Below are 144,179 nucleotides of genomic sequence, written 5' to 3'. Positions count from 1 at the left end.
AATTAATATTAGTGGCTTTGTTAAGTCGTGCTCGAATTTTCTATGTGACAAGAATAAATATCTTCCGGTTGTTTTCTCTCCTCCGAGGAAAGGTGCATCTAGCTTGAGAAAGCCAATACCTATTGGCAAACTGGCTCTAGGTCCTCCGGTTCCTTCGCCCAATGATGATTAATTAGAATCTTTATTGCTATGTAAGTTGAACCAAAATAACACTAACAAGTTTCCAAACAAAGAAAACTTACTTCAGGGCACTTTAGAACCTCTAAAACGACGATCCAAACGTTTATGTGTACTTAATGTACTGAGCCGACATTATTGTACGCAAAAAAAAGATATTAAGTTCTATATAAAATATTAATATTTTGGCATTTTTAAACATGACTAATCTTCAGTCAAAGTACCGAAAAAACGTCAATTTTTTAAAAAAATTGGCCAAAGAACATAGGGGGTAGATTTTGTTGCCCTCTTTCATGCACAAATTTCGTGTGTGAAAGGACCAAACTCAAAAAGTTATAGTTTGGTCCTTTCACGCACAGAATCTGTGCGTGAAACCTGGTTATGTATTTTATTTTATTTTTGTGTTATTTTTGGTTTTTTTTTTTCATACTAAAAAAGTCGCAGACTCATACAACAGGAGTATCAATGGCAGGTTACGTTGTGTTACATTTGAGCTGTTTAGGATGGATTATTTGCACCGTACGTGTGACTTTTCGCTTGAGGTCACTTTTTAAATTCTATTTTCGTTACCCGAGTGAGTTAAGTTTTGCTAATAAGTCTTTTATGCATGGTTTTGTAAGAAACTACAGAGATTAGGGTGCATATAATTTTAAAAATAGGATAGGTGCAAATCATAAAAGGGAGTATACGTTTAAGGTGCAAAATGCAAAAAAATCAAAATTGGATATAAAAGTTATGCTTCTTAAATGTTTTCTAACCAGGTTAAATGTGTATAAGACACGAGTTGATTGGTTAAATGAATTTAAGTTGGATTGAATTAAATAGATATGATGAGTTAAATGAATTTATTATTAAAAAATAAAATTTTATGTGACATTGCATGTCAACTATGAGAGGAGGATTTTGTTTATTTAGTATATTTTGAGGAAAATAGTGACAGTTGGGTAATATTCTAATCTGAAAAGAAACAAAAGTGATATTTATAAGCAATTCTCAATACATGAGTGATCTTTTAGAGAATTTACTCAAAATACAAGGACTAAACTGCACACTATAATAAACATTAAGAAGAAGTCCATATGCATATCTTAGTAGTTACAGCTTACAGTAAATAAGCAAATTTCCACTTGAAGGGGGTGAGATATTGTTGTCATTTCTAGAGTGATTTAGAGGATGAACACAAAAAAAGAACACCCTTCCCCATAACAAAAATTATGAATTTCAAGTTAGCTTCTCCCAGTAATTCGGTATTTCCACGTCCTAACGCACAATTCTATGCTGCAAATCCAGCTTTCATCTTGCAATTTCTTGTGCTTGGGGGTAACCAAGTTGCTCCGTCTCCCAGCTCAACTTAGAAGCAACTCCTTCATGGCAAGGAACATATTCCTACAATCGCAAAGAAAATGTACACTTCAATAAAGAATAAGAATGACTTTACATGACAAAATATTATGTGCATGGCCAATCCAAGAAAGGGAGTTGGTTTCTTTTTTCCAAAACATTGTGTCTACCTCCAGTTTCTTGACTAGTTCCTTTGGTGTTGGTGCTGATATGATGATGTGGCGGGCATTTGGGCTGATGAAACCTTCCTCAACAGCTTTGTCGATAAATGACAATAATGAATTGTAATATCCATCCACATTCAGCAATCCTACCTGCATAATTCATGTTTCTTGATTATGAATATTAAGCTAGAAAATCAAGTTCAAGAACAAAAAAATCTTGATGATCTAAAAGTACATCAAAAATTAAAAATATACCGGCTTATCATGGATGCCTAGTTGCGCCCATGTTATCACTTCAAGCAGCTCCTCAAGAGTTCCATAACCACCTAGATGTGAACAGAGACAATATCGTTAGTGCTTAATGATAATAAAACCTAAAATCCTACTTAGGTTGATCAAATTAGTCAAATGTAAAAAACAAAGTGGCAAAATGAAAACATAAACAAAGAACAACAGAGGAAACATACAGGGCATGAATCTCATAAATACAGTGTGTGACTAAATAATATGCAACCAAAAGGAATAATATGACTAGTTTGAATTTCTGAAGTAACTGGAGACTCCTAAAGTGGAGTTAGCATGATGGCTTGTTATGTCCAGCAGCCAGTTGGCATTAGCAATTCAGTGAAAGTATGACACTTTTCTCCTTTTTCTATCAACCGCCCCCCCCAAAACAAAGTGGCTATAAGCACATTAAAGGAAAAGAACAAATCACAATAGTAGGTTTTCTCACAGTGAATAAGCTCCAATTTCAGTGCAAGATGTTGATAGGTCAACAACTATGGTTTGAACTGTTGGTCCTTAATCATGAGTCTTGGAGATCGTGACAACTTCAAGGTCCAGTGAGCTTGTAAATTAGTACTGATTTATTCAAGCATTAACGTATGTTTGCTGGAAACCTCCAAAATTTCAGCAACATAGCTCTAACCCCTCACATTCTTGATACACATAATTATTCTTTATGGCAATCACTTGTTTTGAATTTGTATCCAAGAGTAAGAATATCAATTCAAGGTTATTACAAATCCGGCAAAACTCCAAAATTCTATTATTTGTGTCCTTTTAAAGGAACTTATACATAGTTTCTCTTATGAGGACAGAAGAGGAATCCTAAGCCAAGAAGATGACTGTCTGAACTATCAGAAGAATAAAAAACAGGAAACATATAATGAATCCAATGCCCAAAATAGCAAATATTAAACCACTGATTATCTTTTTTTTCTCATTTACTCTTTTAAGTATTTTTGCATAGGAATTTGCGTGCAAAAGTTAAACTTTGACTGTAAGGCCTTTTACCAACCTGGTAAGGCAATAAAAGCATCAGAGTGCCTAGCCATCTCTGCTTTCCTTTGATGCATCCCTGCAACAGCCTTCACTTCTCCTACTGTTTCACCAGTTAACTGTGAAAACAAGTACCATATATCAGAAAAAAAAATTATTACATTTTTGGATCGTTCTAAAAATAATAGCCGGTGAATGTATATGTTTTGTATATTAAGTATATAAATATACAAATATTATGCATACAATATTCATAAATATATACATATAATTTACGTAATCAGTGTTTATGCTTTGATTGTTTTGGCTAGCGCCCGAAATTAATTTTTGACCGACGGGCCAAAATGGCAAAAGCCCCAAAAAAACCTTTTTTTTCAAGAATCAGATTATTTGGTAGAAATAAAGATAAAAGAAGTTATTGTAGTGTAGTGACTGTTGCTGCACAGTGAAGCAATGATGAGTACTATTTCAGAAAAAGAAGGCTTAATCCCAAAAAAGTCCATAGGGTCAGCAGGTGCAGAAGAAAGTAATATTAGCCTTAGCCTTATCATACACCACCACTTCAAGATATATACATACATATATAAGTTGCAGAAACAGCAAAGGAAAAAAACACAGGAGCTAATACTGGTCTCTGTATGAGAAGGAAAGTAAAAAAAAAACAACATGTATGGAACTTAAAAATACATTATACTAGTGAAAAGTCAGATGTCAAAGCACCATGGTATATGGATAAGGCACTCAAAGGAGAAGAAAGAAAAAGAAAAAAAAACAGTGTCTACAACACAGCATAGAACTTTGTAAATACCCTCTTTGGTACGTCAACTGACAGAACCATAATCAATATTTAAATTAGAACCAATAGTTTAAACTCAAAAGTATCAACTCTTTAAACATGGTTTATAAAAGATTAAAGGGCACTACTAATACTTTTCTTGATCATAGTAGACATACCTCCCGAGGCATGAGTGTCTTGGGAATGACCCTGCAGACAAACAATAACATGACAAAAATTCAAATTTTTAACAGACAAAAAAAGAACATTTGCACTAATTAACACAAGAGACACAAACTGAGATATTTTTCTCACCCAATAACATGGCGACCACCATCATGAACTGCTTGTGAAACTAAGCCCATTAGGCCTATGCTACCTCCTCCATACACCAAATCAATATTCCTTGAAACCTTTCATAAGACAAACACCAGACCAACCCCATAATTTAAAAAAGAATGATAATTTAAAGTATAAAGTAATCACTTTTATGTCTAAAAGCACATTCAAATTGTTTAATGATTATAAAGAGGGAAGGCTAAAAATGGATTATACCATTTATTACTAAAAACAGATGTACTTTTAAGTGCAACTATTTCATTTGCTTGGTGTGAAGAAGATAAGAAGGCATAGAAACAAAGACTGTGCAATGAGAAAACTATGACAGAAAAGAGGGCCCGGAAGAATAAAAATCCTGTAGATGGAAGTAACTGGAAAGTATACATTACACAAAATTGTAAAAACTAGCACTAAAAGCTGAAAACCTTGTTATATTTCACATGTGTGAAAATCAAAGCAACTTGCAGAAAAGAATGAAACTTGAAATGAGTGGTACACTGCCACACACACACACATATAAGAAACAGAGAGAAAAACAGATGTGTTCTGTCATTTTAGAGAAATATAAGCACTGCATGTAACAAAAACACTATATTGCTCGGACTCTTTAAAAATGTCGACGGGTGCGTCTGGGGTTCTTCAAAAGTAATGCAATTTTGGAGAATCCGACATGGGTGCGACAATATTTTTGAAGAGTCCGACCAATATAGAAAAAAATTAGAACAAAAAGGGGATAATAGACCTAAAATTCCAATCAAGAACCATGGGAACAACTTGAAAAAAGTAAATATCATTATCAAGAACTTGTATTTACTTCCAAGTAAGACAACCCCATTTTCATGGACACAAAAAAGGAACAATCTTTATGCAAAAACCAGCAGAATGAGAAAGAAAAAAAGCAAAAAAGGGTTAAAGATAAAATCATGAATAAAAAAAAGGGGTCATTGTTGATATTTGAAGGTAATATACCAATTCTTTGCCAAGTTCAATGGCAGCATCTTGATAACTACTTTTTTTGCCTTGACTACTTCCACAAAACACACAAATCCTATTGAATTTTGAACCCTTTACTACATCACTTTCCCTCTCCATATTTTTACACTGTTCCTTTTATGTTGTAAAACAAGAACCACTTCTTGGGTTTTGCAAAATAGATGATAAAGTAAGAATGTTTCTATGCTATTATTCTTTTTGCATATGCTGAGAGAGAGTAATATATATAAAGAGGGAGCCTAGCTTTATAGATATGCATCCTTATATATACATGTACCATAGAAGAAATTAAACAGTGCCTAGATAACTTTTCAGCGTGACCACTCCACTGGCTACTCACCAAATGGTTCTATGTACGAGCCGCATTCCACGTCACGAATACTCGACACACTTGTTTTATACTCACTATAGTGAGCACTAGTGGACCATTTTATTTCTTTTCTTTTTGTTTCCATTCAATGTCCGGTGCATATATTGGGGCCGAGAATTCACGCCGAAAAGTCTCACATAGCGAGTAATGAAAAAACTATATAAATTGAAAGATGGTCAGTGGTAGACACGAAAATTTAGTCGGAATTAAATTTGCAAATTAATTTGGATCATATTCCAAAATTCGAGATGTATTGGTTCAAACAAATATTATGGGCTAATGTAATCAAATTTATTGCTTAACAGCCCATTAGGATTGGCTTATAAGTTACTGAAAACAGCTTATAAGCTGTTTTCAGCTTTTTTGAGTGTTTGGCTGGCTAGCTTATAAGCTATTTTGTGCTTAAAATAAGCCCAAAAAAAAAAAAAAATTGGCCCGATTGGCTTACCTTATCTGAAGCAACTTATAAGCTATTTTTTTAAGCCCATCCAAACAGGCTTTAAGTCCAACATGTATGGATTTAATTGAAAGATCAATTCAATTGGGCTAGTCTATCTTGTCGGACTTCACATAATGAGCCCACTCTATTAGCCCAAGGTCAATGCCACGTATCAAATGACATGGCGCCCCAAGTCAGCCAAGGACCAATAAAATCGAGTCAGGTGTATAAGCGACGCAGTATGCCAAGTCAATAGAAGAACCAATCAAATGTCGCCAAGTGTTCAAATGATTTGGTTCAACCAATCACATGCATACCCTAGCTATCCCCTGCAACTATAAATAGGGGTCTTCATAAAGCCAAAAGGGATGAAGAAAAATACATAGAGAAGCTCTCATCCGCAAGTCTTCCGCATACTAAGAAGTCTTCGCTCCAAGTGGTGAGCCGCAAGTTTCCATACCTCTATGTTTGTGATTAAAGCTCGGCTCTGCATTCGTAGTGAAATCTCGACAACAAGTAATCTGTCCATTCAAGAACAAGCAGAGCCCTTGATTGACGGCCGTATCGTTAGGAGAAGAATCAGAGAATTACATCTTTTTATTTAAGATTTCATAAAGATTGTAACCCCCGCACAAATTCTTGAAATCAAATATTACCCCCGCAAAAATTCTTGAAATCAAATATTATTCTTTGTTGCTATTTTCTTGTCTTGATTATTATTTTCAGGAACGAAAACTTAGTCGTTACAGTCAGTTAAACAGTCTTCACCGAAAAATTATACGTTGAACATCCTTTGCTAGAAGATTGTATAGTATATATAAAAAACAATACTATGTATATAGGTAAAACAATTACTTCTTATAGATATAGATATTAAATCTTGAACACCCTTAGAAAATTATTTTGCTACTATTCGCGAAACCTCTAGTTAGGAATGAAGAAAGACTTACCACACCACAACTCATGTAGGTATCTTAGTAATCTTGTTGTCGTATTATTATCGTGATATGATTGAATATGGAATTATAAGAAAATCAAAATTTTAAAATTGAAAGAAAAAGACTGACAAATATGAAGAAGAAAATACGGATTTTTTCAGGTACTTAATTTGGCTTTCTCCAAATTTAAATAAAAAGGTTGATTTTACAATATCTTGAAATCAATGACGAAGTTAGATTGTGTGATCAACTTATCCTAGGGACATTTTAATATTTTTTGAGTTATTAATAAAAATATCTCGTCACGTGTAAATTTGATTCCTTTTTCTCGATAAATTTACACGAATAGTCACTTTTGTGACTTTGTATTTAGAAAGTGACCTTTTTTTTAAAATGGGACTATTGGTTTAAAGTTCTAAAGTGATATCATCTGATCTTATATAAAGGCAGATACGTATAGCACAACTAATTAATTGATGTAGCTCAAAAGTAATATTCAGTTAAGAACTTAAGAAAATTTTTTTTGTTTAAAAAAATGAAGGTAGCCATGGAATTAGGACCTAAAATCTCTTGTATGTTCTGAAAAGATGTTAGATTATGTAACTACCTTTTTAATTGATTTAACTTCTAAAGAGAAAATTGTATATGGTAAAAATCGGACATATGTTAGAACCGGTAAGACCAGAGATCGAAGGAAAAGAGGGAAGATCATCATCTAGTCCGATTTCTCCATAGCCGAATTGATCGTGGCCGTTGGTCCGTTTTGGTCATGACCGTTAGTCCGGGAGATCTTGTTCGTTAGTCCGTTTAGGTCATGGCCGTTAGTCCGTTTGATCGTGACCGTTAGTCCGGGAGATCCGTTACGCGGTTGCCACGCGTCGATAGCGTCCTGTCATGCTCAACTGTCAATCGTACGGGTGTCAGACCGTACGGCCAACCTAATCCAACTCAGAGCTTTTTCATCATTATTTTATTGTTCATGTTGTATGAAGCCCATAGAGCACTACTATAAATAAGGGGCATTGTCCTCCTCTTAGGGGGTTGACTTCCACACATCAAGAACACTTTGTAATAGCAATATATACAAAATCTCTCTCTCAAATACCTGATTTCGGTCACATTTGTTGTGTTTATTTCTTGCATTTCTTCAATCAAGTAACACTCATAAATTAGTAAACATTCGAGTATCTAGCAAACCATAGATTATTATTGCTCTCGTCATATTACATCTATATTTATATCTTTCTTTCGTCAAACAGATTGAGACTTGACCACATATCTTATATCGACTCACAAATTTAATTGATTATCCAAATCCGGAATAAACAAAAATAAGTTTATTTATATAGTTATGTCTTCAAAATCAACAATTTTATATGTGAATATTATGGAGATTGAGATGTATGTTTTCCAATTTATGTCACAATAAAAACTGTTGTCCCGTCACAAGTTCACAACGGACTCCACAATGTACAGTTCTCCTTAAATGTGGTTGACTATAGTCAACTGTAATTATTAATCAAAATTTATCAATTTCTAATATCTAATTTTTTTTTATAAAATACTACTCTCTCCGTTTCAATTTATGTGAATCCATTTGACTGGACACTGAGTTTTAAGAAAGTAGAGAAGACTTTTAAACTTGTGGAGTTAAATGAGTCACATATACTTTGTGTGGCTATAAATCATTACATAAAGGTAAATTGTTTTCAAATATAGAAATACGTCATTCTTTTTTACACAGACTAATAAGAAAATAGGTTCACATAAATTGAAACAGATGGAGTATATCCGATTGACTAACATTATTCAGTCTTTCATGTATACAATCTTTCCGAAACTAGCTTTTACTTTTCAATGTGGCATTGCAAATATTTTTTAGAATAAATTATTTTTATAAATATTTTCCAAAAGATATTACCAAACACCCTAGTTGGCACAATGACATGCTACTTTTTCAATAGTATTATCCGGTTTGCTTTTTTCCTTCTGTTTTGTTAAATTCCTTGGATCATTCTAAAGAATCTTCACAAAAAATAATTCCTTATAATTTTTACACTTTGACTCATCAATGTTAAATTTTTCATGTGCTCGTTTTAATAAGAGTATTACATACTATCTGCCGGAATGTTTTCAATGTACCCTTGTCTCTTTTATTTTTAACTTTTTCCCCCTTAAGAACAAATAAAGTGCATTACTAATATTGTTTCTTTTTGCTTACCTGTACTTATTTATTACCACTTTTGTTCTAAATTCATGGATATTCCTTGATCCAGGATTTCAATTAAGAGTAAACAATAAAACTAAGTCATATTATTAATTAATTACTCCCACTTACTATATATCTTTTGAACCAAAAACAAAAATACTCTTTCTTTTTGCTTACTTGCACTTATTTATTACCACTCATGTTCTAATTTCGTAGAGATTTCTACATCCACGTATATAGAAGGATCTCCATTAAGAGTAAATAATAAAATCAAATCATATAATCAATATATTACTCCTACTTACTATATTTTAAACCCAAAAAAAAAAAAAAAAAAAAAATTGCTTACTTGTACTTATTTATTACCGCTCATGTTCTAAATTCGTAGAGATTCCTTCACCCACGTATATAGAAGGATCTCAATTGATACTAAATAACAAGATCAAGTCATATAATTAATATATTAGTCCTACCACTTATGATCTTTTGAACAAAAAAAAAAAAAAATGATCAAGTTCCAGTCTTCTGCTCCTTTTCTAAAAGTGTCTTGAGAAACTTTAATTAGAATATAAACAGCACATAAGAAAAGGAATTACGTGATCAATACCTATAATGATTTAAATTTTTATTTATTTACAGCATAAACACTAATTTGACAGTCTCTAACAACTCTACACCATTTTTTTTTTAATTTCTGATCATATGCTTAATTAATGTAAATATTTACATGATGATCGCTTTATAACTTGATTGAATAAACGGAAAAGGGCCAAAATTACCCCCGAACTTTAAAAAAAAGTTTATCCATACCCTTCGTTATACTTTAGGGCCAATTATACCCTTACCGTTATACTATGGGGTCAATTATACCCTTATGTCTAACGGCTGCCACGTGGCATCATCCCAGCCCTTCAAAATTATTTTATCCTCAAATAATTTTTTACCCACTAAAATAACTCAACCCGACCCGAATTATTATTATTTTCCAGCAAAACTAATAGGGATAATTTTTCCAGCAAAAAAAAAAAATCGTATTAGTTTGGCTGGAAAAAAATAATAATTCGGGTTGAGTTATTTTAGCGGGTAAAAAATTATTTGAGGGTAAAATAATTTTGAAGGGATGGGATGATGCCACGTGGCAGCCGTTAGACATAAGGGTATAATTGACCCCATAGTATAACGGTAAGGGTATAATTGACCCTAAAGTATAACGAAGGGTATGAATGAACCTTTTTTCAAAGTTCGGGAGTAATTTTGGCCCTTTTCCGTTGAATAAATACTTTTCATAACTATCAATCATACAACTTAAGTCATAAATAGAATTCATGTCATCTTTGTATGTAGACAGGGCTGGGCGTAGTGCATTAGTTACTGGTTCATTCGAACTGAATAATTTTGATTTGAACTCTATATAGTATGTGTTAAAAATAGATTTCAAACCTAGTGAATCAAATAATGAACTGAGATAGAATTTAAAGCTCGAACTCATAAAGTTTAAATCATAAATTCGACTTTGAATACAAATCTTTGATCTTTAATCTTACCTTTATACCTGCAACTTGAAAAGATTGGCACCTTTTCAACCTGAAAAAAGTTTTTTCAAATGGACATTGCAAGAGGATAGGTATTAAAAAAAGTATACTAGTAGCTTGGAACTCCAAATTTTACAAAGCAATGTAATGTATAAATACCAAATTATATGGGCAATAAATACATGGGAAAACTCAATGGAGGCATGTGGAAATAGCCATGGAGGTCTGTGGAAAGATGATTGAATAAGAAAACATATGGATATTTGTGTTTCAGGCCTGTACCCTCATACACTAGACAAATTTGTTACATTCTTGGGAAACATTTCATTCTTATTTCATAATCCCCATATCACTTCACTTACTATGTTGTCCCCAATCCCATTCCCCATAAAATACTCCTAATTGAGGATTTAATCTCTAAAAGCAAGCCTAAAATAATTGAGGTTTTTAATCTATCAAGAAGATTTTTCATTCTTTTTCAAATATATACCAATATATCCAGTGTAAAATATAAACTGGTACTATAAATTTTTTCGTAATAGCAATATATACAATAATACTAGGGTATTTCAACATTCAGATGTAGGGGTCAATTCCGCAGCAATGAGTGCAGAGTGCAGAGACCATTAACTTTCAGCACGATTTAAATATGCATAGATGATAACTACTAAACGTCTCTCTACTTGTACTAACTTCACCGAGGCATGTGGTGGGATAAAGGAAACTCCTTTTCTCAATTAGAAGTTTCGGATTCTAGCGCTAGTAATGAAAAAAAAATAAAAAAATAGGGCTCACATCATCCTTCAACGGACCCTACGCTACGTGCATTTGAATTTACAGAAGCAATAAATTTTGAATATCAGATAGTTATAAAAAAGGTTTTGCAGCCGTCATAACAAAAAAGCTGAGGAGGGGCAGATTTACTAAGAATGTACGGAATGCCACGCCTTCCTCAAGCTTCAACGAAAACCCTATATGTATGTATATTTATATAAGAAATAGTCAAAATAACTAAAGTGCCACCCGCAGTAACCAAAGCGTCTGCAATGCCAATGGCAGAGGGCTTACATTCCTTCCATTTTTACAGGGTTCGAATCTCCCTGATGAGCATTGTTTTATAAATTTCATACTGTAACAATTTTGTCTCTACACAAATACACCTACGGACTACAACACATAATAGTTGACATCTATTTTCATATTGACATTGTATTTGTTTAATTAAGTATAAAATAATATAGTAGAAATTTTCTTCAGCATATTTTCTTATAATAAAAAGTTAGGAAGTTTCTTTTTGGATATTCTCTCATTTTTCTTTGCCCTATTTGGCTATTTCCCTTTATCCCCTCCATCAAGTATATATTCTTGCTTTGCTTCTGCTATATTTAATTGGATCTCGATGTTCTCGCTAAGTTTTGTTATTATTATTTTGACTTTTTTGTTATGTATTGTTTAAGCTGCTACATAGAGCATAATGTATTTACAAATATAAGTAATGATGTCCTTAAATTGAACTGAGTTAATTCAAAATGGATCGAGCCAACTAAACGTAGACCTTAATTCAATCTTATGAACTAGTGGTAAAGTTTGCATTAACTATAGTGCACTACTAAGAACAAGTCTTTTTCCGAGAGGCAAAATTGACGGATAGTTATTTATCAAAAATTATCATCTCAGAGAAAAATCAATGGACTCCGTTGGATTTTTTCGATAGCCTCTATTGGGAATTCAATTAAAAACAAGACGATAGTAGAAAAAAAAATTATAACTTTTTGCGCATTTTTGAGCAAATTAACCTAAAGGCACTATTTTCATTAAGAATTTTTTTTTTAAAAAAAAAACTATTTCTTTGGTTTTATATAGTGTCCGTTAGTTATATTAACAGAATAGTAGACCGTCCGTTGATATTTATCTCTCGGAAAAATAATATTTTAATAATAGTGGCACCCGTAGTCATCAACTCGTGAATCTGCATTTGAGTAGAGGTACGTTGGATGTCCACTCGTACTACTGTAAATGCTAATTCTGCATCTATTAGAACGTTATAGTATATAGTTTTAAATGATAGGTCACATAGAGTGAGTACAAGCAATTATAAACCAAATATTATTACTGTACAGTACCAGTAGTACAACTTTTGGGGGCATAAGAAAGGTACATTATCAAACTTCTAAGTTGTTATTGGCCTTTTATTATCATACTAATGAAAAATGGGTCACTCGATAATTTATATAATTTCTCATAATTGAATGACATTTTAAGATATTTATTCCACTTATGCTCCCATTTTGTGATGATCTTAATTTTTGCCTTTTATAACAAATAATTTTTTCGCGAGCATTAATTTATATTTTGACATCATAATATCCACAAGTTACGGCCCACGCCCTTAAAGAACTATGCCCTACTAGGTATAACTTATAAGTTCTATTGTTAAGGGCAATAATTAAAGACCAACCCTTTTGAAGGGAAACCGTACAATTTCTTCATGAAAAAATAATTTTGTCATTGCAAAATTTTCAGGAACTGAGAGTAAGTTAGCCCATGCCGTTTAATTAAACTAATATATATGATAAAGAGCATTGACAAATCCCTAGGTTGGCCTATATATTTGGCTTTCTTCTCTCTGTGTTTTGTCTGCCGAATTACAGCCACTCTGCAGTGTAATGTGCTTAACTAATATACGACGGTATAATTCATTACTTAAAAGTCAATTATAAGCAACCTTTTTATGGTAATCAATCGTGCAAATTTATATAAGGTTATTAAAAATGTCATACTTAGAATTTGAACATGTAATTTAAGGTAGTTTTTAGCACCTTTATTAGATTTTCCCTGTTCAACGGATTCGACAGCTTTTATATAAATATGAAAACAAGTGACTCTGACTAGTGAGTCTTTTCTTCTATTAAAATGTGTCTTTTACGTAACTTGGATAGCTGAGTGGTCAATCCTGCACCAATCTTTGATGAGTTGTCCTGCTCGAAAACTATAACCTAATCCCGAACTTGGTATCCATTCTGCCTGATGTTTCACTCCTCCGAAAGACTATTGAAACAAGTCGTGATCCATGACTTCTCATCTTTCCCCATAGCCCTGGGGTTGTGTGAATTTTTCTCTATTTGCCCAATATAATTCAATTGAATCCCCTTTCTTCAAGCTAGCTCCACCTCAAGCACGGATTGGCAACATGCAACACATGATAAATAACCACTTTTGAAAGTGTGCCTTTTCTAACAGCTTAAGCATTTAAATGAGATGGTCGACACATTTCAATATGGCATCAGAGCAGACAGAGATTTTGGGTTCGAATCTCACCGCCACCCATTATATAAAAGGGATTTTCATGTATTTAGCCCAAGAAAAAGAATTTAGCTCGCACATGAAGGCGCACATTGAAGATATAATTATGTAAATGAAATTGTTCTCTCACTGACTTCTTAAGCTTTTAGAAGATACGACCGGTCACAAACTTCAACTGATTTTAGCAGGTTAAAAACACTAATAATATAAGTAACAATATTGTACAATGTTATTGTATATACTTTAAATTCAAATTTAATTAATATCTTTAGTGGGATGGGGGAAGGTGGAGTTTGATGATATGGCATCCGGGTACCCTATAGCATACTCATAAAATAGAAGTGGATGCTTGCACGCGAGTTTAAATGTGTATGGTTAATCAGCTTGTGTCTCCATGTTAAAGGGCTGTGTAGCAGAACAAATAGAGGCTGTGTCGCAGAACAAATTGACCTTCAATTTGTTTTGGTATATAGGCTACAGACTACATGTTGAATAGTAAGGGGTGGCCAGAAAGGCGGCAGGACAATGGGAACATAAATAAGAAGACAAAAGTTACTAATGAGCCCGACTATCAATTTATTGTTAGAAAATGACTAGTGAATGGGGTAAATTCATAAAAATGGGCACTGTCACAAGTTGCATTTCTCTTGAATTTACGCAGGCCTCGGCTTCACTGCCTTTCTTGGAAAAGAATTGGGGGAAGGACAAAGAGTGGTAGGTTTTCTTTTCTTTTAGTTTTCTACTCTGAATTCGCACCGCGTAAAATTCATTAAAGAAGGAAGTGCTCTCTATTAGAATTTCTTTTCATTCTCAAGACTCAAATTTGAAACATCTGATTAAATGTGAACGGATCATATCAATCCCTTTGTAGTAGAGTTTCATGACTAAGAAATGCCTACTACTCAACCTTAGAGCGCAAAGATAAAATAGTATTTAATTAGGCGACATATGTCCTTGTACAAACAACTTTATCCCATCACCAAGAAGCATAAATTTGTTCTTGAACTATTCGAAATTATTGATATATTTTGGTTCATTCATATCCTTGATGTTGGCAAATGATCTTGTATTTAATTTGCCCTTTCTACTAACAGAGCTCCAACGTGAAATAGACGGCTCCACGTATGTCCAAATTCTTCGAGAAAAAAGTCCAAATTTACCTCTTTAACTTTAACTATGATCTAAAATTACCTTGAGCTTGAAGTTCCGTTAGGGGTCTCAGGCAAAATGCGATTTTATTCTAACGTCGTGGGCAATATTAGACTAAAAATTTTACAGATGGAAAAGTTACTGAATTTTGATAAGTACAACGGTAAATTTGACCATTTTCCCTTTTAAACTTTCACTTATTTCATTTTTTGGTGCGACTATCCATCACATATGTCAAGTGCCAAAAAGAAAGAAAAATTAAGGTGACCAGTATGCTCAGTTCACATACTCAAATTAAATTTAGATACATGCATGTACAATAGATTTTTCTAAAATATGGTCAAAAGAACAAAATATTCAATGCACTTACGAGAGACAAACGCCGCAGTAGCTTCATTATCCTCACAAGTATAGGAGAACTAAAATTGACCAAACATACTCAGATCTCTTTAATTTTTTTCCCTTTATTTCTTTATCTCAGTATAGAAAGAAAGAAATGAAGGTACATGTCTTTCTTAGTGTGTAAGTTTTATCAACTTGTAAGTTGCAACAAGGATATTTTGGATAATTTTAAAGTAGTTCAGTATATAGTGTCAATATTTATATGAGTGAATAAAATAAATATTTATAATATCACTTTTTTATACAAGGAAGAACCTTGGCCAATTAATTTAGTTGATTTAAGTTAGAAACTACTTTTTTTTTTTTTTTTTTTTAGTGTAGAGGTTCAGTCAAATTTTTACCAAACGGAGAAAGTCCAAGTTGAGGTTTCAAATCTCCGATCTCTGTGAGCAAAATTAAAGCACTCTTTGTTAAGCAATGTCATTTCTTTTATTTATTAATTTTGAAAAATATTAATACGTGTATAATATCATTTCTTTGTTGGTACACTGTGGTTTATATGGCATTTTCTTTTTTAATTTACAATTTAATTTAATAGAGAATCACTCAACCCCTAACGGTTTAAAACAACAGAAAACTTCCAAATAATTTCTTACGGAAAATTCCAAATTGAGAGTGGGCATATAGGGTCTCAAATTTGTGTATAAGTAGCAGCTAGTCATTGGTAAGTAAAAGGCTGTGTTACGTCATGTTGTGGGATGAATGAAATCTCTACATCTGTAATGAGAGATTGTTATTCGGGTTTTTGAAAATTGGAAATTTACATTTTTGTATTACAAAAAGCATGTTTAGTTTCATTAATCTATATAATATAAAGCTAGGCATAGACAAGGTGATGTGTCACCTCTCTATGGCTTAGAAACACATTTATCTTTTTTGTCCCTTTTTGGCCTATTTCTCGTTATTTTTTGGTTAATCTTAATTTAAAAAGTCTAAAAGTGCCTAAATAATTACTCAATTAATTAGAGGATGGTAGTTACTCAAAAAATGAAAGAAGAAAACTAGAGACGTTACTTTTCAAACCTTCACATAATTTTTTATTAAATGTTCAGTTACAAATGCTTCATTGTAAGTTTTAAATGACACTAAATTCTACATAAATAATGACTTGAGTCTCTTGAGTTTCCTATAACTTTTTTCCCTTTTCCTTTACTCATTTTCCCAATTGCCAACTCTTCTATAATTTGACTATTTGAGAAGTACTATAGTTTAAGTATTTAGTGAAATAATCGGTTACTTTGCTCCGCTTCATTTCTCTTTATGATAGGAAGGTAGAGTCTAAGAGTATAATTTAGTGTACAATATAGTTAAACGTGTCAACCGGTTCAAACCGGTAACCGGACCGGTTGAACCGGTTAACCGTTTGTTTATATACCGGTCCGGTTTCAATTTTTTTGGAATCGGAATCGATAAAACCGAAACCGGACCGGTTAAACCGGTGAAATTAAAAAAAAAAATTGTAGCCGTTAGGGCAGCCCAATAGACCGTTGGGCAACGGTCCATTTGCAAAAATGGCCATTGCCAAACGGTCCCAAACGGTCCCAAAAATGGCCATTGCCAAACGGTCCCAAACCCAACTCTATCTTTATTTTTCGCAATTTAATTTGTTGCAATTTATTTTCTTGTGATTTATTTGAGTGTGATTTAAATTAATTTTATTTAATAATGGCGAAGAGATTTAGACGTAGTGCTGGTATTGTTAGGCGTGGGCTTAATGAGGAAACATTTGTGGAAGAAACACCTAATTTAGGTATTGATGTTGGTGGAAATAATCCACTTTTAGGTCATGAGGCAATGCAACAACATTATACCGACACTTTTAATGAAATTGATGATGATGAAACACAAGCCCCCGAAAATCCCATAGGAGATACATGTCCTGCACAATCACATACACAAGACAAACCGCCTAGAACTCGTAAGCCAACCGCTAAAATTTGGAAATTTATGACTAAGGATAGGGAAAGCCAAACAGCTAAATGTACCCTATGTGGACAAGTATTTACTTTTAAGCAAGAAACTAGTAAGGATGGTGGAACAGGTACACTAAATGCTCATATGAGAAAGAAACATATGGATGTTTGGGGAGAGCAAACGGGTTCAAATGTGAGGGTATTCAAATGACGATAGACCCACGAACCGATAAAAATTTTAAGTATGACAAGAAAAAAGAGCGTGTAGAAATAGCTAAAATGGTAGCTTATGATTGTTTACCATTTTCCTTTCTTTCGGGTTTGGGGTTTGTTACTTACATTCAACGTTGTTATAATCCGTTATTTGAGGGTATTCCTAGAAATACTTGTAGAGCGGATGTTATAGATTTGTATAAAAAATATAGATTTTATTTGCGCCATGTATTTAATTCTTTAAATTGTAATGTTTCTCTTACCGCTGATTTGGGTCTTAGTCTTAACAAGTTAGATTTTTTTGCTATTACATGTCATTGGGTTGATGACAATTGAGTTATCCAAAAATAAATTATAGCTTCTTTATATGATGAAGGAAAGGGTCGTCACGATGAAAAATTTTTAGCGGATTCAATGTCTACTATTATGAGATTTTTTAACATTTATAGAAAAACACTTTGTATTGCTTTACATAATGCTTCTAATAATACAAAGGCGATTGGTCTTTTAAAAAGAGAATTAAACCCACCGCTAAAAAATATTTTTCATGTAAGATGTAGTTGTCACATTTTAAACTTAATTGTTAAAGATGGCTTGTGCGTTTTGACGATTCTATTCAAAAAGTTAGAGATGCGGTTGCGTTTCTTTTTTGTAATGCTAATAGGGGAAGAATTAGAGATTTTAAGAATGTTTGTGTGGAAAATAACCTTAGACCTAGGAAAATTCAAGTAGAAATTGAGACTAGGTGGAACTACACTTACATTATGCTACAATAAGCATATGAGTATAAGATTCCCATACAACAAGTTCACAACAAATATAATATTAATAGTGATGATTGGTTAAATTTTACGGATTGAGAAGATGTTAAGGAATGTGTTGAACTCTTAGAATTTTTTTATAATATAACTCTTGCTTTTTCTAAACAATTCTATCCCACGGTAACCGAAATTTTAGCCTACTTAGCGGAAATAGCTAGAGTTTTACAAGAGTATAAATATAAACCCGGTTATCAAGCGGCTATTTTTGATATGGTAACAAAATTTCAGAAGTATTTTTTTCCCATCCCAACTTTATTTATATTGGGTTCTCTTTTAAAACCTTGTTTAAAAGTGTCTTATACTAAAGCATTAGTTGGTCAAATTTATACATTTTTAGAAATTGAAGAGGGAGTTCAACCATCTTTAGCTGAAACCGAACTCGCTATTGATGACGAGTTTAGAAAAGTTTTTACTCATTATTCTAATTTGGAAGAACATGCTACACCTGTTGTTCCACGCCCTATTACTTCTCAAAGTAGCAAAAAGGGCTTGTCGGGTTTAAAAGTTTTACATTCACATTCAACTCCTTCTTGTAGTGAAAACTTTGATGAATATCACTTTTATTTGATGCAGCCAAATGTGGATATCAAGGAACTAGACGAGTTGGACATCTTAGCATGGTGGAAGAAATACAAGGCAAGTTATCTGATACTCTCAAGAATGGCTCGAGATATCCTTACGGTTCAAGTATCAACCGTGGCTTCGAAGATTGCATTTAGCCAAGGAAGACAACAAATTGGAGACCATAGACACTCATTATCCGACTTTAGCTTACAAGTACTAGTGTGCATTCGCGATTGGATTAGATCGGAGCGACGCAACCAAAACTTAGAAGCAGAGGAAGGCGAAGAAGAAGAGATTGAAGATTTGATAGCAAGTGGACCGGATCAAATGGAAGACTTTGAAGATATCTCCATGGCCGAATATGATATGGGGGAAATTAACCAAATGATTGAGAATTGGTGATTATATTATTCTACAATTTCTTTGCAACTCATGTATTATTTACAAGTTAAAAAAAAACTACAACTTGCAAATAAATGTTATCCAAGAATGAATAAAATATATGGCTCATTGAGCTTTCTTCTATTTACTTGTGTTCATATTTTTACTTATATTAAGTTACGAATATACCTAAAATATACTAAGAATATACTTATAATATACATCTACTTAAATTAAAAACTAGAAAGTTATATACTTGAAAAATAACTAAAATATACTAAGAATATACTTATAATATATAGTATACATATAACTTATATATATATATATATATATAAGTTAAACACACACACACACACATATATATATATATATATATATATATATATATAAGTTATATAACCTAAGTATATTGATATATAAGTATATTCTTACTATATTTTAGGTATATGTAGTATAACTTAAGCATATAACTTAATATATATATATATATATATATATATATATATATATATACACACGTATATGTTGTATTGCTGCCTTGCTGTTAGCCTATTAGTCAGTAAATATGTAAACTTTGCTTATAAACTTATATAATATATGTAAATATACCTAAAATATACTAATAAATACTATAATATATATATACTATACAAAAAAAAAAAGGGTTTGGACGTGTTTGAACCGGACCGGTTCCGATTTTTTAATCGGAAACCAGCCAATTTATTAACCGGTTACCGGTCCAGTTCAAACCGGTTAACACGTTTAAATATAGTGGTAGAATTCGTTCATTTCCACTTAAGTTACAAAGGCAAAATGCAAAGTTCAAGTGAGAAAATCAATAAACAACTAAAAGAAGACTTTCTCTTATTTGAAGGCACTATCATTCGGGAAGAAATGAATGGTCAAATATGAAGCCTCTTACAGAAAGGATTTCTCGCATTTTCATAATGATTTGGTCAGTTTTCTCTCAAGACAAGTGATTATAAATAGTTTTTTTTTGTACTTTTACTGATAGATTAATAGTAGGGAATATGTTTCCTCTACTTGGAAGGTGATTAATTTTATCGCACTGCTTTTTGTGATTTTCTAACTAATAAATAGGTTAAAGAACATATATTCATATTCATATTCTTCTCTTATATTTGTTTTTTTCGAATTCAAGTGGAATAAGCTCAAGTACTGGCAGACTATATAGGCAGCAACAAGATTAAAGTATTGGCAAACTATATAGACATAATTTGAGTTCGTCCATCCAGGAACATGCATTTGCAGAGTTTATACACATGAAATTTCTTTTTCCTGAATTTTTATCCCAAGAAAGTGGATTTTAATTATATATCAAATTCATGTCACGTTACGAAGATATGTGATTCATCTAATCGAATTGATCAGCCACGGATGTCATTTCTTATATTTTACCTCATTAGATTGTTCTCTTGTTTGGTATTTTTTTTTTTTGGACTCAGGAAGTAGATGTCATTTGGTCGATAAAAGAAATGAAGAGAAAATTTCAACTTGATACTTCCGGAGTTACTCATTTCAAATCATAATTTTAGTTTGAACCGGACTCTATCACCTTCAAAGAGGTTGGAGGTCACATGAAAGTATTACAGCTATTGAATTGATTGGCTCTCCGGAACATGAGATCGATAGTTAGTAAGGGCTCATAGTCAATTTGCGTTTTATGCTTTAATTTGCTAGCAAAAGTCAAACAAGGAGATAAATAAATATCAACTTTCCTATAAAGTTAGTTTCTTAAGCTTATTATTCTTTTTATTGAGATTCCATGTTCCTCTTTCTATTCTTACTCCCGTACGTTACAAGATTTTACTCAAATCGGACTAAAATAACTAAGGGTTTGTGCTTAGTGTTTGCTACTTATATTGCTGAATAATTCTCTGCCGAGGTAAGACAAGAGTTCCTATGCATTTAGTTGATATAGTTGTGCCTTATGTCCCTTTTGTGTTTAATAATTATTGCCACCTTGTCATCGTTCCTACGATTTTAATGTTTATTTTCCATCACTTACTGCATAAGAAAGAATTTTAAAATTAATCAAATTTCCTTCAACATGTTTTACCGCGGGGTACGAGACTACTGAAGATTTTTGTGAATGTGAAGTTAGGTGTGTCCGTTCAAATATATAGATCGTTAACATTTAAATAACATTTTGTTTTTCAAAATAATATTCTTTTTGCATTTAGGTAAATGCAATCTTGGATACAAGTGAACGAGAAAATCTTAATAATTTCTCTGTATTTGGAGAGTCAAGTCAACTGTGAATTTTGAGTAATATAGTTTTTATTTTGAAGTTATTGTTCTTTTTCTTTATTCCCTTTTCCTTTTTGGTATTTAGGAAGAGGCCATTTAAAGGAGCCCGAGGAATAAACATGAATGAGGACTTAAGCCAAGTACATTTGATATGAACCTTTTGGTGTATATTTAAGTTTTCTCTGTGAGTATATATATAGGAACTTAAACGTGATTTATTCATTGCTAACCTTTGCGTATGGATTTGTTTTAACACAAATTCACATTCCCTCGGATACAGAGTCAACTTCGTTTGGAACGCTTTGCCTCCCCATTGTGGAACTTTCAACACAAATTCGAATTTAGTCGATCTTAATATGGATACTAAATATAATAACATAGACAATATAATCTCATAAGTAGGGTCTTAAAAGGATAAATTATATTCAGACTTTATCCCTACTTTTACCGTTAGAAAAGTTATTTTCGATAAATTCTCAATTCAAGTAATATTGATATTGAATATCGAGCTGAAAATAAAAATCGAGGACTTTGATAGTGGCTAGGGAGAGGCTATTTTGTCTGTGATGAACAGTGAAAAAGAAGAGGGAAGTCCCTGTTAAAACACTTGGACCCATAGGCTTATCAGTTATGCTTTGTGGACTGTGGATGAAAAACACTCATTACCTTCTGCACCAATCCCATTTCACTTGCATGCAACCTTGTCCCCATAACTGATGTGACACTTTTGGCCCCTATTTGTCTTTCTTTCATCATATCTTTTCTTCCATCATTTTATATGATAATAATAATAATAATAATGTTTAATTGAACTCAAAGTTTACGGAGAAAAAAAACTCCACACATGTTAAACTATTGTTATAATTTATGATCCTAAAAATACCATGATATTTTTTAAAACTAAGTAGGTGTTTGGCCATGAAGACCAGATATTTTTCACTTTATTTAAAATTTTGAAGTTGGAGTAGTGTTTGGTAATAATTTTTGTAAAAATATTTGATTATTTGAATGTACTAAAAATGAAAAAAGTAAAAAAAAGATAATGTCTTAAGTGTTTTTCAAATTTTAAATACGACTTCAAATTATTCTTAAAATTTTCATGACCAGACGTTAGTTTTTATATAAAGTAAAAAAAAATCTAAAAATAAAAAAATTCTCATGACCTAACGGGTCCCTAAGTTCAACATGTCTTTATTGTAAAATGGGACTCTTTAAGTCCTTATTAAATGGCAGCAACGGTTTATTACCTCTAATAACAGTTTTAGCATATGGTGATGTCATATGTCTAGCACATAGGTCTTTTTAACAAGAGAAAAGAATCACAATGCGAAATGATCCAAATTCACCTTTGAACTTTGAAGAGTATGGTACAAATTTGACCACCATATTCTCAACCAACAGTATCTCATCTCTCTAAATCGATCACCCATAGTAAAAGGTGATTTTGACAATTCTAAAAAATATCATTTGTGTTATGAAATATAGAATGGATGTTCACTACACAAATATAATGCCTCTTCCATTATCTTTCACCGTATTAATGGTTCTTCCATTATCTTCCACCATATTAATGGTTATTTCATTATCTCATATATTGAATGCATATGTAGCACTATAAATAGAGGCATAAGTTTTCATATGTAATGTACTTGAAACACATTTTGGAAGAATAATAAAATCTCTCCTCTTTGTCACTCTATGTTTATAGTTTTCATCCTTTAATATTATTACTCTTTTAGCTTCATTTTATAACACGTTATCAGCACGAGACTCTGCCGTTCCGAGCAAATACTTTAAAAGCCTCGAAGGTATTGACTTTCTATTTCTCTTTACTAATGGCAAATCTTACTAAACGTGAATTTGTAGCCTTAGATATATCCGGCAATAGCTATATGTCTTGGATTCTTGATGCCGAAATTCACCTTAATGCGATGGGTCTGGCAGACACCATCAAAGATAAAAATGAGGCATCAAACCAAGACCGTGCCAAGGCAATGATATTCCTTCGCCATCACCTTGATGAGGACTTGAAAATGGAATATTTCACTGTTAAAGATCCTCTTACTCTGTGGAATAATTTAAAAGATAGATATGACCACCTAAAGATGGTCATACTTCCACAAACACGTTTTGATTGGCTCCATTTAAGGCTACAAGATTTTAAATCTATTAAAGCATATAATTCTGTCATGTTTAAAATTATTTCTCAGTTGAAATTATGTGGTGAAAATATCACTGATCATGATATGCTGGAGAAAACATTCTCCACTTTTCCTGCCTCGAGTATGCTCCTGCAGCAGCAATACCGAGAAATGAAGTTCAAGAAATATTCTGATCTAATCGCACATCTTCTAGTGGCTGAACAACATAATGAATTATTAATGAAAAATCATGAAAGCCGACCCACTGGTACTGCCCCATTCCCTGAAGTGAATGAGGCAAATTTTCGCCATTCTAGGCGTGGAAGAGGTCGTGGCCCCAGTCGTGGTCATAGCCGTGGTCAAGGAAGAAATTTTAATCATGATTCTCGTCTTGCATCAAATAATACCCTTCACCACCAGCAGTGTAAAAGGAAAGATGAAAAGTATGAAACTAGGCAAAAGAAAAATTCAGAAAATAAATGCTTCCGATGTGGAGGAAAGGGGCACTGGTCACGTACCTGTCGTACGCCAAAGCACTTAATTGTGCTGTATCAAGCCCCTCTCAAAAGGGCAGAAAAGGATGCCGAAGCAAATTTTATTTCTGAAGATAATGTTGAGCCCATGCATCTAGATGTGGCAGATTTCTTTGAACTCCCTGAAGGAAAAATAGATCATTTGATCGGTGATGGATCTGTAAAAACTTAGATATTTCATACGTGTCGTTTGTATGTGGTTATGTTTCCATGTTTATGTAATAAAATGTGTGTAATGCTTTGCCTAATCATAATATCTACTTCGATATTCACTTTATCTATTATTTCATTTTGAAGAATCTATGGAAATTCCTCAAATTTTATTTGGATCAATGACCAATCATGAAGATATTTGTGTAATTGATAGTGGAACAACACATGCCATATTCAAAGATGAGAAATACTTTTCTCACTTGCGTAGAAAAAGGGGAAATATTAATACAATTTCTGGCAATTCGAAATTGATTGAAGGCTCCGGAAGAGCTACTATATTTCTGACTAAGGGGACGAAACTTGTTATAGAAGATGCATTATTCTCTTCTAAATCCCCAAGAAACTTGTTAAGTTTCAAAGATATCCGTCGTAATGGATATCACGCTGAGACATAAACGAAATAAATGATGAATATCTTGCCATTAAAAAGAATGTCTCCGACCAGAAATATGTTTTGGAGAAATTGCCAACTTTGTCTTCTAGTCTGTATTATGCAAAAATTAGTACAATTGAAGCACACTCGATTATAAACCAGAAGTTTAATGATTCAAGTATTTTTGTGCTTTGGCATAACCGAATAGGTCACCCTGGATCAATAATGATGAGACGAATTATTAAAAATTCAAATGGGCATCCACTTAAGAACCTGAAGATTCTTGAAAATGGTGAATTTTCATGTGCTGCTTGTTATCAGGGTAAGTTGATAGCTAAGCCATCACCAATGAAAGTTGACATTGAATCCCCTGCTTTTCTAGAACGTATACATGGGGATATATGTGGACCTATCATCCACCTTGTGGGTCATTCAGATATTTTATGGTCCTAATAGACGCATCTTCAAGATGGTCTCATGTGTGCCTCCTATCGTCTCGAAACCTGGCGTTTGCGAAATTATTGGCAAAAATAATACGCTTAAGGAAACAGTGTCCGGATTATCCCATTAAGGCTATACGCCTCGATAATGCCGGAGAATTTACGTCTCAGTCTTTTGATGATTATTGTTTATCAGTTGGGATAAAAGTTGAACATCCTGTAGCACATGTTCATACCCAAAACGGCCTTGCTGAGTCATTTATTAAACGACTACAATTGATAGCAAGACCACTACTTATGAAAACACGGTTGCCCACTACCGTCTCGGGACATGCTATCTTACATGCAGCATCTCTTATTCGTCTCAGACCGACTCATTATAATAAATACTCCCCGTCACAATTAGTATTTGGTCATGAACCAAATATTACTCATCTCCAAATCTTTGGTTGTGCTGTATATGTGCCTGTAGCACCACCACAACGTACTAAGATGGGCCCCCAAAGAAGGTTAGGTATATATGTTGCGTTTGAATCACCCTCTATTATTCGCTATCTTGAGCCATTGACGGGAGATTTATTCACTGCCCGATTTGCAGATTGTCGATTTGATGAAACAAATTTTCAACAATTAGGGGGAGAGAGAAAAGAAATCAAAAGAGAAATTGTGTGGAAAGTTTCATCACTATCTCATTTTGATCCACGTGCCCCCATATGTGAACAGGAGATCCAGAAGATCATTCACTTGCAAAAAATAGCAAATCAAGTGCCAGACGCCTTTACTGATTTGAAAAGGATAACGAAGTCACATATCCCTGCAGAGAATGTGCCTATCCGAATTGATGTCCCAAAGGGAAAATCTACTAGTGTCATAGTCTCTGAATCTCATGCACGCCTGAAGCGTGGTAGGCCATTGGGTTCTAAGGATAAAAATCCTAGAAAAAGAAACACGAAAAATGATCAAAATGACACTATGAAAGAATATCATGAAGATATTCAAGATCTGACTAATCCTGATACTCCTGAAGATATTAGGGAACCCGAGACTCAAGTAAATAAAGAACTATCATTGAGTTCTTCTGGTGATGGGATAAATTTGAATCGATCGAAGATTATGGTGGATAATGTTTTTGCATATAATGTTGCACTAAATATTATGAAAGACATTGACGATCAGGAACCCCAATCTGTCGAAGAATGTCGACGAAGATATGATTGGCCAAAATGGCAAGAGGCAGTTCAATCAGAATTGAATTCACTTGTCAAACGTGAGGTTTTTGGACCTGTAGTCCAAACGCCTAATAGTGTAAAACCAATTGGCCATAAATGGGTTTTTGTGCGAAAAAGGAATGAGAGAAATGAAATTGTGAGATACAAGGCACGCCTTGTTGCACAAGGATTCTCTCAACGGCCCGGTATCGACTATGAAGAAACATATTCACCCGTTATGGATGGCATAACATTTCGATATCTCATCAGTTTAGCTGTACATGAAAACCTTGAAATACATCTGATGGATGTGGTTACAGCTTACCTTTATGGCTCACTTGATAATGAAGTCTATATGAAAATTCCTGAAGGATTTAAAATGCCTGAAGTAATTAACTCAAAGTCTCGGGAGATGTATTCAATCAGATTACAAAGATCGTTGTATGGTCTAATACAATCAGGGCGCATGTGGTACAATCGCCTCAGTGAATACTTTGTAAAAGAAGGTTATATAAATGATGTCATTTGTCCATGTGTTTTTATTAAGAAAACAAAATCAGAGTTCATTATAATCGCTGTTTATGTTGATGACATAAACCTAATTGGAACTCCAGAAGAGCTCCAAAAGGCGATTGAATATTTAAAGAAAGAATTTGAGATGAAAGATCTGGGAAAAGCAAAACTTTGTCTTGGTTTGCAGATTGAACATTTGACAGATGGGATCTTTATCCATCAATCTGCTTATACTGAAAAGGCTTTAAAACGATTTTACATGGACAATGCGCATCCTTTAAGTACTCCAATGATTGTTCGCTCACTTGAAGTGAGTAAAGATCCGTTCCGACCTCAAGAAGAAAATGAAAAGCTTCTTGGTCCTGAAGTACCATATCTTAGTGCAATTGGTGCACTTATGTATCTTGCTAACGCTACAAGACCTGACATAGCGTTCTCTGTTAATTTGCTAGCAAGATATAGCTCTTCTCCTACACGAAGACATTGGAACGGAGTTAAGCATATATTGCGATATCTGAAGGGAACTAGCGATATGGGTCTGTTTTATACTAACAAAGGTAGTACAGATCTTGTTGGTTATGCAGATGCAGGTTATTTATCTGATCCACATAAAGCTCGATCTCAAACAGGCTATCTGTTTACATGCGGAGGTACTGCTATATCATGGCGATCCACAAAGCAGTCCATTGTTGCTACTTCTTCGAATCATGCTGAGATAATAGCTATTCATGAAGCAAGTAGAGAATGTGTGTGGTTGAGATCAGTGATACATTTCATCAGAGAAAGATGTGGCGTGAAGTGTGATACAAAATTACCCATAGTATTATATGAAGATAATGCTACATGCATAACTCTATTAAAAGGAGGATTTATAAAAGGAGATAGAACGAAGCACATTTCACCAAAGTTATTTTTCACACATGATCTCCAGAAGAAAGGTAATATTGATGTGCAACAAATTCGTTCAAGTGACAATCCTGCAGATTTGTTCACCAAATCTTTGCCAACTTCAACTCTTGAGAAGATGATATTCAAGATTGGAATGCGAAGACTCCGACATCTGAATATTGGTCTTCGTCAGGGAGAGTGAAATACGCGTTGTACTCTTTTTTCCTTAACCAAGTTTTGTCCCATTGGGTTTTCTTGGTAAGGTTTTTAATGAGGCAGCTCTCAAAGCGTATTACTAGATACGTGTACTCTTTTTCCTTCATTGAGGCTTTTTCCCACAGGGTTTTTCCTAATAAGGTTTTTAACGATACACATCATCTATGGACATCCAAGGGGGAGTGTTATGAAATATAGAATGGATGTCCACTACACAAATATAATGCCTCTTCCATTATTTTCCACCATATTAATGGTTCTTCCATTATCTTCCACCATATTAATGGTTCTTCCATTATCTCATATATTGAATGTATATGTAGCACTATAAATAGAGGCATAAGTTTTCATATGTAATGTACTTGAAACACATTTTGGAAGAATAATAAAATCTCTCCTCTTTGTCACTCTATGTTTATAGTTTTCATCCTTTAATATTATTACTCTTTTAGCTTCATTTTATAACAATTTGTACGTTATTCCGCAACCACCTCATTCTCGCACGATACTCAAAGGAAGTATATAAAGATTTGAATTTTGTGGTGCAATTAATTATTATTTGAGTTCTATTCAAGCTTATTTGAGGCTTATGAGTGATTAATTTGAGTTTGGGATACAAAAATATGATCGTTGGAGATTCTAAGTGTTGAAAAAAATGGTAACACCGGCATTGACATAGTGACCACATTTTTCAAAATTCAGGGGCACGTATGAAATTTATATCATAGTTCAAGAAAATATGAACCATTTCTCCTTGACAAAAGGCCCATGTGGAGTTCCACTTAAGCTTATATGAGATTAGTGGGTGATTAATTTGAGTTTGGGAGATAGAAATCTGGTTGTTAGAGGTTCTAAGCGTTGAAAAATAATAGTGGTGCTTTCGCCGAAAGAGTGATCATGTTCTTCAAAAATCAAGGACAAATATAAAATATTTGGCTCAGTATGAGAAATATGAATCCTTTCTCCTTGATAAAAAAACGCACGTGTAAAACACACAACATCATCGGGTGTTAAACAAAGGTATATATTAAAGACTAAACTTCCCTCATTAGTCAATAAGAACAAATCATCCCAATTTGGTAACAATAAGGGTAGATTTGACTCCAGCTATACTGACGGATGACAAATCTGAACCATTTTACATAATTCAAGGGCAAATTTGGACCTTTTACCTCTTTAAACCGATTTAAAAGAAACTATGCTATCTAAAACCAAGTAGAAGGACTTGTTTCTAATATTTTCAAACCTTTGGTCTCAGAAAGATGAAACATAAAAAGACAAGTGCTCCAATTTCGACAATCCACTCTTTCCTCTCTGTTTCATACATGAAATCGGAATGACCCAAACATTAACCTTGTGATTGCATACAGACCAAAAGTAAGTGAAACTCCTATTTAACAAAATGCAAATAACAAGAAAACATAAAAGATGAAACCACTTTTTTAACAAGATCAAGTAGAAAAATTGAATTATGTAAAGTGATAGACTCGATTGATGCCAACACAATTAATTAGCTATCGTTATCACCATTCACCAAAAACAATTTGTCGCCCATAGATAGTCAATTCATTATCATGGGAGGTTTAAAAATAGTTTGATGATTGAGAAAATATAAGCATGACAATTTTCGCATTAACTTTTATCCATTACAAATGTTATTTCAGTGATATGATTCTTTTTACATGAGATTAATAAAAAATAAAAAAATATAGGAGATGTCTAAATAAAATATAAGAGAATTTGCTAGGTGATTTCTTCTATTGTGTGAGCATAAGAGATCATTTCCTCAAATTACAAAAGACAAAGAGAGCATATATCATGGTGTAACTGAAAAATTTCATGAGATTTAGGGAGGGGGTTTTTTTTTTTGGGGGGGGGGGGGGGGGGGGGGGGGGGAGTTGCAAAAGAAAAAGGCTAGGTGCAATGTAAAACAAAGCATAATTCGGAGGTAGAAAAACAAAGAACTGCTAAAATTGTGAAAACGACATGAATAATTATAGCTTTATGTGACTATTGATCAACTGAGACTCGACAACTTACCAAACTGTAAAAAATCTCATCATATATTTGTCTAATGCCTCAAATTAGACAACAAAAATAATCAAGAACGTTGCCGTGTTTCCTAAATTGTTCAATAAGATAGTGTTGTTATTTTACCAAAGTCTTAATTGATTATGACCCTTCAAATTTTCCTTTTCGTAACTAACATGAGTGACACTTTTTTGTCGAACTTTGGAATTGAAGAATCTTTTTTGGTGGGTAACTATTTTGCAAATTAACTTTCTTAGTGAAGAAATTAACCAAATTTTATGTGATTTGTTTTGGTCACTTTTCAATTGTAATTTTTCCTTTGTCACATCATCTCTTCTTCCACAATGCATTGTCTTATTTAACTTCTCAATAGTCAAAAAAGATTTTATTTTTAAAACGCATCACATAAAATTTCGTAGGGGTGGTGACGTGTGTGTGGGAGTTTTGAAACCTTTATTAATATCTAGCCACCATTTTAAAATGTAATTGAGCAATACTAATCAATATTTAATGCAAAAATTACACTCGCAAAAAATACGCCTTGCTAAAACATGGAACTACTCCAACACCTAACACGTGAAGTTCAAAAAATTCTTGAAGTTACAAATACAGTTAAACTCCAGTATAAACTATATGAAGTTTTCATAAGCTCAAACTTGAGGGATTTTTTTACAGAATTTGAAACAGATATCATGAGTAAAATAATATTAAAAAATAATTTTACTCATGATACCCCGTGAGAAAGTTTTGTCCTCTTTTGTCTTCCTTAATTGATAGTAATTCGTATATATTATTCATGGACTCGTCCTACCTCTTAGTATTTGTTTTTGAAAATAAAAATAACAAAATAACAGAAATAAAACTTGGCCGGTCAGCTTTAGGAGAAATTTATCTAACTTTTAGTAAGAGAAAGTTTTTTTATTTGTGCTCAAGGATTTAAAAGTTAGCAAAGCCTAATTTCAAGGGATTGAGCCACTGGTTGCAATGCTTTTGTGTCTTCAGTCTTCACAATCCTTTTGCAAAGGCCAATTAAAAGGTATATCCCATGATGAGACACACATTTTGAAAACAACGCATATTTTTTGGTTCCAATAATGATGAGGCATATTATATTTTCAGAATATTAATTTATCTCCTAATTTAACCTATTTAGAGAAAGGATTTTTCTTTAAAGTTAAGAATAAAGGCACAAGAAAAAAGCTCTTTAGAAATTTCTGTTATCAGTGTACCAAAACTCAAAAGCATAAAGTTTTTTTTTTTTTTTTTTGAGAGAAGAAATAAAGTGAATGTACACCTTAGTTAGAAAAAATAATTATACCCTTTGATTTTGAAAAAAAATAAAAAGCTCATTACTTTTTTGAATTTTCAAATTTTGCTCTGAAGATTTGACTATATGGCAGTTAATATCGTTAGCAAGTCAAACCAAAACATTCTCACACGAGACTACGAGCCTATAAAAAAGGTACACACCTCTCTTTTGCTTTCGAATTATTGTTAATTATTACTATTGCTATTATTAATTCATATCACTTTTAAATTAGAAGTCCATACAAGTCAATTAACCATGGCGAATTAGAGACCCTTTAGAAGATAAGAAAATACTATAATTAAAGAATTTGACCCATTTAATATAATTTAAAGAAGGGATCCCTTTAAAGAATGCAGTTTCAAAAAACAAAAATTGGTAGGTAGCTATTGTAATAACAGGTTACTAACATATTAAAAAAATAATATATTCCAAATCTGTCGACCCCAAAATTTATATACTCTTTTCTACAAACTTAAAAACCAAACTTACAAATTTCTTTATGTTTATTTTTTTTGCAAAAGTCCAAACAAAAGGCATTTTAGTCAAAGTGGGCCTCTTTCAGCTGACTAAAATAAAAAGATTAACCACCGAAAGGGCTTCTGAGTAATATGACAAGAACTCATCACTTCATGCTATTCTCTTTTTATTCGGAAAACAAATTTGTAGGACGTAAAGGAAGGAACTAACATCGTTTGGTTCAAAACAACAAGGTTATGCCAAAATTATTATTTTGAGATAAGTTTGAGAGAATTTTGGTTATATATATGTTATCGGTATAAGAAAGTTTCACAATCAAAATCAGATAAGGTACATATCTTATTTTCGAGATTATGAATTCCACATTTAGAGAAGATTTATTTGTACGTAATATTATTTGGTAATTTGATTGTGTAAAAAAAAATTCTTATACTGCCAGTACATATAATTTAAATTCATTCTGAAATTATAATCAGAACAAACAATCCAACCTTCTATATAAATAATGAAATAGATTAATCCCATAATTTTAGTATAAATTTTGGGTGTATTCGATATCGAGGAAAAAATTTCTCATGTTCGTTTGGTCAAAAATTTTGAAATACATTTTTTTTGATTTTTTGCACTGCCTCACCCAAAACTCGCACCCTACCCCCCCCCCCCCACCCCCCCACCCCAAAAAAATTATTTTCTTTGGAAAAAAGTCAAAACTTTTTTTTTTGCACCCCCACTCCACCCGTCACCCTACCACTCCCCCACCCCCGCACCCCTACCCCTCCACCCCCGCAAAAAAAATTAATATTTTTGAAAAAAAAGTTTTGACATTTTTTTTTTGGTTTTTTGGACCCCCAACCCCCCAGCAAAAAAAAAAAAAGTTTTTGAAAAAAAAAAGTTTTGACATTTTTTTTTTGTTTTTTGCACAGCCCAACCCCCACCCTACCCCCCCCCCCCTAAAAAAAATAATTTGAAAAAAAAAATTTTGACATTTGTTTTGATTTTTTGCACCCCAACCCCCCCTCCCCCCCTCCAAAAAAAAAGTTGACAATTATAAAAATTGAATGTTTGTGTGGTTAAAAATAAAGCTTTTGGAGGGGGTGATGGGGTGGGGGTGGCTGGTGAAAAGATTTTTTTTTTTGGGTAGGGGATGTCCGGGGGTGTAGAAACCTGTAAAAGACAATAAAAAACTTCAAAAAAAATGTTAGGGGTTGGGGGAGAGGGTGTTGGTGTGGTATGGGTTCCATGTAAGGGGAGAGGGGGGTGATGGGGGATGTGGCAGTGTAGAAAATTCAGAAAACAAAATTACAAACTTCAAAAAAAATGTTGTGGGGGGTAGGTAGGGGATAGGGTGCGGGGGGAGGGAGGTGTATGTGTTACGGGAGTGGTTGGGGGTGGGGGTGCAAAAAATAAAAAAATAGAGGGAATGTGGGGGGTAGTGGTGGGTGCGTGGGAATGGGTGTGGGTGGGGTGGGGTGGGGGGTATGGGGTTGGGTTTGAGTTGGTGAGGTGTGGGGGTGAGGCTGCAAAAAACAAAAACAAAAATCAAAAGACTTTTTTTAGGGGGTGGGAGCATAAGGGATGTGTGGGAGTGGGGTGTGGGTAGGAGTGGGGATATGGGGTTGGGTTGGAGTTGGTGAGGCTTGGATGAGTATTTTTTGGAAAACGTTTTCTATCAACCAAACGAACATGAGAAAATAAATAAGAAATTCACTTATTTTTCAATACTCAAACGAAAATGAAAAAATAAGTGGAAATTTAGAAAAACATGTTCCTTCGTACCGAACACACCCTTTATCTTGATTTTAGATGGCAATACTTAAAAGGGCCCATGCAAGTTTCCTACTGTAGTGATGTTAGTTTGTTTCTCTTTATGAAGCTATTTTATGTCTGAAGCTCATGAGCTTGTCCAGTGTCCACCAAGCATATCATTTTGACCCTTTCCACTTCTTTCTTTGAACTAATTGATTCTCATGGAAAGTCCACCTTCTTCTTCATGAGATGATGGAACCTTTTTTATTTTGTCTATCAACTTTTTAATTAATCATGGTGATTCTGGTAAATTGACAATTCACATCCCGCTTGGATCAATTAAAGCATGCATAAAGTTTAAAGCTAAGCAGCTAATTATCTTTCTTGCCTGAATGTCACCGGTCACCACCTTTGAGAGACATATTTTGAATTTGATAAAAACTTACTCGCATCCAGTATTTACACTAGATCAATAGATGCATTACATATATTTGCACATAGACTTTTAGTGATTAATTATTTTAATTAGCATACATTCACCTTATCAAATCGCCTAACTATATATATTGCATTGTTAGTACCCGTTGCACATAAGTATCTATCCGAAAATTAAATCCGTAGGTGCATATTGCTCCTATTTTAATTCATGGCGTTTGACGGTATGCAAAGTTTAAGAAGAAAAAAAACCTTATATTCTTTAACTCTACAATTATAAAGATGCTATAAAAAAGTAAATGAAAAGTTTAAATTAAATTATTTTTTAAATATAATAACGTATTTTTTAAAACAATGTCATATAAATGGAATAGAGAGATTATCACATTATGTGTGTATTCTCTTATAACAATAAGCGTAAACGTATTCTCTTATAACAATGAGTGTAAATAAATAACAAACAGTTATTAAGTTTAAGTTTTATATTCAGTCAGTGTGAGGAGTTTTTTACACGATCAAGTCATTCAAAAAATATCTATAGGTAAACCTTCAATCCTTAAAATGTGAGAATTTTTCTTGAACATAAAAAATTACTTGCTACAATAGATAAAGACAACCTAATGGTGTAAAAATTCTCTACACTAATAATGTATTACTAACTTAAACTGTTAATTATTTAGTTTATATTATATACGTGAGTCAAAGACGGTGTATACAACCTCCAGCACACAGTTCATTCTTCAATAGCTCAAAGACAATTATTTAATTTTATGCTCCATTTTCCAAGTTCTCATTCTTTTGACCTACAAAACATACTAGATATAGCAAAATATTGTGAATACAATGAAAGGAAATCGTAAAAGTGACAAATGATGTTAATTTAAGCCGTGATTTCAGTAACCATAAAGCCAGAAATATGTCTGATGAAATCTAAATTGTTCAAAAAACAGTCACTAAAAATCCGTCTTTATGATTGTCTGTCGGTAACAAATTCACTGAACCAGTAACCACCATTTCTTCACCAAACAACAGATTTGACTAAAAGAAAAAAGAAGTTTTCAAATCAAGTCTGATCAATCAAGACAAGAAAGTGAGTCTTGTAAAAAAGGATTTTACTACATAGTCTTAAAACTTTACATTCTCAAGTATTATTATTTAATTTGTTGTAACAAGTTGTCTAATCTATTTTTTATATTATCGATTCACCCATTATGTGCAGCGATCTTTAGCTATTAATTTAACCTTGTATCTACCTACCGAGTCATCTACTTTATTTTTAATTTTGTAAATAATTCACTTGCAACCAATGGCTTCTTTCTTGTGGACAATGAAACTAGGTTGGTTGGTGACCCTAGCTAGTAATAGAAGACTATCTAGCTTGGTTCTAAATGCACTTGTTGGATCATTACTTGTTGTTAGCTAAGTGTTACGGTGCAAATGCTGAACTGTTGACCCTACTTGTTCGGTATTAGAGTATAAATAATTAAGTTAAAGTCTATATACAAACTTTGAGAATCTTGCATTTTCATCCTACGTGAAAGATCATGATTAATTGTCTACTGTCTTATTTCACAACATATTCCTGTTTGTTAAAAGTCTCTAAGAAATGTTAGCGTCACAACTTTAGACTTCTTTAAAACGATTCAAACACTCGCAGAAGCCAACGAGTTTGTACAAATGAACGTAATAATTATTAGGCAATGAAGCACTCTAAATTATAGGCCCTTTCCCCCCCCCCCCCCCCCCCCCTCAATTAGAACCTTCTGGGTGAAATGTGTTAGTACGTACCTTTTTCACTTTAAGAGTTATCTCCAGAAGTTATGGGGTCAAGTTTGATCAAGTCAACTTTTCTCTTCAGCGCGAATAGGATTCAAATTTTTAGCAAAGCTCTTTTACTATTCTCATGAAATTGGAAGCACAAATATACATTCAATTTCAATGGTTTTAGTGAGAAAAATGTATTAAGCGTTCATATACTGCACTCAGTAAACTGGGAGAGAGCTAAAAAGACCTCAAGTTACGTATTTTAATCCCCTATACATGAAGTTATTAGAAGTGAATTAACAATCCAATGACCTCATTTGCCATAGAGTTAGTAACTGTAAAACACAATTGTTCAGATTGCTCTGAACCCATTTAATTTTTTCTCTACTATACATCTTCGAGATAAAGCAAAACAAAGGAATAAAAAAGGTACAACAACCTACTTTTTTCAGTTAGTTATTCCGTAACCAAAGTCTACTAGCCCGATTAATTTGAATTTGTGTCAGGTAGGTTCACTAAGGAGATAAAGTTCTTCATTTCGAGAGCTTAATCCCAATCATTTCACTACATCCGTTGGTGGAAAAAGTTCAAGGAGTTAATACTAAAGTAAGACTAGGAATTTTGTCACAATGATACTATTTTGGTTCCCCTTTCACCATATTCAAATGTGGACGACATATTTTGACCCTTTGGTGCTGCTTTTCTTGAAAAGTAAGTCGATCTTACTTCAATAATGCTCAGGCATTGCATGAATTGCAAGGATTTGTGCATGTAAATGTTAAATTTTGTTCACTAAACGAACTCCTTGAAGACTATACTAGCTAAACATTTCTGTTAAGACCAAACATTAGCATGCTTGTGCAGATGAATGATGCCAAATGTTCATAATTTTTACATCATATTTTCGTTAAGTGGTGTAGCTTTGTCCGAAGTATCTTGTCAAGATACTTGGGGTCTCTGTCAACTGCGTGTATGAATAACATTTTTTGTGCGGAATACCCTTCAAAGGCCCGGGGTCTTTAATTTTTACCCCTCAAATTTGAAATCTCTAATTTTTTACCCTTCGCCTCAAAATCCATGGGTTCTGGGTTCGAACCATTACTCAATCAAATATTTTTTTAAAAAAATGCAAGGCAGAGATTTGTAGCAAAATTAGGCTTATTTGGACAAAGTGAGGCCTGTTCAAGCAGAGGTTTGCCTTTCCTAAGTAGGCTAACTTTGCCCCAAAAGTTAGGTCTTAAGGCAGAGGTTAAGGCTCAATTTTGGGTAAAAGTTTGCCTTAAAGTAAGCCTCTGCCTGAATATGTCTAATTTTACTATAAACCTCTGCCTTGATTTTTTTTTTTTTTTAACTGAGTTGAGGTTCTAACCCAGAACCTCGGAGAGACCAATAATTTGAAGGACAAAAATTAAAGACCACTGCTTTTGAAGGAAATCGTGCAAATGACCCTATGAATACTAGCTTAATTTGCCTGGGCCGAATGGAGGTCATTTCTAAGCCCACTCTAAAGGGACATGATCTCTTTCTTTTACAAATACAAATAGCCATATTTAGGACTGTTAATTAATATTTCGCCAGCTTACATATTTGGCCGGACGGCCAAAATAATGACAATCGCTATCCAAATATAAAAAAATATATACACTATTGTGTGTTAAAACTGTATGTTTTATGTATATCATACATTAATATACAAAACATATATATTTATTAGCTATTATTTTAAAGGGTAGCTATTTATTCCAATTTCTGTTAATGTTTGGCTATGAGTTTTCTATACTTTCCAGAAGATGGAAGAGGATAAAATGGACTTACAACCTCTCTCTCATACTACCTACTAACCTTCTATTATAATCTTCAATCTCCAAATCTTTCTATCTAAGGCCATATCTTCAGTCAGCTGAAGTTGTGCCACGTCTTATCTAATCACCTCCTCCTAGTTCTTCTTCGGCCTACCTCAATCTCTCTTAACTTTTGCGACCGTCAATCTCTCACACCTCCTAACTGATGCATCTTAAAAAAAAAAAATGGTTAAAGTTAAAAATAAAGCACAAAAGAAGCTCTATAAAAACTTCTGTTATCAGGGTACCAAAACTCAAAAGCATAAGGATTTTTTTTTTTTTTTGAAAAACGTAATTAATTAAAGTGAATGTCCACTTTAGTTAGAAAAATAATTATACCTTTACTTTTGGATTTTCTTGGAATTATGTGTTTGGAGATTGGAGGATATGTGGCTCTAAGAATGCTCATCACTTTTTGAATTTTCAAATTTTGCTCTGAAGGTTTGACTGGAATATTGGCAGTTAATATCGTTAGCAAGTCAAACAAAAACATTCTCACATGAGACGACTGACTAGAGCCTATAAAAAAGGTACACCTTTCTTTTACTTTAGAATTATTGTTAATTATCACTATTGCTATTGTTAAATTAGAAGTTTTTTTTTTGTTTTCCACCCAGTGTCTGGTATTCGTATTAGAGCCCAACTAAATTTGGATTGGACAGAAAGTCCCACGTCGGGGAGGGGGCGGGGGGAAAACGCTTTATGACAAAAGCGACTCCGCACCCATGAAAAATCGAACCCGAAATTTCTTATTAAGGATGAGAGAGTACATATCACTCCACCACATCCCTTATTGGTAAATTAGAAGTCGATACAAGTCAATTAATTATAGGGAGTTAGAGACTCTTCACATGCATCCTCTATAGAGAATAAGAAAATACTATAACTAGTTATACCAAGTCTATTTAGAAGATAAAAAATAACCTCGAAAGAGTTTGAGTTATACACACTAACACTAATGTACAAAGAATTTTGTTGTACACACTAATGTACAAAGAATTTTACACTATTAAATACAATTAAAAGAATTATAGAGTAGCTAGTTATTGTAATGCGTATAAAAAGGTCACTTGTTCCAAATCGTTCGATTCATTATACTCTTTTCTACAAACTCAAAAACCAAGCTTACAAATTTATTTATTTATATTTTTGCAGAAGTTCAAACAAAAGGCATTTTAGTCAAAGTGGGCCTCTTTCAGCTGACTAATATGAAAAAAGTTAACCACCGAAAGGGGTTTCTGAGTACATATATGGCAAGAACAAGAACTCTCGCCCTTTCTCTTTTTATTCAGAAAACAAATTTGAAGAATATGAAGGAACTAACATCGTTTTGTTCAAAATAAGGTTATGTCACAATTATAATTTTGACAGGATTTAGGTTATATATATCGCTGGCAAGAAACTTTACACTATCAAAATTACCTTTATCTGTGTTAGTAGGGTACATGTCTTATTTTCAAGATATAAATCCTCATTTCAAGGAGGTTTATCTGTAGATATTAGTTGATAACTTGATAAGTGTAAAATAATTCTAATACTAACAGTGTATATAACTTACACTCATTGTGAGATTATTACCTGAATAGACAATCCAACCTTCAATATGAACTAGATAATCCCACGATTTCAATATAAACTTTATCTTGATTTTAGATAATATATAATCAAATACTGAACAAAGTTAGCTCCCGTTCAACCATAAATTTTGAAGTTGAAACTTGAAACTTGAAAATTTGAGTTTTTGAAGTTGTGATTTTCCGAACTTGAAGTTGTGTTTGGACATGCATTTTAGTTGGAAAACATTAGAAGTTTTGTGAGTCGAAGTCCCAAAAACTGAACTGGACCAATTTTTGGAACTTGAAAATTCTTTGAAGATAGATTTTTAAAATTTGATCTAAAATCTATGGCCAAACAGATATTTAAAGATAAATTTTCAAAATCTGATCCAAAATCTATGATCAAACGCTAGCTTAATCTCAAATTTTATGTTGAGATAACCCCGAATCCCTGTTACCAAACAGTCCCTCAAAAGGGCCCATACAAGTTTCCTACTTTAGCGATGTTTGTTTGTTTCTCTTTATGAAGCTATTTATGTCTGAAGCTCATGTGCTTGTCTAGTGTCCACCAAGCATATCATTTTGACCCGATCCACTTCTTTCCTTGAACTAATTGGTTCTCATGGAAAGTCCACCTTTTTCATGCGATGATGTGCCCTTTTTTATTTTGTCTATCAACTTTTAAATTCAAATCATGGTGATTTTGGTAAATTGGCAATTCACATCCTGTTTGGATAAATTAAAGCACGCATAAAGTTTAAAGCTAAGCTACTAATTATCTTCCTTGCCTGACTCTCACCACTCACCACCTTTGAGAGACATATTTAGAATTTTGTAAAAACTTATTCGCGTCCGATATTTACATCAGATCAATAAATACATAATATATAATTGTACGTAGACTTTTAGTTAGTTAACATAGTTAATTAACATGCAATTCACCTTATTAAGTTACATAACTATAATATTACATACTTTGGTATTAGTACCAGGTGCACATGCATAAGTATATGTCCTAAAAATTAAATCAGTAGGTGCATACTGCTCCATTTGAATTCGTGATGGTTGACGGGCTGCAAAGTTTAAGGAAAAACAAAATTATGGTCTTTAACTCTACGATTATAATGATGCTACAAAAAGTAAATGAATTTTTTTAATTAAATTATTTTTAATTATAGTAACAAGTTTTTAAAAACAAAATAATAAAGAAAATAATATCACATAAATGGAGAGATTGTCATTTATGTGTGTTATAATTATTCTCTTGTAACAATGAGTGTGAATAAAGTATGAATAATTATTGAGTTTAGTTATATATTTCATCAGTGCGATGAATTATTTATATTGATCAAGTTATCCAAAAGACATTTATTAGTAAACTTTTTAAATGTGAGAATTTATCTTAAACATAAAAAATTACTTGCAACAACATATAAGGTTGATCTAATAGTGTAAATTTTCCTACACTAACGATGTATATTAACTTAAACCGCTAATTATTTAGCTTGCATTATATGAGTAAAAGACCGTGTATACGCAACCTCCGTCACAAAGTTGATTCTTCAATTGCTCAAGGACAAATAAGTTTATGCTCCATTTTCCCAAGTTCTCATTCTTTGGACCTACGAAACATACTTGATATGGCAAAATATTGTGAATACAGTGAAAGGGAAATCATGAAAGTGACAAATGATGTTATTTTTAAGCCGTGATTTCAGTAAGCATAAAGCCTAGAAATATGTCTGATGAAATTTAATTGTTCAAAAAAAAAAAAAAAACAATCACTCAAATCTGTCGGTAATAAATTCACGAGTCAATTCCTCAAATGGTCACTCAACTTAAGTAAATTATCTAGTAAAGTCATTTATCTTTTTTTTTTTCGTTCATATGGTCATCTAGGTTTATAGATTTGCCTTACAAAGTAAAAAGGATCAAAAGTCCCTTTAAAAATAAAAGAAAAAGGGTTAAAGTAGTCCCTTAAGTTTAAATTTCAATTAAATAGTCCTTAGTTTTCAATTAAATACCACAGTCAACTCTAATTATGGTATTAAAAGTAACGAAACACACAAAAATTGTGACTAATAACTTTAGAAATGAAAAAGAATTTTTTCATTATCATTGCTAAAAAAAGAATATGAAATAGCCTATATGTACTATATTTTCTTGGAAACTTAGGAGTTCAACAATAAAATAATATTCTTTATGTATTCATTTTATGAGTAATCTTTGTTTTGATAAAATAGTCTAAATTAGTTGTTAGCTTCAACGTAGAGATTATACCCAGAAAATTCATAATTAATAAGGAAGAGGATGAATTCCTTCAAACGGGGAAAAAAAAAACTAGGTCCTAATAGGAAAAAAATTCATATGTAAAGATTAATCATAAAGGGTTTTCGTAAAGAAAAAAACACATAGGTATATTGAAGAACAAAATCATCATAATAATTTAAATCATTCGACATCACATAAAATGAGAAGATTTTATATCATCATTGTGTCTAAATGTTTTTAACTATTATTTTGTCGATCTTGTAATATTATTTGGGTGGAAATTATTTCCCTTCCAACCCCGCTTAAAAAATTAAATATCTCCCCCAACTTTGAACAATAGTTGTTCCTCTCCTTATCTCATTTAAAAATTTTAGTACCTATATATTTTACCCTGTATGTTAACACTTCATTTCTTTTTACTTTTTAACATTATGATTTGTTTTTTTTTAATATGTATTATGAACTAATCTATAGGACAAACACAATCGAATTTACAAAGTGAGAAAGTGAAAAATAGTTAGAGGACTATTATTGTTCGGTGTTAAAAAATAAGGGATGTTTTAACTTAAAGTCCAAACTTAAGGGACTACTTTGACCCTTTTTCTTTTACTTTAAAGTCACTTTTGGCCCTTGTTACTTTGTAAGACAATTGCATAAACTTGAATGACCATATGAGGAACCAAAAAAAAAAATGACTTTACTAGATAATTTCCTCAAGTTGAGTGACCACACAAGGAATTGACTCCAAATTTACCGAACAAGTAACCACAATTTCTTGACCAAACAACATATTTGACAAATAGCAAAAAAAAAAAAAAAAAAAAAAAGGATGAAGTTTCAAATCAAATTATGATTCAAGACATGAAAGTGAGTCTTGTAGAATTGGATTTTATTTATATACACTTATTTCTAATAAGGTAAAATCTTACATTATCTGCATTATTTATTATTTAATCTGTTGTAGCATGTTGTCTATTTTATTTTTTAGATTATCGGTTCACTTGTAGCCAATGGCTTCTTTCCTTACCGGCTTAATGATAGGAGATGCTATACATATATCTAGCTTGGTTTGAAGAGCACATTATTGGGTTAAATATTTTTTGGTTATTAAATAGTAATATGACAGTGTAAATGTTGAACTATTAACCTTACCTTATTCGGTATTAGAGAACATAATTAAGTTAAAGTCTATAAAGTAAAACTTTGATAATCTTGCATTTTTATCCCACGTGAAAGACCATGATTAGTTGTCTACTACCTTACGTGACAATATTTTGCTGTCGTGAGTGGTGACTTCAATGAAAGATAACTATGAAAGTGAAAATTCTCTTAGAAATGATTAGTGTCACAACTTAATTAGACTTGTTTAAAATGGTTCTAACACTTGCAGAAGCCAAGGACTTGGAACTAATGAACGACATAATCATTAGGCAATGAAGCACTCTAAATTATAGGCTTTTTATTCAATTAGAACCTTCTGGTCAAATCTTAAGAGTTAAAATTAGTTTAGGGTTTCTATTTTTCTCATGTTTGTTTAATCAAATTTTTTGAAAAACATTTTGTTTAGGAAAACAACTTCACTAAAAATGGGGAGAATGACTTTATTAAGCAAAATAGGGGAAACAAGTCCACAATTAAACACTCACCCCCGGTCCCATGCCCCCCCCCCCCCCCGGCCACCGTCCAAAAAATATTATTTTCTTCTTAAAAAATGTTTTTATTTATTTTGGTTCTTCAAAAAAATTAATTTTTTTTAAAGTTTTGAAAAAAGTTTCTTTTTTGATTTTCTAAACCCACTCAACACCCCCCCCCCTCCCCCAACCCCTTACCCCTTCCCGAATTTTGTACTTCATATTTAATTTTACCTTTATGAAAAATTTATAAAAATGAAAAGTTTATGTGGTTAAATTTGGTGTGGTGTGGGGGTAGATGTGAGTGGTGGTGGGGTGGATAATTTTTTTTTTCCAATTTTTTATAAAACTGAAATAAAATATATGAAGAAAATTTGGGAGGGGTGGGTGGGTTAGATAGAGCGGTGGTGTGGGGGGGTGATGTGCCGTGAAATTACGGCACATTCGACACCAACTGCTTAGTCTTGTAAATCCCCAAGTACTTTTGATGTCGTTTTTGGTGTTTTTGTGTTAATTTGTAGAATAACATATGTTGGAAGCGACTTGAGGCAAAATGAAGCAAAACCAGCTGAAATGAACCAGAACATCACCTACGAATCGCATGTACTGCATGCGAGTCGCAGGTGCTGCAGCATCTATTGACAGAGATGGCTAAAAGGGAAGACAGTGGTGCAACACATGCGAGCACCACATGCGAGTCGCACCTGATGCGGCAGATGCTGCACCACAGCTGATTGAAGATGCAGTAGCTGCGAAGATTTGGTGCAACCTGCGACTCGCAGGTTGCACATGCGACACCAAGTGCGATTCGCACGAGATGCGCAGGGGTATTTTTGTCTGGAAATTGTTCCCGTTTTGGACATTCTATAAATAGATTTTTTAGGGTTTTGGACTCAATTATTCAACAGATTTTTAGTTGTCTTTTTTGTGGAGCTCATTTATTATTGGTTGGTGAAGCTTTTAAGAGATTCCTTTTGCTTTTGTCATCTTCCCCATTCAATACTTTTGTAAGCTTTATGAATACACTTTACATTATTGCTTTACCTTTAATGAATATTAGTAGCTAATCTTTTTAGCTAAGGTTATGGGACCGAATGTGTTAGTTATGTGATTGGGTTTCATACTCATACTTCATTTATATGCTAATGTTATTTTCTATTAACTCTTCAAGCATTAATGTCTTGTGATGGTGTACAACATTACTTGTGTCTTAATACTATTAGTTTGCTTGGAAAAAAAAGTAGAGGTTAGGAAAAGAGTTAATAGCAACAATTTGGGTCATTAAATCCATCTAATAGCTTGAGCTAGGAATAGGAAAGCTAGTTGAGGCTACATGGGTGTTCTCTTATAAAACATTCTAGGGCTTGGAAAAGCCTAGGATGAAATTTGCTAATTTGGTTGGAAAACTTTTAGCAAGATTCGCGTGACCCTTGGTTTAATGCATCTAGGCACATAAATAAGTTGAATTGATACCCAAGCGCATTACTTTCCATTGGAACCACAACCTTGGTCTCATTTACCAATAGTTTACATCTTATAACCACTCTTAGTCTTTAATGAACAAACAACAACCAAACCACTATTATACTCCCCTCTCCCTTGAAATATAGACTAATAGTCGGGCGTTACACTTGACAAGTATATTTTTTCATTGTATTCTCTGTGACATTCGACCCCAACCTCGTTGGGTTCTATATTTGACAACGACCGCTTACTCCTAATATTAAAGGTGTAATTTGGGCGTATCAAATTTTGGCGCCGTTGCCGGGGAATACGGTCTAGAAATTTACTAACTAGTGTAAAACTTTACTTTTAGTCTTTATTTCTTTTCTTATTTTCGTTTTGTTGTTGTGTGTTGTGCAGGCAATATGGACAAGGCTGGTGATCCCATCCAAAATCCACCAGTAGCGGTCAGTGAAGAAGCTGCAAGGGCAGGCTATGCAGCCGCAATTCAGCCCCCGCCTCTAATTGGAAACTCGAGTTTCCACGTGACCAACACAATGCTGCACCTGCTCAACTCTAAGGGCCTGTTTGGTGGTCTACCCAAAGATGACCCGAATAGGCACCTTAGGAACTTTCTTGGGGTCTGTTCTATCAATGTACATTCGGCTGTCTCAATTGAAACAGTCAAGCTACGGCTTTTCCCGTACTCCCTAACGGGGGAAGCCACTACTTGGTTAGATGATCTCCCGTCCGGATCCATCACTACTTGGGAGGAATTGACCGAAGTATTCCTCAAGAAGTTCTTCCCTCCATCACGGATGTTACAACTCTGTGACGAAATCAACAACTTTCGTCAACTTCCTGATGAGGCTCTCCATGAAACTTGGATTTGTTTTACAAAGAAAGTGAAAAGTTGTCCCAAGCATGGGTTGCCCGATAGTGTGCTTCTACAAAAATTTTATAGGTCTTTAGATTCGGTCAACAAATCAGTGGCGAACAACATTGCAGAGGGGTCTATTATAGATAATTCTTATGCCACCGTTTGTGAACTGTTGGATAAATTGACCGAGACTAATGAAGCATGGCACACTAGGGATTCGGAAGTAGGTGGAGGAAGTTCCTCCAAAAATGTGCTCACTCGTGAGATGATTAAGAAGGAGGAAGAGATAGATGAGTCCATTACCAAACTTGTCACCCAAATGGACCTTCTTACAAAACATGTCATGGGTGGCGGAAGCAAAAAGGTGAATGCGGTAGAATCCTGTGAAGGGGGTTCTCTGGATGAGCAATGTTTCCAAATGTATGATGAGGAGGCCAGTTATGTCAACAATATAAGGGAGGGTTCCCGTCCGAACTACCAAGGTTCGAGTCAAGGATCTTGGCGGCAAGGTCAAGGGAATCAAGGTTGGAACAAAGAACAAGGTCACTCTAATTGGAGAGATAACCGTGACAACAATCAAGGGGGTTACAACAATAATTACAACAATCATCGGAGCCCAAATCCGTATGTCCCTCAAAAGGGAAATCAACCAAGCTCTAGTCAACCGCCCACTAGCGATCCCGCTAGTTCAAAAATTGAAGATATGTTGTCAAGGGTGTTGAAGAAAGTGGAATCCACCGACACCTTTTGCAAGGAGACTAGAGATGAGGTTAAATCCATGGGTCAAGTTGTGAGTTCACACTCCACCTCCATTAAACAATTTGAGTCTCAACTTGGCCAAATCTTGGCTATCCTAAACCAAAAGGCAAAAAGGCTCACTCCCTAGTGATACAATTGCAAATCCAAAGAATGATGGTGATCATAAATGCAATGCAATTACTACTAGGAGTGGCAAAACAATTGGGGAAGAGGCGTTGGTGAAAGAGGATGTGTTGGGTGACGATGAGAAAATGGTTGAAGAACCCATGGTTGTTGAAGAAGAAGTGAACCCAAAGAATATGCGGGCCAGTATTGAAAAGCCCATTGTTATTGAGGACCTTCCGGAAATTAATGATGCTTCAAAAAGCAAGGAAGTGGCGGAGGAGGTACTAAGGGCTTCACCGCCCATTATGAGGCCACCCCCTCCTTTTCCTCAACGATTGGCAAAGAAAACGGATGATGGAAAATTCCTCAAGTTTATCGAATTATTAAAGAGGCTCTTAATAAATATTCCATTGGTTGAGGCACTTGAGCAAATGCCCGGTTATGCGAAGTTCATGAAATATCTTGTGACCAAAAGAAGGAGTCCTGGCATTGAAACATTGGGGGGAACTCATCACTGTAGTGCAATCGTTACCAAAGCTTTGGTACACAAAAAAGAAGACCCCGGAGCGTTCACAATTCCATGCACCATCGGTAAATACAAGTTTGCAAAAGCTTTTTGTGATTTTGGAGCAAGCATCAATTTGATGCCACTATCTATATTCAACAAGTTAGGATTGGGCACTCCCCGTCCCACCACGATGAGATCACTTATGGCGGATAGGACCGTAAAGAGGCCTATTGGTATTCTTTATGATGTGCTTGTGAGAGTGGATCGATTTATTTTTCCGGCCGATTTTGTGATCTTGGATTGTGAAGTTGACTTCGAAGTTCCCATAATCTTGGGAAGACCATTCTTAGCTACGGGGCGTGCCCTCGTGGATGTGGAGAGAGGTGATCTAAAATTTAGGATGAATGATGAAGAGATCACTTTCTATATTTGCAAGTCAATGAAACAATCGGTGGATATGAGTGTTGTGTCGGTTATTGATACAATTGATGAAGCAATGGAGACAACCATAGAACATGAGCATATAGGTGATATGTTGGTGGCGGTGATAATGAACTATGAAGGGGACAATGAAAAAGAATTTGAGGAGACGGTTAATGCATTGATTTGAATGGGGTCTTACCACCTCAATCCAAAGAAACTTGATCTTGACTTAGAAAACCGAGAAAATCCTCCTGCAAAGCCTTCCATTATTGAGCCTCCTACTTTGGAACTCAAACCTCTTTCTTCACATTTGAGGTATGAGTTTCTTGGACCCAACAACACATTTCCCGTGATTATATCCGCCCGGTTGACGGATGAGCAAAGAGAGAGGTTGATAGTGATCTTGAGAAGATACAAAAAAGCTATTGGGTGGTGTATTGCAGATATTCAAGGGATTCCGCCCGGTGTGTGTACTCATAAAATTCAACTTGATGAAAAATGTGAGCCAAGCGTTGAACATCAAAGGAGGTTAAATCCTCTTATGCAAAAGGTTGTAAAGAATGAGATCATCAAGTGGTTAGAAGTCGGTGTAGTGTATCCGATATCGAATAGCTCTTGGGTGAATCCGGTTCAATGCGTGCCTAAAAAGGGTGGAATCACCGTTGTCACAAATGCTAAAAATGAGTTGATTCCCACTCGCAAGGTCACCGGATGGCGAGTCTGCATGGATTATCGGAAGTTGAATAAGTGAACCAAAAAGGACCACTTCCCAATGCCATTTATGGATCAAATGCTTGATAGGCTTGCGGGAAGGGTTTATTATTGTTTCCTTGATGGGTATTCCGGGTACAACCAAATCACCATTGCCCCCGAGGATCAAGAGAAAACCACTCTCACTTGTCCTTACGGGACCTTTTCTTTCAAGAGAATGCCCTTTGGGTTATGTAATGCACCCGCAATGAGTCGGGATCGATCCCACGGGGAACAATATACTAGGCGATTAAGAAAGTAAGGAACTTTCACTTACCAAGCTAAGCCAAACGATAGATAATATTTTGATTTTTGAGAAAACTATAACTAATGCAGAAATGTAAACTAACCTAGAAAGCAATTAAAATGATCAATGGCCACAAGCATGGATACAAGAAACTCTCGAGTAACGATCTAATGTATTTTATGATTTTACAACTAAGAGCCGGTTTGTGTTGATAGATAATGATTTCTAAAATCTCATTGAAAGTCTTCCAACCAAATCAATGAATTTCACTCTAAGCTTTTCCAAGCCTTAGAGTGAGATATTAGGCATAATCAATTTAACCTCAAGTAACTATCCTCTTCCGAGCTCAAGTTATTAGATGGGTTTAATGACTCAAATTCTTGTTAATTAATCTTTTCCAACCTAGATTTCCTCTTCCGAGCTCAATCAAAGTAAATAGGCGAGTCTTAGGGTTAGCTAATCCCTTAAGAAACATTGAAGAACAAGATTAATTAAAACAACAAAGACCCACTTCAATAGCAATAAAGATCATTCAATACATAAGCATAACAAGAGGTTTCATCCAACTTTGCAAATGAATATTTTCATAAACAAGATTAAAGTTATGGAATAAAATTCTACACGCTTAGATATACAATACAAAGCAAGGAATTGAATAAATGAGTGAAGGGTTAAGAAATTTCTTATCAAAACTTCAAATCTTCAATCCCCAAGTGTGGTGTAGGAACCCTAATCTCCAAAACTTGTGTTGAATGGCCAAAGATAATGTTTTACAAACCCTAAAAGAGTATTTATAACATTCCAAAACGGGAACAAATTGTGGACAAAAATGCCCTGCGTGCAGTACATGCTGCAGCAAGTGCTACTCGCAGATGCTGCAGCAAGTGCTACTCGCAGATGCTGCAGCAAGTGCTGCCAGAAAGTGCTAATTGTTCTATTTTTTCTCTATTTTGCTTCGTTATGCTCTCCGGGCATCTTATCCTACAAAACGACATAAATACACAAAAAGTAACAACAAAAGTGCTTGAAGAGTCACAAAAGCTTAAGGAATTAGCATCGAATATCCCGTAATTTCGCGGCACATCAATGGTTAGAGAAGGCATTGTCTTAGGTCATAAGATTTCAGAAAAGGGGCTTGAGGTTTATCAAGCTAAAATTGAGGTTATTGTTCAGCTTCCTCCCCCAAACTCCGTTAAAGGTGTTCGTAGCTTCCTCAGGCATGCCGGGTTTTATAGAAGATTCATCAAGGATTTCTCGAAAATAGCCAACCCTTTATGCAAATTATTAGAGAGGGAGTCAAAGTTTGTGTTTGATGATGCTTGTTTGAAGGCATTAGAGGGTTTGAAAGAAAGACTCACATCGGCTCCTATCATCATTGCTCCGGATTGGTCTCAACCCTTTGAGTTGATGTGTGATGCAAGTGGATTTGCCATGGGGGCTGTTCTTGGCCCAAAGCGTGATAAGATCTTCTACCCAATATACTATGCAAGCAAGACTCTAAACGGTGCCCAAATGAATTACACTGTCACAGAACAAGAGTTGTTTGCTATTGTGTTTGCTTTCGAGAAGTTTCAGGCTTATTTGTTGGGAACCCATGTGATTGTTCACACCGATCATGCAGCTCTATATTACCTTATGACAAAGAATGATGCAAAACCGAGGTTTATACGTTGGGTCCTTCTCTTGCAAGAGTTTGACTTTGAAGTCAAAGATAGACAGGGTTGTGAAAATCAAGTGGTGGACCACTTGTCTCGTCTTGAAGATGGTGAGCGTCCACTGGATGGCCTAGAAATCAATGAGTCATTTCCGGATGAGCAAGTAATGGCGGGATCGCATGACATAATCCCTTGGTATGCCGATTTTGCTAACTTCCACGCAAGTGACATCATGCTGGAGAATTTGAACTTCCACCAAAAGAAGAAGTTTTTGAGAGATGCCCGGAGATTCTATTGGGATGAGCCATATCTATTCCGGGTTTGTGCCGACAACATCATAAGGAGGTGCATACCCGAAGTAGAAATGATGCCCATCATCGAAGCTTGTCACTCATCACCTGTTGGTGTACACCGTAGTAGAGCAAGAACGGTGGCTCAGGTTCTTCAAAGTGGCTTTTATTGTCCTACAATCTATCAAGATGCACATGACTTTGTGAAATCCTTTGATCAATGTCAAAGGCATGGAGGCATCTCGAGGAGACATGAGCTACCGATGACCCCGATTCTTGAGGTTGAATTATTTGATGTATGGGGTATTGACTCTATGGGTCCATTTGTGAGTTCCTACAACAACAAGTACATTCTTGTGGCGGTGGAATACGTGTCTAAATGGGTGGAAGCCGTTGCGCTCCCTAATAATGAAAGAAGAAGTGTCACCATATTCTTGAAGAGGCATATTTTCTCAAAATTTGGAACCCCAAGGGCAATCACTAGTGATGAGGGCTCTCATTTTTGCAACCGGGTATTCAAGACTCTTCTTGAGAAGTATGGAGTAAAGCATAAAGTTTCCACCCCATATCATCCCCAAACGAGTGGAAAAGTTGAAGTCTCAAACAGGGAGATCAAGAGCATACTTTCTATAACAGTGAATGCTAACCGGACCGACTGGTCAAAGAAATTGGATGATACGTTATGGGCCTACCGAACGGCTTATAAAACACCAATTGGTATGTCTCTTTATCAGCTGGTGTTTGGCAAAGCTTGTCATCTTCCCGTGGAACTTGAACATAAGGCATTGTGGGCCTTGGAAAAGTTGAATCTGGATTGGAGTGATGCCTCAAACTTGAGGACGGAACAACTCAATGAGCTTGATGAATTTAGACTTAGAGCTTACACTAGTTCTTCACTCTACAAGGCCCGCATGAAGCACTTTCATGATAAGAATATTTTGCAAAGAGAATTTAGCCTCGGGGATCGCGTATTGTTGTTCAACTCAAGGCTCCGGTTGTTTCTGAAAAAGTTGAAATCCAAATGGTCCGGCCCGTTTGAAATCACACAAGTGTTCCCACATAGAGCAATTGAACTTGTTTGCCCAAGTGGAAATAAAATTAAAGTGAACGGGCAAAGGGCGAAACATTACTTGGGATCTCAGAATGAAGCAAAGATTATCGAGGTCTTCCTCCTCAATGAGCCATGAATAGGCTGAATAGGTACCAACGTCGTGCTGCGATGTAAAATCAAGCGTTTCTTGGAAGGCAACCCAAGTTTCATTTTCATGTGTTTGTTGTTTTTACTTTCGCAATGTTTTTGATGTGTGTCTAAGTGTGTAGGAATAAATTGTGTGCATCAAGAAGAAGAGCTGGGAAAATGCCAACAGGCATAACATGCTGCAGCACATGCCACTCGCATGTCGTGCCTGCTGCAGCACCTGCGCCTCACAGGTGATGCAACATTTCAGGCCAAAAAAGCCAAATTCTTTGTTAGCAGATGCGAAGAACTGGCAATACATGCGACTCGCATGTTACACATGCTGCACCACATGCGAGTCGCATGTTGTGCAGGTAAGTGTGATTCACGGGTCGGACCGACCCGACTCGAATTTTTTTCTTTTTAAATAAAAGAAACGCAACTGATGTTTTCATCAGTTACACTCTTCATTTTCCCTCTCCCCCTCCTCCTTATTTCCTCCTATATCATCCCATAATCCCACTTCACTCCAATCATTCTTAATCACATCACAAATCTTAAATAGTGTTTCCTTTTCTTTTACCTTGACAAAGATTTCAAGGGTTCCAACTGTCATCAACTCTCAAGGTCTGTCAACTCTTCTCTTCTTTACATTAGGTGGTATCTACGAATTGCTCAATCCAATATTATTACCATGCCCTACTACTTGGTGTAATTAGTTAGTTGGGTAGATTTATCTTATGCATTGTGTGGGTTGTTGGAAATTTATGAACAATGGGGAATTCTTGAGTACCCATGCTTGTGTAGTCCTTTCTAGTAAGTGGTTGTTGATGCATAATTAGATAGCAGCTGGGGAATTCTTGAGTACCCATTGTTGTAAGAATTGATAGTTGATGCATGCTCGGAACTCGATTGATGAAATGCCTAAATGATCCTGTGAGTGTTTGGATGTAGTGGAAATATGATCATTCGCCAACAATGGGGAATTCTTGAGTACCCACGGCACATTACCTGTAGAATAGGACTCATGATGCCCTCTGATTTGTAAAATTAACATTGTCTTTTATGAGGGATGACTATCGAACATAGGCGCGAGTAATTAAATAGTTTTTCCCAATCATAGACGGGGTGACAGCCCTCTTAAGGGAAATAGTTACATGAGTATGTTCTTGTGTGTGTGCATCTGTGTTGTGTGTTTATATTTAAAAAAAAAACCAACAACAACAACAAATAAATTCCTTCAGTGCCTCACCTGCTGCAGCAGGTGTTGACAGTGAAGAACAAGAATCTGGGCCTCATTGTGTAGCACCTGCGACACTACCTGCGAGTCGCATGTGGTGTTTCGCAGGTGATGCCACCCTGCAATGCTATGTTTTTTTCCCATACCTCTTTCTTGTTGCTTAAAGAACACCATAAATAGTGGAAAAAAGAGCAACACGACAAGCCTCCACCTCTAGAAGAAAAGAAAAGGCAATTGCGGATCCCATCCCCCAATCTGAAGAGGGGACACATGAGGCTTCCTCACCTGAGCCCGAGGATGCCATCACAAGAGGTGAAAGAAGGGAAGCAATGGAACAACAGTTCACCGTTCCTGGATCTAGGGACCTGTACAAGGCTTGAAGCATCATTAAGCCCGATGGAAATCCAGTCCGGGGCTTCATTGTAGAAAAGAGGGTCACTTTGCATGGTCTACAAGACCAATGCCCGGGCATCATTCGTAAGCTCGAGGCCTTGAGATGGACCTATTTCATGCAGCCGGCTGAATACTACCCATCCCTTGTGATGGAATTCTATGTGGCTTATGCGGCCAAGTTGAATGTAAAGATCTCGCGCCGCCAACCAAAGAAAAATATGGAACACTTCTGTTGGGTTCCGGTTCGGGGGAAGGATATTGATTGTGCTGCCGATACCATAACTTCTATCATATAAGGGCAACGAAGCGAAACAAACCTTATTGAAGGTTGGCCTCCGGTGAGTTCTAAATATGATTTAAGGATGGAGAACCTGGAGGAGCAGCGGGAGTGGGTTGCTTCGGTGATTGCCTCAGGGACTCCACCATGGCTAGATCCATCTGTCTCCATTGAGAAGAACACTTTCAACCGCGAAGCCAAGTTTTGGCTATCCCTAGTATCATCGCGGGTGATTCCCTCCAAGAATAACACCGACATACCCATTGCAAAGTGTATTCTCATTGCTTCACTTATGTCCGGGTACCTCGTCAATGTGGGGGTAATTATCCGACACGAGATCAAGAATAAGTCTACTCAAAAGGGCATATCATTCCCTTTTCCTTGCTTGATCACTGAATTATGCCGACGAAAGAAGGTTCGTGATATTCCTCGGGTGGACAGGATGTTAAAGGCTGACCAAACGATAGATTACACCAAGTTAGAATCGGGGACTAGAAAGAGAAAGCGGGTGAGCCCAGAGCCAAGAGCCTCGGCGACAGTACTTGATGCTCACATTCTTGAGCCCGAGGACTTGGCCACAGACGATGATGCGACAGCTCCTGGTTTTGTGCCTCAAGCTCCGGGGCCTGACCCTCCGAATTCTTCTACTACAGTTCCCTCTGCCCCTTTCGACCATCCACCACAGCAGCTCGTGGAGTGTCTAACGAGGGTATGCGAGTGCTTCGGGCAGCGGATGCTAAGGTCAATTGGTTGGTTGAGAAGCTTCTTAATTTTGTGGAAGAGGCTATTGAGGCAGCAATGGAACCATACACTCATACGGTCACAGATATTAGGAAAGAGCAGGACAAAATTAAGGAGCATGTACGCCAAATCGATCGTTGGTTGGAGCGTATTGAGGAGGGTGGTGAAGGCGGACTTCCAGCTATTCGGGCGGACCTGGCTAAGGTCAAGGAGGATATTCGAGTATTGAAAGTCCTAGACATTGAGCTCAGTGCACCCATTCTACCATCCGATGCCTCCTTATTCTCCACTGGGCCCACAGCACCTGCCAAGCCTTCGGGGAAAGGGGTTGAGGAGCCAGCTGGGGAGGAAGAAGAAAATGAGGAAGAAGAGGAGGAAGAAAGTGAGGAAGAGTTCGACGAGGATCTTAAGGGTGACCCAGCTGTTGAGAGGGTACAGCCGTCTCGGGTTGTTGAGACAGAGCAGGAGGTCCGGGAGAGAGAGCGTTTTGAGGAGGCACGTACTTCCGCTCGGGCTGCTGATATTCCTGAGGACGAGATTGACACATATGTGGCCATGCAGCAGTCCTATGAGGCAAGCAGGAAATCAAGGGGGGCCTACCGACCCCCTAGGGCGGGTGAGGATAGTTCATCCGCCGCCCCTCCAGCTGACACACTATTGCCCCCGTCTGTGGGTCCTGAGATAGTGAGACCTAGGCCGGAGGCAACGATCGAGGGTGATACTGCGCCGCCTCCATTGATAGTACCTCCGTTGGAGGTCCTCCCTGCTGACCAGACACCATCGGACGCCTGACGCGTCCATCGTGAGTTACTCATCTCTTGTACTACATTCGATGCATTGGGGACACTGTATATTCCTTTTGCTGGGAGTGGGAAGGCTCACGCTTCATATGTTTATTTTTGTTGTTGTAGGATAGCTCATGTTTAAGTTTGTGCACTTGTAGTTTTTCATTGCCAAGTATAATAGTGATGATTGATCAGTTTATAGCATAAATGTTTTTGTCTTGTTTCGTTTTTCCATTGTATTTTAATAACACTCCTCTCCCAAATTTTTTGCATATGTACTCAGAGGGAAGGAGAAACACTAACATGACTCGTTTGGTGACACACAAATGTTGTGCAAAGCCTAGAATGATGGGTTGAGAAGTAGTTAGAAAATAGCAAAGTAATCCATGTGCCATGTGTGTGAGAGGTTATTGTTTTAGTCTTGTGCATAATTGTGATCTAGAACTTGCCCGGAAAGTGTCTCAAGGTGAAATCCTAAACTACACTTGTTTGAAAGAGGATATTAGGCTCTTTGGACCGCCACTAAACGTAAAAATTCCTACCCATTGCATTTATATCCTAGTTAACCCATTTTTGATCCTTAACTTTGTTTTTCTTTTCTTTTATTACAACTTTGTGACAAGCCCTGTTCTTTTTGCCCTTGTTTACCCACCTTTTGGCACCCTATCTCCCTAAGCAAGTCGAAAACGCTAAAATAGGCTAAAGCGCTTAAGTTTGGGGGTGGTAGCTGGCAAGAAAAGGCATGGTATGTGATGGAAAGTAGAGGACACACACACAAAAAAAAGGAGTGTAAATGTAGACATATGTGTATAGAAAAGTGTGTATTTGTACATATAAATTTTATGTTTAGTTGTGAACACGAGGGTGTGAATAATGGTTGTGACGTAAGAAATAAATGGGGAAATGTCACGACCCAGCTAGGGGCCGTGACGGGTACCCGGGGCTAGCCACCGAGCACCACTCGTTCTAATACTCATCTTACTCATTTAATGCCCTTTTACCAATTTTATACACGAATTGTAGGAAAATCATATTTTATATAGAAACATAAATACTTATATACATTTGCCTCTCGGCCATCAAAATAATATATACATAATAATAACATCTTGTGAGACCATCTGACCCACACTGCGTATCTACGAGCCTCTACTGACATACTAAACATATAGACGGAACAAGACTCCCTCGTGTCCAAAATATGCATATATACCAAAGAAGAATCATAAGCACCTCCGGACAATGGAGTGCTCTCAATCAGCTGACAGCTACTAAGGGTCTGGACCAAGCTCACCTCCCTGCCTACCTGTGGGCATGAACACAGCGTCCAAAGAAAACGGACGTCAGTACGAACATTGTACTGAGTATGAGAGGCATAAATAATAAAGAAAGACAGTAATAATATAATGTGATCATCAATATGAAACATCTGAATCTGAATGACAATCATAAAAGAAGTAATGCATGTTGTCTTACTCATACTCATCATAATTTCATATATGTATAATATGCAAGCTGCCCGTCCATATCGGAACGGTGTGATAATCAATAACATTAGCCCGCGTCCAGGCCTCCCGCGTCCGGGGTACCATCTCATGCCGCCCACTAGTGGTGTCTGCCCATGCCAAAAAGTCATGGTGTATCCGTATAGCTGCCCGCCTTGGCGGTGACTGCCCGGCCAACTAGGCGCGGTGTAATATGATCATGACATGCTCATCAAAAATACTTGTAATAATATGCTTATCACAATATGCTTATCATAGTACATGCATAAGACTCAAGATCAACTATACTCTGTCGGGGTGGCGTAAGGTCGTGATCCCCCGATTTCATTATGGAGCAATTATTGACATTCTGCCTCACCTTGAAGGAATTAGTACATAAGGTGAGTGTAAGAAATAAATAGCATCATTATCAATATGGCATCATCATATCATATCTCTTATCTCTTATCTTATATAGACATTTATGGACTTAGGCTTCTAGCTTTCCGGAAAATAGGAACTCATGAAGAGGAAAAGAACTTATGCTATAGGATTCATGCCATTAGAAAGAAAGGACTAGCCTCACATACCTTTGTCGTTTAGCTATGTCATCGTTCACTTGCTATCCCCCAATGTCACGTCGTTACCTTCACGGGAGAATTTGTATTAACATTAGTTAATCGACTATAAGAACGCGTCGTAAATTCTAGAGAAAATTGGGCAGCATTTCCCCTGTAAACTTAACAATCCTCGAAATTCCAACTTAGACAAACGTCAATCAAAATACCAACAACAACAATACCAACAATTTCATATCAAACTAGACTTAAATTCATTCTTAAATTACTCCCAAAACAGCCCAATATACATTCGGATGCCAATGCTTGTATACACTTCTTTATTTCCGTATATTCATAATATAACAACAACAACTATAGCCAATCCTCCGATATTCCAGCCCTCAAAACAATCTATAACGACCATAAAACAGTCCCCAAAATATCATCGCAAAACAACCACAAATATTATACCAAACAGCCCCAAAATATAGTCACAAAATAACCACGAAAATTACATAAAACAGCCCCAAGTATCGGCACAAAACAGCCCGGTATACGCTTTGTATACAATATCTTTATACACTTTATTCTTCCAAATTCAAGAACAACATCAACAACAATATCAACAACCTCATATAGCAATATAATCACCTAGAAATCTCTCAAAGTTCCAATAAAAAAACAACCCTCAAGGCAATCATATCAACCAACTAATCTATGACTTCATAACATAATTCCCTCCACTTTAAACTAGGGAATTCTCCCATGAATAACTTAATTAACAAGAATAGAGTATATTACATACCTTATTGCCCAGAATACTCAACTAAAATCCTAGCTCCAAGCTTCAATAATCAGCCACACATCAAGCACCAAATACTATAATCCTTTCTTAACTAGTTTCCAATTCCTAAGATGAAATCTTGGTTTGATTTGGAGGACTTCAACTTGAAAAATTTAGAGAGATTTTAGGAGGGTTTGGGAGGGTTTAGAGAGAATTTAGGGTGAGAGAGAGAGGTAAAAATGAAGAAAAAAAAATCAGATTTTTCGGTTTTTACTTTCCAGATTTACTGTTCACCGAGTACTGTTCATCCGCGTCTACTGTTCCCGTGTTACTGTTCATCCGCAGAATTATTTTATGGACTCAATTTTTTTTTTCTGAGGTGTAACATTCTTCCCCCCTTGGGAACATTCGTCCTCGAATGTTAAACTATTCGGGATTCTACGAAATTTCTCCATATATTTTCCTTTAACTGACTCGGAGTACCATGACCACACTATTCTTGCTTACCTCTTATTCCTCTTTTTGAGTACCCACTTGGTTTCATCGGCGACGCATAAATACTTGCAAGTTACACAATCCTTCTTGCATGATTTGTGTACATACATTTCTATACATATACAAGTATCTACATTTGTATTCATATTCGTATTCGTAATCGTACTCATTTACCCATCATTAGACTTATTTCTGCACAACTCTCACTCTTTGTTTTAGAGTCTATATCTGTCACATCTTGGAGTCTATCATTTCAATCTCTATACTTATATTATCTTTACTCGCTTCCCCCCTTTTAGGGTTCTACTTGTACCATTCTCAAATCCGTCGTCTCACTTTCAAATCTTTACTTCATATATCCCTATTTCACTTACCACATAAGTCATTTCAGCAATGTGTTCACATTCATTATAGCCCTTCATATTCGTATCTCTGTCTCCATGATGCTGTTATTTTATTTTGCTAATAAACTTATCATATTTTACTCGTGCTTATACATCCAATCGCTACTCCAGTATCGTACTCTATTAGAGTTACACTTTTTCCTCCATGTCATGTTTTAGTGCTACTAATCTCCTTTGTTCACTCTATCATTTCTCTTTACCGTATCAATGCCACTCTTATAACTGCCATTACTATCAATTCAATAGTATCTAACTCAACTCTTGTAGTCATTAACGATACTCCTAACTTAATCTCATTCTGCCATTACTCTTTTGCACATCATCTTTTCTTGTTAGGACATATTACAAGCTTATATCTTATCTCCTTTGGATTCTAGGAAAATTTCGGCAGAATTTCCTCTATATTTCTTACTATCCCAAAACCTGCACGCAGAAAATACCAACAATGCCTCACAGGGCCAAGATATATTGTAGTTTTGCTTTAACTGCTTGAGGACAAGCAAAAGTATAAGTTTGGGGGTGTTGATGTGCCGTGAAATTACGGGACATTCGACACCAACTGCTTAGTCTTTTGTAAATCCCCAAGTACTTTTGATGTCGTTTCTCGTGTTTTTGTGTTAATTTGTAGAATAACATGTGCTGGAAGCGACTTGAGGGAAAATGAAGCAAAACAAGCTAAAATGAACCAGAACATCACCTGCGAATCGCATGTACTGCATGCGAGTCGCAGGTGCTGCAGCATCTATTGACAGAGATGGCTAAAAGGGAAGACAGTGGTGCAACACATGCGAGCACCACATGCGAGTCGCACCTGATGCGGCAGATGCTGCACCACAGCTGATTGAAGATGCAGTACCTGCGAAGATTTGGTGCAACCTGCGACTCGCAGGTTGCACATGCGACACCAAGTGCGATTCGCACGAGATGCGCAGGGGTATTTTTGTCTGGAAATTGTTCCCGTTTTGGACATTCTATAAATAGATTTTTTAGGGTTTTGGACTCAATTATTCAACAGATTTTTAGTTGTCTTTTTTGTGGAGCTCATTTATTATTGGTTGGTGAAGCTTTTAAGAGATTCCTTTTGCTTTTGTCATCTTCCCCATTCAATACTTTTGTAAGCTTTATGAATACACTTTACATTATTGCTTTACCTTTAATGAATATTAGTAGCTAATCTTTTTAGCTAAGGTTGTGGGACCAAATGTGTTAGTTATGTGATTGGATTTCATACTCATACTTCATTTATATGCTAATGGTGTTTTCTATTAACTCTTCAAGCATTAATGTCTTGTGATGGTGTACAACATTACTTGTGTCTTAATACTATTAGGGTTTCTATTTTTCTCATGTTTGTTTAATCAAATTTTTTGAAAAACATTTTGTTTAGGAAAACAACTTCACTAAAAATGGGGAGAATGACTTTATTAAGCAAAATAGGGGAAACAAGTCCACAATTAAACACTCACCCCCGGTCCCATGCCCCCCCCCCCCCCCGGCCACCGTCCAAAAAATATTATTTTCTTCTTAAAAAATGTTTTTATTTATTTTGGTTCTTCAAAAAAATTAATTTTTTTTAAAGTTTTGAAAAAAGTTTCTTTTTTGATTTTCTAAACCCACTCAACACCCCCCCCCCCCTCCCCCAACCCCTTACCCCTTCCCGAATTTTGTACTTCATATTTAATTTTACCTTTATGAAAAATTTATAAAAATGAAAAGTTTATGTGGTTAAATTTGGTGTGGTGTGGGGGTAGATGTGAGTGGTGGTGGGGTGGATAATTTTTTTTTTCCAATTTTTTATAAAACTGAAATAAAATATATGAAGAAAATTTGGGAGGGGTGGGTGGGTTAGATAGAGCGGTGGTGTGGGGGGGTGATGTGCCGTGAAATTACGGCACATTCGACGCCAACTGCTTAGTCTTTTGTAAATCCCCAAGTACTTTTGATGTCGTTTTTGGTGTTTTTGTGTTAATTTGTAGAATAACATATGTTGGAAGCGACTTGAGGCAAAATGAAGCAAAACCAGCTGAAATGAACCAGAACATCACCTACGAATCGCATGTACTGCATGCGAGTCGCAGGTGCTGCAACATCTATTGACAGAGATGGCTAAAAGGGAAGACAGTGGTGCAACACATGCGAGCACCACATGCGAGTCGCATGTGGTACATGCGAGTCGCACCTGATGCGGCAGATGCTGCACCACAGCTGATTGAAGATGCAGTACCTGCGAAGATTTGGTGCAACCTGCGACTCGCAGGTTGCACATGCGACACCAAGTGCGATTCGCACGAGATGCGCAGGGGTATTTTTGTCTGGAAATTGTTCCCGTTTTGGACATTCTATAAATAGATTTTTTAGGATTTTGGACTCAATTATTCAACAGATTTTTAGTTGTCTTTTTTGTGGAGCTCATTTATTATTGGTTGGTGAAGCTTTTAAGAGATTCCTTTTGCTTTTGTCATCTTCCCCATTCAATACTTTTGTAAGCTTTATGAATACACTTTACATTATTGCTTTACCTTTAATGAATATTAGTAGCTAATCTTTTTAGCTAAGGTTATGGGACCGAATGTGTTAGTTATGTGATTGGGTTTCATACTCATACTTCATTTATATGCTAATGTTATTTTCTATTAACTCTTCAAGCATTAATGTCTTGTGATGGTGTACAACATTACTTGTGTCTTAATACTATTAGTTTGCTTGGAAAAAAAAGTAGAGGTTAGGAAAAGAGTTAATAGCAACAATTTGGGTCATTAAATCCATCTAATAGCTTGAGCTAGGAATAGGAAAGCTAGTTGAGGCTACATGGGTGTTCTCTTATAAAACATTCTAGGGCTTAGAAAAGCCTAGGATGAAATTTGCTAATTTGGTTGGAAAACTTTTAGCAAGATTCGCGTGACCCTTGGTTTAATGCATCTAGGCACATAAATAAGTTGAATTGATACCCAAGCGCATTACTTTCCATTGGAACCACAACCTTGGTCTCATTTACCAATAGTTTACATCTTATAACCACTCTTAGTCTTTAATGAACAAACAACAACCAAACCACTATTATACTCCCCTCTCCCTTGAAATATAGACTAATAGTCGGGCGTTACACTTGACAAGTATATTTTTTCATTGTATTCTCTGTGACATTCGACCCCAACCTCGTTGGGTTCTATATTTGACAACGACCGCTTATGTTATATCCCGTATTTCGTACATTCGGACATTTCAAGGAAGTCGTGGTAAGTTAAGGGCAAGACTATTTTTCAAAATTATTTTAATGAACAAGTTGTTTATTAGTATGGAAATGTTGAGAAAGGCTAAGGGTAAAAAGGGAAATTCACAAAGTGGTTCATGGTAATATTGTGGAAGGCTAGGGGCAAAATGTGAATTTCACAAAATATTCAAGAAGGTCCTTGAAGGGGGCCATGTTGGCCGTGTGGCATATGCCCATATTTTTATTAAATGGGGCTAATTATAAATACATATATGGACCAAAGCTTATATAATAAGACAAGTGGTCATATTTGTTTAATTTAAGAAAGTTCAAGAAAAAGGGAGAAGGGAACATGTGTCCACCTTGTGTTGGTAGAAGCCATATATATATATACAATGGATGACTAAATAAGGCATATTCTATCCTCTAAATAAAGAAGCTTGGAGAGAAAAGAAAAAGAGAGAGAGAAGGGGGTGTTCGGCCATGGTTGGCCGAACATGAACCATGGAAAGTGATCAAGGAAAAAGTATTTTCCTCTAGTATTCCAACCAATTGGAACGTTCTCTTTAACGTGGAGTATTTATTGGAGCAAGCGGAACATCCATTCTTGCAAGTTATAAACCCTAGCTAAGCCAAGAAGTTAGATGAAGAAGGTATGTGCTCAATCTTCTATTTCATGTGTTATAGATGATTTGTGAAGTGTCGTAGTATGTGGAAATGGATGAAATTCATGATATATATGTGTGGAGGTGGTGGCCGAATAGGGCCATATTGTGTGGATATGATGAATTGATTTCATTTAGTAGTTTGATTGTTGATGCTGTGAATTCCATAATAAAAATGAAGATTTACTGGTTTGAAATGAAGTGGAAATTGTTGGTAGATAATTGATGAAGTTGTTAGTGTGTAGATTGTTAGTGTAGTTCATGAACTTGGAAGAGAGGAAATGTGTTGTTATTGTTCTTGTTGAATTTGGAAGGTTTCGGGTGAAGTGGTATGTTGGTTGAATTGTTTGAAAGTTCTTGAACCATGTTAGAATATATTTTGGATTGATTGTTGAAGTTGGAGATATGATTGTTGGTATTGTTGTGATAATTTGGCCGAGTTGAATTCTCGGATTGTTGTTGATGAATTGGCCGAGTTAGATTCTCGGGGATGGTGTATTTACAGGGGAGATGCTGCCGAAATTCCGGCAGATTATAAATGAATTCATTTGAAAGATTAAGGCAAGTGTATGACGACGAATCTAATGATTGTGTGAATTCTTTTGAATGTAGACTAGCAAGCTTGGATAAATAAGCGTAGCTAATAGGACGTGGAACAGGTATGCAAGGCTTACCCTTTCTTTCTTTGGCATGATCCTTATGAAACGAGCTGATGACGTATATGTATGATTTTAAAGAAATTCCTATTCTTAGAGCCACTAGGATGGCTAATGTTCTTGACTTCCGAAGAACTATTTTGCTATGTCTTGATGCAAGTGTGTGGTTCCAAAAGCCTTGTGTTGATTAGATTCATAGCGATCTCCGAAAGGTACTTGATATGATTATTGCTATGATTTTCCAAAAATGGCTTCTGAAACGTTCGTAGAAGGTTCTGTACTTCAAACGCTCATAACTTTCTTATACTAAATCGGATTGACCCAAAACTTGTTTCTGAGCCTTCAGGTGTCGATTTATGTACGTACCCATCGAGTCTTAAAAATTTGTTCTATGTGCATATGTATATGAAGTGACGCCTTATGAGATTTATGATCTTGTTCCATGTTCTCTTAACGCTGTCATTCGTTGCTAGTCTCATCTTATAAAAAAAATTGTTCCTTCAAAGTGAGACGAAGCCATGATGATTATTCCATAATATATTCGGAGGTTACCGACTTTACGTCACTCCGATAAAGACATAACATTCTTTGGGCTCTCCTGCATGCTGCTTGCATGATATATGTATATGATACATGAACATGATATGTGTATATGTATATGGGGTAAGGGAAAAGGTGAGGCGCTATAGACGCATAGCCACCTGATCAGTTGGTGTCAGAGCCGGTGGTGGGGCAAACCCAGTGATGAGGCAAACCCAATGGTGGGGCGAACCCAGTAGTGGGGAAAACCTCAGCAAGAACGCTGAGTTCCAAAGGGGGGTGAGTGTAAGGCTTGCCTTAGGCGAATCCCACATTGGTTTAGGCGAATCCCACATTGGTTTAGGCAAATCCCACATTGGTTCAGGCAAATCCCACATCGGTTAATATCGTCCCGGATGCAGGATATATGTGGCTAAATGGATCGGAGCCGACGCCTCGGCAATATGATATGTTCTATTTTCCATATATATGAAAAAGAAATGTTTTCAAAGAAGGTAAAATATGATATATATATATATATATATATATATATATATATATATATATATATATATATGGATCGGGCTGCACGTTCCGCAGCACTAAGCATGCATGGTACCCACCTAAAAGGCACTCAGATGTACAGGTTACTCTTTTACCCCATGATATGCTCTATAGTTCCATCCTGTTATTATTCATAATTACATCCCTTACTATGTTACTATTCATGCCTTACATACTCATTACATTGCTTGTACTGACGTCCTTTCTTGTGGACGCTGCGTTTCATGCCACGCAAGTACACCCAGATGAGTAGCAGTCACTATAGAAGATGTTCCAGCAAAGATGGCAACTCCATTTTCCTCTGGAGTGTTGTCGGGTCAGAGTATTAAGCTATAATGTCTTGGTCGAAGTTAGAGACTTTGCAGACAGAGTTGTGGGTATCAGAAGTCAGTCTTGGAAGCGGCTCCATCAGCCGATGTGTCATTTTGTGTTATGTTATAAAGTCCATGTGATTACAGATTCTATCTGATTTGAGTACGATGGAAAGGAAGAATTTGAAAGCCTTACTATGTATTTCATGTTTATTTGATTTAGAAGTCCAAAGAGGTTATGTATGTACTAAGAGTCTGCGGGTTCGCTCGGCCCTAAATAAGGGTCGGGTGCCCATCACACCCTAGTGAGATTAGGGTGTGACAAAGTGGTATCAGAGCAGGTTGTCCTAGGGGTTGTCTGCAAAGTCGTGTCCAGTAGAGTCCTGTTTATGGGTGTGAAGCCGGCCACATTTATAAACAGGAGGCTGCAGGGCATCTAGGAATTGTTGACCTTCTTTCTATCTTAGATCATGCGACAGAGCCAAGTCACAGGAAAATGAAATTCCTTACATAAGCCTTACATACGACGGAAGGAGGTGAATGATGATATGGAAAGTCATAAAGGTAAGTCTTAATATATTTGTTCGGTTACCTGAAACTGGGGGCACTGGATGACTGGAATGTGTCATATAGCCGCATGTTCTGTGAGGCATTGTTGATATTTGTTGCGTACAGATATTGAATAGTAAGAATGGTAAAAGAGATTCTGCCGAAATTGTTAATCAGGTTATTTAGTTAGGTATGCCAAATGGGAAGGAGCGTGGAAAGAAAATATCGTAAAAAGACAATAAGTGTGATGTGATATTTTAGAGGAGCTATGGATTTGGCATAACATGAAGAATAATAGCGAGAAGGACGATTAACAGTCTGAAGGATTGCAATGGATAACATTCGAGGCTTAGCAGAAGCAAGGTCTATTGGATGATTTAGGGAAAGTCGACAATCGGTTTTACAGTAGATTATGATATAAGAATGGTGAGTGGAAATCCGAACAGGCTGATACCCAAAGTATTCATAAGTAACGGCAACAAAGGTATATTCGTTACCATCGGGAATCTGGGAATCTAGGACGAAAGGTAGTCATACATGGAAGTGAAAGGTGAATATTGAGGACTGAAAAGGGTAAAATAGTAATTGTAAAGGGAAAGACGTGTTACGAGAATGTCTCGGAATCTGTAAGACTTCGACTTGCTCCAGATCATGTAATGCAGGTCATGCGAGGAAGTGGACGCGATTATATCAGCATTAAGGCACCGGATTCCATCGAAGTTTCGAGGTTAAGCGTGCTAAGGTGGGAGAAATTTTAGGATGGGTGACCCCCTGGGAAGTGTGTAAGAAATCCTATAGATTTAGACATAAGAGACAAGTGAGAAGCTAGAGTAGCCTAAGGGAAACTAAAGTATACGGAATGGTTGGAGACCATAAGAGGACGCGTAGGACGAGGCAGACTAGACCGGTGAAGAGAAAGAAAGTGCATCACAGCTCTGGAATTAGGATAGGCTTGAATAGAGTTTGGAAGTATTTTGTGGGCGAGTAATAGTAACTATACATACATATGTACGAATGCGTAGGATATTCCACATATGATTGTATTGGTGGACATGTGTGTCCCAGCAACCGGCGCTACGGTAAGGAAGGCATCAATAGAGTAAGGGTACCGAAGTTGTGACAACAGCAATAAATGATACAAGTGTTACAAGGTAAATTGATGTCATTTTCACTACAGGTTAAGGTTGGAAAATTCTAATACAACGATATTTGGAAAAGAAAGTGAGTGAGTAAATGGAAGGCAAGGAGATCAAAATGTCAGAAAAAAGGTAAAAGGTAAGAAACCTCAGTGAGTGAAGCCCTCAAGAGAAACTACCGGCAAAGCACGAGGCTACTTGGGTAAAAGATTCAAAGGTAGGCACGCGAAAAGGATAAAGTATGGTAGTATGGAACAAAAGGAGGAGTGTATGAGGGTTGAGAACCAATTTCAATAAGTGAGCTAAATGGGTGAAAGGGACTAATAGTGGATAGGAAGATATGGGAATATTAACAAGAATGATGATATAGACGCAAAATGAAAGAAAAACTTATGGTAAGACGTTTCGATATGTTATGCACAGAGTTGGAAAGAAAGATGAGGAGTAAGGTATAAACGAAGACTTCACAAAAGGACTGTTGGCATATGAGGAGCCCTTTTTAAAAAGGGGGGGGGGGGGGGGGGGGGGAGAGCATATTATATTAGACTTAAAAGGGGATCGCAACAATTTCAGACTTCAGAGGAGGAAAATTTATTAGCTCGGGACCAGAGTTCGAGCTACGGTTTCAAGCGGATTCATATGAACCCATTTCATCAAAAAATTACACGATATATATATATATATATGTATATTTAATCTGTTTTTGAAATAATACAAGATAAATTCTAAATTTTGACTCCACTTGAACTAAAGGCATCGCTCAGCCCATTGGCAAAGTGGGTTCAAACTTTGGAACGGATCCCAAGTTCGAGCCTGCCCTACAACAAATGAGCTTTCTTTTTCTTTTAAGCATTTAACCACTGCAGAAAAAAACTAACAGATTTGTTAGCTTCTTTGCGTATTTATTTTTTTAATATATTAAACCCGCTTGGTGAAAATCTTGGGTCCGCTACTATTTCCGTGAAAAGCATGTTGATCTCTTATAGGTTCAGATGCAGATCCTACTAAAACAAATGATAATCACTTAAGCGTGCGCGCACTCTCTCTTTCTCTCTCTCAAACACATGTGTATGTATGTATGGAATTAACTATACCAATCCACGAAAGCTAACACTTGAACTCGAAAAGAGGTTCACCTATGAACTTGCTTTAGGCAAATTCTACATCGGAGTGTGAGGGGATGGTTAGAAATCATATAAGACAAGTTCATAATTCAATAATCAAGGTGCTTTCTTTTTTTAATTTAGAATTAATACAAAAATATAGTGTTTGGGTAAAAACAAAACGGGTGCTTGAGCACCCAGTGACCCCAATGCAGGCCTACCATTGGCCTTATGGGTTAAAGCCCATCAGGATAAACCCATAAGGCCCCAGAGATGTAGAGCTACTAATAGCTTGGTAATTGGGTCTATTCATGATTGAGGGGTATTAGAGCCGACATACTCATCTAGTACAATGGAGGAACAAATTTCAACGAGGGTGTTGCATCCCTAACAGGTGAGGGTAACACTACATGGACCTTTGACGCTTGCACTCGAAAAGGGATGCATTTTAAAGCTTATTTTAGGCAAATTTCATATCTAAATGAGAGGGGAAAGTTAGAATCTATGATTAAAGAGGCTAAAATTTAGGAGGACAAAACCGTGAGACCCCCGATGTTGGGCCAAATTGGACAATATTTGGACCTGGGCCACTACTATAACAAAGTTATCCCTTCTGGCAATCGAAAACAGAGGATATTTTAGGCAGATAATAATTATATTAACAACGTAGTAGGAAGTATAGGAAAGTGTATGAACTTTTAGGACTGACATGACCTCCCAATTAAGTTGAACATATGTTATAGCTGTTAGCACATGCTCATTGTTCTAGCTGATTAGGATTAGTGTATGTGTATTTTGGTACTTAATTTCTTCCTTCTTTTCTTTTTATTTCAAATTTTAAGTAAATCTCCTTGTCCAAACTCCAAAGGGTTAGGTTAGCTAAGTTGTTAGTTCTCCATCAGAGGAGCTCGTTTAGAAAAGTTGTTAATTCAATAAAAGATCATCAAGTATTGTACTTTTATATTAATATTTATCATATCAGAGGTAAAAGAAAATCTAATGAATAAAAAAACCTGTTTTTTTTTTCACTGCTACATATTTATTAAGTACACACATTACATGAAGTCAAAGGAACCAAATACCGGTGTGCTAAAATTTAATGATGGTTCTTTCCAAGCTTAACATGACAGGTAAACAGATAGGATATTATTTCATTCCTCACTTGATATCTCAATCAATTTATTCTAAAGAACGAACTGTGAGAAAAAAAAGAAGATGGACAGACATCTAATAATCGCTCATATAGATGTATAAGAATTGGATTCACTAAACAAACTGCTTGAACAGTACACTAGCTAAACATATTTGTCAAGCACAAATATTAAAATGCTTGTGCAAATATATGATGCCAAATGTTCATACATTTTACATCATATTTTCGTTAAGTGATGTAGATTTCTCCTAATTATCTTGATAAGATAGTTGGGCTCACTGTTAACTGTCGTATATGAAAAAGGGAAAAGCACACTGTGTATTCACTCAGCCAAACTAATCCCATATTTAATCACTGTTTGGGCTTAATCCCACCAGGAGTCCGGTCGGCCCAAATTAATGCCAAAAAATGGCCGGCCGGCCCAAAATAATGCCAAGGCTAGCCGGCCCAACAGCCCAGACGCTTAAAAAAAAAAAGTCGCCACTAAAGGGCTGCTACAACATATATACATATGTTGGAATCATATATATACTTTATATACAAGAATGATACAGTTTATATACATATGCTGGAATTAATCATACATTTATTATACATAAACTATACGTTAATTATACATTTATTATACACATATTATACAATAATGATATTTTTTTTTTTTTACATATAGAATAGTGATACATATTATATATCACAATGATACGGTTTCTATAATACATTTTTTATACGTATGGTACACTTTCTATACAAGATTGATACAGTTTATATACACATGCTGGAATTATGGGTGTGTTCGGTATGAAGGAAAATGTTTTCCAAGGAAAATATTTTCCTGGAAAATGTGTTCTTAGAAAATAAGTGAATTTCTACTTGTGTTTCTCATGTTCGTTTGGGTAGCAGAAAATAAGTGAATTTCTTACTTATTTTCTCATGTTCGTTTAGTTGGTAGAAAACATTTTCAGAAAAATATCCACCCAAGCCCCACAACTCCACCCAACCCACCCCCACCCCAAACCCCACGCCACCCTCACCCTCAATTTTTTTTTTGAAGTATTTAATTTTTTTTGAATTTTCTAAACCACCACATCCCCCTCCCCCACCCCCACCCCATTTTTTTTTTTTGAAGTATTTAATTTTTTTCTGGATTTTCTAAACCTCCACATCCCCCCTCCCCTACCCCCAATTTGTTTTTGAAGTATTTAATTTTTTTCTGGATTTTCTAAACCTCCACATCCCCCCTCCCCACCCCCCCCACCTCCAATTTTTTTTTGAAGTATTTAATTTTTTTCTGGATTTTCTAAACCACCACATCCCCCCTCTTCTCCCCCCCCCCCCGGTGTGGACCCATACCACACCAACCCCCACAACCACCCACCTGCCACCCCCCTCAATTTTTTTCGAAGGGGTAGGTGGGGTGTCGGGAAAAGGGGGTGTGGTGGGGCTGTGGAAAAAAACCAAAAAAAAAAATCAAAACTTTTTTTTCAAACTAAATTAATTTTTTTTGGGGGGGGGGGGGGGTAGGGTGAGCCAGGGGTACGTGAGGTGGGGTGGGGGTGGTGCAAAAACGGAAAAAAATATATTCAATTTTTTTTTTCAAAACAAAATTAATGTTTTTTCGGTGGGTGTGGGTGAGGCAGGGGTGGGTGGGGTGGGGTGGTGCAAAAAAACAAAAAATAAATAAATTCAAAACTCTCTTTTCAAAACAAAATTAATTTTTTTTGGGAGGGGGTGGAGTGGGGCAGGGTGGGTGGGGTGGGGTGGGTAGTGCAAAAAACCAAAGCAAAAAACCAAAAAAAAATCAAAACTTTTTTTCAAAACAAAATTAATTTTGAGGGGGGTGGGTGGGTGGGGTGGTGCAAAAAACAAACAAAAAAAATCAAAACTTTTTTTTCAAAACAAATTTTTTTTTTTTTTGCCAGGGGGTGGGGCAGAGGTGGGTTGGGTTGGGTAGGCATGAGGGTGGGGGAAGGGGTGGGGTGGTTGGAGTGGTTGGGGGGTTCGTTGGGTGGTTGGTGGAATGCACTTATAGACTTGTTTTCCCTACTTTTATTAGGGAAGTCATTTTCCCAATTTTTGAAGAACTTGTTTTCCAGAATTTTTGACCAAACGAACATGGAAAAATTGGAAAACATTTTCCGATGTTTTCCTCCATACCGAACACACCCTATATATACACTTTCTATACAAAAATGATACATATTATATATAAAAATGATACAATTTTCTATTCTATACATGCAGTTGCACTGTGCTGATACACATTATATACACAAATTATACATATTATATACAAAAATTATACATATTATATACAAAAATGATACATACTTTAGTGATTCATATTTTATACAGTTTTTATACATTACAGATAGGTACTGATACATAGTTTATACACAAATGACATATATTATATATAAAAATCGCCTCAAACATTTTTGTGTTTGGATTTTTATTTGAAAATTGTCTTATTTAAGTTTTGGCAAATGGATGGGATTTGTTTAATTGCTACATTTTGGATTTGAGAAAAATTGGGCTAGAAGATGGGATTATTTATGGCCGAGTGGTCTTATATGTCCTTTTCCCAATGAAAAACAAGAAGTAAATTGCATGTGTGTGCTTCAAATGACCATGGACTGGTCTTTAGTTTTTGTCCTCCAAATGGGCTGGTCTTTAATTTTTTTCCTTTAAAATTGAACTTATACTTAGCAGACATAGATTTTTTAAGGGGCCGGGCATAACTTGTGGATATTATGATGCGTAACTAATACCCTTTGGGGTCGTTTGGTAGAAGGTATAAGCTGGGATATTCCAGCACTAATTTTTATACCATGTTTGGTATAAAGTATAAATTTATCCTGGGATAAATTTATACCTTGTACCAAACAAAATATAAAATGCATCCCCTGGTATAAGCTGGGATATACCTTCTTATATCACTTATCCTGTGACTATTTTATCCCATCTCCTAAATGGTATAAAATAGTCTCAAGATATGGGATAAATTAGTCCCGGGATAATTTTGGCCATGCACCAAACGATCACTTTTAGACATAAGTTTGATTTTAAAGGCTAAAAATTAAAAACTAGCACAAAATAGGACCAAAGGTGCAAACGACCCAAAAAAAACAACTTTTTACCTAGGCCGAGCGAAGGTCAATTCCAAAAGCCCAAGAACCATAATCTTCAATCGAGATGTTATTTTGGCTGATAAACTCTTAAATGTCATGTGAAGATTTTACAATAAAAGAAACTTATAACACCATGGTACATGGGATAAACTGGGATGTCCGGGATAAAATTTATACCTTATTTGATTGAAGGTGATAAATTTATACCTTTAATCAAACAAGGTATAAAATTTATCCCAAACATAGTTTAGGATAACCCATCTTATCTTATCTCATCTATCTTAGTATTTTTTTATCCCATCTCTAAGGGTTCATACGGTATGAGGGATAAGGATAAATAGTCCCGAGATTATATTTGAGATGAGTTTATCTCACGTTTGGTTGGGATAAAATCACAGTATAATTAATCCCGAGATTAGTTATCTCGGGATTGTAGTGTTTTTTTATACAGGTAAGAGGATGAAATAACTAATTTCGGAATAACTTGTTTCCAACCAAATGACCCTTAAGGGGTCGTTTGGTTCAAAAACAAATTACGCTGGGATAAGTTATGCTACGATTAATTACGTTGGGATACGTTATGTTGAGATTAGTTATTCTGGAGTTATTTTTTACTGACTGTTTGGTATGTTGGACTAAAAGTATTATACATTGGATAATTTCTAAAAAAAAAAGTTTCTTCCTTATTCCGGGATAATTTATCCTAGGATAACTTATTCCATCCTATGGCAGCTATAAGTTATCCGAGTACTATTTTCACTCGTGGGATAACTTATCCCATGATTACTAACCAAAAAAAGAGATAACAAATAGCTAAATTCTTATCCCTAAACTATTTATGTTTATCCTTTGTACCAAACGACCCCTAAATGAGATAAATTAGCCGAGAAATTATAATCTCATGACTATAATACTAGCGTAAGTTAGTCCGTGTGCCGGCAAGTGTATAAAAAACAAAAGTTAAGGTGCAAAGTCAAAAGCGTAATTTCACATTTTAGCTCTCGAATTAGGGCTTGGGCTATATCCTAAAACCCCCAATCCATAAACCCTAAAATTACTTCCCTTCCACCTGCACACACTGCTCCTTCTTCTCTTGGAAAATTTTATCTTTTTTCTTCTTCTCAAAAATCTCCCAACTTAACAGTAATTCAAAATGGAATCAAAGCTTGAATCAGCCAAGAAAGAGGTAAACTGTTCACCCAAAATAAAAGTAGCAATTTTTCCTTTTAATTACATAGTAAACTGTCAATATGATTGTTTTTGTATAAGTAGTTAGATACCAAAATCTTGTTAAATGGTTTGTTTACTTCTATCAAAGTAGCCATAATCTGTAGAATTGGGCAATTATTAGACTCACTCTGCTTCAAAATGTTTGTCAGGTTTTGACATGACACCTAGTTTAAGAAATTAAAGAACACTTTTGAAACTTGTGGTCTTAAATTTAAAGATATGTAGAATGTATCCAAATGCCCTTTAATCTTGTGGTGTTAAAAATGCCACGTAGAAAGTTGGAATTAAAGAGTTGCTAAAAAAGGAAAGAATTATTGATAAAGGAAAGTAATACACATAAATTGAAACAGAGGGAGTAATACTTATGCCATGCGTATTTTAGAGCTGGTTTTGCATTTATTTTTTCTAAAATTAGATATACCTCCTCCATCCCAATTTATGTGGCACTGTTTGACTTGATACAAAGTTTCAGAAAGAAAGAAACTTTTGAAATTTTGTGGTCTAAAATAAAGCTTGCACACATTTGTGTGGCTATAAATCATTTCATTAGGGTAAAAGGGGAGGTTTTAAAGTTAAGTTGTTTCTAGTTATAGAAATGTGATATTCTTTTTGGGACATATTAAAAAGGAAAATGTCCCACATAAATTGGGACTGAGGGAGTAATAATTAAGGCTCTCCAAGTGCGCAAATTCAAAATTATGCTTAATAGATTGTAACACTAGGCTTGAGAAGATGATGATGTACTTTCTCATTTTGAATGTTAAAAGGTACTTGCTGAAATCGTCAAGTTAGCTCAAAAGCGGGAGATGAAAGGAAGTAGTGGAGGCTGGAAAGATTTTTTGAGATCACACGACAAGAAGTTTGGAGTTAGCTTGAGTGACCCATCCAAGAGGTCCATTGATGTGCTTCTTGCATTTTTAAAGACGTTTAGCGAAGATGACTTAAAGGTGGTTATAGATTGACTCTGGTTTTCATTTGGTTAATTGGCATAAAGTAATTCTGTTAATGTGAATACTGGAATGTTCTTTTCTTGTGCAGTTTTTTGACAAGGTGTTTGAATGTCATTCCAACCGAGATGCTGTTGAGCACCTCCAGAAAAGTTCCCCAGACAATGAAACTGTTGAACAGGTGAACAAGAGATTTTGGCTTTTGGGTGTTATAAGTCTTATGCTAGGTGAATTATAGTCGCAAAATAGTCCAAACACCATTAATATCCAAATAAAGTAAATAAAACTAAAGAAAAATGAAAGTGATATTCAGAGAAGTTGTATAGCAAAAACTCGCAATCTTTCCTATTCGGATCCTCGGCCTCTCTTTTTTCCAGGAAGAGGCTAGTTGGTATCTGCTTATGAAGCTTTATGATCAAATGTATCTTACCACTTTGGTACTTAGTAATTTGACATTGTGGCAGTGCAGAGACTGGTTCGTTTAACTTTTGAGCACCCTCAATATCCAACAGATTACTCATTTCCATCACACGAGGAGGTTTGTTACTACCTTTTATTTTCTTCTATTATTGTCTACTTTAGAAGTTCAATCTCTAGAAAACTTGTCCTAAATGAAGTGTTTTCTCTGACAGTTTATAGGAGATATAGCGTCCCAAGCTTCAGCTTGTTTGTTTTGAGAATACTTTTCATGTTTTCTGTCTATACTTGCATATCTTGATCCTCTGCAGGAAATTTTAGGTGCATTTTAGTTTTAGCTTGTTTACTGAACTGGTGATAGTCCTTTCTTGAATTAATTCCGTGGCACCAGAATCTGTCAGTTGTATAATTGACTGTTCTATTGTAAAACTAAGCTTCTCTTACTACAACTTACATCCACGGGAACAGGACTGGTTAGTCACCAAAAGGAGTAAAAAGTCTAATTTCACTCAATCAAAGGCCATGGTTGCAATTGATTGTGAAATGGTCCTCTGCGAAGATGGAACTGAAGCTTTAGTCAGAATCTGTGCTGTGGACCGTAATTTAGAGGTATTTTTTACTTGTACCTTTATGCGACATCAACATATATGACAAATAATGAAAAGAGCCACCTGGCTGGCCTCTTTATTTCTAATGTAGTTAAACTCTTTTTTCACCATAAGTTATTATTTTTTCTCAACTTCTGAAAATTGCAGGTTAAACTCAATGAATTTGTGAACCCCAACAAACCAATTGCAGATTACAGAACTGAGATTACTGGAATAACTGCTGGAGATTTAGATGGAGTTTCTTGTTCATTGGCTGATGTACAGGTAAAGTTGTTCACTTTAGGTTGTCCAATAGCCATTAACAATTTTTTTGTCTGAACTTTTATGTGTTATGATCCAGACGTCCATGAAGAAGCTGTTATCGCATGGAACCATATTGATTGGCCATAGTTTACACAATGATCTTCATGGTACGCCACATCTTGAATCATAAGCGTTGGACCTTTTTATAAACATTGTGCTTATCTATTGGTAACTGGAAATGACATGATTGTATGATCATATGTCTCTTTTTAATACCCCAGGTTTTTATGTTATTTCTATTCGCTTTTCTCTTTTCTTTCCCTGTCCATTAGAGAATTACAACATGCTTTTTGCTCTGTTATGTCATTCTTAACAGCTTTGAAGATAGATCATGCAAGAGTAATTGACACATCATATGTCTTCAAATATCAGGGTCAGGCTTCTAATAGAAGACCTTCTTTAAGTAACTTGTGTAAGGTAAGCCGTGCTTTTTATTTTTTTAGTTTGGTACATCTTTCCATGCTACAATATGTCCCCTCTGTTGAATGGTTGGCCATACCAACTCTCACTTTCTCGCTGTTATTCTTTTTCTAACTATGGTTCCTTTACAAGATGAAGATTTTAACAAGTAATTAACTATTTATCGCAAGCTCTGCTTCATCAATGCTATTTTACTTACAATAGTTTCCAAGTAGTCTGTGTTAGGGTTTGAACTTCGAAAGATGGGCTCTCCACATAATTGTCTAGATGATGCATGTACTGCAATGAAACTTGTTCTTGCCAAGATTGAACGTGGAGTTGATATCATACCAGTGGTTTCTGAGGAGGTAATGTCTAGAGCCTGTTATTTTAAATTTCCTTTCCTTTCTTGTTTCCTGGCTGATAAAATGGTCATCTACTCTGAATTTAGGTGCAAGAGCCCGATGCGGCGAAGCTACTTGTCCACAGAATACCAGCGGCTGTTCATAGCCAAGAGTTGCACAAAGTCATTCCTGGAGACTTTACTGTGGAAGTTAAGGTTAGGAGAATCTCATGTTGTTTTTCTCTCATCTCATATCAATGATGAATGATTTCTTTATGCAGTCTGAACTAGTTTGTAAAAGCATATGATGAATTTCAATCAGCGAAGAGTCACATTCTTGTTGGTTGTGTTTGTAATGGTCCATGCTATAGTCATTCCTTATGTTAAATGGATCCTTCAATTGCCTTAACATACCCGTGTCAACCTGGTGTGACATGAGTATTTGTGTTTTGTGCCAATTCTTCCAAATTCATTAATATTTGTAAGAAGCTACTCATGCACCTGTCAAATGTTTACAGTTACCCACACCTGATTCGTACTTGTAAGCAAGTCCATTGACATGGGTCATTGCCAGCGTTATTTAAAGCAAAGCAACAATTGATGCAAGTTAAAGGCAGTATTGTTAAAGGCAAACATGTGGCTAAACACTTATTGTCAGTTGAGCCTTGAAATGCTAAGCTCAATGAAAGCATGAGCTTTGATGTAAAAAGTAGCAAATGGAGAAAAGAGTGCGTGCACAGATCTGTATTTAAGAGTAACTGTTCTCTCTTTAGAAATGATGGTAGTAATCAAGATATTTGCAAGTGAATGATGTTTGAGTAACAGTCTGCATGGTTCTTCATTACTTTCCAGTTTGAACATTGCTTCATTTTACTTGATTTGTCCATTTATGTTCTGCTGGCAGGCTAATAAAAAAGGGCAAGCAGACAAGTATACTGCCTTTGCCAATTTCAAAAATCAGCATGAGGCAAATGAGGCATTTGATAAGCTTGAAGGCAAACAGGAGAAGGTTGGTACACTTTCAGGATTTCTTTGTATAAGAGGGCTTTCACTGTCCCCTATCAGATAAAACAAGTGTGTACATGAGAGGCAAATGTTTTAATTTACCTGGCGTGTAGTGACTTTTGTTTATCCATCTTTGTTAGGATACTGGCGGACGACCACAAAAGCTCGTTTCATTTCGTCTTGATTCTGGTATCGCAGGGTCTTTGTATGTTCGTAAGATGGCTGCCAATAATTATTCTAAAGAGGTTACCCCGAAGAAGAGGTCAGCTGAAGATGAGGAGGCCGTTGGAGAGTCAAAGAAACTGAGGACGGAAGACCAAAATACAGAGCTCAAGGAGGCTGCTGGTGCAGGTTGTGATCAGTGTGAAACTCACTTGAAGGAGATTGAGAGACTAAAGAAAGAATTAAGCTACAGAGATGAAGAAATCTCCACCTTGAACAAACTCATCGTTAACCTTGTGAGAAAACAAGGATTCTAACTCGGATGGATCTATTGGGCACAACACCCTACAGGAAAACAGATGAGAGTACAATTTTGACACCAAAGGCCTATGCTTACTGTATGAAGGTCAAAGCGAAGCTATTGTTTAATAGCTTGTGATTAAGCTGTATCATTTTGGGACTGCCAAAAAGAAAGGGTAAGAAGAAAGAACAGTTTCCCTCATTGTTAATGGAGGCTGTCTAGGACGTCGAATCTGATAACAACAATTGCAGCCAAGAGTCATACAAGAAGAGCTGATGTTAGGTGTTTTTTTTTTTTTTTTTTTTTTTTCACTTATTTGATTTTTTTTCCTCCTGAATTGCAGGTAAGATCAATTGTATCAGTAATTTCACCCGATGTCTCTTTTTAAGCTTATGAACGTTTGTCACTTTTTTAATTATCTCTATATTGTTTGATTTTTGTCTCTTTGCTTATTTTTTTTACTCTCGAGGATGTTTGAATGCTTCTCCGTATGTGTCAAACATCTTTCGAACATCCTTGAAATGCTTCAGACATGTTCTTGGGATGTTTGCAGAATCCTCACTTCACCAAAATTCACCATTTTTTCTCATATTTCAAAGCACTAGAAAAGGTGGAGGAGCTTCACGTAATTAGTCATAAGCGGCATAGTTTAGGAGCATGCAAAAGGCAATATTATACTAAAAAGGACTAGAGAGTAATAATCTTTGAAGGTAACATAGTAAATGTATAGCTTAGAAACAGAGAGAACAACTTTCAAAGGTTTATTATTTTCAATGCCAAGCCATGTATGAATGGGATCTGTTTTGAATTTTTCTTATTCATTCTTTCTTTACAAATTAGTCTGACTTTTTTAAAATGGAAAGCGGCAACTGACAACCAAACATTCTCATTCAAAAATAAATTTGAAAGAAAATAAAGGGTTGTTGACTTCTATTTGTCTTGTACAAGTTGTTTTCAACTAGCTTATTCATTATATATAAACCGTAGAGTGGCGTACAAGGATTTACAATTCATTCCACCTGCACAAGCTGCTCTCTTCATTCTCATTTGAAAAATTTGTTAATTTATTTTTGCAAAGATTTCAAATTTGTTCAATTTTTGAGTAGTTCGGAATGGATTCCAAGATTGCCTCAGCCAAGAAAGAGGTTAGCCTTAGCCGTGCAAAGTGACAATTTTTTTTCCCAATGCTCACAAAATTAGCTTTTCTACTAAAAGAAGTGTAATATTATGTACTGTTTTCTTTTGAGATTATGTATAACAAATTAGTACACTCAAACCTCTCTATAACGATATCATTTGCGCCGGATAGTTTTTGACTGTTGTAACGAAATGCTGTTGTAGAGAATTATAACATAACATGTGGAGTAATGTTTGTTAAAAGAAACTCAATCATTATATTGAAATGTTGTTATAGATGACTGTTGTACGACGAGATATGACTAATAGTTTTCTGATTTTGAATGTTGATATGTTTGGTGACTGGGTACCGTATTTGCAATATGACTTATGGTTGGATGATTGTATTTGGCTATTTTGGGATCATGTGTTATGACTATTGGTCAGATTCGAATGTACTATTGAACTTTGAACGATTGGGTTTAGCTGCTATAACCTAGGCTGGGACTTGATTCGTTGATTCATGATTATTGATGACTTGTCCTCTATTATTTACATGTTTTCTTGCTTTATTGTCTTTATATACGTCAACTAATTCTAGTCGGCTTATGATACCTACAAGTAAACTGTTGTGTTGTATGACCTACGCTTGCTGCATTCTTTATGGATGCAGAGTACTTGACAGGTTCCACTTCTTCCCCCCATGGCTGAGATCCCGAGGATTGCTGATCGAGTCTTTTAGGGTGAGCACTGATGCCGTCGCTGCCCAAGGACTCTTCTTTATTTATCATGTCTTATTTTACATTCAAGATATTATTTCAGATTTTTATGTATTTATTCAGACTTGTAGTATTTAGTTAGTGCTCTTGTATGACCAGACAAAATTTTGGGGTTGTATTTCCGCTACTTCCGTTTTTTTTTTCTTCCCTATTATGATGATTTAAGACTTATATTTATTATCTTTCTTCCGCTTTTACTTAAATTGGTAATGAATGAGATAAGGGTTTGCCTATCGAGGTGGGAAAGATAGGTGCCCTCGCCACTTAGTAAAATGGGCTGTGACAAGTTGTTATCAGAGCCCTAATTTACCCAGTCTATAATACAAGAGTGTGTCTAGTAGAGTCTTGCGGATCAGTACGATGAGCTCCGTATCTATCTGCGAGAGGCTATAGGACATTTAGGAAAATTCGCATTCTTTCATTCTTTTGTGCTACTTTATTCTAATTGGTATCTGATTCATGTCTATTCTCTCACAGATAGTGAGGACTCATGCCACGATCGCTAGAGAGCAGGTGCCGGAGCCCACAACTGCGGCTAGCACCAGGGGACGAGCTACTGTTCGAGGAGGCTGATAACGTCCAAATCCACTCCTCAAAGAGAAAGTGTACACGGTCGTCACAATATAATTTACCCAACTATGAGTCGGGGTCGATCCCACAGGAAACAATATACTAGGCGATTTAAACAAGTAAGGAATTATCACCAACTAAGCTAAGCCAAACACTTTTTCAATATTTGGTTTTTGATTTAAAAACTAACAAATATGAAACTAACTAGAAAGCGGGTAAAATGATCAATGGCCACAAGTTTGGATACAAAGGAAATTACACTCAAGTAATGATCCAATGTATTTCATGATTTTACAACTAAGAGCAGGTTTATGTTAATAGATAATAGTTTCTACAATCTCATTGAAATTCTTCCAACCAAATCAATGAATTTCACTCTAAGATTTTTCAAGCCTTAGAGTGTGATATCAAGCACAACCAATTGAATCTCAAGTAACTTTTCTATTCGTAGCTCAAGTTATTAGATGGGTTTAATGACCCAAATTCTTATTAATTAATCTTTCCCAACCTAGATTTCCTCTTCCGAGCTCAATCAAAGTAAATGGACGAGTCTTAGGGTTAACTAATCCATTAAGAAACATTAAAGAACAAGATTAATTAAATCAACAAAGACCCACTTCAATAGCAATAAAAATCATTCAATACATAAGCAAAACAAGAGTTTCATCCAACACTTTAATCATAGAATATTTCCATAAACAAGATTCAAGTGAAGAAAATAAATACTACACACTTAGATATACAATACAAAGTAAGGAATTGAAGAAATGAATTAAAGGTTTAAGAAATACTCAACCAAATCTTCAAATCTTCAACCCCAAAGTGTGGTGTAGGAACCTAGTCTCCAAAACTTATATGAAATGGCCAAAGATAATGTTTTACAAACCCTAAAAGAGTATTTATAACATTCCAAAACGGGATCAAATTGTGGACAAAAATGCCCTGCGTGCAGCACATGCTGCAGCAAGTGCTGCTCGCATGCACAATATGCTGCAGCAAGTGCTGCTCGCATGCACAATATGCTGCAGCAAGTGCTGCTAGCATATGCTGCCAGAAAGTGCTGCTTGTTCTATTTTTGCGCCATTTTGCTCCGTTTTGCTCCATTATGCTCTCCGGACATCTTATCCTACAAAATAACATTAATACACAAAAAGTAACACCAAAAGTGCTTGAAGAGTTACAAAAGCTTAAGAAGTTAAGCATCGAATATCCCGTAATTTCACGGCACATCAGAGGCGGCCAACTTAAAGTCTTTGCTTGTCCTCAAGCAAATCAAAACCAAAATCTCAATGAGGATCCACTTTAAGCACAAAAACATGACTTTGATTGATACAAATAATTAGTCTACAAGCATATGAAACTTGAACCAAATAACTCCCTCATTTCAAAATACAATTTCAAGAATGCAATGGAGTTTCAAAACAATCAAGCGACAACACTCAAGCCTCAATAAGTGACTCAAAACCACTAGCTTACTAGATATGCTCATTTAACTCAACTTTGAATTTTCAACATCACCAATCTATCGTAATCCATATGCCCTCACAAGAAAGAAAGTCACAAAATCACTATATTCACAACAACAACAACAACACAAGGGACATATATACAAAGTCACTCACACTCAACAAAGAAATTTTAGTGCTAACAAATATCACACCATAAGCTTGCCCTTATTTTCAATCATCACTAACTCAAGAACATTCGGTTGGAGATCACATAGGGACTTTTTAAGCTTGTAATGTAGGATTAGGGAAGGATAGCATAAGTATATGGGATAAAAGTGACTACGCCCTCCTTGAACACTACACAATACCTTTTGTCCACTTTCCTCTTCATTTCAAAATATCACTCCTTCCTTTGCATACTAGTTTCCCCAATTATTCCAACTTCTTTTTGTGCAACCATTTTCTTGATTTCTAAATTATTATTTTTTTCTTTCACAAAGATACATTTTTTTGCACAAAAAGTTTGCAACCTTTTTGAATTTTTCAAATTTTCTTCATTTCTTTTGACTTTTCCACAACATCAATCTTCACCACTTCTCAAGCAACACTAACACCCCCAACTTAGGCTGTTGGCCTCAAATTCACAATTTCATGTTTAAAGAGGAAAAGGTTCAAAAGATAGACTTTTCATAAAAAAGGGTAAAGGCTTGTAATGTGACAATCAAAGAAAAGATCATAGGCTCAAATGGGTTACTAGTGATATTATTTATGCAATGGCAGGCTAGAAAGGCTAGAGAGGCTTTTTCAAAAATCACAAAGATAGCCCAAGGTCATCTCTCCAACCAACATAATCAAAATTAGCATTGAAAGACTAACCAGGCAAGTTTTAGATGATAAAAGTAAGCACAAGAATTATTCAACAAACACTCACTACACATGGCATATGAACTAGTCAAGATGGATCAATTTTACTTCTTAAGCAAGAACAAATAGAGTAATATCTCATCATCCCAAGTAAAACTCATCTAGTAGGTAAAGAGTCACAAAATGAGCCAAAAAGTTGTCACAAAGATTATTCCTTCTATGCATCTTGCTTCTCTTTTCACTTAAAATTCCACTTGGAGGGATATGCTCAATTAAACGCTTCACATGCAAGAGACTAACTTTATTAGTACCGAACAAGCCAAGAGTTTCTACAATTTTTTCTCAAAGGATCACCTACACCTAAACTACAAGACTAATTAAAGAAGCTAAGAAAGAAAATAAACTAATAAAAGTGACTAATCCACAACATGTCAAAAGAACGAAATTTTCAAAAATTTGAGCAAGTTCCAAAATATAATGTGCTACCACATGCCACCCCCAACTACAAACATTGCAGTGAGATATACCTTTTGGATAGTTTCGTCATCTCCATGTTGAACTTCTTCCCACAATTTGGTCAAGACTTGCTCATAGTTTTTGTTCCTCCCCATTATGCTTTTCAAAATTTTCTCAACTTCGTCTTTTTGAGAATTGGAGATTTCTTCATCAATATTTTGCTCTTCTTCAAGTTGAACCACTTCCTCACTTTCACAACTTTCGTTGTGGTCACAAGAATTATCGGGCTCATCTTTCAAATTTGAAATCTCTTCTTCAACCAATTCATTTTGAGGAGTAGACACTTCCATGACAATTGAAGAATTGACATCCTCAAATGAATCATTCATTCTTTTCATAGCTTCTCCATTTTCTAAATGGATTGTTAGACGAGCTTTCGTTCTTCCTCCATTTTAGCTTCTCGATCTAAGTATGTTTGTGTCACGACCCGACTAGGGCCGCGACGGGTACCCGGGACTAACCACCGAGCACCGCTCGTTTCCTCACTAGTCATAACCATTTTACATTTCTTTATCATTCATAATCTCATAATCATAAGACAACCATTTTTCATTTGACAACACAAATGATTTTATTATACATGTGCCCCTTAGGCCATCAAAATAACATATACAAATATAACATAGTAATCTTGTGAGACCATCTAACCCACACTGCGTGTCTACGAGCCTCTACTGACATATTATACATATAGACAGAACAAGACTCCGTCGTGCGCGAAATACATAAAGGAACCAAAAGAATAAACATAAGCACTTCCGAACAATGGAGTGCTCTCAATAAGCTAACAGCTACTAAGAATCCGGATCAAGCTCACCTCCCTGTCTACCTGTGGGCATGAACACAACGTCCAAAGAAAACGGACGTCAGTACGAATATTGTACTGAGTATGAGAGGAATAAATAGTAACAATATATCAATGAAATATGAAGGCATCAATGAGATAAGGAGGCATCAAGAAAGAGCAATATGTACTGGCTATCAAATATAACTGAAATAATGCATGTTGACTTACTCATAATCATTATCATGTCATACATATATACACATATAAGCTGCCCGTCCATATAGCTACGGTGTGATAATGTATAAGCTGCCCGTCCATGTAGGAGCGGTGTGATAATCATAGCCTGCGTCCAGGCCTCCCGCGTCCGGGGTATAAGCTGCCCACTATAGTGGTGTGCACATCTACGTGCCTGCCCGGCCGACTATAGCGCGGCGCGGTGTGAGAAAATACATACGTATATATATATATATATATATATATATATATATATATATATATATATATATATATATATAGCATGTATAAGAGCCCAATCAAAAGCCATAACTATATCGGAGTGACGTAAGGTCGGTGGCTTCCGACATCATTATGGAAGATTCATTGACATCCTGCCTCACCTTGAAGGAATTAGCATATAAGGTGAGTGTAAGCAATAAATAGCATCATTAACATCATAGGATCATCACAACATGAGTATTGGGATTTCTATACTTTACTCATTACCTTGTGTGGCTAATTATGGACATAGACTCATATTCTCCGGAACTTAAGGGAACTCATGGATAAAAAGAGAGTCAAGCTATAAGATTCATGCCATAGAAAGAAAGGACTAGCCTCACATACCTTGAACTCTATTTAATGTCCAACGTCTACTTCTCGAGCTCGCAGGTCTAAAATTAAGATAACATAGGCCATAGTTAGATTATCCACATCACTTACTAACCAATCCAAGTACGAATGAAACTTAACAAAATTCGGGCAGCATTTCCCCTGTAAACTTAACAATCCTCGAAATCCCAACTTAGCCAAACATCAATAAAAATACCAACAACAACAATACCAATAATTCCATATCAAACTATAATTAAATCCATTCTTAAATTACTTCCAAAATAGCCCACACGATAATAAACAACAACAACAATTAATTTAACAACTCCCAATTGTCACCCCGTAAGTTTCCATCCAAAATATGGCCATGACTCAGATAAGCTTAACCACATAATGGAAAATAAAAATATTACCTTTGATAACCAGAGCCGGCCCTTCCAAATCTTCCTTCCCCTTTGATCAACTTCTACTTTACAATCACAATGAGATAATCAAGCTAACTAGCATCACGGGCATTCCGAGAGGGAGATATGCGTTATTCTCATGTGTCTTTTTTTTTTTAATGTTGTAAGAACTCAATTGAGAGGCTGTTGTATATTGGTTTTGCTTTACAACCTTAAAGGGAAGGTCCCCAACGTAGAACATGTGTAGCAGCCCATATTTTATAAGAAAGGGACAAAGAAAATAAAAAGTAGATATCTTTAATAATACTCCCCCTAGGCACGTGTAACTCATCATAATTACTCATGCAAACTTTATCACTATACCAAGCAACAACATCCTTATGTGTCATGCAATTAAATACATTGCTGGCACTTGCCCATCATGCATGGACCCTATTTATATTATTTACTCCACAATCCAAGATAAATTCTTAATCACAATTTATTTAAATAGCAATAATTTTAACACACTTCCTACACTCATTATCATAATCATGTAGTAAAACATAGTCCATAGCCTCTTTATACACACACCAAATATTATTTTCAATCACCATCATTCCACTTTCGAGTCTTAAATAATTTTGGGACGTCATTCCTTTTACACATTGATCTGTTGATCCCCATACTTAATATGACCAAATCCTCAAGGCTCGGGTCTGGTCGTGATCCCTCTCAACTATTGTCACCTAGTCCTTTGTTTTGTCTGTGTCTTAAAAAAAATGAGGACTTTGACACATAAAATGGCCTTTGTTTTCTTTAATACAAGTTAAAGTAAAGTGGCTTTCTGCTAAATGATAAAAGTTGATCTCATAATTCCCTTTTATGACCAAGTAATACACATGTATGAAATGTAAGGATTGTCATTTGGTTTTGAATATGTGTGCCAGCTTGCACACTCGAAGTCTCCAACGAAACAAAAAAATTATTACTTTCATTGCATGTATGCGTCCTTATGTGGAACTATCCCATGTTGCTACTGATCACATTAATAATGGTCCAAAAATATTTAGCTTAACCTCTAATCTTTCCAACACATACCAAACATGGTTTTAAATACTTACAATATTAAGAATAATAATTCTCTCTGAGCATACATAGTACTTATGACTTATCTTAACATACAAAAGCACGAGATGTAATAGTTTGGACCATTGCCATGATGCCTTCAAATCCGGCACTTTGTCCTTCACTTGCCATGTCATTGTCCATGTCAAACTCAAAAGCACAACTAGCATTTTCGTTAGAACAACTTGGGGGAGGGGAAGCAAAATAATTGGGACAATCACCCCAATGTCTACCATGACCACCACATATATTATAAATATTCGCATCATAGGATTGACACGGTGCACACATCTCTCTCCCGGGAGCATTTTCACAATCTTGCCAAAAGTGGGGTCCTCCACAGTATGGACATGGGTCATCAAAATATGGATTGCAACCATCAAATCCATTTTCATTCCAAGATGCCATAGATAAAAGTAAAAATAAAATAAAAACTAAACACAAAACACACACACAAAAAAAAATAAAAAATCACAGACACATTTTCACAAATATTCACAAGTTTGGACCAAAGCAAGTAAGCTAAAATCCCAAACTAACCCAAATACGCCAAATTGTTTCCCGGCAACGGCACCAAAATTTGATACGCCCAAATTATACCTTTAATATCAGGAGTAAGCGATTGTTGTCAAACATAGAACCCAACGAGGTTGGGTCGAATCCCACAGAGAATACAATGAATAAATATACTTGTCAAGTGTAACACCCGACTATTAGTCTATATTTCAAGGGAGAGGGGAGAATAATAGTAGTTTGGTTGTTGTTTGTTCATTAAAGACTAAGAGTGGCTATAAGATGTAAACTATTGGTAAATGGGACCAAGGTTGTGGTTCCAATGGAAAGTAATGCGCTTGGGTATCAATTCAACTTATTTATATGCCTTAGATGCATTAAACCAAGGGTCACGCGAATCTTGCTAAAAGTTTTCCAACCAAATTGACAAATTTCATCCTAGGCTTTTCCAAGCCCTAGAATGTTTTATAAGAGAACACCCATGTAGCCTCAACTAGCTTTCTTATTCCTAGCTCAAGCTATTAGATGGATTTAATGACCCAAATTGTTGCTATTAACTCTTTTCCTGACCTCTATTTTCTTTTCCAAGTAAAGTAATGGTATTAAGGCACAAGTAATGTTGTACACCATCACAAGACATTAATGCTTGAAGAGTTAATAGAAAACACCATTAGCATATAAAGGAAGTATGAGTATTTTCCTATTTTTATCCTTGTAAATAATAAAACAACATAAGTCTTTTATGGTTTTGTAATAAAATACAAATATTAGGGTGGATATCGTTAAAAAAAAATAGGATAGGATGAAAATCATAAAAGGAAGTATGTTAAGGGTGCAAAATGCAAAAAATTCAAAATTGGGTGTAAAAGTTGCACTTCTTTAATGTTTTCTAACAAGGTTAAATGGGTATAAGAAATGAGTTGATTAGTAAAATGAGTTTGGGTTGGGTTGAGTTAAATGAATTTGTTGAATTAATTAAATTTATTATTAAAAAAAATATATGTGATATGGCATGCCAACTGCGGTTCACTTTTACGCAGGTGCATAAAAGCTAGTACGAGATTGTTGGTGCTCTAAATGGATTTTCTACTTTTTAGAGAAGCTACCTAATTTTATAATGAAAATTAGGAAAACTAAGGTAAAAGAGTTTTGTCAGACAAGAGGAAAAACCTTTTAAACCAGAGTTCGAGGTAAGGGTTCTGGTGATCCCCTAGAGAAGGTTTTAAGCACCCGAGTATTAAGGATCGGTAGAATACGGTTGACCTTCCAACTTCAATGTGTGATTAAGTGTGAATATTTGCTAATTTTTTTTTCTTTCTTGCTAATTGTCATGCTTATCATAAAATTTGAAATTCCGGCAAAATACCCCCTTAGGAAAAGGAATTTTTGGTTTTAAAATCCATATAAGTGTTCAACTCACTTCATTGTCGGATCAAGACACACTCGCAATTTCTCCTAACTAGAGTCACTACTATTTTGGTCTAATGATATGAGTTTAGTTCTTATAGGTTTTTATTTTATAAGAAAGTAAGTGGAGTAGCCTCCTATAGTATCATATAATTTTATTAAGTCCTTTTAATTTCATTTGAAGCTCATAATCAACCATACTTTAATTTCCAAAAATCCATCTTATCCTCAAATTGGTCCAAGTATATCACCTTTGTTTTATCTCTTTAAACTTGGGCCTTATGGCCTCAAAAGCCTTTCTACTTTCCTGAAAATCCCTTTTTCTTAGGTCCAAAACAACATTGACATAAAATTCCTTTTAACATGGTGAGAAATCTGAAAATTTAGCTCTGAAATTACCAAGTTATTCCTTTTCATAAATAAATCCTAAGCCCAAACATTATTGTAGTTCAATTTCAGTCCAATTTAAATACCAAGGCCCAAAGGACGGGACAGTTATAATTTATCTTGGAAACAGTCCTTAAATGGGCTGAAGGCCCAACAATTGATTTTCTATCTTTTATCCATTCGTTTTCCAGATTTCTGCAAGGGGAAAACCCAAAAAAAACTTTATAACTTAGTTTTAAAACAATTTTCTGATCAACTTAGTCCATACTTGTCAAAAGACCGATTCTACACTTAAAGCAAACACTTTGAAAGTAAATACCAATTTCATGCATGTGTTAAGAGTTAGGCGGATTTGATACCAATTTCGTGCATGGGTTAGAGTTAGGCGAATTTGAAAATCATTTGGGCGACTTCCTAAAAATACTAGCGTTTATCCTAAGTTCTAGGCATTCATAAGGGTTTTAATATTTACAAGTGTTGTTTACAATATACAACTATATTACACTTAAATACACAAAATATATAAGGAGAGAGTTAGGCTGGTGGGCCTATCTAAACCCACCAGTTAACTATTTTTCACCTATAGTTGGGCCTTCAAGCAATATTACTTTCCCTTATTATTTCGACAAGAGAGTACTACGAATGCGTAATTATCATTTTTGTTTTTCCAGGGTAACAATAAAATGGTTATTCCACTCTACAAAATTTGAATGCAAGACACGTTTAATAATATAATAATTGGAGAAAAGTCGCTTACATATTTTTTGCAGTAGCTGATATTGATCCGAGTCGGAGAGGAAAGATTTGATTGATTGGAAGCATGATTTTTGAGAAACATAGAGGCATGATTTTCAAGAAATATTTCGACTTATCTGTTATTTTTTCATTTTAATTGTCTTCACAATGGTACGTTTGACCTCGGTCATTCTATTTATCTTTCTTTATCTAATTATATGTATTGTTGTTAGTCCAACCTGATGATTGGTCTTATACATTTTTTCTCATCAGATCTTAGGTGGCTTAATCTTCCTCTTAGCAGCGATAGATTTGATATAGCCTCTATTAGAGTCCAGCGATATTTTTTGGGCTATATATAGTTATAGTAAATGAGACATTTGATCACTAAAAACTAACTATGCGACCTATTATTATTGCTTTCAATTACACGAAATGTCGTTTATAAAGAAGTATTAGGTGAGATTTGACCATATCACCTATTTTCTTGCTTCATCAAAAGTAATGTAACTACAAACTATACCTCCCTAACTAAATTTTTTTTCTTCTCCGTGAGTTCAGATCGATTATACGTACTACGTTTTGCTTTAATAAAATCCTTATTCATTATTTAGAGCTTACATTTTTTTCCCCTTTAAATGCTTGGTATCTCGCACATGTTTGAATAATATCTAATTGATAAGTTTGTACCAACTAATATGGGATACATGTGCAACGCACGTGTTCAGAAACTAGTATATTAATATATGTGTGCTAATCTTTATGTTTAAATGCATAGTATTCATGTATTTACATTCCTAGTATGTCGCTATACTAGTATTGGCAATTATATTCATGATATGCAGTTGCTATGGCTTCGCGGGATATGTCTCTGGATATTGTAGCGATTGAACAGAAATTAGTTCCAGTTGGAGCTATAATAACTTGCTTAAAGACATGTTACGTGCAGAGTGATTGCAGTGATGGTTGGCTTTGTACAGATTGCGCAAATGATGCATTTGATCAACGCAGTGGCGGAGCCAGGATTTCTTTTTAGGGGTTCAAAATGTAAAAAATACGAAGAAGCCTAAGGGGGATTCAACATTTACTATATATACATAAAAAATAATTTTAACCTTGTAAAAACAGTATTTTTTTTTCGCCGAGGGGGTTCGAATGAACACCCTCGGCATAGGCATAGTGTGGCTCCGCCACTGGATCAAGGTGGAAAGTATTGCGACAAGTTTACTTCTTCTGGACAAGGTTATTTCTCAATGCTCCGTCAAGCTCAGTCAGTTGCTGGAAAGTAAAATTTCACTGCTTTATGCATGTTTGTTAAGTTCACTGGTAAAACGTTGTGTTCGTCAATGTTTACTTTTGTTTCCTCTTTGGTGTAATATATAATAAGCAACCATATATCCCTTAGGAAACTATCTTGGTTGCTTACAATAAATTTGAGCAATCTGGCTTTTGATTACCATTGTTTGTGATCAATTATGCAGTTAAGTTTCCTTTCATTCCTACTACAGCTATATTTATTAATTCAAATTATTTCAAAATCAAAACCAAAACTAAATAGTAATTGAAGATAATTCATATAAATATACAAAAGTTGTTTCAACGTTATTATTCAAGGTTAATATTTAAGAAATGAATTCGAAAGGAGAAAGTTAAATATATTACTCAATACTCATAGTGCGTGGTACAAATAATCGATAACGATCTTTGAAATAAAGGGTACGTTGGTAATAACTAGATTCATTTTCATTTTGAAGCCTCGTGTAGTTGTTTCAGAAAACATTCCCCATTTTTAGAAGGAAAATAACATTTTTAATCCCCGGTATTATTGCATAATTCCTCTTTTAGTCTATGTGTTATCATAGATAGCGTATTTAACTTTTAATTAAACAATATATGGGTGGTTTTGGTCCAATTGCTAACGGGTCTGAACAAAGCTAAACGGATTGTTAACTGCCCAAAGTGCAATTTGGATACTTTCCGCAAGATGTTCTACATTAAACAAAAAACACAACCACTGCTATTCTATCAAACATAAAGCTCACAGCAGGAAGTAAATTCAAATGAAAGCCTAAAAAAAAAGGCTGTCCAGTGCACCAAGTTCCCGCCATGTAGGGGTCCAGGAAAAAGTCGGACCACAAGGGTCTACCGTACGCAGTCTTACCTTGCATTTCTGGAAGAAGCTATTTCCACGACTCAAATAACAAATTAAAAAGAATGTTGATTTAGTAAATTCACAAGAAATAAAGAGCCAAAGCAGGGTACTATAGCTAATTTTGTTTGAAAAAATGGAAGAAACACATGACAAGGAGCATTCACTTTCTTACCACTCGGAATCAACAATTCAATCCTCTATTCGTCATACGAATTCCCCCGTCCTTGGTCATTTTGAGTTAAAAACCAACTCAGAAGGAGCTCAAATCATCAAGGAAAAAAAAATAGCATTGTGAAACGCCTTTAATTTAGGGGGTGAAGGCGGATTAGATTAGGTGTATCTATTGAAAACTCACGACTTCTCACCATGCAATCTATTTACTGTATAATTGTCACGACCCAAATCTGGCATCTAGGCCGCGATAGGGCCCCAGGTCGTAGATACAAAGCCGCTGACTAAGTCTCAATTTCGCTTCTTTAAATCCAAGCTGGGAGTGATGGAAAACCCCACCCCCAACTTGATGGGGGATGTTAGACAATATGGTTCAGTCGTGTAGGTGTCAAAGACCAATCCTAGTGTTAAGGGTGACTCTTGTCATTTGTTAAGAGATAAGAGTTTATGTGTACTCGTGTTTGGACACGTATAAGTATTATCAGTGACATATACTACAAAATATATATAGATAGTACTGGCTTTAGTAGGACTCTACTGCAGATGTTTAACTACATTAGACATGTACTGCATAATACATGAACAGAGAGTTCAACCTGTTGACCTTATTTTATGGATAATTCTTAATCTTGAGTAAGCAAGGGGATGCAAAAGTACATGACAGAACCAATCAGCAATATAGTTGACAGGATGCAACGATCTTTGAAAGCAGGACAAAGCATGCAGAAAACTAGCCTGAAATTGCTTAGAACAAAATGATTGTCTTCTCAATCCTAGCTGTGCTGAATCAGATTCCACTCTTATCTCTACAAGAATGGTTGATTGCCACTTCATTTCCACTGTCAAAACAAGGAGAAGAACTCACAGGCACAGAATGAACCTGGCCATTCTTGTCTTTATACAATAGATGAACTCCACATATCTTCACAAAATCTTCAGTTGGGAAGTCATAGCATTCAATATGAATGCTCATCTTTTCTCCGCCTTTAACTGGGCATTTGAAGTAGTCTGGTCGTATGTAATGGATGGACGAATTTTCTGCAAAGGATATGGTTGTCCACAGACGATGGTTAAACTCAACGCCATTTGTTAGATCGACTATGGTGGCTTTAGGATAAACATTCTTAGTTTCATCCACGGTACCATAAACAATCCAAAGGAACATGCCTAAGAATGTCCTCTCAACCTGTAGTGGCATATTGAAGCACATTGAACATCCATCTACTTGGTAGCTAAACCAATTCGGAACCTTGCTATTGCAAAGCCCTAGTTGGAGCTCACTGCCATGTACATAATGGGCCTGTTTCATGCAAAATATAATAAGTAACACTATAAGTTTTTAGGATACGTGGGGACAACATCAAAATGAACTTCTTTAAAACATTTTAAATGTCGAAAACTAGAAAGTGCAGAGTTAGTAAAGCTCTATACTACTTACTCTGAAGAAGTCTTCAGTGAAAGGATTTCCAAGAGCTTTGCAATTGAATAGGTTGATGTAGCGAATGGAATGAATGTTCTCCAAGCCTCGAATCTCAATCAATCTTTCGCAGTGACTAAGATCCAAGTTCTTCAATTGACTCAAGTTAGATACATCTAGTGTTCTTCCAAAAGTCTTGCAGCTCCATAAGTATACTCGTCTAATAGAATCAAGATTCTCCAAGCCTTGAATCTCCGTCAACATTTCACAACGATACAATTCCAATTCCTCCAACCTTTTCAATTGGGACAGATTGGGAAGTCTTTCTAATGACTTGCACTTATAAGCAACGAGTTTCTGTAGAGTGAGAGGAATTTCAGGGATGCCTTTAAGATTTGGACATTCACTTAAATTGAGATACTTGAGACTAGAAAGGTCACAAAGGTCGAAAGGTATGGAATGAAACTTATTATTGCTAAAACATAGACTCTGTAAAGAAGATAAACTCGCAAGAGACAAAGGAATATCATCTTCAGACATATTGCAGTTCTCAATTTGTAGAACTTTTAAAGCACTTAAACTTGAAAATGACGAAGGTATATACCCCCCTTGACTAAGGCTTCTTTCTGGCTGGAACCAAGTTCGAAATATGTCAGAAAATTTAAATTGTCTTTTAAATAGGAAGTCATGTGATAGCAGTAGCCTCTCCAAGTTCTTTAGATGTTCAACAGAACCAGGTACTCTTTTGATAGCTGTTGCAAGTGCATTCAATTGTTTTAGACCTTCCAACTTTCCCAAATCATCAGGCAATTCTTCCAGTTTTGAGCAGCGATCGAGATATAACTTTTCAAGTGATTTTAACTCACAGATTCTACTTGGGAGTTTCAGTAGTTTCTCGCAATCAGACACGTCTAAAATACGAAGTCTCTTCAAGTCTCCAATTGTTGAGTCCAGGTCCATTAAATTTGAGCAGTAACCAAATGATAACTCCTCAAGACTATCCAAACCAACTAACTCCGGGGTTTTCTTGAGGTCCTCACAACTGTAGAATATCAATCTCTTCAAAGACTTAAAATACTGATTCCAAAAGTAGAACACAAAGAAGAAGGTAAGTAAGATTTTGCGTGTTCAATTTCTACATTAAAATGAAGAAAGAATTCAGTACTGCTAGAAGACATGTCAAACCTTTAAAGGCGCTTGGCATTCATTGAATTTGCTAAAACTCATATCGAGAATAACAAGATTCTCCAGACAAAAATCAGATGGCAAGCATTTCAAAGGACAGCAGTACCAATGCAAACATTTTAAAGACTCTGGTAGATACTGGAAACTTCCATACAGCTGCACATGATTGATTTGCAAGACTCTTAGCTTTTCCATCTTTTCAAATGTTTTAGTAGTCAAAGGTACACCCTTCAAAACCGGAGATTCAAGGACTATCGCTTCAACCGCTCTTGTACCCTGTAAGCAAGGATTAAGTAACACTAATGTATACTCATGGCTTCTATGGGGAGAGAGAATTATTAAAAATGGAACAAACAAAATGAAATATTGTTACCTTCTCTCCAGTGAGCACATCAAAAATGTCGTTAGGGTGCCATAATCTGCTACGCTTGCCTGGGTTATCGGGTGATTCCCTATGAACAATTTCTCGTCCCATATCCCGGATCACATTGTGCATGTTCAGCTGCTTATTTTCATCAATTGTTAACAACGATTTGTCAATCAATTCGCATATTTCAACCTCAGGGTAGAAACCACAAGCTGTGAATATACCTACGAGCCCACTCTTCTGGATTTTGGAGAAGAAACAAGCAATGTCAAGGAAAACAGCCTTAGTAAAATCATCCGGAAGTCCATCAAAGCTTATTCTGAGTTTTGTATGGAGATCGTTAGAAGGAATTGTCTTTAATTTCTCCAAGGCACTCTTCCATTCTGTGATCTCTTTATCAGACAAATAATCGCCCAAAACCTTAAGAGCTAGTGGAACTCCTCCACAGTAAGTTACAATTCCTTTCAAAAGCTCAGTACAGTCTTCAGGGGGTATTGCCTTTCTGGAAGCATGGAATGTGAAGAGCTGTAAAGAGCTTTTGTGATCCAATTTCATTGCTTCGTATTGCTCATTCATTTGTAGTTCTTTGAGCAAATGCTTGTCTCGAGTTGTTATGATAACTCTACTACCCGGGCGAAGCCAATCACGTTCTCCAAGCAATGCATTTAACTGGCATTGATCGTCCAAATCATCAAGGACGATGAAAACCTTTTTCTGCCAAAGCCTTTCTTTGATCAATGTAATGCCCTCATCAACACTGTACACTTTGATTTTTTTCCTAAGAACTTTTTCAAGAAGTTCCTCTTGTAAATGAACTAATCCATTTTGACTTTCAGAAGCCTCTATTTTCACATTTTCAAGAAAACAACTTGCTTCAAAATGCTGAAGAACTTGGTTGAACAGAGCTTTTGCAAGAGTTGTTTTGCCGATTCCACCCATGCCATGAATCCCAATAATTCGAATATCATCACAACTTCCTTTGAACAATAACTTCTCTATTTGATTAACACGGGGGAAAAGTGCCACAGGGTGCTCGGTAATATCAAGTGGTATTTGAGATTTGACTTCATGTAAGACTTCCTTAATAATTATACGGATAAATTTTGATTCAAACCTGCAAGGTGGATAAGTTGGTTCAGCGAAACACAGCAAAAGGGAAAAAAAAAAAAAAACACCATTCAACAGATGCTTTGGTTCATTTTCTTCTTGAACAATAACAGGAATTGCCATTTTGCAACTAGAAAATGCAATAGAAAGGGACAGAGCTAACAAAATAATCGTCTCCAAGCGTATGGTTAAAAATTCAATCTTCAAGCAAGTATCATTTGGTGAAACCTACTTGAAGAATTGCATTGGGAATCAAATTAACCTGAGCAGGAACTTCAAGTTGAACTATACATTTGATAGACTGATGAATCTAGTATCAAATACTTCGTATTGTTAAAAAAGATACTACTTGCAAGACATTGTCGTCTGCTTTAGCTAAATAAAAAAATTGTATCACCTGATTCTCTTGTTAGAGATATAATTTGTTAAATAAAATTATGTTCTCTCTAACATCATAAGCTTTTATGTGAGGTGGTCATGGAGATAGGGAACTTAAGCACTTGAGAGAGGAGGAACCAAATCCCTATTGGATTCAGGGGCGGACCCACTAGCAAATTTTGGGTGCTCCAATACCCATTGAACTTAGTCACGGAGTGTATATCTGTATAGAAAATATAAAGGAAACAGATTTAAATAGATAATAGAGCACCTATGAAGTGATAAGTCTGATAGGTAATTTGGTTAGGGGAGGGTGCTTGGAGGCTTTGTTACTAAAGGGTACAGAGTTCAAATCTCACTAGGAACTTTATTTTTTTAAATGCTAGATTATTTTTTCTTCTCTATTATTATCAAGCACCCCGAACTCAAAATCCTGAGTCTGCCACTGATTGGATTCCCACTCGATAAGATATTCCCTTCATTCTTCCTCTATGTAGTTTACAGTTATAGAACATAGGAACGAAATTATAAAAAGGAAATATTACCCTTGAGCAATATGCCGGAGATCCCATCCTGATAAATTACCAACTTTATTGAGTGCAGCTTTCCAGAGTAGAATTTTGTTTTCCTCTTGGGAACATGTTTCGTGTCTTGCAAAGGCTTCAGCAAAGATTCCACTTTGCTTGCGCACATCAGAAGGGTCAACATCATAGAATATTGGAAGAACTAACCGTTTGGAATTGTTCTTGAGTTCAAGGATATGCAAAAGCTCATTCAGACACCTTGTAGATGAGGCATAGTTTTTTGAGAGAATACTAATAAAAATAATTGATCCTTCAATTGCATTAATCGCGACTTCAGAGAGCTGCTCATCACCACCTCTGAATGTGTTGATCCCAACATGGAAAAGTGTTGAGTAAAGATGATCTACAAAGGCTTTTGAAGTATCATTACTTGTACAACTCAAGAAGACGTCATATTTCCAAGGACGAACTGGAAGTGAAGGCTGACAATTAGATGATTGGTCAACAGCCATGGATGGAAGTTGGAGATGCAAATTACAAGAGAGAATCTCTCAACATGATTTTCATTTTTCCATAACCAGCTACTTTTGTCCCTTCTTTCCTTATTCCTTATTATTTAATTAATTAATTGCTTTGTTATTGTTATCTGCATTTTGGTAGTGGCATATGACTTGGGTTGGATAACTTTTTCTTTTTGGGTTGATTAAATTAATAAGAAAGATGCTCCAATTTTTTTAAGTGACTATTCTTGACTGCTTGGAAGTCCTCAACTTTCTTTCCCTTTCCCCATATATTTCTATGAGGTACTTTTGGAAGTATCTAGCTAGAAAGCCTTCATCTTAATGAATGTACAATTTGGAATTGGATAGACAAAGGCACACACTTTTGGCATTTAAAACTACCGTCGCAAATTAGATGATTGATAATTGACCTGTATGATCAGCCATGCCTGTATGAAAGTTAGAGAAAAGAATAAACTTGTTCAGATGCGCAAGCTTGTATGAAGGGTCACTACCTTTTGCTCGAACAAACAAACATTTGAGCTCGAAGAAAAATGTTTTAGATGACCATGAATTTGAATCTAAAATCCTCTCTAATCTGATAACTAAAAAAAGTAAAAAAGAAAAGAAGAAAAGACAATGGAAACAGGAAGAATAACCACAATGGACGCCATATTTGTACCAGATTTGATGAGTGTTCTCTGGGTAAATATCTCAAATGATCACTCAACTTAGTGAAATTATCTGGTAGAACTACTTATCTTATCTTTATATCAGTAAAGTCCGTCAACTTATACTATATTTTTAATAAAATAACTATGGCCGAATAACTTACTTTCTCCACCGAATATGACTTTTAACGCAATAACAAAATGATCTTAATTGCTATTATATGATGTTGGAGGACAAAGGTAGTACTCTCTCGAAAACTGCACCCAGAAATGAATATAGGAGTTTGTATCAAAGCCTAACAATGTCTCTTCAAGAATCATAGAGCATATAATTATCCCTTAGGTGGCAAAGAGTTAAATTCAACAAAACGGTCAGTTAATTACCTTAATCAGTGGTATAACCCTTTATAATTTTGGCATCATTATATAGTACTCCCGTATTTTAATGACATTCTAATCACAGCTACACTGATGGATTTATTCTTTCTCCTGTTCTATTTATACATAAAACTCTTTGATATTTGGCACAAATATCATATTTTGTGTCGTATTACAACTTCTTCTTATGACTTTTATCGCTTAATTCATGACGTAACCGTCGTATTTGAACTTATGTCGTTACATTTTCATGTGTATAGGTACGATGACGACAAACGAGGGAAAATGCGCTTGAAGTGATTGGAATTCGTAGCATATGTCGATTGGCTGAGGTGACGAGTCGATGACCGCAAAGGACGAACAAAGAAGAAAAATAAGAGTTAACTACTGAAGGAACCTCGCTTTCCTTCCGCATCGCGGAAGGATCGCGAGAAGCTTCAGAACTTCAGGCTATCGATCCGCATCGCGTGAAGAAAGCAGAACAACCAAACTCAGACATCAGGTTGCGCGATCCGTCCGCGATGCGGAAGGAAAGCGGGACTCTGCGGATGTTTTCCCGATTAGACTAGGATTTGGATTCCTTATTTATTATTTTTACCCTAGCCTATATATACACGTTTTTATCGCTGAGAACGGTATTCGGGGATTAGAGAAGGATTTGTAAGCCACCGTTCTCCTTTTTCTCTCTCTAGGTTATTTTATTTTTCATCTTTTTCAACCCTAGTTTATTCATGGCTTCTATTGTCTATGATCGAATCATGAGTAGCTAAATCTCCTAGTTCTAGGGTTGTGGCGAAAGACTTGAAAGTTGATTTGATGACAATTATTATCTATTGATTTTCCATATTGTGGGTTGCTTATTTATTCTTGGTTTTAATTGTTTGATTATCTGGCCAATAGCTAGACACTATCTGTGGTACGTGAATTGAACTTGAGAAAGGGAATTCACGTACGTAATAAGAATAAATAGAGTTTGTTCGATTTAAATCGTTTCGCTACTGAGGATAGAGATATACCCTTTAGCCCTACTTAGTTGAATACGGTAAAATAAAGGCGTTCTTGTTACAACTGATGACCATAGAGATATAGGCATTAAGGTAACATCTACAGGCTTGTGAGAAGTTCGAGAGAATATCATAAAACATAATTAACCCGTCAACTAGTAACCCAGGAAATAAAATAGATGGAATTGTCTGAAGATCAACTGGATTGTCAAAAGCCATAACCCTAGATCTTTCTCTCATCTAATAATTCTTACAGTCCTTGTCAACATAGTCTCAGTCATAAAAACACCCATCATAAATTGTTTACTTTTCAAGTTTTAGTTTAGTACAACAAACAATCTTGATTTTCACTTTCTTGAATAGTTTCATTCGAATTTGAATTAGTTTGACAGTAGAATCTAAGTCTCTGTGGGATCGATATCTGGACTTAACAGTCTATATTACTTGTACGACCACGTATACTTGCGTGTGCGTTTGGGAGCAACACTCTGCTTGATCCCACCAAATAACATCTGTATTTTACTAAGTAATCTAGATGTTGATTCATTCAATCTGTTCAAAAGGACAAATTAATATGTGCCTCCCTTAAGTAATACTAGTATCATTAGTTTTATTTTTAAGAAATTCAAACAGAAGTATATTTTTATTTTTTATTACATCTACATGGCATCCAACTCCGTAATCTTCGGAATTCTTGGGCTGTCAACCCAAGTCATCACATTGGGCCTGCAAATGTGCCCTAGCAACATCATTAGCCCGGTTAATCTATTTGGATTTCACTAGTGCGGCCTGCGGTGCATTCTTGTGGGCGAAAAATTATATTGTATGTATAACGTTAATTTTTTTTTTTTTTTATGTATTTAGGGCGAAAATGATTTTCGCTCTCAATTTTGCTTTAAAAATCAAACCCCGTGAACAATAGACAATCTCCCCCCTTTATCCTATACAATGTCTATTTTACTCTTCTCATTTCAATTCTCCATCTATGTAATTAAATTCATAATAAGTAGAATAATCCTTTTATGAATTATCACAAAATCTAATGTTACTTTTTATGATTGATATTTTAATATTACATGCATTAAGTATATATGATGTATGTACATGCATTTATATATCCACACACATATTACCTGTTATTTTTACATATATATGAATATGTATATTTAAGTTTCACTTCTGTCTTAATCTCTATTATCAATACTAGTATCTAGAACACGCGTTGCACGTGTACCCATATCAAAGTGTAATTAAATTCTTGCAAACGATAAATATTTATCCTATTTAGCTAACTCAAGTCCACACCATCATTTTAATATTGAAGAGAAAAACCAAAATGCCTAATTACGTATTCGCAGTACTCTCTTTTAAGGAGGACTATCGTTATTTTGATAAATTAAAAATAAAAAAGATATAAACAATTTGGAAAGATGTACTGGTAAAATAAGCATTCATAAGGATATGCATTTCTCATGAATTCAATTTGTCGATCCCTGCAATCTACGGAGAAGCTTTCAATATTATATCTTGAAAAAGAATCAATAAACCAATCCGTGTAAGATGCACTATAAGAATTGGATTTGCATCTCTAAAGACTGTGAAAGTAATTTTTCCTTTTTGCAAAATAATATGAGTTGTAAAAATAATCAAACCTCTTGCAACTCATTGAGGGAACATGTTCTGATATTTGATGATTCTGCGCGGGGTTTGAGCTTGATGTTTTGGCTCGTTTTTTACTTCACGCTTCTTTTTTTTTTTAAAAAAAAAAAAAAGAAAAAAAAAAGAGAAACGAAATTAGGAAAAACAATACCACAGAAACTCAAATTATGCCCCGAACCGTGCTAACGCGGGATGCTTTGTGTATCGGGTTGCCCTTTACACAAATTCAATTTATAAATGAAAATAGAAATAAGAGTAAGAGAGGAAAAGAGTGAACATTTTCTACAAAACCAGAACCAAAAACCATCTTGTCGTGAATGGAATTGATAAAAGAATGAGAGCAAAGCAAAGGAATGAGTTGAACCGAAATTTGGCAAATGAATGGTCCAAGATAAGATATTCAAACCAACTCCTCAAATTCTCTAGCAATGAAAAGAGCATTGGTTAATATAATTAAGTTTCTAATGGCATTTATTATGTACAGCCAACATAAAGTTATAAAAGCTAGTCTTAAATTGTGATGCATGCATGAAAATTGCAGAAGCTAGATCTTAAATGATGTACATGAATAAAACGTTTGAAGATAGAATTTTCTGTATAATCATTGATTTAGAGTAAATAAATGAATTGTCTTTTCATTTACTTAGTCTGTTGTGGTACTAATTCATCATTTATTGGGAGGTAAATAAAAACGTTTGAAGAAATAATTTTCTGTATAAATATTTATTTAGAGTAAGTAATTAAATGAATAATGTCTTCGCATTTGCTTTGTCTATTGTCGTATTAATTTATCATTTATTGGAAGGTAAATTTACTTTTTGGTACAAGGATATTGTAGGATTAGGATTCAAGAAAAGGATAAACTTGTTGTTCAATATTTAATGGGCATTTTAGTAATCCAACTTTAGGCTTAGAGCCTTCCCACTTTTAGTATAATGATATGATATAAATGAGTTTGGTTGTCATTAATGGAATACTTTAAATTACAATTTAAAATTCATTTACAATAAAAAATAAAATCATTTAGGAATTTGTTATAGAATATACCTCTATTTTCATTAATTATTCTGTATTACATGCATCAAAATATATTTATAAATTTATTATTACCTATTATTTTTACTTGTATATATAGATATCGGAGTTTTGATTATTATTAATAAAAAAAAAATCCTATTCTTCTCATTTATTTCATTATACAACGGCATTAAGTTATATACTCAACTAGTATTTCTCACTTTTCTTTTTCCGTCTCGAAAAAAATATTTATTTTTTATAGGAAATTTGTTACATAGATTAACGAGATAAACAAATCATGATTTTAAAGAAGTAAAAGGAAAAAAAAAAGAGAAGCTAATAATGTAAGGGTAAAATAGGAATTTAGAAAAGTCAGTTAGGATAAAAGGGGTAGAATGACCATTGTTCAAAATTGAGGGGAGAATTTATTTTTTAAAGCAAGTTGAGAGGTGAAAATGATATTCACCCATATATTTATAGTAGATATTCAACCCTGACTTATTTCATGTGTTTATTTTTATATATTTTTTAATCCCCTAGTAAACATAGTGGTTCCACACTTGAGCCAATTGGGTGTTGTCAGCCAACTGACTCGCATACACTTCCTTCTGAGTTAATACCACCGCTCAAGGTCATGGACTCTCTTGGTTGCCTCGGACAACTCAAGGTTGAAGCTCGCCGTTCGAACTTCAAGCTCCTGCTGTCCTTCTCTAAGCGTTGAATAGCTTCCTCAACTCTTTGCTCCAGCGTTGTCTGCCCAGCCTGAGCTCCTCATTCTCATTGTTGACGATTGTATGTATCGAATTTTCACCTGATTACGCAACTCTTGTAATTGTTCTCCGTAAACACGAGTGTTAGCAATATATTTATAATATAATCTGGAGAATCAATAAGAATATCTCTCTCTTTTCTTTAGTTAATTATTAAATTTAGCAATATTTATAATATGATCTGGAGAATCGATAAGAATATGTCTCTTTTTTGTTTAGTCAATTAATTACTTTTAATTATTCGTATCGTTGTCCTTATTACTTTGCTCTCATTTTATTCACGTTATTAAAGGAATTAACACGATTTGAATTAATTACATTGCTTGTGACTTGTTTCGAAATAATTTAACTAGTTGAACTAATAAGGGCAATTCGCAGGAATGCACTTATTTCGAGGTGGTCTTTAATTTTTACCCATCAAATTGAAAATCTTTAATTTTTTCCCTTCGCTTAAAACTTCTGGGTTTCGGGTTCGAATTCGGCTCAGTCAAAATTTTTTTAAAAAATCGCACGATCGAGTTTCCCTGTAAAACTCTACAACTCTGCATTGTAAGGCAGAGTTTGACTGCAAACTCTACCTTAAGGCATAGTTTTACTGCAAACTCTACCTTAAGGCATAGTTTTACCTTAAGGCAATTTTTTATTTTATTTTACTCAGCTAGAATTTTGCAAACCTCTGCCTTAAGACCTAACTTTTGCTTGAATAAGCCTAATTTTACTATGAAACTCTGCCTTGCGAATTTATTTTTTATTATTGAGCCAGGTTTGAACTCAGAACCTCGGGATATTTTAGGCGAAGGGCAAAAATTAAAGACCAGCGCCTTTGAAGGACAATCTGTGCAAAAAGGTGAACTAATAAACGTAATTTAGGCTAAACAAAGTACAGACATATAGCCGCATAGAGGACTGCTACTTAAAGATATAGCCAAAATTATAAATATGTGTTATAAAATAATATTAAAAGTACACCACAATAAGAAATATAGCCAAAGAATCTTTCGTCCATCTTCAAAAAGTCATGTTGACAAAACTCTTTAAAAGAGATCCGTTTCTCTGCAGATATAAGGAGATTTATCAAAATTTAATGAGCTAGGTAGGCAATACAAATGATATTGAGTACAGAAATCCGCAGACTTGGATCGATAGACAATAGTCTTGAGCACAATTCAACACAATCCGGGTGCAACGGAGGAAGAATCGGCTCAAAGAAAGGAAGACGTAGAGATGCCTTGATATTCTGCAGAATCTCAAATAAAGGAAGACGTAGAGATGCCTTGATATTCTGCAGAATCTCAAATAAAGGAAGACGTAGAGATGCCTTGATATTCTACAGAATCTATTTTTTTAAAATATAAATAATTGAAGACGGTGAACTAACAAACAGAATAAGGCCTTTGCATCGAAGAAATGCTATTACCTGAACACTAGTTCTACCGCAGAAGGGAGGGTAACCATTAAGTAGTTCAAAAAGAACAGCACCAAGACTTCACATATCAACCTATTCAGAAGAATGTGTCAGCAGTTTGTCCAATCTGTGTAAAATATAGTTTTAATGATTAATTCTTACCTTATCATATTTTTAAATTGTAGAATTTCTGGAGCCATGTAAAAAGGGGACCCACAAACTGTTTCTGCAAGGTCGTTCGGATTTAACATTCTGCTCCAAGAATAAGATAAAGAGATTGTTAATGTTGCCAAGCATTTGACATTCCCTGTTAGAAAATTCCATATCACGTTTCTTTACCTTGAGAGACCAAAATCAGCAATCTTAAGAATCAGGTCATCCTCTATGCTAGATAACAGAATGTTCTGAACCAAAACTAAATTATAAAAATATCAGACATATAAATAAATAAATAAGATAAACATCATGTAATATGAGCATAAGTATTCAAAGGTGAACAAAATTCAACAAGACAAAAAGAAGAGAACAATGCTGAATAGAACCTTTTTATTATGAAGCAATAACGAATAGAAAGTTGCAAAAACAAAAACAAAAAGATTACCAGGTAAAGAATTGTAAGTCATGTGGCCCACTTGTAGATTTGTTATGCCGGTGTACTAAATTTTTGTGGGTTCTGTGTTAGGAGACTCCTTTAATCATTTCTTCTCATAGATATCTAATGCTATTTTTCTTCTCTTTCGGACACAATTTCTCCGACTCTATGCATTTTCATGCTTCTTCATTTCCTTCTTCACCATATCTCAAGAATTAGGCCCTATTTTATCTCTCAAACTTCCTTTTCCTGAGTTACATTATTTTAATCCTGAGTTACATTATTTTAATTCCAAAGCTGAAGTACACCTAGCATTTCTAAATTACATGTAGATCATACACATTCAGCTCCTCAGCCGACGAAAGTGGTTTGAATATCAGCTCAAGACAATAATAGGACTGTGAAATGTCAGTTGAAGAAAACATTTTTTCAATCAACTTATGCAAAATAAATGACCAAAAAAAAAAAAGCTTCGGGCTTATCCACCTTTCCGTGCAACTAGCTAACCTCTAAGAAATCAGCAATACAAAATTGCATAAAGATATGGTGCAAGAGGAAATTGATTCAAAGATGTATAGATATGTCTTGGGAGAAAAATAGTGAGTATACTCTATTCCAAGTATTATTCAGATTTGTTGATACCACTTAAAGTTTAAGTTTGTTTATTTTATGCATGTTCACAAGTATATCCCACATGCTTCAACGGCCCTTAGGCTTTGTTGCATAAGACCAAAACCTAACAACATTCTCTGTGCTGGAAGAAGCTAAACCCGGTTACAATATCTAGATTGTGCATATTGAAATGCATTCACTTTATGATCATAAGAAACAAAAAACTTATACCTCCGGCTTCAAGTCACGGTGGATGATTTGGTGCATGCTTAGTACCTCTAGGCCAGCTCCTAGAGTATCGCAACCAGAATGGCATCAGTTGTACAAATATTGAGCAAGGACAGCATGATAATAAAAAGAATTCTAAACAAACATTTATCAATCTGTCTCATAAAGTTTCTAGCTACACATTCTTGAACTCTACCATGATTCCGAATATAAGAAGCCAGATCCCCTCCAGCACAAAACTCCAAGACAAGGAAAATAGAGTTTTCAGCCTGAGGGATAGAGCAAGTCTTCTCAAATAATGAAGAAGAAGTCATACAATGATTATCTTTTTGCACTAAATCTTCTGCCTAATGACTTTCAACTTTTGCAAGTGAAATATGAACAAGCCATACACTGATGCATGTTAACAAGAAGATCAAAGCTACACCCTCCAAAACCCAGAGAACATATTCTATAGGGTCACAACTTTTACTGTATCTAGTGCAAAAACTATTAAGCACTAAATTACCGTCCGGCCAAAAGCTGCGATATTATATTCTACAGCTTAATCACATGCTCAGAGTAGAATATCATAAAAAAATGTTGCTCCACGCCGTGGATAAACTGATAGCGTATTTGCATTTTCTTTTTGGTGGTGAGGCACAAGAACAAAAAGACTACTAATTAGAATACAAATGGACCGAAAAGATTCCGCAACGACTGATCATTGATAATGTCATTCAAGTTTCCGTAAATAATGAACAACATTATCAATTGTAGGGACCGCAACATTTACCTTCACAGAAGGATTCTGGACTAGTGACACTATTAACACTTCTAGAATCTGGCCTCGTTCCTATTGAACTCACAGATTCCACCACTTCTCTCATGTACTCCACTATCTCCTTTGCTCTTTTCAGAGTATACAGAATTTTCCATTGTTTTTATGAATAAATCTCTTAGTCAAAGAAATTAAAGCAGTTCAATGGATTAAATGAGATATACTTACAATTGAATGAGTAATTAAGTAATGGTAGTTTAATGGGAAAATAAATACTCATAACGGAGGAAAGTGGTTTTCCATGTTGAACGGACAGAATTTCGTGGACAAAGAAACTTAACTGATTCAATGGATTAAATGAGAGATACTTACAATTGAAGGAGTAACTAAGTAGTGATAGTTTAATGGGCAAAGAAAAACTCATAACGGAGGAAAGTGGTTTTCCATGTTGATCAACGGAAAGAAGTGACTATTACTATGGCAACTTGAACGAAAAGTTGTGACTGTTAAAGAGTTGTAGCTCCGCGCTAACTTTTTTTTATTAGAAAAATTAGAAAAATAAGGTAAAAAGCAAAAAAATGAGGAAAAAGATAAATAGATTTCTTAGTTTTTTAGAGCACCACGTCACCGGGTCTATGTCTTGCTTATATATATATATATATATATATATATATATATACACTAGTGAATTTATCTGCTTCGCGCGGTTGTAGAATTTGAGAATAGATTTTTTTAATAATTTGATGGAAGACAGAAGAGATTATTTTCATGTACATAAATAAAAAAAAATATATTATATTTATAAATATTTTCATTAGAGTTAGAGCTTAGATAGGTAATATTTTATTTATTTATTTAAAAGGATTTCTTAAGAAAAAAAATTCTCTTTTTTATACAACTTAAAAAAAATATAACTTTGTTTTACACATATATGTTTGAGGCTGTGGCGTTTGTTTGTATGTTATTTGCGGATGACATAGTCCTGATTGACGAGTCTCGCAGCGGGTTTAACGCTAAGCCGGAGGTTTGGAGACAAACTCTGGAGTCTAAAGAGTTCAAGTTGAGTAGGACCAAGATAGAGTACTTGGAGTGCAAGTACAGTGATATAGTGTATGAGGCTGACGTGGAAGTGAAGCTTGGCACCCAGGTCATACAGAAGAAAGATAGTTTCAAGTATCTTAGGTCTATTAAACAAGGAAATGGGGAGATTGATGATGACGTCATACACCGTATTGGTGCAGGGTGGATGAAATGGAGGCTTGCCTCTGGAGTGTTGTGTGACAAGAAGGTGCCACCAAAACTTAAAGGCAAGTTCTACAAAGTGGTGGTTAGACCAACTATGTTGTATGGGGCGGAGTGTTGGCCAGTCAAGAAATCTCATGTTCAGAAGATGAAAGTGGCAAAAATGAGAATGTTGCGATGGATGTGTGGGCACACTAGGAGTGATAGGATTAGGAATAAAGTCATCCGAGACAAGATTAGAGTAGCCTCAGTGGAAGACAAGATGCTGGAAACGAGGTTGAGATCGTTTGGGCATGTGATGCGGAGAGATACAAATGCCCCAGTGCGGAGGTGCGAGAGGCTGACTAGCGATGGTTTCAGAAGAGGTAGAGGTAGGCCGAAGAAGTATTGGGGGAGGTGATTAGACAGGACATGGCGCATTTCCTGCTTAGCGAGGACATGACCTTAGATAGGAGGGTATGGAGGACTCATATTAGGGTAGAAGGCTAGTAGGTAGTCGCGTTTATCATTTCTTACGAGTAGTGATATTGCTCTATAATTTCTTGTCTCTTGATTTCTGCGAGTATCTGTTGGTTTATAATGGCTTATTTACTTTCATTGTTTTCATTTTCATAATTGCTTTGATTTGTTTGCCCGTATCTGACCTTTCCTATGCTTTTTCTTGAGCCGAGGGTTTTCGGGAAACAACCTCCCTACCTAAGGTGGTGGTAAGATCTGCGTATACTCTACCCTCCCCAGACCCCACACTATGGGATTCACTGAGTATGTTGTTGTTGTTGCTGTGGCGTTTGTTAGTGCATACACATTATTAGTACTCTTTGACTAATACATTAGCAAAAGAAACACCAACATTATATTTTCTATATTTCTTTAATTAGATAGTAATTTTGTACTTGAAAATTATTTCTTCTATTAAAAGAAAACATTAAATAAAAGTATAAAACTTATAAACATGAAGAAAAATGAGAAACAATTAGTGACATTGCAAATTGTGGCGTTTATCCATTGAATAGTATTACTGTTATCTATTTCTTCTCCAATTCGTTTCCGTTTTCATTTTTTATTCTTCCTTTATCTCCTTTTGTATTCTTTAACTAACCTCCCTCTCGATTCTCCTATTTCATAAAAGCCATAAATGAAAGATAAAAAATTGAGGGGGGAAAGAGTAGATGAGAACCCAGTAAATTAAGTAAAAGAGAGTCAGGCTAAAAGTAAAATATGCTAGGCAATCCAAAAAAATTTGATAAGCAATCAAAATGCAAAGAGAACTGAAAAAGATATACTAAAGCAATGTAGAATATTTCATTTCCTCTGAATCTATTACAAGACGTCAAGATCCTTGGATTTTTTGGTATCTGCGTGACTAAGAGAAATTCATACTATGATCTTCATTTTTTCTTCTCCATATATAGTGAAAGAATTGCGTTTCCAAATTGAATTGTTATGATGTATTAATAAGTAAGAAAATAGTAGAATGAATAGTTGCACAAAATGGAAATTTGAATATACCAATAATCTGGAGACTCAAAGGTCTCCCCCAACGTTGCAGATACAAAATAGGTGCCTTTATACATTCTCAGTTTCTCACTAATGAACATGATTTGATAATGCAAAATTAATAATTGGGGGTTATGAACATAAAAGGCTTGATAGTTATGAATATAATTTATGCTAATTAAGAGTAGAATTTTATGAAGATAAATAGATCTGAGTAATGGAGATGATATTTTAAATAAAATAATTGAGAAAAATGAGAGAAAAAAGTCAAAAAAAGAAGAATAAAATAAATAAAATTCTTGGACAAAGAGAAGTGCGACATTACCTTGTTTATGTCTAGCTTTATTATATATATAGATAAAATAAGATATTTTTCTTTTTTTTTCTCTTTTTTTTTTTTCCATCCGACGTCACTAATTGCCTATGTGTTCAATAAGGTTTTACTATATGGACATTCTTTTGTTTCCAAGTAGATAGATGGTTTGCACAAGTTCCATCCTCTACATACAAACATCAGCGTCTTGGAGGTTATTCATCCCACCGTGTATATAAGCACACCAACACGTCTAATAGCTTCAGCATATGTTTGTTGCCATTCTCCTTTGAACTGTGTTTCATCATTAAGTTTTCACAATGGCTAATATTACTCTACAACATAAAATGAGGTGTAGCGTTTTAGTGCAAATTAGTCTCATTCTTCGTCTCATAACATGGACAACGAACTTTCTAAATAGTTGCACGATTCTGGTTTAGACAAGTAATTGGGGTTAGTCAAACGCAAAAGATTTGAGAAAATGAATGATTATCCTTCTTATTTAGTTTCATGAACTTCATCTTTTAATACACATTGCAAAACCCCATTCGCTTCGATAGCAATAGAGGTGGGAGCATTCTTCTCATGCAACAAAGAACAAACACATCTTCTATTGCAGCTGCTTATCTTTGGGATAACTACATAGCATAACTAACATTACTATATATTTATATAGTAGCTATAGTTTAAAATAATTACATTCCATAGCTAATAATTATATGTTAAATACAACTTATAGCTATATATCTATAAAAAGTAAAATACCCCATCATCAATGAAATATGCTTCTCTCTTCGCTGCTCTCTTCCCTCTTTTCTCTCTCGCCCATCTCTCCTCTCCTTCTCTCTTCACTGCTCTCTTCCCTCTTTCCTCTCTCGCCCATCTCTCTTCTCCCACAACTTTCTCTCCTTTTCCCTTCTTCGCCATTGGAGCAAAGCAATTGAAGCTAAAATCACTTTTTCTTCAATCAAAGCTTGTAGGAAAGTGTTTTTTTTTTCTTCACTTTTTCTTCAATCAAAGATTCGACATGGTGGAATGAATCCATGGCCACCGCCACCATCGTCTCACCATCGTCAAATCAGATTTTTTAAGATCTGAGTGTATTTTCTCAGATCTAAGCATATTTTATTTTTTGTATCTTAGATCTGGATGTATTTTAAGGGTTGTTGTTGTTGTTGCGAAATTTCCGGCAGATCTGGCGAAAATCGTTGTCATACCGCCGGTGGCTTTTCCGGTCAAATTCCGGTACCGGATCTGAAAAATCACGTTTCTTTTTCAGTGTATTCATTAATTTTTTAGCATACAATTCATTGTATTCATTAATTTTTTCGTTATATTTGTTGTATATTTGCCGTGTATACAATGTTTTTCGCTTGTATTTGTTAATTTTTTGGTGTATCTATGTTGTATACAGTATTTTTCGCATGTATCTGTTGTATACATATCAGAAAATATGATGCATTTGTGTAATTATTGGTGTATATGTATTCAGTTTTTTACTTGTTGTATTCATGAATAAAATAAGCCAATTTATGAATACAGATAAATATTTCATGAATACAGTGGGAAAAAAAATTATTTTAGTCATGAATACAGCGAAAACAAAAATTGAATACAGTGAAAAAAAATGAATACAGCAAATAAAAAAGTAGCTACAAGCTGTAAATAAGTAAAATGTTGCTACTCCAGATTTTTAACCCTTAAAATGTAGTCATTTATGAAATTTTCCCCTTATCTTTCCTGTTGCATGTCAATCAACTTGAAGCCCACTTCACATCGACGTGGACTGGAAAGGCTAATGAAAGCTATTCAATTTTTAAAATAGCTCCAGTCTCCTTGAACCATCGATAAGCTCGGTTAACTTTTGAGAAGCAGCAGCTAACGTTTCCTCACTTTTGCAGAACGCAAACCTGATATACCTCCTGTGGTAGCTAATAGCAGTCGGAGAAAGGTCCTCTTTTGAGGAATCGGTGTGGAAGAATACACGGCCTGGTACAGCCACCACCCCAGCTTGTTTAATCAATCCCTCCACAAAGTCAACCTGGAATTCCTTTAGTTCATCAGTTCCACCATATTTAAAGCACGCCAAATAAAATGCTTTGTGAAGTTCTTGCAAGCCATTCTGAGATGTAAAAACTTCATCCAAAATACTGAACCTATTGCTGGCACAGCCGGCAGTTATCACACTCAATGTACATGTATCGTTAAAGTTCTATACTTCCAAATAAGTTTCTAAACTTTGATGATCTAGGAATGATCAACTAAACCCAAACAACCTTTCTCCAAATCTCTACAAAATTAAAAAATCTCCAGAAAGTAGAATCATCATACAAGCAGGGACCATCTAATGTTTCTTCAAGGGATCTCAAAACACAAGCTAAGGTAAATAAATTGATATTATGGAGCCAAATACACTTCAGTTCAAGCTCCGCTAATTTTTAAGTAAAGATTAAGATCCTCTTTAGGTGGACAAAGTTCAAGTAGCTTTTCTTGGTTGAGCTAAGTTCCAGATCTTAACAAAGTTAAATCCTATCACCCTGCCTTCTTCCTCCAACACCCCACCCCCGTCAAAAAGAAAGAAAGAAAGTAAAACGAAGATTTGTTGTCCTTTTTTAACCATCTGATACCAATTAAATTGGACAGTCCTAATGTAAGGAATTCTATTAGGGCAAATAGGTATTCATGCTTGAGATGATAATTGAAGAAAAATCTTTTTGAGTATTTACATCAGAAAGAGTGCATGTCCGGGGAAGCTCCATGAATAGGAAAAAGGAACCCTTAGGCTTGAAGGGGACCTGGAAACCAATTTTTGTAAGCACCTGAGACAAGTAATCTCTTTTTGATTCATAGTCCTGAGCACCAAAGACGTGAAAAGAGATTAACTAATAAGTTGGAAAAGGAAAAACCAATAGAGCTACTAAATTGCGAGAAAATTCACTTGTCTCAATGCATCAAAGTACTCAGGGGAACTTCTCAAAGCTGTCAGGGCAGCTTCCTGGAAAGGTGCAGGAGCAGAGTCTGTAATTTTAACATGGATGTTCCTGATTGCAGATGCGAAGCAAGCCGGGCCAATTGCCCAGCCAATCCTCCATCCTGAAATTAAAAGCATGAAGATAAATGAGAATTTAATAAATCAACGTACTTAGAGAGGTAGGAACGACTTGAACATGCTGGCATTGGAGCAGGATATCAAATGCTTACCAGTCACACTAAAACTTTTTGACAAGGAAGATGTGATGATGGTCCGCTTCTGCATTCCTGGAAATGTGGCAATTGTTGTGTGCCTCTCCCCATCAAAGGTTATATGCTCATATACCTGTAGAGAAATATAAAGTGCCACGTTGGATATGTTTGTTTCCAGATCCAGGTAACCATTTATGTATAAATATATTACAATCTTAGCTTACACGCAAAGGCATCAGTCAAGGGGATAATGTCAACCTAAATTGAGAAGGTAGAGAAAAGGTAGGGTGCAAAAGAAACGCGCGTATTAAGGCAAAAAGGAAACAAAATAAAAATATTGTTCTCTAGATACTTCACCATACGTTTTTTAGGAGTGAAAAATTTTAGAACTGCAAATTGCATCTCTCTTTTAATTCTTCGTCTCTTTACTTTTGGGGTTCACGGTGTAGTAGTAAATATAAAATGCATTCTGCAGATTAGCTTCATCAAGGGACTAAATATACTTATTATGTTGCTTTTCTTTTTCTTTGAAAAGCGCAAGAAGATGTGACAAAGTGTAGCAAACCTCGTCCGTTACAGCTAGAATATCCCAGGTTCGGCAAGCTCCAGCAATAATCTCAAGCTCATCCTTAGTGAAAACCTTTCCAGTTGGATTGTGAGGGCTGCAGCACTTTGTATCAGAACATACATATTCAATGCTAAAATGGATTATCAGTTTAAAACCTCTTCGTCTAGCATATTGTACACTATATGTGCAACTACAAAACTGAACCTTCTCAATTATTGGTTCGACTAAAAAAATGAAAAGCTTATGATTTCCTGAGACAGAAAATCAGTTAATGAAAATCTAAACATCTTTTGCACAATAGTATTGTGCTATCTGAATGATCAAGTGTGTCAACCTGGGTTGCATTGCAACAAAACTCTACCATTGGTGTCTATTGCTCCATTTATATACGTCAGTGCTCCTCGGAGTCAAAACCATGCATAACTAAAGGCCATTGCAGAAACCAGAAATAAACAAGGAGTACATGCTATATTGCTATGCGTTGTCTACATTAGTTTCTCTCTGATTAGTCTTATAGCAGCAAACAGAATAATTTGACATCATAGATCAAAGAGTACATTCTGATGTGACACTTATAAAAGTACAAGAAATCATTTTTGTTTAACCAAGATGACTTTTAGTACTCAAGTCAATGAAGTCATTAGCTTTCCTGTGGAAATGTAATCGCTAAAGGTTTTTTTCCACATTGTTCTCAAAGCTTATAACTGAAGGACTAACAGCTTGGTGGAATTGGTGGCAGAATGTAGAAAAAATAAGCGGAAGTCCACAAGAATTAGTTGCTCAGAGTTCTGCCTAACTTGGTAGAATACTCCACTCAGATGTCAACCCATTCAAGAATTGTCTCATATTGAATCAGAAACTTTTCTGTTTTACCTGTTGAGGACAATAGCTTTTGTCCTGCCAGTAAATGACTTTGCTAGTTTATCAGAATCCAGACTCCAATGAGGGGGATCAAGTGCTACATACACCTGTCCATGTTTCAACAGAAGTTATCAATCTAGATGTGACAAACCTGACTAGCTTAAGTAGAAGAACCTAGTATACTAGTTATGAAAGCTTACTGGGACCCCACCAGCCAATGTAATGCAAGTTTCATAAGTTTCATAGGATGGATCGAATAAGATGACTTCATCACCCTGATTTATTACTGAACAAACAAAACAGTAACATGATCTATCTCTGCCGGAGATAATAATTGAGTTTGTTTGTAAAGGAAATCATTCATACTTGCAAACATTGCGGCAGCAAAAGCCTCAGATTGACCACAGCATACGACAATATCAGTTAGGGGGTCGACATGAAGGCCATGCATTTGTTTGACTTGATTAGCCAGGTAGTCACATATTCCTTGAACATGCCTGCGATTCAGTCAATCCAATTAAAAAGGCATGTAGATGTACCACCACTAGTTTATGTAAACAGACATTGTTGGGGTAATAGAAAGGAAATTCATTAATTAATTGAACCTGTACTGATTGAAGTCGGAGCAGATAGCGGAAATGGCAGCATGTTTGAGGTAGGAAGGTGCAGGGAAATCAGGGAAACCTTCAGCAAGGTTGATGGCATTGCATCTTTCCGCAAGATAAGAGAGTTGCTGTATGGGTGACGATGTTAGCCTTTTCGCTACTGAAGACAGCTTCTGCTCCATTCTATTTACTTGCAATTAGGGCTGAAATTTGTGATGTTAGATAGAGTACATCCTTTTCCTTTTCGGCAGAATTCCGACCGGCTTGGGACGGCAAGGTAACTAGTTCACACTTGACCCCAACCAATTATCTTCCCAATAACCAAACAAGATAAAACTTGTAACACTACCCCCACTCCCATAAAAATCCTTCTTTTTCGAGATAAAAACAATTTATTTGTATTTAATCTGTCTATCAATATATCTATATAATTGCAGGACATAGGCCCGGTGAGGTGGCGCCTCATTGATTAGAATTCCTATTTATCTATTTTCTCCCTTTTTTGGACATTTTAGATGTCTAAATTAAAATTCATCTCCTAATTAATTAAAACAAACTCAAACATCACGACTTGTGCCCAACAGACACCGTTACCTCATTTTTGGTTTTCAACATTCACGTGAACCGTTGTTAACATCTCTTCATTTAATTTAAACCTCTAAAATCCGCCTCTCTCTTCCACTTCTTACTCCCGCTTTCTTCTCCATCAACCAATTAACTTCGTTGTTGTTTCTTGATTTTATATGAATTATCTCTCCAAGTTCTTTAAATTGCGAATACTACAATTCCAATATTTGGATCGAACTCGGAAGATGCCATTTGACTTTCACAGTGAAACTTGCGAATTTACGACACTGCCTTGAAGAAGCATCACATAACCAAACTTCAGTTATTCATGCAGGCTCGCAAAAAAAAAACTGCCATTGTCATGGATGTGATGATTGGTGTCTATATATTCTTTGAAGGGTCAGGGAAGGAATCTCTACTCTATAATAGTTAAAGTTTTAGATTTGGATTTCATTGTTGTTTGATTTAGTTCACAATATTCCCAAAACTAAATGAGACTTCTGGTTTTATCTTTATCATTGACTCTGTTCATTTGTGAATAAATTGTAAATTATGGTGATTAACTTTTCCTTCATCAATTTTATTCTCTAAGTAAGGTGTCATTGGATTTTCGCCCCCCGCGCGATGAACGCATACGGGTTTTTATTGTTTAAAGGGTTTTTCCATTTGAAGTCACTGTTTTGAATAGGGATTATTTATTTACAGAGTCGTCACTTGGAATTGAGTTTTGGTGTTCCAAGTCACCTTATTGAATCCCTAATCAAAAGGAAATGACTCTTCATTTTTGGTCCGCGAAAACAAAATTCCGGGTAAGGAATTCTGTTGACCGGGGAGAAAGTGTTAGGCATTCCCCGAGTCCCGTGGTTTTAGCACGATCGCTTTTATCGACTTATACTTGGTTATAATTAAACCTACAAAAAATCGAAGAAAGGGAATTGAAGACGTATTTTTACTAAATGAAGGCAACTTAATTGAAAATATCTACTGCATTTGCACATGAATTTGCTCATTAACTTTCAGATACCAACAAAACCGTGGCTTGTAATTCAACTAAATGGATAAGCCTATATCTCATCAATTTTAACTAAGCAAACAAGTTAAGAATTTAAGAGGAAACCCAGTAAAACCTACAGAGAGCTAAATCAAAAACACAAGAAGGAAAAAGTATTAGACTCAATCAAAAATAAAAATAAAAGCTCCTCAGTAGACTAACGAAAATTCCAACACATTTATTTATATATGAACTGAAATGAAGGCGGCACAAACAAAGTCATCCTCATGAACAATAGACTGGAAGTAAATAAAATTGATGAAATAAGAATGGAGAAACAACTAACCTTTATATCAAACTAAGCCATTAAAATATATTTTCGTCATATAGATTCATTCATATTGACCTCAACTTTGACTCCGACTTCGAACCTCGACCTAAGAGTGAAATTTTTTAGGTGTCCATGCTTGTTTCTGGTATTATGCTACGGAGAAAAGGGTGAGAAAAATATGTTCTTTTTTATTTTTTTTCTAGGTGCTGCTGAGTATATTTTTTTAGGCGTTTGCATTTAATTATAGGTGATTAAAAATATTTAAAATTGAGTGGAAGTAACTCAAGTTTTTTTTATTGAGTAGAGGTATAATTTTTTGATTATTGATTAAGGAGTTTTGGACTTGTCCAACAGTTTTTTTTTTTTTTTTTTTTTAATATTTTAGCCCTAAGTTTTATTTTTAACATTTTGCCCTTAAGTTTTATTTTTTACACTTTAGCTCAACTTAATAAAATCTTAATTAAGTAAAATTGGTGGGGAAAAAATCTCAAAAAACACACCAGCCCCCACCCCTCCTCCTCACCCCCCCCCCCCAAATTTTTTAAAAAAAGTTTTGATATTTTTTTTTGTTTGTTTTTTCACCAACTCCCCCAATTTTTTTTTTTTTACATCAACGCCCCTCTCTCCTCCCACCCCTCACCCCTCCCACCCCCCCCCCCCCCAAAAAAAAAAAAAAGTTTTGAAATTTTTTGTTTTTTCACCAGCGCCCCCTCCTCCTCCCACCACTCACCCCTCGACCCAACACTCCACGACCTCCACCCTAAAAAAAAAAAAAAAATTTGGTTTTTTAGAAAAAATTGAAAAGTTTTTATTTTTGGTTCCCCCCCCCCCCCCCCCACCCCAACAAAAAAAAATTCCTTGAAAAGAAGTTTTGAACTTTTTTTTTTTTTTTTTTGGTTTCTTACTCCACCCACCCACCCTGCCACCCCCTCGCCCTCCTCCTCTGCTGCTGCTTTCTTCTTTTATTTAGAAAAAAATTGCTCAAGAAAAAAAAAACTCACCTGATTTACGTAATTGTCGGACCGGATTTCATTCGTGTAGCACTGGGCATTACTTCATGGATTATTTCTGTTCATTTGGCAAGTAAAAAAATGTTTTTTATTTCAATTATTCATCTAGGTATAGCTGCTGATTTTTCAACAATTTATAATAGCAGTTACAGTTGCTACAACAAATGCTAAAGATGTTGTATAAGAGCTTCTGAATTTATTGCAACAACTGTTGTAGTTTTTGCAACACTTTTAGGCAATTGTTGCAACTTCTGTACTAATCTGTTGCAACAATTGCTAAAATGTGTATAAATAATCTAGCCTACTTGTTGTAACAACTGTGAAAGCTGTTGGACATCTTCTATTCTTTCCAACAACTCACTGACTTGTCGCAACAAGTAGACTTCTTGTTGCAACAACTACATTAGTTTTTGGATATATTTTACAGTTGTTGGATGAAACAGAGACAACCGAAGTTGTCACCAACAACTAAGTGATCAGTTGCAACAACACACTCAAGTGATATGTTGATCTTATTCAAATCACCAATGTATGTTTTGTTGTTAATAAATTGCTGAAAATTTTTCAACAAGTAATAAATATGTTGCAACAGCTCTGTAACATGTTGGGGTTTTTCCAACAAGTAACAGGACTTGTTGCAACAACTACTTAGTTATTGAACATATCACAACAAATAGGAGTTGAAACAACCATTTATCTGTTGGACTTTATCCAATAAGTGATAAGACTGGTTGTAATTAACAAATCTGTTGCAGCAACTAAGTTACTAGCTTGTTGGGGTTTGTCCAACAAGTGACACGACTTGTTACAACAACTAGGTTGGTTGTTTGAATTTTTCCAACAAGTGGAATGACTTGTTGCAGAAACTAGGTAACTTGTTGTGTTTTATCCAACAAGTGACATGTATTGTTCAACAGCTATGTTACTTTCTGCAACAGATACTGCAACTGTTGTAACAGGTATTGCAATTGTTGCAACAACTATGATATGATTCACCCATATTTAGTGATCAACAAAGAGAATCAATGATATTTAGTGATAAACAAAGGAAATTAATAATATTTAGTGATCAATATATATATATACCTAATCAATTTGATGGTATTTTGAGTCATGACAGATGATCAACTAAGTCACTATGCACTAAATCAGGGTCTTTATATGTTCGTAAGATGGCCGATAATTATTTTAAAGAAGTTACCCCAAAGAAGAGGCCAGTTGAAGATGAAGAGGCCGTGGGAGAGTCAAAGAAACCGAGGACAGAAGACCAAAGCATAGAGTTCAAGGAGGCTTCTGGTGCAGGTTGTAATCAGTGTGAAACTCACTTGAAGGAGATTGAGAGACTAAAGAAAGAATTAAGCCACAGAGATGAAGAAATCTCCAACTTGAACAAACTCATCGTTAACCTTGTAAGAAAACAAGGATTTTAACTTGGATGGATTTATTGGGCAAACATCCTACTGGAAACTAGATAAGAGTACAATTTTGACACCAAAGGCCTATGCTTACTTCATGAAGGTCAAAGAGAAGCTATTGTTTAATAGCTTGTGATTAAGAAGTATCATTTAGGACTGCCACAAAGAAAAGGGTGAGAAGAAAGAACAATATCCCTCGTTGTTAATGGAGGCCGTCTAGGACGTCGAATATGATGACAGCAATTGCAGCCAAGAGTCATACAAGAAGGGCTGATGTTAGAAGTTTTTTCACTTATTTGATTTTTTCCTCCTGAATTGCTGGCAAGATCAATTGTAACGGTGTTTTCACCTTGATTTCTTCCATCTCTTTAAGCTTATGAACTTTCTCACTCGTTTCCAATTATCTCTATGTTATTTGATTTTTGTGTGTGTCTCCTTACCTTATTTATTTTTGTGCTCTCTCCAGAATGTTTGAAATTCAAACATCTTTCGAACATCCTGGAAATGCTCCGAGCATCTCTTTGAAATATTTTAGACATCTTCATGAGATGTTTGCAAAATCTTCACTTCACCAAAATTCACCATTTTTTCTCTCATATTTCAGAACACTAGAAAAGGTGGAGGAGCCTCACACTAGTGTCTCTAACGTTATAAAATGTTTCTTGTACCAGTAATTAGTCACAAGTTGCCTAATAGGTACAATTCGACTTGTTCATGTATTCGTCATTAGGTGTACGTCTCAGTTGAGATGGTTAAGTGAATATTACTATTATCAAGTTTAGGAATTAGGAGCGTGTAAAGGTAACATTTAACTGAAAAGGACTAGATAGGGTAATAAACTTTGAGGGTAACATGGCAAATATCTAGCTTAGTAACTTAAAAAGGTTAGTTATTTTCAAAGGCAAACCAAGCGTGAATGACAAGTCCTTTGTTTTTCAATATTATTATTGTTCTTTATGTACAACATAGTCGTTGACTATTGGAAAGTGACAACCAAATATTCTCACTCAAAAATAAATTTAAAAGAAAATAAAAGGTCGTCTACTTCTATTTGTCTTGTCGAGGTTGTTTTCAACTAACTATATATAAACCGTAGAGTGGCGTGCACGGATATCCAATTCATTCCACCTGCACAAGCTGCTCCCTTCATTCTCATTTGAAAATTCATCAATTCATTTTGGCAAAGATTTCCACGTTCTTCAATTTTCGAGTAGTTCGGAATGGATTCGAAGTTTGCCTCAGCCAAGAAAGAGGTAACTTTTTGTCCAATTGCTCACAAAATGAGCTTTTCCTACTAAAAGAAGTGTGATATTATGTACTGTTTTCTTTTGGAATGATGTATAATAGATTTGTACAATCAAACCTCTCCGTAATCATACTATGATACCGTTTCTTTTGGTTGCTATAACGAAATGCTGTTATAGAGAAGAACATTGAACATGACATGAAAAAGTTACTAAAAAGAAAAGACCAAAGTTATATAGTGAAATGTTGTTATAGAAAATGATTGTTATAGAGACATCTGACTGTATAATATTTTTCTGATATTGAATGTTAAAGGTTCTAGTTGAAATGGTGAAGTTAGCTCAAAAGCGACAGTTGAAAGGAAGTAAAGGAGGGTGGAAAGATTTTTTGGGATCATATGACAAGTTTGGGACTAGCTTGAATGATCCATCGAAGAGGTCCACTGATGTACTGCTTGCTTTCTTGAAGACATTTAGCCAAGAGGATGACTTAAAGGTTTGTTATCGAATCGATGGACTCTAGTTTTCATTTGGTTGATTTCTGTTAATGCGAATCGCAAAATGCTCCCTGTTTTTTTTTTTTTTTTTTTTGACAAGGTGTTTCAATGTCATTCGAATCGTGATTCTGTTGAGCAGCTCCGGAAAAGTTCCCTACACAGTGAATCCGCCAAACAGGTGAACAATATTGTATTTTGGCTTTTGCAGAGGCTGAGCCAGAATTAATAGTTACTAGGTTCGCAATTAAATATCTATGCATATTTGATGAATTTTCTGATACATTTAAACAAAAGTTACTCTATTTGTTTGAACCGGTAACTAATACTCTCCCTCGGCCCCTGGGCTTTTGGGTAGGCGTGTTAAATAGGCGGATTGAGCTGAGTTTTTGCAGGTCACTAACCTGCCCAAAGGTTGCTCGGGCGAAAATGGATAGGGTCAAAAGGGGTTAAACAATGAGCTATAACTGGACCAGCTCAACTCTTGCCAAGTTTTAATATCTTTATTTGTCTTCTTATAATTTTTTTAATTATCTAATAATTATTTTCATTGGCTATATATAACATATCAAACAAAAAAAAAAGTTTCTTGTGGATCAATCTGAGCTACATATCCGCCGAGCTTTTAGATGGGCTGAATTAGACGGGTCAATGGATCAGAGGGGTCATGTTTTTATGGGCTAATTTCTCACTTCTACTTTTGGGTATTCCGAATCATAACTGCAACATTAGGTTTAATTTGTTGGAAGATAGCTAGGAAATCTACTTATGTGGGTTGAAAGTAGCTAATTCATTTTCAGTAAGCTGCTAATAGGTCTTATAACCTCTTCTGTTAATATTAAATTGCAGTTATAACTTGTTAGAAATATAGTTAATCACCTTTTTCTTCAAGTTTTAAACACCCCCAAAGGGATGGTCTAGTAGTTGAGACATAGTCAGTAAATGTCTAGCGAGTAACAACCCGGAGATCCCAAGCTCGAAAACCAGCTAAAACAGTTGGTACAACCGATATAAAAAAAATGGAGTCGATATTCTGACTTTTCATATAGCAAATAGGAGTCGATATTCATGATCACTCATATCAATCACTTTGATGCTCAATAAGTTGACATTGTGGCAGTGCAGAGATTGGTTTATTTAACTTTTGAGCACCATCAATATCCCGCAGATTACTCATTTCCATCACATGAAGAGGTTCGTTACTAGCTTTAGTCTTCTCTTATTGTCTATTAAGAAGTTTAATCTCTAGAAAACATGTCCTAAATTTGGTGTTCTGCCACAAATTTACAAGATGTATAGTGTCACAAGCTTCAGCCTCTTTGTTTAGAAATGAAGAGTTTTTTTCACAAAAAGTTTGCATGGTTTCCTTCTATAAATGCATGTCATGATCCCCTGCGGGAAATTTTAGGTGCATTTTAGTTTAGCTTTAGTGGTTATAGTCCATCCAGGAATAAATTATGTGGCACTGGAATCTTTCATTTGTATAATTGGAAGTTCTACCGTAAAACTAAACCTCTCTTGCTACAATATACATCCATGGGTACAGGGGTGGTTTGTCACTGGAAGGAGTGAAAAGTCTAATTTCATTCACTCAAAGGCAATGGTTGCAGTTGATTGCGAAATGGTTCTTTGCCAAGATCATACTGAAGCTTTAGTCAGAATCTGTGCAGTGGACCGTAATTTAGAGGTATATCTCGTACTTAAACACACGCGCACACACATAGATATGTCTCTGACTTAAGTTCACCTTGTTTTTTCTCCATGTCGTTATAAGTTTGAAGTTTTGAAAATTGCAGGTTAAACTCGATGAATTTGTGAATCCTGACAAACCAATTGCAGATTACAGAACTGAGATTACTGGAATAACTGCTGAAGATTTAGATGGAGTTACTTGCTCATTGGTTGATGTACAGGTATAAATGGTTCACTTTTGGTTGTCTAGTACTAGACATTGCAATTTCCGTATCGAACTTCTGTGTGTTACGATTCAGATGTCCATGAAGAAGCTATTATCACATGGAACAATATTGATCGGCCACAGTTTACACCATGACCTTTGTGGTAAGCTACATTCGTGCATTATAAGTTTTTGGTTCCCATTTAATAAAAATTCAAAAGTTTGGTGCACATCTACTGGTAATTAGAAATGACCTGACTTTCATGATCATATGCCTCTTTCTTAATATCCTTAGCTTCTGATGCTATTCTACTGTTTTTTCTCTGTTCTTTCCCTTTCCTGTAGAGATTCCATCATGCTATTTCTCTGTTATGTCTTTCGTTTTACAGCTTTGAAGCTAGATCATGCTAGAGTGATTGATACATCATATGTCTTCAAATATCGGGATCAGCCTTCGTATAGAAGGCCTTCTTTAAATAGCCTGTCTAAGGTAAGCTTTGATTTTTCATATTTGATACTCTTTCCCATGTAATGTCCAGCATGTTGAATGGTTGATGAATGCTGTTGTTACTTACAATAGTTCCCAAATAGTCTGTTTTAGGTTTTGAACTTCGAAAAAAGGACTCTCCACATAATTGTTTAGATGATGCATGTACTGCGATGAAACTTGTTCTTGCCATAGTCGAACTTGGAGCTGATAATATTATACCCTAGGTTCATGAGGAGGTAATACCATAGATTTTTTTTTTTTAAGAAAATCATTCTTCCTTGTTTACTGATTAATAAAATGGTCATCTATTCTTTTAAATTTAGGTGCAACAGTCCGAGATGGCAAAGCTGCTTGTCCATAGGATACCAGTGGCTGTTTCTAGCCAAGATCTGCACAAATTTATTCCTGGAGACTACACCGTAGAAATTAAGGTTTGGAGAATCTCACGCTTTTTCTTTCCCATGACGTAATTCTTCATGACAGGGATCTTTACACAAAGAGCTGGCCGAATTCACTATTTACTTTTCGGGCCAGTATACATAGTTTATACACTGATTACACACATATACACATTATATATGAATTATACATATATTATACATCTGCTGGCTAATTTTAATTTAAGCTATTGGGTGGTTAATTCTTCATGACACAAATTCTAATGCAGTCTGCATTAGTTTATGCTGATTAGTTTATAAAAGCATATATCGACATTCAATCATCGAAGAATCACATTCATTACTTGTATTCCTTACTTGTTTGGTTGTTTTTTTAATGATCTACTTTGTAGTCATTCCTTATGAGAAATTTGAAGTTTCCTTACATTTTTATGTGCTTCTGCATTTAAGAGTAGCTGTTGTTCCTTTAGAACAGTTATAGTAATCAAGATATTTGCACGCGAATGATGTTTGAGTAACAATCGGCACAGTTCTCATCACTTTCAAGGCTGAATTTAGCTTCAATGTACTTAATTTGTCCATTTATGATCTGCTGGCAGGCTAATAAAAAAGTGCAAGCAGACAAGTATTCTGCCTTTGCCAATTTCAAAAATCAGCAAGAGGCAAATGAGGCATTTGATAAGCTTGAAGGCAACCTAGAGAAGGTTGGTATTCTTTCCGGATTTCTTTGTATAAATGCCGATTTCACTGCCTTATAGAGAAACCAAATGTGTACATGAGAGAGGCATATGCTCTAATTTACCAGGCATGTCATAACTTATTGTTTATGTCTTTGTTAGGACACTGGCGGACGATTTCAGAAGCTCGTTTCGTTTCATCTTGATTCCAGTATATCAGGAGTTCTGTGTGTTGTTAAGATGACTGCCAATAATTATTCCAAAGAGTTTCCTGTCCCAATGAAGAGGTTATTAGAAGACGACAAGGGCGTGGGAGAGCCAAAGAAACTCTGGACAGAAAATCATTGTACAGAGTTGAAGGACGCTACTAGTGCAGGTTGTAATCATTGTAAAACTCACTTGAAGGAGATTGAGGGACTGAAGAAAGAACTAAGCCGAAGAGACGAAAAGATCTCCAACTTGAACAAACTCATTGTTAACCTTGAGAAAACAAGGATTGAAAAGGTTAGAGATTAGGAAATTGTTAATATGGCAAGAACATGTTCCTTGTATATATGGTAAAGGCTTACAATCCCGATAATTTTGTAAATATAAACGGGAGTTATCGGGAATTACTTTCCTTTCTTTTTTAAGATTAGTTGCATCCTTTCCTTTTTGGAATTACTTGTAAGCACTATATAAACCCGACATGTTTGAGGGAATAATCAAGCAATTCATACCTGACATCTCTTCTTTTTTTCATTCTTTGCATGGTATCAGGAATTACTTTCCTTTCTGTTTTACGATTAGTTGCATCCTTCCTTTTTCGAATTACTTGTAAGCACTATATAAACCCGACATGTTTGAGGGAATAATCAAGCAATTCATACCTGACATCTCTTTTTTTTTTTTCATTCTTTGCATGGTATCAGAGCCTCTAAGATCGTGACATATACTAAAATAGCCTCTGCTACCGGTGGCCAGAGCTGGTCAATGTGTGCCCATTGATTGAGCTGGTTTGTTTAAGACCGCCTGAGAGAAAAAGTAAGGAAAAGAACTAGGTACAAGCACAACTAGGAACAAAAAGATTGTAAAGAAAACACTACAAACGCTATAAAATTTGGATTTGGATCTCCTCCAGTAATAAAAATAAGCTATGATTTTAGGTGTGTGGTTTATTAGATTTCTTTCCACAATTTCAGTTGGCTGCCTAAAGATAGAAATAAGACCTTGTTATATTAAGTTACTCTTTTCTTTACTTTGTTGTTCCATGTCAAAAGAAAAAAATCGCAAAACTATAAACTATTATTGAGAATACGCATTAGGATCTTTAAAACTAGGTACAATGTTTGACCACTTTAATTTCTTTAATATGATTGCATCTTCTTTCCTTATTATCATAGGCAGATTTAGGATTTAAAGTTTTTTAGTTCCTAGATCAACCTCAAGATAATATACAATAATAATTGGATTCATAGTTACATATTATAGATATGATATTTAATGGATTTCTTAATACATATACAAAGTCTGCACAAATTCTATTGAATTCTCATGAACTCATAAACTGTTCTCTAGATCCATCACTGCCTATTATCTTGATATATTTGTCTCCCTTTTTTTTTTTCCTTTTTTTTTTTTTTTTTTTGAAAAATACATGATAAGGTTTGAGATAGTGAGATGATGAGAATTGAACTCACACATTTTTATTCAAGATTTTATCAGTACAACTAGACTGTGAATTCAGATAGTATTCTTGTGATAGACTAGTATGGGATTAATTAAACAATGAAGATATTATTTAGCTGATATACTTTTATTAATAGATGTTTGATTCATTTTAGAGAGTGAGAACTGAAGAGTGAGCAAGAGATTAACATACCTTTGACCCCCAAAAAATTAGTCCTGTAAAGTTCAATATATACAACTTCTTAGATGAACTACAAATATCATAAAGTTCCAGTTAAGTGGCTAACTACATTCAACAGAGCTTCCCAAGCCTATAGCAATAAGGCCTACCTTGAAAAGTCAAAAACTGTTCAATGGAAGGGTGTAAAAGTAATCCTAGGACTCTAGTTTTATTGTATATGGAGAAAATTACCCTCATATTTCAAGCAAACATCTTTTTTGTAATCACTTTGCACACTAATTAAGGACAGTAAAAAGGTTAAAGAAAGATCTGTGAAAGTTGTCTGCCTCCTAGAATTCCTGTGTCCTAAACATGAGACTTGGGAAAAGAACTACAGTTTTCAAGAATGTTTGTTGGATTATTAACATTCTGCTTTAATTAGTCCGAATCCAAGATGGCATTTTTAAGTAGAAATAGTATGAACGAAGTCAATGTCATAGACTATTTTATCCTTTTATGTGTTCTTGTCCTTGATATTAAACTTGGACCACCCCTTGGTAGATAGTGATTTGGTGGGATAGAATTTTCTTAGTTTGAAGCTCCAGTAGTTTATGTTTTTCTTCTTAAGGTCTTATAAGGATAATAGAAAAGTCATTAAGCTTTTAAGCTGGTAAACAAGCTTAAAAATCATTTTTAATTTATTTACGAGTTCAGTAAACTTCAAAAGTAAGCACCATATGCCAAAATCAACTAAAAGTCATAAGTTGGTCAATACTTATGACTTTTCAGCTTAATACTTTAGTTCAAACACGTAAATGTTTCTTAGTTATAAGACCAGTTTAACCATTCAAAAGTGTTTTTCAGCATTTAATGTTTATCGTATCTCAATTAGCTAATTCAAACGGGCTTTATGCTTAGCGTTGCAACTTGTTAAATAGGAGAGAACTTGCTTTTCTTATCTATTATGGGAGAAGTATCATTTTAGAAATGCTCCCAAATAAATGTGCTTCATAATCTTTAGGGCGCATAAACATTAAGGAAACTATGGCACTCAAAGGTTCACCCGGATCTCTTTAATATTTTCGCGTGTCTATTTTTTATATTTTGAATTCTAGTTAAAAATTTGTCTCCAACCACTATGTATGAGTAATCCGAGTCTGTCAAATAATTAAAGTTTTTTGAACATCCAAGATAATTGTTGTAAATAATATTTAATAGTGAATGTCTACGTATCATTCAAGTATTTTGGTGATCACCAAAGTAAGTTATCTTTTAGTTAGTGATCACCAAAGTAAAGTTATCTTTTAGTTAGTGATCACCAAATGTATTACTAATTTAGTTTTCTATAAATAGGACCACTCATGTCCTATGGAAGATATACAGAAGTGAAAGAAATCATATCAATCTTCAAGTCCCTCTCTTATGTGTTCTCTTGCATTTTAATTTTTATTATTTTATAACACGTTATCAGCACGAGACTTTGCCATCTTGGACAAAGATTTTGAAAAGATTAAAGCAATTTCCAGGTAAGTATCATGCTTTTATTCTGAGGGTTTGTTGATAAAGTAGTACAAGATCAAAATTTCTTTTCTCTGTTCTTGTTTATGCTATTTCTAATATATATATATATATATATATATATATATATATATATATATAAGGTAGAAGCCATATTGCTTCACCATGATATATATATATACTATGCACTACTCTGACATAAAATATAGGTCCTTTGCTCACTGCATAGCTTTAATTCGCTAATATGCATATTGATGTTTACACGAAGTTACTGTAAACATGATGACCAAATTGATTATTTCACTAATACAAGAATTTTGGTTGTGGAGGATTACCCTTTTTATATGATGAGATTTAGAAAGAGTTTCTTACTTGTTATGCAATGAAAATATCTTAAAATTGTTTGCGAATGACATTTGCCTTTGAGCATCTGCAGAATTCATCACCTCTAAAGGAAATTCAGGTATGCAATATTTTAAGTTATTTAACTCATGCTTTCACATGATAAGGATGGCCTCACAAGGAGTATATATGGCTATTACAAGTCGTTAGATTTATCGGGTCCATGGGAACCTAAATGGTTCTGGATCATTTATGCCTCAAATTTTATTCCTGAAGAACAATATTGTTAAAAGGGATTATGATGCTAATCTCATATCCCTTAATGGCTAAATGAGAGCTTGCAAGAAATACATGGTCATCAGAAGTGACAATATTTTCTATACCTCGTTGTGTCTAAACTTATTTATATCTATAACCACCAGAAGTGGTAATATTTTCATAAGTCTGTTGTGGCTACAATTGAAGATATGTATATGAGAAATATTATTTATATCATGTCACAAAATTGCTCCCGAAGAGCAATATGAAAAATTCGAGAGATATTATGACATGATTTTATGGTCCACTTTGAACTGAAATATAGGTTACAAGAAATGTTCGACCACATGAATTGGTATATTTCATGTCTTGGTAAAACTTAATTTAGTGATGCGTAAAATCATAGAGTGGTACTTTATTTAAAAGACTCGAGTTTGAGTCCCGGTGCACTATGATGATAATATAAAAAGTTGGGTTCAAGTCCCATCGCGTTATGGCTTAAAAACGCCTTTATATGAATAAGACATTGGGTTTAAGTCCCAATACACGGTTTTGATGATATGATTATGACTGAGCAAATTAATATGCTCTTGTGAAGCCCACCCCACTGACTTTGCTCCATTCCCTGAAGTGAATGTGGTAGCAGTATATGATAAGTCTGAAAGATGACAAAATATTTGTTATGGCTATATGAATGAACATGGGCGTGATAAAGTACAATATAATAATAGTCATCATTATGATAATTATAAAAGGGAAGAACATTATGGGTTCTCAAAATGGTCCTTCAAAAGGTGAAGGTAATTTTTGCCATCAATGTGGTATGAAAAGTCATTGGGAACGCGATTCCTTGCGACCTAATTTGATAAATTATATAAATCCTCCATCAAAAGAAAGGAATACAAAGTGGAGGCACACTTGACCTTTCAAAGTGATGTCGAGGTGGATCATATAAATATTAAGACATGACAATGAGTTATATCAAATTTATGAAACACATATATAATTATAGTCCATCCTTGAAGAGAATGCGACTTGTGATGAGCATCGTGGATGTTGGCCCATTCTTGAAGGTGAATGTGGCAAGATATGATAAAAGATATGGGTAAATATGTGCTTATGTATGTATATGCTAATACCACAACTCACCTCTAGGGGAGGTTTGAGAGAAATCGTTATTGTGGAATAAGTAGTCATTGATCATCTTGTCGATTATGATTATTGACAGGAAAAGGTTAAAGAGAAATGAGTCTTGCCTATAATAATTTGATCAGAATGATATAAATTTCTCCTTTAAAGGATATGTTCACCATACGGATGGTGTTATGAAATATGTGGTAGTACACAATTAATTGGGAGCTCTAGAAGAGCCAATTTATTACTACTTTGAAGGAATTAAATTGATTATCAAGAAAGCATTATACTATAGTAAGTCTCAAAGAAACTTATTGAGTTTCAAAGATTCGCCAAAGTGGCCATTCATATTGAGACTATAAATGATGAAAAGATTTAGTATCTTTATATTACTACAGTCATATAACGGGTAGGAAATATAAATGTGAAATGTTACCCTGCTTCCCTCCTGTTTGCACTACACAAATATGAGCATGATGATGGAATCACATGCGATGGTAAACTAGAAGTTTATTGAAATAAATATCAGTTGGCATGACCGGTTGGCCATTCCGGTTCTAATGTGATGCAAAATAATTGAGAATTCACATTATTATATATTGAAGAAATAAAAGTTTCTTCAAGAATTCTCTTGTGCTACCTGTTCTCATGATAAATTGAACATTATACCAGCTAAAGATGGGATTGAATCCCTCAATAATTCTGGAACATAAAAAGGCGAATATGGGCCCGTTCACCTGCCATGTAGACCGTTTGCTATTATATGATTTTAACAGATGCATCTATGTTATGGTCACATGTGCATTTGGTATCAACTTGCAGTTTGGTTTTTTGCAAGGTTGTTTGCTCAAATTGTTAAATTAAGACCATGGTTCCAAACTATGAAATTATATTGATAATGCTGGTTTACATCCAAGTTGGTTTAGCCGAAATTGCATGCCTCTAATTATAGCTAAACAATTGGTTATGAGAACAAATCTCCCAAACAAAGTTTTGGTATGAGATGTGTTATTTAATATGTAGCAGCTTATATGCATCAAGCCAACAAGGTTCCCCCATTACAATTGGTTCAAGGTCAGGAACCAAATAATTCCCATCTAAAAATGTGAATGTGCGGTATATGATTCAATTGCTCCACCAAAACGCACAAAGATGGGTCCCCCAAATAAGGTTGCGGGTAAATGTTAGATTTCCTAACATTAGGGGGAGAGATGATAAGCAGCTAGAAAAATAAATTATATATAATGAATTATCACTAGTATGATCCTCGTGTAAAATATAATTCAAGTTAACTGCCAGACACATTTGCTGACCAAAGTGAAAATCATATTCTAGCTGCAAATGCTCCTACTAAAATTAAAATCCTTTAAGGATAGAGTCTATGGCACGCCTGAAGCGTGATAGACCAATCGGTTCCAAAGGTAAATCTCGAGAGGAGCAAATGATAAAAATGACCATAATAATGAGGCAAGTGCTTTAAAAGAGCACCACGACATAACACTTCATGAAACCTTGGGAAAGGTTCATGTACCTGAAAATGGTGAAAAATGAAGAGATCTCAATAAGTTATATCACATGGGAACCGATATCAAATGACCGTCGACGGCATCTTTGATATAATGTAGCGCTCAACATTATAAATGGTAACGAGGATCTTGAATTCAAATCTGTCAAGAAATGTGGACAGATAGATGATTGACCAAATGAAAATACGCAAGTATTTTTGATTTCACGTGGTAAATATGAAATATTTTGGATCTATAGTCCAAACATTTGAAGATATAATGTCAGTGGGGTATAAAGAAACTTTTGAGCGAAAAGTGAAATGAATTATTAATCCGTAAGATATAAAATACGGCTCGTGCCTTGTGGTATAAAGGTTTTTTGCAAAAGTCCTGACATTATTGTACGGAGATGTGTTCTCCTGTGGTGGATGCAATGAGGTTTCATACAGTCTGGCAGTATATGAAAACTTGAATGCGTATACTGAAATATTTTCATGTCTAGCTAGACAGTGAAGTTTATATGAAAATTCTTAAAGGATTGAAAAGGCCTTAAAGCGATTCCATTGAGTACCCCAATGGCTGTAAGATCGCTTAAAGTAAAGAAAGATCAATTTTGGATCTCACTGAAATGGTTAGAAAGTATCATGTCTTAGTGCAATTGATGCACTAACGTATCCTGCTATTACTATCCATGAGATAATGCTTTTATTGATATGCAGGCAAGATCTAGCCTCACTTTTATTCGTGGAGACATCAGAATGAATCAAATAATAATATGAATTCATTGATTCTAACCAATATTATCAAGATTTGTTGGTTATGAAATGCAGGACATTCATACGATCTCTATAAAGTTAGATCTCAAACAAATTATGTGAGCATGTGAGGATGTTGCCATAATATGACGTTCTACATGACAGTCAATTATACTCATTCAAGTCTGCCAGGATATCAGCAACTTTTAAAGCAAGACAGGAATGTATCTGGAAGCAAGTCAGGAATGTATCTGGCTGAGATCAATACCTCAGCACATTCTGCAATCATGCGATATTTATTTGGAGATGAAGATTCCAATAATATTATACAAAGCTTGCATAGCTCATTTGAAAGAAGGATATATCAAAGAAGACAGGATAAAGCATTTTGTTAGATTTCTTTTCAGAAACAATCTTCAACAGAAGGTGAAATAAATATTCAATAAATTCGCTCGATTGATAGATAATATGGCGAATCTGTCCATTGAAACATTCCAACCTCAACATTTGAGAAGCTGAGATACAAAATTGAAATGCGTCGTCTCCGAGAAGCAAGTGAAGTTTTGATCAGGGGGAGTAAAATACGCGCTGCACTCTTTTTCCCTTAACCAAGGTTTTTGTCCCAATTGGGTTTTCCTGGTAAGGTTTTTAATGAGGCAGCTATCAAAACGTATTACTAGATATGTGTACTCTTTTTCCTTCACTAGGACTTTTTCTCACAGGGTTTTTCCTAGTAAGGTTTTAACGAGATACATTATCTATTAATGGACATTCAAGGGGGAGTGTTGTAAATAATATTTAATAGTGAATGTTCATGTATCATTCAAGTACTTTGGTGATCACCAAAGTAAGTTATCTTTTAGTTAGTGATCACTAAAGTAAAGTTATTTTTTAGTTAGTGATCACCAAAATAAAGTTATCTTTTAGTTAGTGATCACCAAAGTAAAGTTATCTTTTAGTTAGTGATCACTAAATGTATTACTAATTTAGTTTTTCTATAAATAGGACCATATGTCCTATGGAAGATATACAGAAGTGAAAGAAATCATATCAATCTTCAAGTCCCTCCTCTCTTATGTGTTCTCTTGCATTTTAATTTTTATTATTTTATAACAATAATATTATATTATCTATGTAATAAAGTCATTACAAGCCGTAGATCAAAGTGTCACTTAGAACACTTTGGTTGCCAAAACTAGCTAGAATATTACAATACTTAGCATCAACTTCTTTCCTAAAGACAGTAATACTATTGATATCATTGTCTAGTTGCTTCTTAACAGAACAAGAGGGGATAACAAAACGATGAACAGCAGTAGAGCTGGATATTTGGGAAGCTTCCTTTGCTAATGCATGTGCAACTTCGTTTTAGTTGCTGAGCTGTATGATGAGCAATTATCTCCTAAAAATATCTAGTAACACCTAAAATTGACAACAGCTCTAGAGAAACAACCCCTCCCCATTAACCCCACAAAAAGAAAAAAAAAATGAAAAAGTGTGTAAGAGTATGTATGACAGGTAGAAACCACATCTAATATAGATCCTGTATACTTCTCTTTATTATTCTTTTCCTTCTTTGCACAAGTGATATTCTGTGGCTAGGCAACTAAATTACTCTCAGCTTTCACAATTCTGTTTTCTCATGTTTTCTTATGCGTGCACCATCCGTAAATGTCATTTTCTTTCGATAGGAATATTTTACCTCTTTTATTGAATTTATGGATCCAAACCCGAATTAGTCAGGGTCAATAAACTTTGAATATATATCATACAATTAAAAGTGCTTATATTTTATGTATAATTTAATATCAGATTAAGTCGACCTATAACAATAGAGGTGACTTTACAATTGAAAAATGATATGATTTAATTTCTTAAATAGCATAGAAATAATCTGATATATTTATGTTAATAGTGTATATAACGTATATGTATATTATATATGTAAAAAGAAAGAAAAAAAGAAGCTAATCCAATCAAACTATCCAAAGGTTCTGCAAAGCCAACCAACGTTGACTAAAATAGCCTGATTACTTTGACACTACTCTACATACTTTCTCGTAATTTTCCGTGCCACTTTTTATTTTACAGAAAATGACAACAGAATGTTACAAAACAAAGTGTGATGTTACATAGGAGTAAAAAAATTAAGAGTAGAAAGATTGAAGGTCACAGATCAGACTTTATCATATAAATATAATAATTAAAAAATAACACCAACAATAGAAAACACAAATATGCATGGCAACCCTTTAGTAATTTTATCCCCCCAACACAAATGGTCGTACTCGAATTTTCAAAGACCCCACAAATCTTGAAATTAGCCTAATCTTTAAGTTTGTTTTTAAGATTGTTATAAAGTTTGTGGTCCCTTATTATTAGTGGGACATTTATATTTGATCCTCCTGATATCTCCGATCAAACACGTTTAACTATAGATTATTGTAGTTTTTGTATTTTAGTTCCTCCCTCAGCTGGCAAATATAATTTAAGGGATCTTAACTTAAAAATAAGGAGTAAATAAATTATCTGATTAGTTAGAATATGTTAGATTCATGAAAAAATTAATAATGGAGAAACCGATACCGTATAGGAATATCAAGAGATCTGAAATCAGAATTATGAACTTGGGACCAAAGTTGTAATATTTTTCTTGTTTTATTCTTAGCCGATAAATTAGACTTAAAATGAGTAATTAAGATTTTTTCCGCTTTTTCTTTCAAGATTTAAATTATATATACTCATAATTTGCTTTTTACTCCATTGCTTAAGTTCATTTTCATTTTTATCGGGTTATTAATTATTGCTTATTATAAAATATATCGTTTTATTACGTTATATATATAGTGACTTAATTGTATAAATACTTTTTACATCATTAGAGCATTAAATTTAAACTCTTTCTTTACTATATCTGGCCTTGTTTAGTATGATTAAGCTAGTGTAGTCGGTTACAAACGAAGTTAGACGATGTTAATCATATGCGGTCTATTGATCATCAGGTCTGATTCTAATTTCTCCCAATAACAAGAACTTAGGTAACTCGGCATACCAAAAGTAAATGTGTATCGGTTCATGACCACAACTTCTATTATGGAAAATACATAAACTTGCACTTAAACTTATCCCAAAAAAGCACTTGCACGCCTTAACTTCACGAACATTTTTTTTATTTCGTCAATATCATTTGAAATGGATTATAATTAATTACCACATTATATCCAACATAAACTAGTAACATAGATATCTCTCACGATTTAAAGTGAGTATTCCCTCATATTATTAATCAAACGTTGAGCATTAGCTATGCAACGATTATTCTTCGCAACTAAAGAATCAAATTTCACGGATTTTCAGTCGAAAATGTACTAGTCACAAGAATTTTCAATTAACTAAGATTTCCATCGAAAATATTTGCCGGGAATTGATTTTTTATTTTTTTAATTCAAGACGAAAATTTTAATAAAGCAACCAAGAAAGTTTATTGATCAAACATGAAATTAGAGGGAAATTAGAGGCCACTACTCTAGTTTCATGGAAGAAAATTATCTGCATTAACCAAGAAAGTTTTCTACTAGTGTTTTTATTGTTTTTTTTAAAAGGTGGCGGGTCGGGAGCACTACTAAAAAATCTATATTTTCCCACTGAAAAATGTTTAGATTTCCCACTGAATGTCGGTGGAAAAAACCTAAATAATAATGTTTTCACACAGAAAAAGTAGGAAGTTTCTCAGTGTTTCATTAGGAACCTATTTCCACCTTACGTTTTCCCATTGAACTGGTTCAGTAGGAATGAACCGGGAAAATCATATTTTATAACACAAATTTCTTACTGAATGGCGGTAGAAAAAACTTACGGGGGTGGGTGGGGGCGAGGGGATTGGTTTCTTTTCAAACGGCCAAATGCATCAAAATTTGTGTAAAAATGAAAAGAAACATAGCCAATAGGCTAGCTGAGCCAGCAATAGCTTGAAGATAAGGTGACATTTTACATTATTGTACTGCGTTACAAAAAGAAAAATACGAAAAGAACGCCATTGCTAGTGACTACTACTGTAAATGGCTCAACCCCATAGCTGAATTACTCATCGAATTAGCAAACTTAACCATATCTTGTGGCATAAACTGGCAATTCCCTTCATGTCTAATTCCCAAAAAATCTCTCGTTAAGCTATTATCCATGCCATTCATTGAAACTGCTGGAGTTTGCATAATTGCCTTAGTAATTCCGGATGAACTAAAATTTGTACACCCAATGAGTCCATTATTGCCCTGTAACATTTGATCCGTTGTTTCGCAACTATGCAAACTGGTAAAGGTTGGTGTATTTGGTGAAGTAGTAGAAGAAGAAGTGTTCAGTTTGCTGAAATTGTTGCTAAAGAAAGTACTACTTTGGTTGCTTTTTGTAGAACCCATTTGAGCTGCTTTTTGTAGAAGTGCAGTGGCAGACATTGGTGTCGAAGAAGATTTGGTTAATTGGCTGTTTTGGTGACTATCAGAATATAAAGAACTTAAAGTTTGATCAGTCATTGATGTGCCTTGTGGTGAAGATAATGAAAAGTTTGGAGCTGTTGAAGATGCTCCAAATACATGTTGAGATGGCATTTGTATCATTTCTTGAAATCCATTTGTGTTTGATGAATCAAAAAGATTTGAACTTGGTTGAAGTTGTTGATCTAACCAGAGTGATAATCTTAGTTTTTGCTGCTGATGATGAAGAGAATTATTCCCAGTTGAAAAACTACTAAAATCTGGTCTAAATCCTGTGAACCCACCATGCAAATTTGATTGCTGGTTCAACAATGTATGGTTATTTGGGAAGTTCAAATTGTTAACCCCAACTGAAGTGATTCTTGAAGTCTCATCAGCTAAAGCATCACAGAAAGCTCTGTGTGTGATAAAACTATCTTTTCTGCAAGAAAAAATAATTAAAAACCAATAGTAAGTTGCTTGAAGTTGAACAAAAACGTGTATTTGAAGTTGAAATCGCAAAAGAGTATTTGGAACGATTTTGAAGTTGTGTTTATTCTTGAATTGCACTTGAAAAAGAAAGTTAAGGTTTTGTGAGTGAATTTTCACTTCAAATACTGCATCGTTTATTCTTGACTTTCACCAGTTTCTTGAGTGAGAATCAGATGTGTTGATGAAAAAAGGAAGTTGACTTCAAGTATGGATGAATAACCCAAAGATTCCAGAATGACTCTAAAAGCTAATAAGATGATTCTGGTCAAACGGCGCATTCCTCAGTATTTGCAAATATTGAACTTGAGTATTTGCAAATACAGTAATGAAATAAGTATTGTGTATGGATGGATGAGCATTTATTTTACTTCCATGAAGGGAAGAGCATTTATTGTACTTGGAACAAATATTCTCCAACAAAATACATGCTACATGGTATATACTAGAAATTGAATTAAATACCTGGAAAAGAGTGTGCCACAGTCACATTTGTACTCTCTAGTTCCACAAGTTTTACTATGAGCTTTCCAATCTGATTGAACTGCATATTTCTTTGAACACTTTTCACACTTCCACTTCTTCTCTCCATGTTTCCTACTAAAATGTTTCTTTATTCCAGTAAGGTCTCCAAGTGCACGTGATGGATCATGATGAATACAAGTCTTTTCTGGGCATATGTACACTTTCTTCTTCACTATTTCTAGTTTATTCCTTTGCTTTAGCTTCCATGGAAGATTGTGTCCTCTTCTATGAAGTTGCAAATTCTGGTCCCTTTGAAAACCTTTGTTGCAAATCTCACATATGAATCTGTTTGTTGCCATAAGTGACTGTGGTGATAGAGCAATAACATCAGCATCTGGATCTGTCAAGACATAAATCAAAACTCAGATAAAAGCTAAAGAATAAAATCAACAAAGCAAGTCTTCTATATATACAGTTCAGAGGCGGATCCTAGATTTGATCTTTATGAGTTCAAGATTTTGAGTTCTTAGAAAATATGAGCTCATCAAAGCATGGTATTAAACCACTTGACGTTCATCAGACGCATCTGTTTATCTCATATCCCCTTTACTCCTATTTTTCAAGATTTTCACTTGAACTCGTAGCTTTAACTATACATCCGCCACTGCATGCAAATCGATGTATATATAATAATAGCAATAAATGAACTTTTGAAGCTAAATAATATACCTGGTGTTCCGGGAAGGTTTCTTCTTTTCTTGGAAGGAGGATTAGGTTTAGGGTTAGGGTTTGTTTGAAGTTCTTGGTGAGGAAGTACTGCTTTGACAGAAGAAGGAAATGAAAACACATCTCCAGACATCATTTTGTTAATAGTTTGGTTTTGTCTAAGCTAGAAAACAAAGTGTTTTTTCCAAATACAAACAGATAAGAAAACCTTGGTGGTATTCAAATCTCACAAGTTTTTTTTTTTCAGATTTTGCCAAAAGAACAGAAACATAAGTAGTAGTAGCAAGCAAACAACAGTAGCGCACAGCAACACTCAGAAACACAAAAATCTTAAAACATCAAGAGAATACAATATTAATCACTTCAATTTGGGAGCTGGAAGTTTGTTTGATTTCAAAAGAAAACACCAAAAAAGACCTTGAAAGCTAAGGAGAATATTTCCTCTCTTTTTCTACACAACTCTCCTTTCAACGTTATCTTTACCTCTTGTTTTTTCGAAGTCGGTCAGCCATAGATTTAGCAGCTGGGCCACCTATATTTCCTTCTCTATAAATTATAACTTTAAATTATATACACTGATATGTAGTTTTCTTTATATTATTGGTGTAGTTTAACCAACTATAACATACTAATTATCATTTTTATCAAGTCACTGGCAAATTAATATTTTGTTATAGAATTTACATGTAATTAACTCCGTCTGTGTGAGCTCGCTCACATTGCCGGTCCCAAGCCCGGATAAAGGAGTAGGGTTGCCGAGGGTCAATCGGAAACAGCCTCCCTACCCAGGTAGGGGTAAGGCTGCGTACATCTTACCCTCCCCAGACCCCACTATTGTGGGATTACACTGGGTAGTGACCAAGACCAAGAATTTACATGTAATTACCTTATATTATAGAAGTAATAAGTGATTTGATAGCGTGACTAAATTTTTTATATTATCAGCGTATATAGCTTAATTAAGATCTATACTAAACGTATATATATATATATTAGAAAAATGTTGTCTATGTATTGGCTGTATGCTGCTTGTAACAAGAATGTGTAGAGCTGTGTGTCATTTGTAGTTTTTCGAGCTAAAATATTCCTGTTATCAAAGACGCGACCAACGATAATATATTTAATTTCTTTGTTTAATTAAAGAGATCAAAACAAACTTATGCACTTTACTTTTAACCTCTCTACTTACCTTTTTCTTTCTAATAAAGGAAGTGATGATATTTACCTCTTATATGAAGAAATTTAACACACATTTAAGGTGATTTTTTTTAAAGTTAAGTAAAATGATATTCCCTCCGTTCTAAAATAAGTGGCAATTTAACAAAAAAATGTATCCCAAAACAAGTATCGTTTTAGGAATTCAAGACAAAAAATAGTAGTGATTGGTTCCATCTATACAGTTATATTAAAGACGGAAAAGGCTCAAATATGTCATCGAACTATTAGAAATGGCTCATTTATGCCAGTCGTCAATAGTTTGGCTCATTTATGTCAGTCGTCAATAGTTTGGTTCATTTATGCCATTGACGTTACCAAAATGGCTCATCCGTGCCATTTTTCACTAACACCGGCTTTACAATACCAGATATGACACGTGGCCTCCAATTAGAGGTCCACGTTTTTTAATTAATCTAGCAAAAATTAAATCCTAAATTAAACTAAAACCCGACCCATAAATTTGTATTGGTTTAATTAAATGACGTGGACCTCTAATTGGAGATCAAGTGTCATATCTGGTATTGTAAAACCTGTATTAATAAAAAATGGCATGGATGAGCCATTTTGATAACCGCGATTGCATAAATGAGCCAAACTATTGACGAATGACATAAATGAGTCATTTCTGACAGTTCGATGACATATTTGAGCTTTTTCTGTATTAAAGAACTACTTCTTCTTGATAGTGTTAAATTCTCAAGAAACATCTAATAAATAGGGATAACTTAGTAAACTTATATTTATTATTTTTCTAGACGTGAATTGAGCTAAAACAAAACTTATTTTGAAACGAAAAAGTACTTATTTCACAATTATTTTGATTTGAAAATAGACAGTCATGACTGAAAGTATTATTTACTGATTAAAACATCCTACAAGAAAGTGAGGGGAAAGTTGTAAATTAATGGGATTGTGATTTAACTATTTAACAAACCTGCGAAGAAATTACTCTAACTATAAATTTTTTCTTAGAATTAAAAGTGAGAAAGTGAAAGTAGAAAAGTTTGAGACCTTTTCATTACTTATTCTAAGAAAGACATCAGGAATAAAATGATTACAAAATAATTAATCTTTTTTGGACCTACATGTGTCTGATTCAAAAAAATTAGGGGGACCAGTTCTGTTGTTTTGCAATTCCCAAGGGGTAGTCCGTGAATCTGTGATACTCTTTCAGTCACGTGTGTCACTCTACACTGAGCGTGTGGGGTTCCCCTGTAATTTTCTGTACGTCTCATCTTGATGTATACTTGTTTTTGTTTTTCTCACTCAGAATCCTTTATTTGTTTTGAGCTCGATTAATTTAAATTTACGTTAACAAGTTATACTTATGGGTAAAATGCTTTTTATTAAAGTTAATTTCATATCTAAAACTCGAATCTAAATATTTAATTAAAAATGTATGAGTATTTGTCACTCCACGGTAACCTATGATGATAGCACTCACCCACCGTTTTTGTGCTTCTTTCCCTTTTATATATTCTCTCTCTTTGGTTAAGAATATGTGTTGTTTTAATTAAATTAATTTGGTTTAACAGAAATGTAATTTCAAAATTTCAAAAAAATTAATTATTTTTTATTTACTCTTACTCTACTAAATAATCTAATAGGTATGAGTAATATAGGTTAATTTGAGAAGATATAAAGGATAAATTAATGGCCCCTTCGGGGATATCCGATTTAAAAAAAAAGGATAACATAATGAAATAATATTTATGATTATTACAATTAAATGGTATTTTAATAGGCGTTCTAGAATATTGAAATACTTATTAATTGTTATTAGAAATTGAAATTGAGTTTAACTCAACTCTAAAAATTAGCTCACGAGGATGCCCAAAACCATATAATGAGACTATATTACCCACCACGTAATCTGGAGTGTGGGCAACATATTGCTCGCAGTCAATATCGAGTAAATCATGAATTGTGATACAATAAATGGATATTAAGTCTCGTGAAGTTGAGAAGATATTCAAGCCAATTCCTGCTCCAAAGAGGAAAGAAATAAAAGGAAACTTTTTTTCTTTGTTGGTTTTTGAGCATTATTGGAATTTAGGTCCTTTCTAGGAAAGGATTAGACCTAGTAGTATAAATACATGCTAACTAGGATTTATTAATTAGGACAGGACATAGAATCTAAGAGTATTCAATCTTGTAACTTAGTTTTTCCCTTGATATTAATAAAAGTGTCGGTCGTTCTCTGTGGACTAGGATCACATCGATTCGAACCACGTTAATTACTGTGTTTTTTTTTTCGTTTCCGCGCTAACAATTGGTATCAAGAGCCTACAGGTCGTGAGATCTAGAAGACGAGGAGACTATGGCATCTATGAAGTTTTGATGGGCGAAGTAATAACTTCAACCTCTATAAGATCAAGATCATGGCGTTGTTACGGAGAGAAGGATCAATCTATGCTTTGGAAGACTCGTATCCCGAAAATACGAAAGAGGTCGAGAAGCAGAAGATTGAGATGGATGTGTTTAGTGCAATTCAATTATCCTTATCAGAAAGCGTGTTATGTGAATTTAGTACCGACAAAACAGTTGCGAGTTTGTGGAAGAAACTTGAAGATCTCTACCAGAAGAAATCAGTAACAACTAAAATATTGTTACGGCAGTGTTTACACACCTTCAAGATGAAGACAGGTACAACTTTACAGGGTCATCTTGATGCTTTTAATAAATTGGCTATGGATCTTACTCATGTCGATATTAAAGTGGGAGATGAAGAACTAGCGTGCACTCTATTGTTTTTATTATCACCGGCGTACAAAGACGTAGTTAATTCAATAATGTACAGTAATGAGGTGGCCACATTACAGATGGTAAGACATGCATTGAATTCGGATGAATTAAGAAATCATATCAACAATGGCGAGAAAGAGGACCATGGTGAGGGTTTGAAGGTTAGAGATCGCTCGAGCCAAAGAGGGAGAGGCAAATCAGTAGCTAAGTCAAAGTCTAGGAAAAGAGTGAGTAGGAAGGATGTTGAATATTAGGGTTGTCATCAGAAGGGTCACTTTGATAGGAATTGCCCAAATAAGAAGATTGATAAAACAACAGCCAGTGCATCTATGGTTCAGATAGCTCAAACATCTGGAGAAGATTATGTGCTAACTACTTCAACAGAAGGCATTCAGACACACAAATGGATTTTAGATTCAGCTTGTACCTTTCACATGTGCTTCAGAAAAGATTGGTTTACTAGCTACAAGCAGACGAGTGGGACTGTACTTATGGATAACGATGTAGTATGTGAAATAGCAGGCATTGATTTAGCCCGTATACGGTGTCATGACGGCATCATAAGAACATTATCTAATGTTCGACATGTTCCTGATATGAAAAAGAATCTGACCTCTCTTGGTACTCTTGATAAGCTCGAATATAAGCATGCGGGTAAAGGTGGAATCTGTAAGGTGACTGTTATACCCTATTTTAACCGGGTTGAAGCGGAGTACAACATATTGGAGATTCCCACATCATTTCGTTTTAAGGAGTCGCCACCTAATTAATTTAACGGTGAATTAGGACACCTAACTTATTAACTAAGATAAAGATAGCTAAACCTCGTTAATAGTCTGCTTAATCAGTGTGATTCTAGGTAAGGGTTCTATATTATCCTAAAGGGAAGGGATTAGGCATCCTTTAGAATCCGTTAACTACGGTTATCCGGCCAAAACTTAGGTCAATTAATCAAAGCTAAATAAGATGCTTGAAATTTTAAGAAAAGAGAGTAAAGAAATGTCGCTTAGCTTTTTTAAAGAAAAAATATAAAAATGATGCTTTAAGATAAGATTTAGAGAAAATATAATAATTTGCATAAAAGAAAATTTTTAAATGCCATTTAAAATAAAATTTATAAAAGTTGATAAGGCTTAAAATAAAATGCTATTTTAGAATGAGATTTTGTGGAGAATGTAATAATTTGCATATAAGGAGACTTCAGATGTAATTTAAAATAGACTTATAAATGCTGCAAAGGCTTCAAATAATAATGTCATTTAGAATAAGATTGCATGAAATATACAAGTAGAAGAAAATGCGGATTTGTGCAATGTTTAATGAATATTTGGAATAACTAGTGAAAGCTCTTTTTATCCTTTTCATTACTTCTTATTAACTGTGCTTCACTACAATTTATGATTGATTCAAACTTAAAGAGTTATTTAAAAAGTATACTTACGTTCATATTTGTGCATTAATGACGTTTTGAAAATATGATTCCCTTTTACTTGAAATATATAGTCATTGTTCCATATGCATTTTTGCAAATCAATTATTCTAAAGAAAAAAAAAGTAAATACTATAAATATTTTTGACGTCAGAAAGGGAATGAAATTTATGGAACTAATGTTAATATCTTTCTTAAATTTACTACCCGTTATAGTAAAGCAAAACCCGCTAATTTTACTAAGGTTCAATTTAAATCAACAAAACACAAAATGTTAGTCGGATATACGAATTAAATACACAAACAAGTAAAATCGAGGAGTAGATGAATTTAAATGGGCTCAGCCCATTTTAGGACTGCTGTGATCAGGAACGGACTCAGCCCATTTTAAAGGCTGTTATGATCGGCTGTTGTTGGGCTTCAGCCCAAAAAAAATTATTGTATTGCTGCGGACAGAGGGCTGATGAGGGATGACCCAAATAGATTGTGGTGGGCTTAGCCCAATAGCGCATACAGGAGAAAAACGAGTCCCCCAGACTCGTATGCGGTGATCATGCGTAAAACAAAAGGAAAATGATTAGTAACTGATCAACGAATGAGGTTAAACATGTAAATATTAGACTCCAAAAAAAAATCAATAAGTTATGTATATTATTGTATATATTTAGGTATATCTCATGTATATGTCCAACATGTAAACATATATCTTCTAAAGCTCAGATAGAAACAGAATAGCCACACTTAGAGGCGCAAGAATTCTAACATATAATGACTTATACTAATCATATTTTTCGCATAGACCCATAATAAGAGGAAATAGATTCAAAGTTCAACCAATGGTAACTTTCAGCAAAAAAAAACAACTAGCACAATAGGTATCTATTGTGATCAACCAGGGCAAAAATCCATGTATAATAAGTATATATTTTTCTTTTTGCACAGCTGCCAAAGCCTGAAATAGCCCCCCTAATGCATGTTTAACTAAACAGATCAAACAACAATTAAACCATGCTTAATAGCCAACCAGACTAGCATATGTAATTCTATTTTTTCGAATAAACAACTGGGACAATTCAACCTATGCTAATCTACATAATTTGAACAGCAGCATACCAATGCTGTCAACTAAACTACATAGACCAACTTAAAGAAGAAAAAAATGCAGAAAATTTAGAAGAGAAGGGGAATTGGAGCAATAAGTTTTAGGACACATTAGGCTATAGTTTGACCAACAAATCCAAATACCATGCAACTACTTTAAAAGCATACTTTGGATTAAAAGGGTCGCTTTAAGTTAAAGCATGAGACATACTGAGACAGATTAGGCTTGAATCAATACAACAACTAGACAAACTAAGCTAAAAGCATCCTACGAGGAGCATGACTTAGCTGTATAAATCAATTCAAACTATCACAGAAGCATATCCAACTAAACCAAATTCCAGCCCACCACAGTTCTGAAACAACCAAACATGCAGTTGATACTTAATGTCAACACAAGGAAAGATTATCCAATTCAATTTGTTATCACTAAAGAGTAAAACTATTGGCAAGTCCAAATAAAGAGGTTTCAAAACTGGACATTAGGGAACAAAGAGGAAATACACTCAAGACACATATATTTCCAAGTAACTTCTGATATCAAACAAGACCCATGGACTTACTAATGACAGGTTAAATCATGCTAACTCCATTTTTAAACAAGTCGCAGGCCCAAGCATATAAAACAGTACAACACTTAAGGTTCAAAAGGCATTCAAAGGTTTAAACAGATTTGGTTCAAGCACATAGAATTTCAATCATACATGACTTGGCCTTAAAAACAACTTGTTAGGCAATATTTGACTGCAACAACTAGATAGCGACTTGAGAACATTGAA

General features: G+C 35.0%; 6 protein-coding genes, 1 long non-coding RNA gene and 1 pseudogene across 11 annotated transcripts; 2 read left to right on the top strand and 6 right to left on the bottom strand.

Moving 5' to 3' along the window:
• Positions 1 to 1,210: 1,210 nt before the first annotated feature.
• On the bottom strand, positions 1,211 to 5,307 carry LOC132607109 (cytokinin riboside 5'-monophosphate phosphoribohydrolase LOG3-like). Of its 3 annotated transcripts, none has more exons than XM_060320930.1 (7): positions 5,047 to 5,307; positions 4,054 to 4,151; positions 3,918 to 3,948; positions 2,983 to 3,082; positions 1,938 to 2,008; positions 1,689 to 1,832; positions 1,211 to 1,563 (listed from the first exon to the last, which is right to left on the bottom strand). In XM_060320930.1, exons 1-7 carry the CDS (start codon positions 5,167 to 5,169, stop codon positions 1,471 to 1,473), a joined length of 660 nt encoding a protein of 219 aa, XP_060176913.1. In that variant the 5' UTR covers positions 5,170 to 5,307; the 3' UTR covers positions 1,211 to 1,470. The 3 variants fall into 3 exon arrangements, with proteins under 3 accessions (XP_060176913.1, XP_060176915.1, XP_060176914.1); XM_060320932.1 differs by lacking the exon at positions 5,047 to 5,307 and adding an exon at positions 4,503 to 4,621; XM_060320931.1 differs by lacking the exon at positions 5,047 to 5,307 and adding an exon at positions 4,294 to 4,448.
• A 67,225-nt stretch (positions 5,308 to 72,532) lies between these two features.
• Positions 72,533 to 77,724, top strand: LOC132607105 (small RNA degrading nuclease 1-like). The gene is made up of 12 exons (XM_060320925.1): positions 72,533 to 72,745; positions 73,557 to 73,736; positions 73,828 to 73,917; positions 74,206 to 74,274; positions 74,622 to 74,762; positions 74,909 to 75,025; positions 75,102 to 75,171; positions 75,381 to 75,481; positions 75,700 to 75,831; positions 75,915 to 76,022; positions 76,711 to 76,815; positions 76,952 to 77,724. Exons 1-12 carry the CDS (start codon positions 72,713 to 72,715, stop codon positions 77,288 to 77,290), a joined length of 1,485 nt encoding a protein of 494 aa, XP_060176908.1. The 5' UTR covers positions 72,533 to 72,712; the 3' UTR covers positions 77,291 to 77,724.
• Positions 77,725 to 81,941: 4,217 nt separating this feature from the next.
• On the bottom strand, positions 81,942 to 84,822 carry LOC132607108 (uncharacterized). The gene is made up of 3 exons (XR_009570197.1): positions 84,599 to 84,822; positions 84,198 to 84,244; positions 81,942 to 83,396 (listed from the first exon to the last, which is right to left on the bottom strand). It is a non-coding gene; the product is annotated as an uncharacterized LOC132607108 (long non-coding RNA).
• A 6,783-nt stretch (positions 84,823 to 91,605) lies between these two features.
• On the bottom strand, positions 91,606 to 96,676 carry LOC132607104 (disease resistance protein RPV1-like). Of its 2 annotated transcripts, none has more exons than XM_060320923.1 (5): positions 96,061 to 96,676; positions 94,037 to 95,144; positions 93,664 to 93,939; positions 92,500 to 93,555; positions 91,606 to 92,361 (listed from the first exon to the last, which is right to left on the bottom strand). In XM_060320923.1, exons 1-5 carry the CDS (start codon positions 96,549 to 96,551, stop codon positions 91,849 to 91,851), a joined length of 3,444 nt encoding a protein of 1,147 aa, XP_060176906.1. In that variant the 5' UTR covers positions 96,552 to 96,676; the 3' UTR covers positions 91,606 to 91,848. The 2 variants fall into 2 exon arrangements, with proteins under 2 accessions (XP_060176906.1, XP_060176907.1); XM_060320924.1 differs by having other exon boundaries at positions 92,500 to 93,520; positions 93,803 to 93,939.
• Positions 96,677 to 96,950: 274 nt separating this feature from the next.
• On the bottom strand, positions 96,951 to 105,897 carry LOC132608283 (serine/threonine-protein kinase ATG1t-like; annotated as a pseudogene).
• Positions 105,898 to 110,216: 4,319 nt separating this feature from the next.
• LOC132607107 (uncharacterized) lies at positions 110,217 to 116,014 on the bottom strand. 2 transcript variants are annotated; one of them, XM_060320928.1, is made up of 10 exons: positions 115,809 to 116,014; positions 113,905 to 114,107; positions 113,666 to 113,796; positions 113,500 to 113,585; positions 113,312 to 113,406; positions 112,436 to 112,532; positions 111,889 to 112,003; positions 111,626 to 111,780; positions 111,414 to 111,539; positions 110,217 to 110,728 (listed from the first exon to the last, which is right to left on the bottom strand). In XM_060320928.1, exons 2-10 carry the CDS (start codon positions 114,084 to 114,086, stop codon positions 110,504 to 110,506), a joined length of 1,212 nt encoding a protein of 403 aa, XP_060176911.1. In that variant the 5' UTR covers positions 114,087 to 114,107; positions 115,809 to 116,014; the 3' UTR covers positions 110,217 to 110,503. The 2 variants fall into 2 exon arrangements, with proteins under 2 accessions (XP_060176911.1, XP_060176912.1); XM_060320929.1 differs by having other exon boundaries at positions 113,905 to 114,032.
• A 3,302-nt stretch (positions 116,015 to 119,316) lies between these two features.
• On the top strand, positions 119,317 to 124,141 carry LOC132607106 (small RNA degrading nuclease 3-like). The gene is made up of 11 exons (XM_060320927.1): positions 119,317 to 119,471; positions 119,779 to 119,958; positions 120,060 to 120,137; positions 121,082 to 121,150; positions 121,503 to 121,643; positions 121,753 to 121,869; positions 121,948 to 122,017; positions 122,243 to 122,343; positions 122,667 to 122,774; positions 123,341 to 123,445; positions 123,581 to 124,141. Exons 1-11 carry the CDS (start codon positions 119,439 to 119,441, stop codon positions 123,932 to 123,934), a joined length of 1,356 nt encoding a protein of 451 aa, XP_060176910.1. The 5' UTR covers positions 119,317 to 119,438; the 3' UTR covers positions 123,935 to 124,141.
• Positions 124,142 to 134,683: 10,542 nt separating this feature from the next.
• On the bottom strand, positions 134,684 to 137,407 carry LOC132607103 (zinc finger protein JACKDAW-like). Its single transcript, XM_060320922.1, has 3 exons — positions 136,911 to 137,407; positions 136,182 to 136,581; positions 134,684 to 135,669 (listed from the first exon to the last, which is right to left on the bottom strand). Exons 1-3 carry the CDS (start codon positions 137,041 to 137,043, stop codon positions 134,808 to 134,810), a joined length of 1,395 nt encoding a protein of 464 aa, XP_060176905.1. The 5' UTR covers positions 137,044 to 137,407; the 3' UTR covers positions 134,684 to 134,807.
• Between the last annotated feature and the right edge of the window lie 6,772 nt (positions 137,408 to 144,179).

The sequence above is a fragment of the Lycium barbarum genome, chromosome 8 (assembly GCF_019175385.1).
Source record: "Lycium barbarum isolate Lr01 chromosome 8, ASM1917538v2, whole genome shotgun sequence".
In the NCBI taxonomy this organism is placed as follows: domain Eukaryota; kingdom Viridiplantae; phylum Streptophyta; class Magnoliopsida; order Solanales; family Solanaceae; genus Lycium; species Lycium barbarum.
This window is presented reverse-complemented; position numbering and strand designations above follow the sequence as displayed.

Coding starts and splice junctions, on each gene's coding strand:
- LOC132607107 (XM_060320928.1), bottom strand. CDS start 114,086: ATGGAGCAGAAGCTGTCTTCAGTAGCGAAAAGGCTAACATCGTCACCC. Junction 112,533..113,311: donor AAAGCTATTGTCCTCAACAG/GTAAAACAGAAA, acceptor AAAGTGCTGCAG/CCCTCACAATCCAACTGGAA. Junction 110,729..111,413: donor GGACATGCACTCTTTCTGAT/GTAAATACTCAA, acceptor AAGGAATTCCAG/GTTGACTTTGTGGAGGGATT.
- LOC132607106 (XM_060320927.1), top strand. CDS start 119,439: ATGGATTCGAAGTTTGCCTCAGCCAAGAAAGAG. Junction 119,472..119,778: donor TTGCCTCAGCCAAGAAAGAG/GTAACTTTTTGT, acceptor TGAATGTTAAAG/GTTCTAGTTGAAATGGTGAA. Junction 119,959..120,059: donor GCCAAGAGGATGACTTAAAG/GTTTGTTATCGA, acceptor TTTTTTGACAAG/GTGTTTCAATGTCATTCGAA.
- LOC132607103 (XM_060320922.1), bottom strand. CDS start 137,043: ATGATGTCTGGAGATGTGTTTTCATTTCCTTCTTCTGTCAAAGCAGTA. Junction 136,582..136,910: donor AAACCTTCCCGGAACACCAG/GTATATTATTTA, acceptor ATGTCTTGACAG/ATCCAGATGCTGATGTTATT. Junction 135,670..136,181: donor TGTGGCACACTCTTTTCCAG/GTATTTAATTCA, acceptor TTTTTCTTGCAG/AAAAGATAGTTTTATCACAC.
- LOC132607109 (XM_060320930.1), bottom strand. CDS start 5,169: ATGGAGAGGGAAAGTGATGTAGTAAAGGGTTCAAAATTCAATAGGATT. Junction 4,152..5,046: donor TTGAACTTGGCAAAGAATTG/GTATATTACCTT, acceptor GTCTTATGAAAG/GTTTCAAGGAATATTGATTT. Junction 1,564..1,688: donor AACTAGTCAAGAAACTGGAG/GTAGACACAATG, acceptor TTGCGATTGTAG/GAATATGTTCCTTGCCATGA.
- LOC132607105 (XM_060320925.1), top strand. CDS start 72,713: ATGGAATCAAAGCTTGAATCAGCCAAGAAAGAG. Junction 75,832..75,914: donor TACCAGTGGTTTCTGAGGAG/GTAATGTCTAGA, acceptor CTCTGAATTTAG/GTGCAAGAGCCCGATGCGGC. Junction 76,816..76,951: donor TTGAAGGCAAACAGGAGAAG/GTTGGTACACTT, acceptor CATCTTTGTTAG/GATACTGGCGGACGACCACA.
- LOC132607104 (XM_060320923.1), bottom strand. CDS start 96,551: ATGGCTGTTGACCAATCATCTAATTGTCAGCCTTCACTTCCAGTTCGT. Junction 95,145..96,060: donor CTCCGGCATATTGCTCAAGG/GTAATATTTCCT, acceptor TCCACCTTGCAG/GTTTGAATCAAAATTTATCC. Junction 93,940..94,036: donor ATGTGCTCACTGGAGAGAAG/GTAACAATATTT, acceptor CCTTGCTTACAG/GGTACAAGAGCGGTTGAAGC.